General features: G+C 34.4%; 6 protein-coding genes across 14 annotated transcripts; 1 reads left to right on the top strand and 5 right to left on the bottom strand.

Moving 5' to 3' along the window:
- Positions 1-334: 334 nt before the first annotated feature.
- LOC120325963 (2-oxoadipate dehydrogenase complex component E1-like) lies at positions 335-14344 on the bottom strand. The gene is made up of 19 exons (XM_039392153.2): positions 14116-14344; positions 13580-13717; positions 12880-13001; positions 12151-12347; positions 10674-10868; positions 9854-10012; positions 8870-9014; positions 8306-8446; positions 7637-7739; positions 7099-7237; positions 6064-6300; positions 5309-5429; positions 5094-5233; positions 4528-4684; positions 3613-3735; positions 2664-2806; positions 1927-2012; positions 1246-1498; positions 335-735 (listed from the first exon to the last, which is right to left on the bottom strand). Exons 1-19 carry the CDS (start codon positions 14217-14219, stop codon positions 634-636), a joined length of 2805 nt encoding a protein of 934 aa, XP_039248087.2. The 5' UTR covers positions 14220-14344; the 3' UTR covers positions 335-633.
- On the bottom strand, positions 14285-16088 carry LOC120325965 (uncharacterized). Its single transcript, XM_039392154.2, has one exon. It carries the CDS (start codon positions 16047-16049, stop codon positions 15111-15113), a length of 939 nt encoding a protein of 312 aa, XP_039248088.2. The 5' UTR covers positions 16050-16088; the 3' UTR covers positions 14285-15110.
- Positions 16089-21623: 5535 nt separating this feature from the next.
- On the bottom strand, positions 21624-66595 carry LOC120326693 (MAP/microtubule affinity-regulating kinase 3-like). Of its 7 annotated transcripts, none has more exons than XM_039393020.2 (23): positions 66452-66595; positions 65859-66056; positions 64943-64996; positions 51466-51514; positions 50644-50709; positions 50325-50395; positions 49358-49414; positions 47163-47297; positions 43902-44003; positions 43518-43637; positions 42727-42826; positions 41618-41730; positions 39989-40163; positions 36317-36452; positions 35564-35666; positions 34526-34611; positions 33923-34027; positions 31818-32201; positions 30879-30911; positions 29611-29643; positions 28374-28506; positions 27338-27487; positions 21624-24377 (listed from the first exon to the last, which is right to left on the bottom strand). In XM_039393020.2, the coding sequence occupies exons 1-23, from the start codon at positions 66500-66502 to the stop codon at positions 24309-24311; spliced, it is 2523 nt and encodes an 840-aa protein (XP_039248954.1). In that variant the 5' UTR covers positions 66503-66595; the 3' UTR covers positions 21624-24308. The 7 variants fall into 7 exon arrangements, with proteins under 7 accessions (XP_039248954.1, XP_039248953.1, XP_039248960.1 ...); XM_039393019.2 differs by having other exon boundaries at positions 34526-34614; XM_039393026.2 differs by lacking the exon at positions 33923-34027.
- Positions 66596-71390: 4795 nt separating this feature from the next.
- Positions 71391-86394, bottom strand: LOC120326391 (dynamin-like GTPase OPA1, mitochondrial). Of its 3 annotated transcripts, none has more exons than XM_039392670.2 (26): positions 86248-86394; positions 84527-84719; positions 84104-84171; positions 83843-83896; positions 83445-83549; positions 83064-83150; positions 82333-82527; positions 81677-81751; positions 80883-80954; positions 80464-80563; positions 79656-79786; positions 79113-79258; positions 78891-79006; positions 78277-78341; positions 78124-78200; positions 77269-77361; positions 76558-76630; positions 75973-76149; positions 75210-75318; positions 74482-74615; positions 74349-74372; positions 72999-73085; positions 72614-72709; positions 72213-72348; positions 72015-72125; positions 71391-71818 (listed from the first exon to the last, which is right to left on the bottom strand). In XM_039392670.2, exons 2-26 carry the CDS (start codon positions 84672-84674, stop codon positions 71754-71756), a joined length of 2544 nt encoding a protein of 847 aa, XP_039248604.2. In that variant the 5' UTR covers positions 84675-84719; positions 86248-86394; the 3' UTR covers positions 71391-71753. The 3 variants fall into 3 exon arrangements, with proteins under 3 accessions (XP_039248604.2, XP_039248602.2, XP_039248603.2); XM_039392668.2 differs by lacking the exon at positions 86248-86394 and adding an exon at positions 85034-86240; XM_039392669.2 differs by lacking the exons at positions 74349-74372; positions 86248-86394 and adding an exon at positions 85034-86239.
- An 18332-nt stretch (positions 86395-104726) lies between these two features.
- LOC120326413 (uncharacterized) lies at positions 104727-106879 on the top strand. The gene is made up of 2 exons (XM_039392699.2): positions 104727-105965; positions 106424-106879. The coding sequence occupies exons 1-2, from the start codon at positions 105070-105072 to the stop codon at positions 106512-106514; spliced, it is 987 nt and encodes a 328-aa protein (XP_039248633.1). The 5' UTR covers positions 104727-105069; the 3' UTR covers positions 106515-106879.
- Positions 106880-107086: 207 nt separating this feature from the next.
- Positions 107087-110116, bottom strand: LOC120326414 (ubiquitin-conjugating enzyme E2-18 kDa-like). Its single transcript, XM_039392700.2, has 4 exons — positions 109958-110116; positions 109227-109319; positions 108962-109148; positions 107087-108061 (listed from the first exon to the last, which is right to left on the bottom strand). Exons 1-4 carry the CDS (start codon positions 109982-109984, stop codon positions 107907-107909), a joined length of 462 nt encoding a protein of 153 aa, XP_039248634.1. The 5' UTR covers positions 109985-110116; the 3' UTR covers positions 107087-107906.
- Between the last annotated feature and the right edge of the window lie 17124 nt (positions 110117-127240).

Below are 127240 nucleotides of genomic sequence, written 5' to 3' on the forward strand. Positions count from 1 at the left end.
TAAAATAAGGAGAATTGGTATAAAATTATGGCCCAACCCTAACCTAGGAAACATACTTCGGGAGTACCAAATTTGACTAGTTTGAATAATGAAACGAACCACATGAACTATTCTCCAATTACGCACAGGCATTAGTTATGGTGCATCGTTGTTTTAGTTACTAATATTCCTAAGTCTAGTACAAAACAGAGCAATGAGTGAAATATCATCCCAGCAAGACCACGACGTCGCAAAAGTCGACGTTCTGCAAGAATCCGTTTGGTTCAGGACAAGTATTGAACACACCGAAATCGACAACCACAAACGTGTAGGCCTTAATCTAGTCTAATTCACATAGTTTTAACAAGAAATATATTTTAAAAATACACTTGAACACCAAAGCATAGATTCTATTGCACTCCATTTACAGTAACAATGTGTATGATACAAGCACTACGGAACAAAATCAGCTGGGATTGGCACATCACGACAAAAAAGTCTAATCTAGCAAATAAACCATTTACATAACTTTGAAATATACATAGAATTAGTTGAAAAAGTTCAACAGTATAAGGTGAATGTTCAGGTAAATTTCATCGTGATTTTAAAAATTCAGTAGATTATACAAAATAAAAAAGCATTCCCTTTCCGAAGCTACTTGAATGTATCGATTAAAATTTGATCTGCCTGTTCTTTATGTACTTTTCCAACTCCCACTGCAGGTGTTGGAAGTACAGGTCGCCCTGCATACTCCAGCTGGGTAAAAAAAGAATAAAGTTAACTTAATGCTTAAAAAATAAACAAGAATTCAATTTGACGTGGAACGAAAGATAACAAACTGGTTCTTTCAAATATGAACAAACTTTAAGAGTTGCACATTTAGTTAAGCATTAGGATTACCCTGTGTGGGCTGGCAGGTTTGAATCCGGTGGGGTTAATTATGTGCGAAAGGATTGCTGGACTCCTCACCGCCCTAGGGTGGTTCACGTAACCGTCGATACGTCACCGAAGTAGCTTCTTACATAGCACTGGCTGCTTGTGCTGAGCCTTCTTCAGAGTAAAAGGCATATAAATGCGTTGTAAAAAAGTGTCAGTAACAATGAATATGCTTGTTATTGAAAATAAAAATTGCATTTTGATTTTCTACGACCTATGTATTTATTTACCTTGTAAATATAGTATTTTTGCACTTTTCTTATAGATTTAAATTCAAAACCCAGCACTACAACCTGACATAGAAAAGATATTCAGACTGTCATTACTCACCTTAATACCGAGTATATTCTCAAAACGAGCCGAAACAAAATTCCAAGCACCCATATTTCTTGGTTCCTCTTGTGCCCATTTATAAGAAATACCATCTGGCAAATTTGCAACCTGTTGCCTTATATCGTGAGCAGGGAATGGGCACAATTCTTCCACACGAATAACAGCAATAGTTGCACTCAAGCCTAATCTGTCTCTTTCTTCTACGAGTGTATAATAATGCTTGCCAGAACAAAATATCACTTTTTGAAGCCTGTAATGCAAAAGTTTAATATACAGGGTGCTCATATAGTCTTACAATTTTTATAATGCAACAGGAATTTATCAATACCATCCATGGTTAGATGACTCCAACATGTGTATTGATGAAGTGAAAAAAATAAACAGTGTTTGAAATAGAGCAAACCTGGTTAGAATATATTGAGAACTGACTTCATTGCAAAATTGTAATGGAATGTTATGTCTTGAGGAAAAATGGAAGATAGCCTTGATCTCAAAATAGAACCATTACTACTATTAGTTTCAAAAATATATTATTAAATAAGTAACGAGAAAAACTAAGATCTGTTCCACCTGCCTTCAGGATAACAGAAGTGTGATAAGATCAAATGGAATGCATTGGTTTTTGATTTGCTTTTTCCATTCTAACTAACATTTGTACATAGTAATGCATGCACTTACTTGCTTTGATCTTTTATTGAAGGATCTGGCAACACTGGTCTGAAATGAGTACCTGGTCCCATTTCTGACAGACAAGATGTTGCTGCCTGCAAAGTTTAATTATTATTATCAATAATATTCAGATTTGGTTCACTCTGGAAACAACAACAACAAACTGTTACGTCAGAATTTTAGAATACCTTGTAAACTAAAACAAAAGATATACCAGGGCTGTATTGGAACAGTTGGGGTATCCAAAAAGGATAATTTGTAGTCAATTTCATTTTGAATGTTTTATTTTTCGATTTTATGATATGTTATTGCAAATTAGCACAGTTTTTGGAAAACAGTAATATTATAGAATCTAGTATTTTATAATATAGAACAGTAATTTAATATTTCACTGAAATGTGTTGATTGGTACATCATGTGTAAATAAATTTGGAATAAGCTTGCCATCAAACCTCGGTTCACCCTTCACAGGTAAATTAATATTTCACTGAAATGTGTTGATTGGTACATCGTGTGTAAATAAATTTGGAATATGCTTGCCATCAAACCTCGATTCACCCTTCACAGGTTAAAACTGTGGTGGAGAATTACGTGCGATACGATTGCTGGACTCCTTGCTGTCGTAGGCTGATTGACACAATCAATGAAAGGTTACAGATTCCTTCACCAATATTACATCTGAAACAAATATGAAATTCTCTCCTATCCCAACTCTCTTTGGCACGACTCTCTTTGGCACGACTTACAGGTAATCTGAGGAGTGTTTTTGGTGAAGCAACAACAAGTGGTTTTCTATAATTCCTTATCATCTGTCTTCGCAATAAATGAAAATATTGAGCTGGTGTTGTGGGATTACAGAAATGAATGTTGACGTCATCTCCATCAATACCTATTAAGTAAGCATTGGACTGAATATTTAAGGATAAATAAAAATATACAAATAAATTGCATAGGTTAATAAATAAAACCCACAAGCAGCATTTAATTATTAATGCAGTAATAACAACAATAAACATACATAAATATCTGTTGGAACCACGAGAGACTAACTACTTATGTTCCTCTACGCCTTCGCGCTATTTGATCCATATGCATAATAATACAAGGATGCTGTTTAAAAAAATGTGACTATTCCATGTGATTCATGAGTCTTGCAGCACATTAACAAAATTGCATTTTTGTCTGATCAAGGTCGAAATTCTTAAGCATATTTCAACTTTGACAGTGACCTTGGTTACGGGAATTCGTTTGTGTTAGAGTGCAACAAGATTCTTGAAGCGCATACAAAAGAATGATATTTTTGCCAGACAAAACAGAAAAAAATTTGAAACTAATTAGATTTTGTTGTGTTAAAATCACGAACACAATAGAATATAATGAATTAAAAATGCAGAAACAAGGTAATAGAAATGTAAAAAAATTGCTTATGCGGTGCTGGGAGTGAGAGAAAAAAATGTCTCCCTCCACACTCAACAAATACTGCCAGTCTGTTTTTGTATTACAAGTTTCCAAATATAAACATGCCCAATACATCACGAATTTAAAATAGTTTGGTTTTCCTTATGGGACCTTTTTACACAAATTACACATTACACTAAACAGTTATAAGTTTCTTGAAATGATATCCTCTCTCAGTGAACGCATGATTATTTCAATTCTACGGAAGTAAAATGAATCAAACATTGAATGACTTACCGTCCTCTTTGCTATTTGTTCCTTGTAAAAACCTTTCAATTCTACAAGACGAATGTTCTGGACCCATCCCATCATATCCATGGGGTAATAACATAACAAGACCACTTTGTGTCAGCCATTTCGCTAGAATAATAAAAATTGTGAAGAGATGAAGATTTTAATTAATCCTCTATGGGTTGAATTTTTGGGTAGGCCTATTACATATCAACCAGATGGAAGAAACTACTATTACTGTGTCAGTTTTCCACCAATTTGGGGCGGTTATCGGGACATGACAAAATGTCCTTACCTCTTGAAACAACAAAAGAAGGAAAAACCGCCGAAAAAAACATGTGATTGAATTTTGACAATGGTACCTTATCGCAATGCAATGCATGTTTATGTCTGAATTTGTTTAACTGAATTCAAATCTGGTCCTTTGGTATTATTTCTTTATTCGTCTCGATGATTATCTTGAATTTTCTTATATTTGGCCTGACTACCGAGTTTTATATGCTTATGTCTGGCAATTGGGGATTCGGTTCTTGTGCGATACTAGTTTAATAATTTACGCTTAGCAGGAAATATTGCCATATTGTCAAAACTCTAGTCCACCAGTTCTCAACCAGTGGGCCATGGCCCACTGCTGGGCCAAAGAAACATTTACCGGTGAGTCACAAATCTTTCAAAAATGCCAGACGTATTGGTGAAATAGTTAAGTTTGATTGTATTAGAAATTAGTGATAATGCTGTTTTTTGCTACTGAATAGTATTTTTCATTTTAATTATTAAAGTGGAAATGCCTATCTTTGCAGAATTTTTCTTCTGTTCTTCCCTTGCATGAGAAAGTTTATGGCCACCGAATTTTTTGTGCAACGAAAGTAAGCCAAGATAGAAAAAAGGTTGAGAACCACCGCTCTAGTCACTATCGCTCACCTTCTCCAGAGTTCACGAATGTATCAACAATAATTTGTGCACCATTAAAAAAATCTCCAAATTGAGCTTCCCATATAACAAGTCTATTTGGGTTCTCAACACTCATTCCATACTCAAATCCAAGAACTGCTTCCTCAGATAGAAGAGAATTCACAACCTAATCAAAAAAAAATGCATAATGATTTTCCTAAGAATTATTTAGACAATCTCAAAAATAGGGTTGAGCATCTGTGTACATTTGATATGTGTTTGAATTAAAAGGACTCTACAGCAAGACCCTACACATTTTGTACTATATTTCAAGATTCAAATAAAGTACGAGCGTAATAGACAAATATGAATGCAATAATTGATTATGTTTTCATCAGCCTGCTTGTCCAATGAAATGTGGTACGAGAAAAGATATATTTCGAATTTTCTAATGAATATAAATCAAAATGAAATGTGAAAACTAGAATAGTACTAACGATAGATATATACATCAAGTATTCAATTTATTTTCAACCAATAGTTGGCATAATGCCTCGTAATTGTCAAAAGCATCATGGTACAAAATTGTCACCTACTTCAATTTGACTTGTCTGGTTTTCACTCAGATGATTGAGGGGAACATGAATTATTTCAGAATCTTGACAAACAACGACAGCATGACGATGACTGAATGTTCCTCTGCCAACATCCTGACCACAAAGTCGGATGCTGAAATCTGAAAATAGTTTTTTTTATAGTTTCTTCAATAATACAAAGCCCACCAAACCAAATTATAATAGAGAAATTTTACCTTGTTGCAACAAAGACCCAAAAGCGAGAGCTTCTGCTGTTGCCCAGTCAACAGGACTTCCAGTTTCCATTTTATTTCTGCGAACATCAGCATACATTTTCACTAATCGTGAATGCATTTCCTAACAAATAGATATGAACACGAAATATTTAGAAAAGGTATAACAATAATGAATAATGTTGAAAAAATGGTCTCGAAAAGTCGACTTGGTGCACATCGAGTAAAACGAAATGTACAGCACTAAAAAATATTACTAAAAGCAAACAAAACCCCAATAAAACTTAAAATATGTGTACAGCGGCCCTGCACAACAAGAGTATTAGCAACAAAAAAGACTGACCAGTTTTGAATTATTAATGATTCCAAGATTGGAATTACAGCCAAATTCACTTTATATTTATCAAGATTGCGAATAGTCTATTGCAGAATGGTGCAAACGTACGGAACCTATTACCGCGGCCCTTAAAAAACTTGGTATCTCATTATTTTCGAATGCTTTTCCTTATTTGTAACGACACCTTTGATGTGGTGCTACATGCATTGGAAGTACAGAAACGCTATAGATATATCACTTATTGTGTAAAAATAACAATCACTAATCAAAAATAAAAAACAAATTCAAAAACTTTCAGCTGGACTGTTAATTTCTAGATTACTCAATTTTTTTTTTTTTTAAATTCTCCACATTAGATTACATTTAAAGATACAAGATGAAACACTTAATAAATGAGAATATAGACATGAGTCAGATTTACCAGTGAGTCTGGAACTTCAACAGATTTTACTCCAATATATGCTAAGTTGTCAACTGGATATCCTGTATCCCACAAAGTATATTCCGACGATTGTGGAATTTTCATTGATGACCATTGTTCATGTAGAAAAGTACGAGGAGGAATGTATGAATCTGTGTTCTTTAAATGCTCGTTAAATTTAGATTGAAGTTCTTCGTTCCATTGACTGACTTCTTCGGAAGATATAACTTCAGATTCCTAGGTTCAATTTTAAGCATATTAAATACTTGTATCAAACAAAATGACACTAAACTCTATGGAAATGTGGAGATCATGGATGTCCAAATTGAATCGAGTAGTCATAATTAATCATATTAGATCTCTTCAATTCTTGATAATTCAGAACAGTTTCACTTAAAGCATTATTGTTTCCAATTGAAGCATCACAGTATGGCCAAAAATGACTTCTTTTCAATTATGGAAACTGTAAAAAATAGAAAAGCATAACCAATTCAGAATATATGTGATATTCCATATAATTGAAAAAATGATTTTAGAATCTATATTGAATAGCAGATTACTCTTTTTTGGCCATCCCCAAGAAAAATCCATCCTACTTATTTGAAATCTATAAAACATAAAAAAAGATTATCCTATTTTAAAATATCTAAACAAAGCATTCCACATTAATACCAGTATAATATTGGAAAATTCATAAATATAAAAATGTAACAATCAGACAACTACAGATGACACCTTAAAGAGGGGGAAAATATGATCAGGTTTCTGGAGCCAGGGTTTGGCTCGTAATCATCAAGTTGAATAATTATTTTAAACAGACCATAAAAGATAGCGTGCAGCTGTGAGTACATAAAAGTTGTTGTTGTCAAAACTTGGGTTTCCTCGTAGTTCAGAGATGGAGTCGAACCCAAAATTTCATTCAATCCGAAGTCGAGAGCCATAGTAAAAACCCTGGAGTTAATTTTTCCTGGCTCCACAGACCATATAACTATATACTACCAAAATAATATTCCTACATTTTAATAGCAATGTTACCACAAGTTTCTGAGCATAATAATCAGGTACAGAGTGCCGAGCTTCAATTTCTTGATACATGATTGGTTGAGTGAACGAAGGATCATCAATTTCATTGTGGCCCCATCGTCGAAAACAAATCAAATCCACAATGATGTCTCTGTAAAGTGATTTTGACATCATAGCAGGATAAGTATGTTTACATAAGTATGCCTAAGTGGATTTCTGTCTAGCTACGAAAAAGAAAATATTGATCAATAATATTAAAAGCTTTCCTGTTCTGTTATACCAATCTTATTCATGGCTTTCACTCAGAATAAGGCCCTATAAAAGCTGCCAAGGATATCTTATGATATGAGCGGAGCTACTATTATATAGAATGGCATTGCCTACCCAATTTATACACTCTGGATGTGGTGGGAGACATGGGATTAACTGAGGCTGCATTTCAATGCTGAAAAAATTCAGTTTTAACAGATTTTCATCATAAAACATCATAAATATGTTGGCTGTTGGGGATAATCACTCACGAGATGAGTTTAAGGTCGTTAAGACTCACTTTTTAAACTTCTTCCGATATTCCATTGCAATGTTTGCAACTTTAACGACATCTTCTGGATGATCTCCATTCACATGTATAACGGGACATCCAATTATTTTACCTGGAGGCAAATAAAACAAAAAACAGAGTCATTCAAACAAAAGATAGAATAAGAAACCCGAGAAGGGAATGATCATACGCAACTAATATTTTCTTCATGAGACAACAAGATAATGTGTCCTATTATAGATATGTGAGAGACCTTGGAATAGCATGTTCAGAATTGGTGAGATTCAAAAAGATATTTTCCCTGTGGTGTACTTCAAATAATTAAGAGTATTGTTTCAAGTGAAAAATTGAAGACAATTTGTAACAGGACCACATTTTGATGAAATTTAGAATAAATCAAACTGGATCAACATAAACCATTGTAAAAATGCTAATTGCTAAAAAATTAAAAAAATTTTATCTTACAAATTTACAATAAAATAAAGAGGCATAGCCAGAAATAATAGCTCATAATTATAATCTGAGGTAAATATGCAAGTGATTTCTGATGCAGATAATAACAAGGCAATAAAAATGTTAAAATAATAAAAAAGCAAACTTAAAAATTGCATACCAAAAACTCATCATACTATCACTAATTTAGAGTTGTCATATACAATTTTCTCTTGCGGTACATACCGATATCACTAGAATATCTTGATGATCTTCCTTGATGTGATGGAGTTGTGAAACCAATCTGATTATTAACAATGAGATGTATTGTTCCACCAACAGAGAAATGAGGAAGATTCGACATATTAAAACATTCAGCTACAACACCTGGACAGATTAGAAGTAATAAAATGAAAAGCTGGCCTGCAATATCCATTTTCATTAATCATAATAACAACATACTTTAATGAAATTTAATAAATAAATACTATAATAAATAAAGTACTACACTCTCATTAACAAATTATTCAATCATGGCGATTGCGTCCAGTCCTTTATCACATCACGCAAGGTTGCACTCGGGCTTATGTGAGCACATAGCTTATACAGGAAGCAACAGAGTGTTGAGTGTTATGGAAGAGAGTCACAGATTATGATACTTTGAGAACCATTGAGCTAACCAGTCATTCATTTCACATGCATCAATTCGATCGTGAAGGAATTAAGTCCCCATGAATCAATCTGCAGCAGCAAGGAGGAATTTGATATAAGCTCAAACATACTCGCAGTATATAATTTAATCATCATTACCCTGCCCTGCAAAAGCTGCATCACCGTGCATTAGGAAACACAATGCTTTCTTTTCATCAATAGGAAACTCATCTGTTGAATGTTTCCCTAGAGTTTGCGTTAACTGTCTTCCGCGACATTTCCCCATTGCTACAGAATTAACAGCCTTAACACAAAGAAAATTTAATTTAAATACATGACAGATGTCCTACAAATACCAATGACAGTGTCGTCTTAGTTATTTAATAAGTTTCACCCATATTTAAGATTTATTTCTTGCTAATATATAAAAAATTATTTTTGCGACACTGAGATTGCCTATGGTAGCAGGGAGTACAAGTCGGTTGAAATGTACTTCCACGATGCAGGCAATGCAGTGAATATTATACCGGTATGTTTAGTCACTCAAGTGAAGTAAGTTATTAATGCTAGATTATTCATTGTTAGCTTTCTCTATACCAGCTATGGGCAACCCACGGGCCAAATGTGGCCCGCAAAGAAAAATTGTGCAGCCCGCCGAGAAGTAGCAATTTTGAATGGTGTTAAATTAGTTTAATCTGGTATGTGCGAGTAATCGTAATCCCATTGCGTTGCAAAGCCTATACCTGAGTGCTGAGTCTAATATATTATCTATACCTATATGAAGTTACAATGCGCTAACAGCTAGCTTGTGCGAAGCGAACAACGCATCTCATAAGATCATTAGCCAAAATTTTTATGCCTGCAACTACTAGAAAGCCTATGTTAAACGTAGGTGTGGCCTGCAGTTTCACCCAGTTATTTGTATGTGGCCCTGCTGTATTAAAGGTTGCACACCCCTGGTCTATACTAAAAGTACACTTGTACAAACCATTGCAAGCATTGAGCAAACAACATACACACTTAAAGTAAATTAAAAAAAGCACCAGTACAGCACCAATTCCTGTACATCATGTATTGTAAAAATTTGCATAGTCAGAAATCAGAATACATAATCAGGCTTAATATGTTCTGTAAATAATATACCTCTAAATGTGAAGGGCAAGGCAGCATAGTAACATGGACTGTGTTATCATCATACACAAGATCAGTTGATGATGTTAAATGAGAGATAACATCTCCAGTAGAATATGACGAGGCTTCTTCAGGGAATTCAGTCAAACCTTTCATTTTACGGAATAAAACCTGCCAAATGAAGACATTGCATTATATGGCTTGTAGATCACACTATTCAAGTGGGAGGAAATCTGAAAGTCTCATTGTTATTATATTGAATGGACAGATTCTCGGCTGGTTACTTGAATATGAGTATAGCTAACCAGTAAATCATTCCAGAGGCATGAGCTTAGATGGCGAAGAAATCTGTTAAGTTATTAAGTTAACATCTTACAGACAGGAAAAGGCCAGTATTCTTGATCAAATACCTACATACAATGATTTGTATCAGAAAACCCATAGTGGTGCACAAGGGTTTTAATAAGACAACGGAGAAAGTTATAAAAATTCGCAAATTCTTAATCTAAAGTAAAACAAAGAAAGATATTCTCTTCAATCTAATCATAATATGAAGCAATATTTACAAAATTCAACCGATAAAAAGTTACAGGGGTTTAAAAATCAAAAATAATTTTTTTTTTATTTATTAGATAATGATACTCAAAACATCCTTTTCAGGTTTAGTCCTTGAAATGTGCACCTAATGTTTATCAAAATATAGTGATTTTTACATTGTGTAAGCATTATGGCCAAGCGATTTATTTAGACAAAAAAATTTAAAACCCAAGAGAAGCAAAGCGACCCAACAATTGACAGGTTTACCCACTATGTCTGTTTTTTTGTTACATACCTCTGGAGGTAAGTCTAGTTGGCCGACCAATAAGTTCAATCTTCCTCTATGAGGCATGCCTATTATAACTTGCTCTATTTCATCCTTCGCCGCAAACCTGAAAATTTCATCAGAAAAAGCTGCAGCACTCTCAGCACCTTCACCTCCATACCGTTTCACAGTTTTGAATTTGCTATTAATAAAATGATCTATACCCTGCGATAAAAACAAGCATTTTGTAAGTTTCTTCGAATCTGATGAGATATTTTTTTACTGTAATTTTTATAATAAAATTAAACCATAATGCAATCTATGTGGATAGTGTGTTTTATAATTTATTATTAATTTTGACAAAACTTAATTTCCCTAAAGAAACTAAGTTTCTGAAATGCTTTCTCTGATTTTGTTCATTATAGATTAGGTTAAGTTTAGGTTCAAAGAAAGTATTAGGAACATAAGAAAAACAGAAAAAAATGGTATATTAACCAAACTTTATTATCTAAATCACACCTAGCATAAACACACACAAAAAAAATTCAAGTGGGGCAGATAATAGAATGATAGTATCCATTTTCATACTAACAAAAAAAGTTTGAATCAAAATTCGAAATCAGCTCTTAGCTGCTAACTTTTGTTGAAAAAAATCCACTAATAATAAAATTAATTCATAAATTTTTGATTCGATATCCAATTCGAAAAAAAAAAGTATTTAGAATTGGGAACCCTAGCTTAGCTGTCAACTTTTGATGAATAAAATTCATTAATTATAAAAATATTCCATATCTTAATTTATCAGATCAATTAATATTAATTAAATCAATAATATTCCCGTCCCCTGTATAGCAAAACATGATTTATGGTATAATTATAATATGTCACAGTTTGAATAGACTAAGAGTACTGCTTCACATGTATTAACAAGAAAATTATAGATATAAGCCGCTAAGCTTGAAATGAGGAAATATTCCAGTTCATGCAAATTTCTTGATTCATTGATTGAGTGCAATTTAAAACCATTTTGAACGCAGATGTGCATTCAAAATTATCAATTTACATAAATAATATTATCAATTGTGATTTATATATTCAAATTTACAATATGAGTATGGGCAGTGGGGGCACCAGTGACCATGGATGTCCAAAACGAATTGAATATTCGAATTTTATCATATTCGATATAGTATATCTTTGAATTTAGGAATAATTTAGAACCTTGATATTGAAAAAGTATAGATTTTGTGCCAGACAAGTGATCTAAACATACCATATCTTAACCGGTAACAAATAACACAGAGAAAACAATGACCATTATATTTATGTCATTTCAGATACATAATTTTCCCCATGAACTTGCCCCAAATTCAGAATGTATTCAATATTACATATTCAAAAATATTTTCTCAGAATGTATTCGGAATAGTAAAATTCTGTTTTGGCCATCCCTCGACCACCCTAAAAAGGACATACCGAAACTACCATTCCAGAAATTTCATACAACCTGAGATTTAATCAGTAGCTCAGCAAGATTTCTTTTCTTCTTATCATCTATTTCTTCATAACGAGCTTGATTAATGCTTTGACAAATGAATTCTTTTTCATCAGAAAATTCTAGTTGAGAAGTTTCAACAGATATTGACCCACAGAAAACATGTTCCAAATGAGAAATAAGATCTGAAATACTAATTGTTGTTCCACCTAAAATAGAAAAGAAAATCTAAAAATTAGTAAATAGAGACATTGGCAGGATATTGACATATCAAACATTATATAAGACTAAAATTACATTTGAAGAAAAAGACATTACTTGTACTTGTTTCAAAAAATGTAGAAACATCCCAACAAGAATAAGCAGGCTTGTCAGGCAGGCTTTAATTATCTATTCTGGTAAATGATAACAGGAAATTACATCCACATCTGAATCAATATCTGAATACTACAACCAATACTTATAAATCTTCATCACAGTTTTCAAGTATGTAGATTCATTTTCTCATTAATGGTCTTTAAAACAGATTCTCAAAATGAAATTCAGATTCAAATTAGGGCTGGGATGCTGAAGCTAGAGCTGTAACATTTTCATGGAGCTGGTACCAGAGCCACCAGAAATTTCAGTGGCTCCAGCTTTTATTAACAATCAAATTATATTTTCACATTTGTAATTTTATACTTATTTGAATAAACTAAGTTTCAAGAGAATTAAATTGCTATTTCTTCCCAAAACACTCACCATTCAGAGTGATATTTGAATTCATATCAAGTCCATAATTTTCTGGCCTCAATTCTTCAACATCACTCTTTTGACTTGTTTTGTAAAGTGGATTAACATCTGCTTTTTTATGACCATGCACCCTGGCAGTAAACAAGTGAAAAATGAACAAGAAATTTAAAGGAATTGACTCTTATAATTAGTCAATTTACAAAAGTTTTGAGTTCAACCTCAATAGCTTATATCTGTTTTCTTGGTTGTGTTGACATGAACTGCTTTAATTAAGTCTTGCATCAATCAGTATCTACTGACATGCAATTCTACACTATAATTCTGCATAGTTTGAGCAGCTCTTGGCACTTTCATGGTCACCAGTAAATATGCTCAGAGATCAATCTCTTTTATTTTCGAGTGAGTGCGCAATTTTCCTCATAATAATGCATTGTCTATACTCTATACTATCTGTGTTGTGCAATTTATATAAACTTTGATATGTTGTTGGCATGTCAGGAAATATTCAAAAATGAACAACACTACAAATTTGACTTTTGAAAGTTTTATGCAAATGTGGGGTACTTCCAAATTACTTCCTACAGCAAGACTCACGAATCACTTGTAAATATTATCTGCTATTCATTTGTATAGCATTCATCGCTAAGTAAAAAAAACAATGATGCTGCCGGCAGTAAATTCAAAGTAAGATGATATAAAATCAGCATACCTGTATGCTTCAATTAGTCTTGCAATTCCTTGTGACTGTGCATCGTCAAACTGTTGAAGACTAAGCCCTGCAGCTTGGAAACTGTTGTTATTAGAGAAGTTGCAATAGAGAGATCGCTTCGGTGAACTTGAAATCAACCTAGAAACGAAATATTCAACATTATACTGGTATATACAACTATTTAAATTGACTAATGGCTTGCATAGTTCAAAAGTTTTTCTTTTAACTCATATTTTTACTATTTTCAGATTAAGAACACCAAGTATTTACTATTCTATGAACAGCAACTTCATGAAGAAAAGATTGCAGAATTATGGGTCAATATCAGGGTCTCGTACCTCAAGTATTTCTAGTTAGCATAGCATAACGATCTTTGAACATGTCAATCCCAACCCCCACCCCACCTGCAGACCTGATTTTTGAATGACGCAGTCAGGTGGGATTGACATATGCAAAAATTGTTTTGCTACACCAACTAGAATTACGGTACTTGAGGTACGAAACTACACTAGAGACTAGACCCCAATAGCACTCACCTAATCTTATCATATTCTGAAAAGCTATTTAAGCATTGGTTGATCTTCATGCTCTGTGAATATGTCCTCCATTTTGATGGTCCATATCGAAAGTAACGAAGCATTTTATTAATCTATTTGTTCCTAATGAAATTATTAAAAGACAAACCAGGGTCTTACTACTTACTGACTAGAAGAATACAAAGAAAATCGGAGAGTAACAGCACTGAACAGGCCAGAAAGCCAACACTTAATACTTTTTCTATTACAGTGTTTTCCCGAAATAAGATCTAGCCTGAATTTTAAAAATGATTTTAGTATAAGCCCTCCCCTCAAAATAAGACCTAGTCATTAAGGCGAATTTTTTTTTTATCAAATAGAGAGCATGTAATCTCTCCTACACGTTTTCCAGAGGTCGATAATATGGTCATTTATCAATAATCTATGATCAGCATTTATTTTTTCAAATAAAAACGTGGTATTTAAAGGTAAATGGATATAGGTTTTCATATTTTGTATATTGGAAAAATGAAAATAAAATACATCCCCCTAAAATAAGCCCTAGTGTTATTTTTCAAAAGAAAATTGAAATAAAACCCTGTCTTATTTTTGAGAAAACACAGTATGAACATTTTCAGTGCCTAGCGAATCGACCCACTGTGAGCTGAACAGGAAAGGAGAAAATTGCATTACAAAATTACCAGCATGCAACTTATTTGTCAATTTTAAATTTTTTCTCTTCAAAAATGAAGAAATGTCAATTTCAGTCTCTAGGAAAAAGTGCTCTCATAGTGAACACTGCAAAGAACTATAATACATGAAACGGAGTCAGACTGAAAACTGTCACATTCACCTTTGTTGCGAATTCAAATATGATGAAGAATATTTGTTCATACACGCCTAATATGTTGGGTGGAGCTTTTCCCAGATTTAGCTCACCAGCATTCAAGCAAGTTAACGTTGAACTGACATCTGTAAATAAGGATCATAGTATAAAATTGATAGAAATTTTTAATTTAGTCAGAAACATCAGTTGTATCGACTGAAACATCGGTTGTATTGGCTGGAACATCGGTTGTATCGGCTGAAACATCGGATGTATCGGCTAAGGGCCAAACAGCAGGGTGATCAACCCTATATGAATCAAGTCTTTGTTTGAATGACAAGGGCATGGGTTTCGCTAGAAGACCAAGTTCTCTGGCAAGTGCTACAGAAGCTTCTAGCAATTTTTGTTTCCTTCTACAAACACCAGTCCTCAGGTTGTGATGGACATTTCCACTATAGGGATCAATAAAATGATTAAGCAATATCATATTTTTATAACTAACAAACAATTTCTCATCTCGACATATTGGGCAAGGACTACCAGTTTGCATCTTATTATTATATATACAAGAATTCCTTGTTGTTTGTATTGGTCTCGATCCCTTGTGATTTCTTCTGTAATCTTCCCATACAAGTCGATCACCATATTTATCTTTAAAATCCAATGATGAAAAATATTCAGTCGGCTCAAATCCATTATCTATAACAAATTTTTTCCACAACGAATTCTGTTTTTTGAACATAGCATCGGGTGACTTTTTTCTATAATATGGACCCCACACTTTCTCATAGGCATTGGATCCCCAAACAGCACCTGTTGCAACATTACGGAATTCTGGAAATGGCTTGAGTTTTGTTATGTCAAGTTCTGAATATGCTTCTGCATTAGAATCATTTTGATTCATCCAGTCAGAATCATCCCATAAAGATTTTTTATTTTTTTGCTGGTTTGATGTTGAAGAACTGCAAAAGCGGTTCTGTTGCAATGATAGATGACTCGAAGGAAACGAAGTATCACTCAAATGTTGATGACAGGATAAATGAGTTTGTGGAGAACTTGAGCTCCTGATAGTCAAAATCTTTAGGTGAGAAGTATGCAGCACTTTTCGAAGTTGCCACACAAATGTCATTTTAAAATTATCTGAACAACTAAAATAATTACAAATTTAGTGAAATATTACCATTAAATTATTGCATACAGCGAACTGATTTATTCTTCAAGCCAGGTAATAAAAAGTTATCATGCTTTCAAATGGCTGAATGGTGGTAACTATTACTGTATTAATATATAGTATCTCACATATGGTACTCAACTACTTAATACCAACTAAATCTCTTCTCCCATGACAACTAACTAAATTTCTCTAAATTGGCCAACCCCTTCATGTTTGTTGTAAAACGTGACGAGTCTCATGTAGTTTAGTACCTAACATACTTCTAGCAATCTAGTGGGCGTAGCATGACAATTTTTTCATGTATCGAAAAATTGTTATGCTACGCCCACTAGAAGTACGTTAGGTACAAAACTACACGAGACCCAATGTGACATTGCTTTAATACACAGCAGTCAGGCAGTGTTGGGTGTCAATTCCTAAATCTGCAGTCATTCGTCATTAATCCCCAAGTTCCCATATCACAGACTTATTATCATTCAATTAGTTCTATATTCTGTCCAACTACCTAAATATTAATTAGACATCTTCAACCTGAAGTAAACCAGATATAGAATAGTCTATATACGGTTTGATGGCAATGCAACTGTTATTCTGATCGCACGAGTCTGCAAGTGTAAGTCGACTGTCTGCAACGCCGGCCCAACTGCAACCCGAAAAATTATATTCCCGGACAGTTGGTCGACTTCAAAGTGACTATCCAACCTGAAGTAAACCAGATAGACTACATATACGGTTTGATGGAAACGCAACTGTTATTCTGATCGCACAAGTCTGCAAGTGTCAGTCGACTGCCTGCAACGCCGGCCAAACCGCAAACCGGACAATTATTTTCCCGGACACTTTGGTGGACTCCCAATCACGGTTCAAACATTTTTCGATACCTCCTTCGATAACGAGAAACTTTGGCGTTTCGGTTTTTATTGCTGTCGGTGCCGGAAAACAACTACCGTGTTTTCTTGAAAATAAACAGTGTCTTATTTCAATTTTTTTCGGAAAATAACACTTGGGTTTATTGTCAGGGGATGTCTTATAATTTTATTTATCAAAAACAAAATTAGAAAGTACAGAATCAGGAGATTTCCAAATATAAAAATTATTAAAACCGATATTCATTTACTTAAATATTATATTAATCATTTAAAACGTATTGGGAAAGATTTCTTGCGATCGACCAGGTAAAAACATTTTGCGTTATTGACTAGGTCTTATTCTAAGGGAAAGGCTTATGTTGAAATCATTCTTAAAATTCAGGCTAGGTCCTATTTTCAGGGTAGGTTGAATCCTCGGGGAAACACGGTAGGAATATGGCTATTTATGTAAGCAGATACGATGCAAAACAATAATTGGACCTCTTGAAGAATGCGCACCAAGATGGCGCGCAACCTGAACTCAGGTTGTGTACCAGGTTAGTGTTCAGGTTATGCGACATCTTGGTGCACATACTTCAGGAGTACCCAATAATTATTATGGGAACACAAACTGTACACTGATGTAATTTCTCGAAAACTGGTGGGAGATTTTTACGACAATGTTGGATTCTCGAGAAAGTTTATGTATATTTTTTCGGGTTTATTCACTGAAAAAATAAAATGATTCTTACTTTGGACAACTCATACATGAAATCCTGCCTGAACCATTGAGGTATATATAAATTCAATGGCCTGTACAGGGTTATTGTCATTGAGTTATATACACCTCAATGGTTATTTCGGATCTCTTTAATTTTTACTATTCGGATAACAGACATATCTGTATATTCCGTATTTTAACTATCCGATTAACCTGGTAGTTAATAGAAACTGCTTGATTTCACGAGATTTTTGTGATGCATTGATCAAAAATCACGACGACACATTTTTATGGTAAATATATAAACGCACACTGACGAGCATACACATTACACAATGGACCTTCCCTCGACTTTTGACCCCCGAAAAATTCCTTCTTTTACTTTATCATTGCAAAATTTTTGGGGCTATTTTAGGAGTGCTTTTTCGAGTTGGCGCTTGTAAAATGGGGTATGTGTTTCAAACCATTATTATGATTCATCGCATACAGCAATCTGTTTTTTAAAAGTACCGGTAAAGAATTTAAGCCTAGTCTATCACAGCTATTTTTTCACTCACAGAGGGATTATTGAATAATCTGCTTTATATTTGAGTTTCCGAAACACAACTGAAATCTAACGAATGGAGAAACTGAAAACGCGAAATAGAGGTAATGTTTACGACCACGCTTGAAAATCTGTCTGAGTGAGAAAAGTGTCTGAGCGGATGCGGAAAGGGAGCATTGTTAAGTCACTTTTTGCATCTTGCTGATTGGCCAATGTCACGAAGTAAACAAGGAAGTCGATGCTCGGGGAAAGGTCCATTGAGATAAAAGTTTTATTCATTTTGTTTTTATCAATTATTTTATCGTAGCGTCGTTTATTCTGATTATGGAGTCAAAATAAACCGATACTATACCGTTACAAGTTTTACTGTCTTACAAGTGCGTGAAAGCACAATGCGCTAGATAGGTAATCAAAAGGTACCACTCAGCCGTGCCAAACAACAAATAAATTCCAAATGTAGGATAGGAATGAGGCCATCCACCACCTGCAAGGCCCGATGATACATAGCCTACGTGGCGTCTACCGTGCAGTATTGGCATTGTGTCCAATCCCGAACCAAAACACGCCAACATACCCGAATCCCAATGGCAAAAACAGCAATCCTCAACAACTTTTCCTGCGGCTCCCGTTAATGTTTTAAAAATTAATTATTTTCAAAGAAAATTTTTCATTGAAAACTAATCATTGACTCGAAATTAAAATGCTGAAGTCTATTAGTTAGTCGAATGGATTCCCCCGTGTTTATTTGCGTAGCGTTGACTAACCTATAAGATGCAATAGTGACGAAACAGTGAGCGTTTTCGCGGCCAATCGGACACTTTTCACTTGGAAAGATTTTCTGACATGGCTGTAATCATTGGCTTGCTTTCGTGGATTTTCAGTTTTTGTCGCATTTCCAGATCTTATGTATAAATCAAATAACTCGATGATTATTTTAATTTCTATAGCATTTTAATTTTGTTCCAGTAATCGAAAATAGTCTCGAAAAATCTGGCGATCATCTCAAGCAGCTACTGCACCTTGCATCCTCAACGATTACGACCCGCTTTGACAAACTTATTAGAAATCAAAGCCTAAATAAATAGCTGTTAAGCTAGGGTGGGCAAAATTTGAATTTTTTTTCGAATCGAATAATTTGAATACTTTTTTTTATACATAACAGGGATCCAGAACTTCGGAGGTCGATACTCCATTTGGAAATTAATAGAAACATTAAAAAAGTCGGCAATAAAGCGTTTTTGAATGGGTAATTTTATCATAATTGCTGATTGTCTTTGTCACCGCGATCGTTTTGGCGGCGATATCCTAAAGATGCTATTCTATATTTCCGCCCTTTCTCGTTTTTGGAAGAATAAGCGGTCGCCGAATATCGAAATTTCATATTTCTAGTATACCCTTGCGTTCACATCAGCGACAGCTGTTGAATACATTTAAGGACTAATTTTAGAATCAAATTAATTCTATTCTGAGTTTTATCCTCTGCCTTGGATTCGATCTTCCTTATCACCGATTGTAAATTAACCGTGCATGTTTAAAGTGAACGGTAACCGAGATGCAGATATTTATTATAATGATATTTGAGTTTCTCATGCTTTTCTATGGTGTCCGTGTTATTTTAGTATTAGATAGATAAACCTAGCAAATTTACGATTGCGTGAATCCTGCATGTTGATTTAAAATAGCGATTAAATAAATTGGCAATAAAGGCATTTCTAGGTCAAGACGCTAATTACACCTAATTCCTTCAAGTTTTAACGTTATTTTTTTCAACAAAACAACACACCGATGGTTATTATAGCTAATATACTTACTGAGTAATGCTCAATTTTCCTTACGGAATTTGCAAATTCAGCACTTCGCTGAATGATTTCGATTATGTCATACCTTGAGGCTTAATTATTACTGCCCAAATGCTTCAAAATTTAACAATTGTTATCATTTTCGATGATAATAGACGCAACAATTCGTGAACGAGTCAGTGCTTTAAAGGGAGTAGGACATGACATTTCTTATCCGGTTACAACTTAAATGAGTGTTTTCCATACAAGTAACTCATACCGGCTTTTGGAAAAACTTTTGGTCATTTTCAAATCCATGCTATTTACATAACTAGAGTGTTTTAACGACCTAAAATCGCCTTTTTCACAATTAAACGCCTAAAAGTCACTTTAACATTTAATTTTAAGCAACTTTTCGTTCGGTAATGCAAGAAATGGCTAATGACATGTCACCAAGCATGCCGAGTGTAAATCTGGGAAATTTATTTTAAATACCTGATCTGGTTTGACATTTCTAAATTTACGGAACGGTCGGTACGTTTTTTTTTTGAAAAATGATGAATTGAAAGGATACGTTAGGTGCAAAAATAAGCATATAACACCATAACGCAAAGACGACTTTTCAAATTTTTTCTGATAGCGAGCGCCGTTGGGAAATCTCGCACAATTCACGATTGAGTTGGAGACGCTCGAGTTCGGTGTCCAAGCAGAGTGGCGCAGGTCACGTGGTACCGGATATCCGAATCGTAAAATGCCATTCGAATATTTTATTATTCGAAAATTTTGCCCAGCCCTAGTTGTTACGTGTGTTGTTGTTACGATGACTTAGTATTTTAATTACGCGCTGAAGGTTTGTTGCTATTTTACCTTGCGTTGTTTGTGTGCGGCTCTTCATACCTTTGAGGTTTGAAATGCGGCTCTGGGACTAAAAAAGTTTGAGAACCACTGCTCTAAACTGTTCTGTTCCTACCTACCCCCCATCCTTCCAATAGTTTACTGCCTTGCTTTTACTTCCAACCTAACTTTATAAATCAAATACGTTCTTCCATTACATAATAATCATATTTATTTAGCGTATTGTGTGACAGCGAAGCTCATTCCAGCATTTTTCAGTGGTCAAAGATTGCTGTAGTCGCTAGAATGTTATTGCTTTTATTTATTTATAAACTTTCAGAGGGCCTGTTGGATTCATTTCTCACGCTTGCGTCAGTGTGAGGATGTCACCAAAATTCAAAATTGCACACCTATCGTCGGTTTCGCGATCTAATTTCAATTATCGAAGTTTTTCGATAATAGAGACCACTAGAACTGTAAAAGATTTGACACTACTTCGTTCTGGCTGTCGTGTCCATTTATTTGAGCTTTGCCCTCTTGTTCTTACATGAAAATTCTGGGCCAATTTATACATTCATATTAGATCGTTTACACTAGTGAAATCACTGGGATTCAAAAAATATAATATAGCACAATTGGAAGTAACGCAGATGTATCTCTCCCGACTTCATTATGTACCACTTTATGAATTTATTTTTTTTAAAACCAATGTACGTACTGATAAACGAGACTACCAGAAATGAAAACCGAGAAATACCAACCTAAAAGACCCAATCAGAACACAGACAATAACACACAGAAAGAGAGGGTCGCCTGAACCTTTCGTTTATAATAATAAGCATCTTGTAAAATTAACCAATGAAAAAGAGCAACAAATCGCAAGATGTAGATAATTAAATCATGCACAGTAGAGTAGCAAAAACAAATTATTTCAGACCAGATTTCACGAAATGTTTTTTATTCTTATGAAAGGGTCAATTATCTTGGTCTGTGGTTTCATTGGACAAGGTATAAATTTGAAGTTTTCATTTAATCAAAAAACTTTTTTGTTACAAACTTGAGCTAAATTGTGACATATTTTACAATCAATCACACCAATGACTTCAAGCATGTTGTCATTTTCAGCCATGTCTAAAATTTCACCAGTACACCTCAGTTGTGGATTGAGTAGTGAAAAACTTATTGATATGGGAACATTATTTCTATAATGTGATATCTGCAAATATTTCCCCTTACATTATTAAAAACTTTCATTATTAGCGATCAATAAAGTCACATGGAAATGGAAAAAGCAAAAAAAACACAAAACGAACTAAACGGACAAATAGAAATTGGATTATGATAACAAGAATAACAGTAAGAATAGATTACGAAGAAACACCATTGAGATGGGGTAAATAGAAATATTATTAAAAAATTAGTATTGTACAACCTGTTGATGACTTTGCCTTCACTCAATTTGTTGAGTTTTGAGAGAGTGAATGCGTAAGAGTAGTTGGGTGCATTTACCAAAATACGCACGGGAGAAAGGATCTTGATTCTATTTTTGGATTCACAAGAAAAAAGATTTTCCAACTATTTTATGAGATTCATCTCTGAAATAAAAAATTGCAAGACTACTCGATGTGAATACATACATTGTAATTACCAGTATAGATCTGCTGGTATATATTTTTAGAACAGAATTGATTAGACATCCCATATGTTTGAGTTTGTAATTTGAATTAAATTAAAAAATTCTTACACAACATAGTGGTATTTTAAACAAAGCGTACTTCCCGATTCCTTTGCGTCGCAGGAGGCTATACAGAAAATTATAATTAAACATAATAAAAAGGAAGGGAAGAATTGGCTACGGTTAATTATAAATGTTGTCATATGCCTTGATGAACATGGAAAAAGAGCACCAATTTATTCTGAAGTATTATTTACCTATCAAAGGCAAATATGGTACATTTTGCTTGACTCTACTACAATTAATTTTTAGTAATTCAAATACCAAGAAGGTTTATGATTTAAAATACCTATCAACTGCTGAAAAGGTCCTTGATTTTTAGGGGTCATTTTAGGTAACCTATTAAATAGCTTTACAAGGTTAAAAAATAAGTTTGAAATAAATAAGCTGCTGGAAAGTCAATTATTAGATCACCAAGCGCATTTAATAACTAGTCCAAGTTTATAGAGTTGAGAGTGAACAATCGGCAAGTCTGCCAGATTAGGATTGACTTGATTGAGATAACAGACTGTCCCAAACAAATTCACTCAACAAGACATTGAAATGAAGTACAAAAAATATATATAAAGTTTTAGTGTAAATTCACAATATCGCATCGTCAATGTTGTCATACATGACTATGTGCCTACGTATAGGGAAACAAAATAATTAATAATAAAGTAAGAATACGACTGGCATACACATCACCACTACTAACATCCATGGCATTGATAACTTGTAGCTATGATATGGGAGTCCAAACAACATAGTAAAATGTGCGTAAGACAGCGAAACTAACAATCGCTTCAACTTTAATTCAGCAACTGAAAAGTTGAGGCATTAAACCTTGAAATAAAACATCGATCCAGAAGTACTATAGCCTTAAGATCAGAGCTCAGTTGAAATTTTTTTTTATGACTGCTGTTTCATAAACGATTTTGGTAAAGAGTGAATGCTTGTACCATTTGGCATATATCATCCTTACATTGGTACGAAAGCATTAAGAGAAATATGGCAAGTGATTATGAAATAGAGAAGATCGAATTAGTTTGTCAAATGAGTAGTCATTCATCTTAGTCTAAAATAATTCATAATCAATTCCGAGGGTACCATGGATGCCAACAAAATTATAGTATGTGCAAAAAAAGTCCATTTAGAATAACAAATACAGCAAAAAAAAAACTGATGGAATCATTTTGGCCCAATAATTTAGACCTAGGCTGGAGTGTGGATGTTTTTGACAACTGAAAAATTTATTTCTGAAATTTGAAAATGGGCAATTTTTATCTTAATTCATGGTTTTGGTACATACAAATCAGCACATATAATATTCAGAATCGAAACAGGCCAGAAAAAAATTATAAGATAATATTCATATATTAAGATGAGTGTATTCCTACCTAGTGACCAAATGTATGAAATACAACACACAACCTAAGGTCAATTCTTTAGGCCTAGAACAATTTAAGCAGGTATAATGAGTGATAGGCATGTCGAAATACAGAAAAAAATTCGTTGAAAAGACCAGTTTTGAAACTTATTAAACGATCGCTTGTCACATCACTGTCAAAGGAGGTAGTTCACCCATATGTGCTGTTCACGTAGCACCCGTTTCTATGGTGCCGCTAGAGAGCGTAACTCTTCTTAAACAATCCTAGAGATGTGACAAGACTTTCGAATCTTGGAGCATATAGATTACATAGAAGGTGTGAGGGTTCTATTCAGGCTCTTGAAAGATTGATGCCCCCACATTTGAAAAGCTTCAGTTCTCTTTGCTAAAGCTTCAGCTCATTCGCAATTTTGGAAGCAATGTTTTTGAATGCGATGCTTGTTCCAGATATTCTCTGCAAAAAGAAAATGGAAACATTGAATTTTTTGCACAGAAAGTAGATAGAAATTATATTAAATAAAAATCGAAAAATCTTTAGGCAACCCTGAAAATGGAGTATGGTGTAATATTGTGTAAATTGCACAATAGCTAATATTGTCCCTGGTGTCATAAATTTCAATAAAAAATCGAATGCTTCATAATGCTCGCAAGAACAAATAAGGCTCAAATAAACTGAAAATTCTCTTGATTGCCTGTTCATGAAATATGAAAATTGTTTTGCAAAAGATCAACTACAATTCTAGCCTAAAACATTTTTTTTTCAGATACAGAGCGTAATGTTTTCCATAAGCGGAAAAAATTATTATGAACCCTTGTTAGTTGCAAATATGTCTAGCTTTTGCACTGCAATTCCTCTGCCAAATCTATAAATCACTACCCTATTACTATTTTTCGATTATATAATTATATATTTCTTCAATTGTATCACCAATTCTATCTATATTGGGTCACAAACTGAGAAATAAAAGTTTAACATATAAAAATATAATACTTTGACTCAAAATGTATTATAATTTGTAAAGGATATATGCTCTTCTCGCATAATTGTTCATAAATTATCTTCGGGTCTTGCCTAACTTATCATTGGAAAACAAAGATGGGAAAGGAGTCAATTTTCATCAGTGGCAAATTGCACAATAAAATTAAAAACACACAGATAATTTGTCAATATCATTTGGTAAAATGCAAATATATAACAAGTTATAATTTGCAGCATATTGATATTACTCCTTTTCTACATTAAGTACTATTAACAAGTTTCCCTGGGTGAAATCAGTGTGACTGTGTGAAGTATCAGAATAATTTGTGCAAAAAAAGGTGGCCTAAAATTTACATTGCAGTGATTCCCCACTCAAGACCTACTCAATAGCCGGCACTACAGAAGTATGTGTACCATTAGGGAGGTAACTAATTTTGTTCGACTACTTTACATCATGTTGTGCACAGAGACTGATTACTATGGGCAGGGGGTGTGGTGTATTCACTTGGCTAACACAGACAGTCTCCAAACTCGTTATAGAACTAAAATAAGGAAAATCGGAATAACTTCATGGCCTAACCTGGTATAGAGGTAAGATCGGGCTAAAAAATTCCAGCCCGACCCGACTCCGGCCCGTGGGTATTAAACCCGACCCGACCCGAGCCCGACTAATTAACTGGATTTGCAGGCCCGACCTGACCCGGGCCCGTGGGTATTAAAACCCGACCCGACTCGAGCCCGACTAATTAACTGGATTTGCAGGCCCGACCCGACCCGGGTCCGTTGGTATTAAAACCCGACCCCGACTAATTAACTGGATTTGCAGGCCCGACCCGAGCCCGACTAATTAACTGGATTTGCATGCCCGACCCGACCCCGTGGGTAATAAAACCCGACCCTAGCCCGACTAATTAACTGAATTTGCAGGCCCGACCCGAGCCCGACTAATTAACTGGATTTGCAGGCCCGACCCGACCCCGTGGGTAAGAAAAACCCGACCCGACCCTAGCCCGACTAATTAACTGAATTTGCAGGCCCGACCCGAGCCCGACTAATTAACTGGATTTGCAGGCCCGACCCGACCCCGTGGGTAAGAAAAACCCGACCCGACCCTAGCCCGACTAATTAACTGAATTTGCAGGCCCGACCCTAGCCCGACTAATTAACTGGATTTGCAGGCCCTACCCGAGCCCGACTAATTAACTGGATTTGCAGGCCCGACCCGACCCGGGCCCGTGGGTAATAAAACCCGACCCGACCCTAGCCCGACTAATTAACTGAATTTGCAGGCCCGACCCGAGCCCGACTAATTAACTGGATTTGCAGGCCCGACCCGACCCGGGCCCGTGGGTAATAAAACCCGACCCGACCCTAGCCCGACTAATTAACTGGATTTGCAGGCCCGACCCAACCCGGGCCCGTGGGTAATAAACCCGACCCTAGCCCGACTAATTAACTGAATTTGCAGGCCCGACCCGAGCCCGACTAATTAAATGGATTTGCAGGCCCGACCCGAGCCCGACTAATTAAATGGATTTGCAGGCCCGACCCGACTAACTAACTGGCTTTGCAGGCCCGAAATTTCATATTTTATTTAGGAGTTCTTCGAATTGTCATTGCAAGAGGTTAGTACAGTATAGGGGAATGCTGGGACATATTTCTTCTTTTGTGAGCTCTATAATCTGCACATTCATTTGACAATGCGGGGCTAATGGATAGAGGGTAGCTAAAGATTTTACTGGGAAAACTAAGAAATTCCCTAGCGACACACATATTATCATCAAGAGGCATTCAAAAATGTGTGTCAAATGTCCCGCTGCACTCCACTTGTGCGGCACATTAAATTAAACGAGGTATGCCGATAAAAAGCAATGAATAAGCATCATCATCCAAAGAACTACAAAACTTTAAATTTCGAAATTTAATATTTATGAAATCGGAACCACTCTGAAAAATAGTTTCTAATAAACATATATTTACTTATAAAAAATCCAGCGATATATAAGCCCGATCCGAACGTAATGATTGTCATTTCAGGCCCGACCCGAACGTAAAGATTGACAAATCAGGCCCGACCCGAACGCAATGATTGACATTTCAGGCCCGACCCGAACCTAATGATTGACAAATCAGGCCCGACCCGACCCGAACGCAATTATTGACTTTTCAGGCCCGACCCGACCCAACCCGAACGCAATGTTTGACATTTTAGGCCCGGTCCGAACGTAATGATTAACAATATAGGCCCGACCCGACCCGAACACAATGCTTGTCGGGTCGGGCTGGGGCTCCAGATCTTAGCTCTAACCTGGTACACATACTACCCAATAGCCGAGACACATCTCACTGCCAATAGTAAGATATTGGAAATTCATCCAAATCTCACTATCCATATCTAATCGCTTTATTCTCAATCAAGTTGAGACAATACCGACCTTAAATCTAACTCCATTTAATGAAAGGCGTGGCAGTTTACAGACTTCCATTTCCCACTGCACAAGATTATCAGCATGACCATCACCGTGAACACAGAAAAGTAGAAATTTCTCTCTCTGTTCATAATCACAGCTGTTATTATCAAGAACCTGAAAACACAAAATGTAGACCTATAAATATATAAATTACTACTCCTGTGAAGATAAATATATACCAAATTTACTTGAATAGTTAACTAGTTAACAGTATAACATGGTGATACTATGGGGTATATCAGTATACTATTTCGCTAATAGCGAAAATTATAGGGATAATGAAGAGTTTAGTCTTGATTTTGTACCATGAAGTTACCAGTTTATGACTCATTTTTAAATGCTTATTCCCCTAATTTTTTTATATGACGCTAATTTCGCTACGAACAAAGCACTATACAAGCAGCTACTGATATCTTACTATAGGTAAGAAGCTACTATTATTCAAAAGGACGGCAATTTCTGGTTCAGCACTGCCTACCCAATTTATTACACCCTTGATGAGATGAACGGGCGTGGGAATCGAAACCAAGATGTGTAATCAGTAATGCCACAACAGTTGAGTCTAACATTTTAACTGCAACGCAATCACAGCATTTATATACATTCAGTGTCTACGATTAAACAATCACACCCTCTGTCAACTCTGAAAAAATAACAAACTTCCACTTCAGGAGTTTAAGTAAGGAGACAAAACGTAATAAAATATGCAAAAAGCTACCATTTGTATTGAACCTAGAAGCAGTCGATTAGGCATCTGACAAACAGTGGTGGAATTCAAAATTTTAAGAATGGGCTCTCTTCCACTAACAACAGATCTAAATTCAAAAGATGAATAGATCTCTCTCCTTGAGTTGTATTAACATGATACGCTTTATATAAATCTAATACATACTCTTCCAAATGCTACATATAGTGCTAGCAATCAGCTGCTATGCACATAACCCATTTCCAGAATGAAAAACTGATAATCAAATTAACATTATGAAGAAACAAGACATACCTTTCTTATTTCCTTCATCATTTCATTGGGATCCATAGCAGATGTAGTTTTCATGGACCATGTAAATCTTAGTGATCGGGGTTTTGTTTCCTTGTCTTTATCAGTCTCCGGTATGCTAGGTCTGCCACTAGCGCTGTATAAACAGAAAAATGTAGAAAATAAATTTTAATAAACAAGTAAAATAGAAAAACATTCATGGAGATCGCTGCTGTAGCACACAGAAAACTTTCTGGTCCAACTTTATTGTGGAACTGACAAAAAAAGTCTTGATAATGATGCCAAATAATGAATAGTGACGAAATCGCAATCCAACACACACTCATTCCAATATTGGGGTATGGTTATTAGCATAGCAAAGTGTAGATATATAGTGTTGAATATAGGTTATACTTTCATATTTTAACTCTTCAGAAAGAATTCGTACTGCGCATCAGAAATTTTGCAATGTAACCAAAATGATTGTTTTCATTTAAGTGTTTCTTTAAAGATATTAGCAAAGTGAAAAAAATTTCCATGACGTGTATTGTAGATGATTTTCATAATTTGTTCTCTTTTATACTTTATGTAGGTATTGTTCTCAAAAGTTTTTTACAATAAATAAATACTCATGATTCATAGATAGGGTAATATTAAATCAACAAAGTTTTTATTTCTAGTATAGACATAGTTTGGTAATACTTTTTCTGTTAGAACAAAATACATCATAACTTTCCATGGAACGGATGGTTAAAATGAATGATGAAACATCACAGGCAACTTTCAACATACAGATATATCATGCATATGAATCATATTGAAGAAAAAACTTAATTCAATTTCAATAGACTGATGCAATACATGGAGGTATTAAATATAACAAGATTGAGAGGCTGATTATGGCATAGGTTGTAGGTTGTTTCTTCCTATTTCTGGTAGGATCAAAAACTAGAGAATCATTGAAGAAAATATTGGAATGATTCAGAGAATGGCTAAGCAGAAATGTACATTGTTTAGCTGAAATATCAAATATTTCTCATTGGACTTTTCAAATTAAATATTTTCTGATTTCAACATTACCCTTTATCTGTTTAAACTCCTGAGACCTCAGGTGGTACAAAAGTAGAAAACTCCACAATATATTACACAATTTTTTTTCTGACGCAAACAAGCAATGTGACACATTAATGAAACAACCGATGGAAAGATATGACTGGACATACAGAGACAAAAGACAATGTGTGGAAAATCAAATAAATACCCGAATGAATCCTGAAGCATCAAACTACGACGGCTGAAGCAGAGAAGTAAAACAAAAAATTGATAAGAAAAAAGCATGTCAAGCTTCAACATCATGATCACAAACCAGATTAAATCGGACATGAATGGCCGTTCCCCCGAAGACAGTATCAGGGGTACGATTGATGCAAATCAAAAAGTTATCCAAAACAATATTCTGTTCTTTGCAGAGATGTGAAAAACAAATCAAATGACCGCAATTATTCGAAATCATGAATTCTTGAATTCAGGAAAAATCCAAAAATATTTTCATCGGAAAACTTCAAATTGTCAGACAAAAATAAACATCATTCAACTAACTGCTGGAACCCTAAAAAAAGGTTTTGTGGCTGTTGCATGTTTATACATAAACTAAGCAAGAGAGAATTATATTCTGCTTTCCTAAATTTTAGTTTCTATGAATTTACTACGATTTCTGTCAACTTCTTTGATGAACAGGAACTGATTTCGAATATATTTGAAAACATTGTTTGAGAATTAAAATCGGAAAAAAATAGATTTGCTTTTGGCCATTCCAGGTTCTTAGTCATACTGTTACAATCCCTGGTTATATTGTCAATTCCCCCTATAATTTTGATTACAGATTAAAAATCATTCGTCATGCTTTCGCAAGTTAGTTTTTTATTCATGCGTTTAGCAAAAATGGTATATAGTTGTTATCCAGTTAATCGGTACTGCTGATCATGCAAAATTAGGGACACACTTTTCAGTCCCCCAAGAGAATATTTTTAAATAATTTCATATAAAACATAACATAATGCAAAGGTTCATTTCTTTATCGCTTCAAATGAAACAAGGTTGCAAGACAACAAGAAAAGGTATATATAAATCATACAACAGGTTTTTCATAGTCGTTTATGAAATTCATTGCCATGATACGATGGACAATAAATCATTTTAATAATGAATGCAAAGAAAAGTTATCTCAGGGAAATAAAACCATTTCTTTGAATATACATCTACTTATGATTTTTTTGATGTCTCGTCTCGTGGTAATTTTGTGATATAACCATAAAATTTGTAAATAAGATAACTTTTCAAGTAAATTAATCTTTGTGACACAAGCAGATGCACGTTAGCAATGAAAAGGAGAAAAAAATTGGCAAAGTTTCACAAGCACTCCATCATAGCATGTGCTTTGTACAAAGTAACAAAGGTTTATTTATTAATATGTTTGTTGCTGTCTTGAAAATATTATTAATTCTACTGGTTTCGCATTCATATACTGACCGTTCGTAGCGTCTCGACAGTCGTAACGAGCGCCTGTAACGGACATATAACAACATGTAACTTCAGATGTAAAAAATGTACATTGTTTCTTAAAATAAATTATCGACAAACACATACGATACAAAACATGCTGAAAAATTGAGAGAAAAATGCTGAGATACAGATCATAACTAGATACGTCTGAAAAACCCATTCTTTTAAGTTTTAAAAAAGATAAAATTCTTTTCGAAAACCTGTTTTTTAGAGAAATCAGATAATAAAATTTACTGTTTCCAATAGAAATTGCCATTTTGTATATTGTCAATTTTAATAATCATAAAAGTATATTTTTAGACCATTTATGAAAAAAACTATTTTTACGTGAACTTTGAAGATTAAAAATTCAAACCTTTTCATAACTGCCAAATCAATTTGAAATATTACAAATCAAAATATACTACAAAGACATCCCATCCCCAATACCAATGCATAACTTTATTAAAGGCGCGTACTCTTATCAATGCCAAAACTAAATCCAATATTATTTTATAATCTGTTTCCCAGCATTTTTAGGTAATGATCAGATTACTCTCACTCCATGTGCTCTCTGTAGGTATGCGGTGATATGAGGCAATGAAGCACAGCTAAAGCCCACTACTCGGACATTCATTTGCAAAAAGCAGTTAATATCAGCTACAGGATCAAGCTGGTCAAGCTGAATTACACATATATGTGTTCATATTCCAGATCAAATAGTATATACACCGGCTTTTTTATACTTTTGTTTTATGGCGACAAAATGCGAGATCAGTGGCTTTTATTTGTTTAAAATTCTGATTCTATTAGCGAAAAACCCTGATCAAATCATAACCTACGATACCCATCTCAAATTAGAAATTTCTTTTTTATAAGACTGATAGCGTCATAAACCAATATCATTGATAAAAAATGGTTTCCAACCTGCGGCCAAATTTGGACGTAATCTTGCTGAAGAATCCACTCCCTTCCCGTTGCAATTCAGAGTTTCTTGCACGGCCTGAACTACCAGCGCTATATCCAGAGTTTCCACCTCTTCCACTGACAACTCCAACACCAGCAGACATATTCTCGCTAATAGAGGGCGAAGATGGCGGAGGTCCGTTATAGGTGGCAGTCCTCCGTGTCCTGTCCCGAGTGCCATGGTGGTATGTGCGTCGCTCCATCGCATTTCTAGGAAAATTTGTGTTGGTGGGGGCAGGTGTTCCCGTAGATCCAATGTTGTGAGAACCAGTGCTTGTTCTACCAGAAGCAGCACTGTTACTGGTACGGTGACTAGGTGACATATTTTTGTTGTTAGGAGCAGTGCTAAAACAAAAAAAATTGTGCGTTGGTAAAACTGTGCAAAGATAGAATTGAAGAATGTGTAAATGTACATTTTATTGAATAAATAGTGTTATATATCAACCGAACAGTTTATAAATAATGATTCTCTACTTCTTATATAACTTTGCCACAGGCAGTTTCACAGGGTAATTAGTTGATAATTGGGAAGATTATTATATGTCACTACATTGCTGTGTTATCTGGAATTGAGCCTTTCATTCAGTTTATCATTAAAAATCTGTATTGGTCGTTTATATATGCATCAAAACTACAATATGGTAAAGATTAGAGTTTTACTTCCAAGCCGGATCACCTCTCCAAAACAGTGAAATAGTATTTGGTATACCCCAATGAACCGAAAAGATTCAAGGCCCTAAAAAGAAAAATAGACCCTCCATATCAGTGGATTGTACGACATAAGCTAATGTGTGAAACACACCCATAAAATCTGAATTTTAATTGCCAATCTGTGATTAGACACTCATTTATAGGCTAGATAACAGTTTCGAAACTCATGTCATCCTTAATTCATAATCCCTAAATTTTCTACAAAGTCTGTTTTGACCATTGACTATAGGTGAAGAAAAACAATATACCTGACATTCTATACAGTCAAATGCTCAACACAGATTGTGATCTATTTGCAATACGTGACACAGCCAATAACATGCAACAAGCCACATTTACCGTAATAATGGTTTTGTCAATACACATCAGATATGCTTATGAAATGAAAAGACTACCAGAAAATATACTTTTGTTTAGCCTCAATAAGGCATTACTTATCACTAGTAACCTAGGATAATTTTACAGCAAGAAGCGAAAATGTTACATATATTTTAAATTAAAGATTGCAAGGTACCGACTAGCAATGAGTGGTACAAAAATTCATATCCTAAAATATATGAAATGTCAGATTTTGATACATCCATTGTACACACAAACTAGTTTCATCATTGTCATACCTATCTAGAATTGGTCAACAAATAAAGCGCAATTTGGTTCTAATTTCGAACTCTAACCATAGTTATAGACTTAATTAATTGTTCGTCTAACTTTTGTAACTCAACCTCATTACAGTCACTAGCACACCTTGACGTGAGACACATATGCCTAACAACACAAACATGTATAGTACTTTTATTTACAGACTTTTTGCCCACTTCCAAAAATGCAATTTCAAAGAATGAGGGCTTCAACCCAAAATAACAAAAGCTGTTTTGAGCAAATGATCAAAACATTTTTTCTATTTCTCACACTCCTGTAATTTTTTTATTGAAATACTTCAATGAATTTGTAGAAACTTAGATACCAACTAGTCTAGTGGTATTCATGTCAAAATAAATCTGTGGTCTAAAATAATTTGTGTAACAAGTTGAGTAAAGGAACTGAAACCTATGGGCAGAGGGTATACTCATTTGGCTAACACAGACAGTCCCCGAACTCGTGATAGAACTAAAATAGGGAAAATTGGAATAAAATTTTGCCCTAACCCTAACCTGGTACACACTACAGGAGTACCGTCATTTGTCCATATACTTGATTGCTGCCATCTTGTTAATGAACTCAGGGAGTATAAAAACAATGCACAACAATAAAAATGCTGTCATGCATGGTATTGACACGATCAATGCAGAGTTTGACAACAACATGGATGTTAGTATGCAATGGGGTGGAACAGTTCAAGCATGACATAAACTCACTTGGGCCGAATATTACTTGTGTCCAATACATTGGTACCCTGAGCAATAGAGTGCGACTTACGTTGCCGACTCCTAGCGGACTGAGTAGACTGAGAAGCAGGGGAACTAGAGAACAAGTTGATATTGAATAAATCGATAGTCAGCGTTAGGAATGCATTTGCCATTGCACCTCTGATTACCCTGTGCTGGTTCCCAGATTTAAATCCTGTGGGGGATAATTATGTGCAAGAGGATTGCTAACTTATCGCCGACGCAGGGTGGTTCACGTAACTGCTGGTTGGTTGCGGCTTCTACCATCATCGAAAATACTCAAAGCGGCCAATTTTCCAAGTAACGTAATCTCCTCTTCACATTAACTATATGTGATTTCTTCTTTCAAACAATATACAGTTTTATATTGTATGGTTGTGCAAGTCTTGTATTATATCAAAATTCAAATGGCAGTATCTATCTACTCAAAATTACAAATGTATATCTTATTTGAAAAATTAAATTTACATCATGTGCGGGGATGCCTATCCACTCCTATTCAAAAAAACGCATACTGTGGTGTTTTTATTATAAAAAATAGCTCATTATCAACTTAGGTCTACATATTTATACCTCGAGCTTGTGGGAATAGAACCAACTCTATCTTGTCTCCTTTCTCCAGCTACGTAAGTGTTTCTTCTCATCATACTGTCTGACAGCTTCTGGAACGAAAACACGTTATGAATAATGTGAAAATCCTCAAGCATGAAAGCAAGAAATGGTAAATTTATGTAGCTACTGCAATTTAGAGATTCTGAGTTCAGTTCATCTCTGTAAGTTTAATAATAGTCATCCATCAGCAGACAGCACCTCACCAAAATTGTTAAAAACTGAGTAGTTATGGTACAACAGAAAAGTTCTTGAACTTAAAACCATAACAGTAGCTCATTTAGTTCTTTGGTAAAAGCGAAAGTGTCAATATAAGTTATAAGTTTCAAAACAAGACTTTTCAAGCAAATTATGGTAAAAGAAATTTATAAATCTTTATATGTACTACTGTAAGATATTAGTAGATGGAGTCGGACATTTATCATGGTTCATAAATATAGATATAAATTTCTGTTTAGAATATCGATGAAAATAACATCATGATTGTTACAGTGTGCTTGTTATTATTATATAAACGTAAGCCTACTAACTGTTGGACTAGCTGTCGTAAATAAACTGTTTTTTAAGCATAGTTTTTCATATAGGGTTTTAAGCATCCGACCCAGTAACCAAGTCTATTATCTGTAACTGGCCCAGTCAGAAAAGTAAACCCCCACCGCTGTTGTAGAGGAACATGTTTGAAGTGAAAATGTGAATAGCATCAGCTAAAAAGGGTATCTCCTCAGGTAACATAGGCTATTTATTCATAGGCTTTTTCAAAGTGGAAGGTGTGAAAATGCCAAACAAAAACAAAGTTGTGTAAGTATACCAATTCTTTTTTTTATAGAATTAACAGATGGTCGCTTTGTGAAGAAGCTCCACAAACACAGTCGAATATGATTAATGAGACTGGAAAAACATCATTTGTTTTCTAAACATTTATTCCCTTGGAATTTCAATTGTGTAAATGAATATAAATTAGGTTGTAGAATGATAAACACAAAACGTAAGTTCGATAAATACCTTTGCTGATTCGGGTCGCTGTGACTGTTGTGATCGTAATGGTATTTCAGCTTTGTTTGGATTGTGAGCAGTGGATGATATTTTTTCCATGGCCGATTTAGCTCTGAAAAATTGACACTTTCAAAAATATTTCAAAGCCTCTTAGCTTTTGTATAGTTCAGAATGAAGAAAGAATCTGATTTGGCAAAAGGCTACTTATATTGCAATCTTTGTACCCCAAGCAGCCTAAATTGAAATAAGATAACAAATAATAGGTGTTATTAAGCTGCAGCACCCACATACCTCGCAACGTGGGCACGATGGCTTAGCGGTTAAAGCAGGAGTGGGCAAGGTTTTAGGGCCAGGGGCCAACAATTTTGCCCACTTAGAATGGTGGGCCATGTGAGTGTGACGTAAAAAGTTACATTTTATGAACAATACTTAGTGTTACAAAAGCAAAATTGGAAAACAATAAGCCTCGTGCCAAGACTAAATTTAATCACAATCTCAACAAATTCCTGGAGCTATTTTTAACTAAAACATCAAAATTTGTTTTTAGTTTGATTGTGGCAGCATCAGGCGGGCCAGATTGAATCAACCAACCAGGCCGGATTTGGCCCAAGCAGAGTTAAAGTCTTAGACGTAATTAAACTGTGTATGCATCGCAGGTTACAATCAAGGAGAGCAAAACAAGGAGATACGAAGACAATTGAAATTGACCAACAGTCTTATCACAAAAATTCAAAAAAATTGTAGATATATCCCAAATCATACCCGCTTCTATCTTGTACTGCGGACGCAGATGTAATGCCGGATGATGATCTAGGAGAGTCGGTGTGACCATTCCTTGAAGGATGTCCATGATGATGAGATGTCGTTCGTGACACACCTTTGTTTGATGATGATTTAACTGAAACAAATTTGCAAATTAGTTACATTTCAGAACAAGAAGAGCGAATGCAATTACTAAATAGTAATGATTTGATGAAATGCTCAGTCTTTTCTTTTAAAATATCATGATAGGTTAATAAGGGATGATATTTATCTCGGGTGAAAGGAAACCTAATAAGATAGCTTAGTCAGATGAATGGACAAGTCAGTGGAGAAAACTGTATCGACCTGCGGTTACGTGAATCAGCCTACAACCTCAACTGGGTTCACATAGCAAGTTGGGCATCTTGCATTCTAAACCCAAATGCATCAGGGTCTCATAAATTGGACACGCCATGCTGACTCAAAAATAAGTTGTCTCAAAAAAACTGGTTCACTATGACATTATTTGGATCTAATATAATTTATTTATTATTATCTGCTCATTTCAATTCAATGCAATGTTAAAAAAATACCTTTCTTTTTGTTCTGATTATCAATATGAAGTCTTTCAAATTTCTGACTTATTTCTTTGACACACGGACCTTCTTCGACCACTAAAAACAATTTATCTTTCTCAGTTTCTTGACTTTCTTTAGCACGGTTAAGAAATTTATCATCTTTACTAGCTGACTTCTGAGCGGTAACTCCTCTTATTTTCGATTTTTTCTCACCAACTGGCTTATTAGCTCTTGCAGAATTTAACTTGGATGATTCTACATAACTGGTTAATGTTTTATTTTGCTGTGTACTGATCAAATGTCTTTTTTCACAACCATGAACTATTCTTCTAGGTGGATCTCCACATGCTTGTTCACAATTATGATAATCCCGCTTCTCATAATGTTTGGAAACACTAAATGGAATTGGTCTTCTTTGCCTGCCAAACTGTAATAATAACAATAGGAATAGCTTCGGTATTAAGGTGGCAGCACATCAAAGTTCTTGTACCTAATTTAATACAGGACTATATGAAAACCTTGTATCACATTTTTTAATGTTGACATCGACATCAATAAGGCCATTACCAATCTATGTGGCAAACTGATATGTCCATAGGTCCCTTTAATTAATAACTACATATATATACATCTGACGGCGCTCCAGAATTTTGTGCACCAATATGGAGGTAACTAATTTTGTTCGCCTACTTTACATAAAGTTGTGTAAAGGGACGAAAGCCACTTGACTAGCACAAACAGTCCTCAAACTCGTAATAGAACTAAAATAAGGTAAATCGGAATAAAAAGATGGTCTACTTCTAACCTGGTACACATACTACAGGACTACCCATCTGACCGAGTTTTCCTATATCTTAGTTCTCATATGTATTTTTCATTACACAATAATTAAAATTCTTGGGTTTTACAATTATTTCCTCCACTTATTTATACTCCTTTTTCGCATATTGAACTTGAGGGAAATGATTTTACAACTTATTATAAATTTAAAAATAGGATAATATTATAGTTATCAACATATAATTCTCACTAAACAAACTGGAAATTTGACACAAAACAGGCTTTTTGCTGAGTATAAATTTTTCTATTTTTTTTTTAAAATATACTGTACTTAATCTACTTAATCTATGCATGTAAGCGCAAAAAATTGACAGAAAACTAAAAAATTCAAAAAATAACTATTTTTTGCTGTTTATCCTATACTTAACTACCCTGTGAGGTCTCCTGCTCCAGTGATTTCTCGTTAAAAATGGATCAGGAGGAATCGGAGGTGAAGTTGTCCTGGGTTGAGGTTCACTACAAACTTCTCCGTCACAACTATCTACAACTTGACGCTCTCTCTTCCAGTGATATGGACTTCGTGCTCGTAAATACACTCTGTCTGATGTTCGTGATCCCCGTCGAACAAAGTTATCTGTCTTATCAATATTCTGTTATCAGATTGACTGATATGATTGAATAGTGTGACTGATAAGTTGATAACATAAATTTTGCTCACCGATATCACTGCCTGTTTGTGAACCTCGTGGACTGATAACTTCTTTAAAAAATCCTTTACTCGATATTTCCCTAAACTCTTCAAATTCTATAAAATAAGACATTCCTGATGATTTTGTTATCTGTTTGTTCGATGAAATTTTACATCACACTCACATAAAAGGTTGCGTGTCAAATAACTTCTTCTGTAAATGAGTGAAGACTATGATAATGGGTATAATATTTTGGGCATGGTGGCTTAACTATGATGACATCACAGGTTAACACCAACTCATCAGCTGCATTACTAGAATAAATTTTCAAATAAGCTGTATTGATAAGTTACAAGATACTAATCAAATTACGTAATTATTAGATAGAGATAGAAAACGAAACCTGTGTATAATCTAGTTAAAGACTCCTTTTTACCAAACTAAGTACAACTTTGCATGTGCTTGGCTACCTACCCACTGCCTATATTTAATAAAGTACTGTAGGCTATTCTATAAAATCATACTATTCTTTCAACAGAAGTTGTCTTACTGTTTCAGAATGATTTCGCTGCATCATGGTTTGAATATAAAATTACTCCAGTCAAAAATACCTGTTCGGATATGTCTAATGGAAACTTACTTTACTTCAACTATGAAGACTCAAAACAAATGGACTATTCAAATAATATATACTTCACTTTTGTTCATATTATATATAGTAAATTTTTTATTTAATGGAATATTTCACAATTCTTCGAAAACATGTTTCCTTACACAATAAAATTGGCATCAGGGAAGCAGATAAAACATGAGTCACATTTAATCCTTGATAATGTTAGATGTGATATTTTAACAAACATTTGAAATCTGATGTTAAAAAATCAAAAATGCTTCCAATTAGTATATATTTTAGACTCTATTCAAATATAATAGTAAATTATTCAATCCTACTCCCGGGTCAGGACAAATAAAAATTTGTCAATTTGCTGACTTGAAATGGCGCTCCAGAAGTATGTGTACCGATATGGAGGTACGGTAACTAATTTTGTTTGCCTACTTTACATCAAGTCTTGTAAAGGGACTGAAACCTATGGGCAGGGGGTATATTCACTTGACTAACACACAACACAGACAGTCCCCGAACTCGTAATAGAACTAAAATAGGAAAAATCGGAATAAAATTATGCCCTAGCCCTAAATTAAAAAATCAAAAATGCTTCCAATTAGTATATATTTTAGACTCTATTCAAATATAATAGTAAATTATTCAATCCTACTCCCGGGTCAGGACAAATAAAAATTTGTCAATTTGCTGACTTGAAATGGCGCTCCAGAAGTATGTGTACCGATATGGAGGTACGGTAACTAATTTTGTTTGCCTACTTTACATCAAGTCTTGTAAAGGGACTGAAACCTATGGGCAGGGGGTATATTCACTTGACTAACACACAACACAGACAGTCCCCGAACTCGTAATAGAACTAAAATAGGAAAAATCGGAATAAAATTATGCCCTAGCCCTAACCTGGTACACACACTACAGGAGTTCCCTTGAATTTAAATAAAATAATAAGATACCATTTATCCTACTGTTTAATTACTATTTTCAAGTGTAGAAACAACATAAATAATTAATGACAGTATACCTGCGCTTCCCTCTTGACTTTGTCGACGTTGCGAATGCTTAGTGTTGGCTGATACACTGCGTTGTACTTTTTTACTAACTTGTTGTCCACCGGGTTGCGAAGATGAATTGACAGGAATTTTTCCTCCTGTTAATGACAAGGCACTACCAGATCGAGAAGCTGTTCCATCTGATAACTGAGAAGTCAAAATATTGTTTTTAGTGAATTTGATTGGAAGAAATGAAACACAAAAATTTAATGCTCATTTTCAGAAAAAACCATAATACTCATATTTCGACGCTTTTTATATAAAAAAGAAATTAATTCAAAAAGACTTACTACAAGACTTATTACAACTTACAATCAAATTCAGTAATAATTTTTTTTTTCGAAGCAATTAAACGAGGATTTTATTATTTAAAATTTATTTATTAAGACAGGAGTATTTCATGACTAAATGAAAATTATACATAACGATTGAAAATCCACACATTTTGGAATGAATAAGAATTAGAATGTATCCATGTTATATTTTCTCACAAAAATAGGGATCGAAATGAGTGTTGAATTATTCACGTTATTTAAATTATTTTTTAATTATTTACCAATTATTTACAGTGATGTATGTTTATCAATGCAATTTCTGATGTTGATCAAAATTTTCACAATCCTTGTCGAAAACAATACAATTACATCTAATACAGTATATTTATTATTAAGATATCCATTTGGCTATGATAAAAGGCCTCAAAATAGACATCATGACAGCAGTTGTCATGGCTGTATCCCGTATTTCAGCAAACACACGAATCACATGACATAGGTTATTGTACCAGAGAGAGATCGATTTGGAAGTACATGCATCCATTATTTATCAACCTCTGGATAACATAGGCACATAATGTAGTGCGGAAACACACCATAACCCTTTGAAACACCGTCCATAACATACCGGTAATTCACATTTTATGTAACTCTATCAAGCGAAGTGCATGAAATTTAAACCAAGTAAATCACAAATTTGAATTTGCTCAATATCCTAATGCTTGATATAATCGCTAAAACCAAATTATTTACTTGTCCAAATACATTAGAAAAAATTTCAAATTCAGATATAGCTAAATTAATTAATGGTCAAAATGTATTTTCATCAAGGATTCAATTAAAAAATACAAGAAAATCGATATCAAAATGATACAATACGTATTTTATTTTTTACAGCTCTTACAAATTAAATAGTACTATTTTTGTTTGACTGTCCACTGCTTTTTTTTGAATATAAAAACTAATAACACTTGAAACTAAAATATCAGGATGATTAGGACGAATTTGAAGGGTATTTGAAGGTAAGTGACATTGTCAAAGCATTCGACTTTATTCAAAACAAACTTTATTCATTGAAACTTTTGAGGTTCGATTTTTTAACCTATTTTTCTTGAAGATACAAGATGCTCAAAAAACAGAAGTCATAAATTTCCTAATTATTACTACAAAAATTAAAAATTCTAAACACACAAAATTTATGTTCTCCCCAGAATATGTTTAAAATGAACTGGGTTCTTGCTTTTTGAGTGACCCCCGTATTCAATCTATACATCAGAGCGTTTTTCTGACCATATTTTCCATTATATTTGTCATGAACTGGCTTACCTCACTGGGTCGTGTGCCAAGTAATAGATATGTCCCATATGCTTCGTCGTAAGCATGACTTTGTATTGATTTTATAACTTCATCTCGTTTATATCCCATGTCTATCATTGCACCTAGGGAGAAAAAACATTAGTTTAGCTTTAGTAATATTTGGAATGTTTTTTATAATATTTATTTTCAAGCTTGGGATTTGTGAATACTTTTATCTATATCATTAGGTATTTTTTTTTTTTAAATTATCTACAATTTAGAACAATACATACGATCTGTTCAGCAGTGAATGGCAAATTGCATGGAAAAAACAGTAATCCTAATTCTCTATGTTTCAAAAAATAATTTGAGCAAAATTAAAATTACTGAATAAAATACCTTTATGACAATCAAAAAGTTGAATAAATAAGACAGAACTAATCTATTATTATACCATAATTTTATTGGTATGATATTATATTCAATTTAAAACGTAGCTTGCTTTATCACGAAAATTTTGCAGCCCAAAATATTGAACATTACATCGAATAATATTATTGAATATATTATGTGAAGGTATTCCAGTTTAAAATGAAAGCAGAAATTGCTTCCACGTTCGCATTTTATTTGCATTATATATACTGTACCTTTTAGTTAAAAAGGTGTGCTGCTGAAAACTAACTGGTCATAACTGTACCGTATGTATAAAGGATGTTAAGCATGCATCCGTATAGTAAGTAATTCACTGACATCCTCAATCTGGTGACTACATGCGATGTTTATAATGCATGTTTCATAATATCGTATGAGTCATAATATTATCATGTAGAGTAGATATAAGAAAATGATTTAAATTTAAGTCGATTTGGTATTGCATTTATATATGCTCAACAGCCACCCCATGATAGAAGGTGTTTCAATATTGATAGATACCAAAAGCATTGCAACGTCATTTTTTATAACACCTATTACCAACTGTTACATACTTCGTAAAATCGCCAATACAACGAATTTCGTTTTCGATCCCATCAGAAATATTATAAAAGCTTGACATACAAAAATAAAGACCGGAATTCGGCACAATTTAAAACTTTGTAAAAATACTTGAAAATAGAAATATTCTTCATATAAAATCTTACTTATTCTGTCTTCATCTTTTTCTGATAAATCTGGATGTATATGTGGTTTCAATGGGTCATCTTCATATCCTATATTCATCCATTTGTCTTGCATTATAGACTAAAAATAAGAAAATAATGTGAATTTTAGGACAATATCTCATAGCCCAATGTAAGCATAATCGCACTTTTGCACATTTTGTTACTGCAAGTTTTGATATGCGTTCCAAATAAAATAACAGGTAGTGAGGTAGATAAAAGATATGATGGAAACCAGCATATACCGGGAATCTCAAATGCATACTTGATGTTATGAAGGTGATTTTCAATGGTCTCTGTGAATAATGCTCTGTTCAAGCAGCCAATAATATATAGATAGTTAAATTTGGGAGGAACAGAATCTCCCCTATTCATGACACTCTGGATGAGGTGGCGGAACTGTGACGCTAACGTAAGAAGGACAGAAGCTCCTATTAATAATGACACTCTGAGTGAGGTGGCGGAACTGTGACGTTAACGTAGAAGGGACAGAAGTTACTATCATTAATAAAACTCTGGGTGAGGTCACAAAACTGTAATAAGTACAACGCTTTGCCCAATAGGCTTTGAATGAAGGCTCATATTAGAGAATTTCCAAGATTGCATTTTGGCAAAATCCCATTCAAGTATGAGTAATAGAAAAATTCTTTCGAATAAGTTCTTTTCATTCTGTTATCAAATAAGGTTATTGTTGTGACAACATTGTGGGTATTATCAGCATGATATAATAGGTTAAAATTTGCTCGAAAATAAAAAAGACAAAATATACTCACTGTGAGAGTTCCTCGTTTGAGAGGATTGAGAACAAGAAAACGTTTCAAGAGATTTTCACAGTCTGTAGACATGTAAAAGGGAATGCGATACTTTCCTCTCAAGACTCTCTCCCTCAGTTCCTACAAAATGTGAGTATGATCAGAGTACAATTTAGATGACGTCTAGATACAGGATATGATGTGCAATTCATGATGATGTGCAAGCATATGGTGAACCATGACCTCTCAACCGGTCCATGTTAGATATGGGATAGTTAGTCAGTTATTATTTTCGGACGCATTGACTTAACAATTCCAATGACCATTAAGAAATAATACAATAGATCTTCACAAAATATTTAGTGATTAAGATATAAATAAAAATAAATCACAGTAATTGCTTACTTTTAAATTTTGTCCATCGAAAGGTAAGGAACCACTCACAAGTGTATATAAAATAACACCAAGAGACCAAACGTCTACTTCTGGTCCATCATACTTTTTGCCCTGAAGAAGAAAAAAGTATAATATAATAGTGCAATGTAGTACTTTTTGTAATATGTACCTAAATAAGAATATAGGTACCAAGTATCATTTAATAAAAGACAGTCACTCATATTTGATAACAAAGCCCTAAAGTAATTTATAGAAGCTGTCCAGAAAAAAATATATTGACTGTAGTTTTTATAATGGATGCAAATTTACGAACAGCCTAATTACTACACAAAACAACATAGTGTTCCTTCTGCTCTAAACAAGACTCTTCACAAGCAGGCACTGTTAGAAGTAGTTCTATAGTTTGGATTATGGAAGTATCAGGATCTTTCCGGTTCGCAATTGCCTACCTAATTTATCGAGCCCAGAGGGAGGTCGTGGGCATGGGATCCAAAATTCTACCCTGTAATGCCATAATAGTTAAAATACCGAAAGTCAAACCACTAGTGGCTATTTCTCCCACTAAATTATATTTCATGAGTGAACACTTTGTTTTGATTATTTCAGCTAACATGATTTTTGTTGGAGATAGAGGGTCAAACTACCAGATGATGTTAATTAAAAAAAATAAAAATTACAATATACAGTAATATTCTATTATATTACAATTTCAATAAAGTCGATAAATTTGAAAATAATTTATACTTATAGCAGACATGCACCTGCTTCTGTCATGATCAAAACACTTTGGATAGGCAAAGAATAGATTTAAAAATATCAGTCAATTCATTTAATCCTACGTTACGAATCCATTTAATATTCATGATATAACTTTGCAACCTGGCAATTCTTCTATCAGTATCATTGTCAGTTAAAGTATAGAGCTATGCAAGGGATGGAACAAAGCAATCAATAAATTGATTATTTGAATAAGGGTCTGAATAATGAATAAATCTAGTATTGTAAAGCGGGGAAAACTAATAAACTGAATATTCGTATTGCATTTCACTGGATGTGAAATAAGCTTATTAAAAGTTTAAAGTATTCAGTAAAAATGCGGATGCAATGGGTACTAAGATATTGTGTATTGAACTGTAGGTCCTTTCTCCTTGTCTAATTCTACAATATTCGATGTTTGGTTAAGTTACATCTTGTTTTGTCTGAAGAAGTTAAGTCTATGATCCAACAGAAGCTCACTAATAAATAAACTAGCTATTATTCCATGGAAAGGGATTACTGACATGTTCCTAATTATAAGTATAAATAATTAAGGAAATGATAATAAAATGTTGGATGCTTATATCAGAATCATGATGAAATATCAAAAAATTTAGTAATCGAATACCTAAAAATATTTTTCAATATGAAATAATGGGTCATGCTTAATATAATGTTAATTATATTTGAACATACTGCAATCTACAAATACAGTTGTATCGGTAGTTGAATGCATCTTATTTTTAGCCATAATATGCTTTCGCGATTATTCAAATCGAAACTAAATATTCCCTAAAGCAACAACTTACTATATCCAATATAACTGAATCAAAATAACTTTCAATATTCAATTTGTTTCGAAAATTTCTGGTCTAAAAAAAGCAAATCATCATAGTCTATTCTTGCCAGTATTTTTGAGTAATTGTAAACTATAAAATTTATTAAAATGACAGTTATGATCTTAATTCATAGTGGCTTGAGGAAGGATTGCGAAATCAATATGACGATACTGTTGCCATTTGATTTATCAAAACATTTTTCGTCGTTTTATTTAATTTTTTCAAATAATTTGTAATTGAATGACATTTGATGATAAACAAATTAGTTGTATCATAATAATATTGACAACGTTAAATAATAATTTCGCGATAATATAGGTGCAATAACCAATTTGATGTCCATCAAATTAAAGTGTTTATGAAATTTCAAGTAAAAACTAATAAATAATAATTAGTTATAATAAATATAAGCTTCTTATTTATATGATTTCTTAATAATGATATAACATTAAAATTTGACCTCTAATTTAAATTCTACAGATACAGTACATACTACATAAAAGAGATAAAATAACATTCAACTCCCTTTATCTAGACTAAAAAAGATTCATAAACATTAATTACAGTATCTGAAATTTAAAAAAATCATCACAGTTAATAAAACCATTTATAATCAACAAAACAATGAAAAGCTATGATTTGGTAGTATAAATCAAATATTAGAACTGACTGTAAAATACTAAGAAGATGAACAGAGCATTTGTTATTGACTGTGCCAAACTGCCAATATACCTTTATAGACATATTAAATCATGGAAGATTATCAATATGATTGTGTTGCTGATGATAGAGTTGAGTGTTATTGGCTATTTTTGTACCGGTAATACCAGTATTTCCTGTCACACAATAGGGACAATCAGGTCAAGACAAAAAGGATGATGAAGTTCAGACACTCCCCCGGTGTACAAAAAGAAGCCTGTATAACTTATTGACGTATATTTTTACATAATAGAGAATGAATGCACTTTATTTCATAAACGAATCAATGAATTTGAGATTTGGATAATACAGTGGACAAAAAAACCCAAGGAAGGCGCATATTACCTAAATACTTGATAACTCATATATTTCAATATAGGTAGGTCTAAAAGTTTTTGGTAAATTTCAAACAAATAATGACCAAAAAAGCTTTGATTACTCAACTATTCGGATATGAAAATTACTATCATCCAAGTTTCTAAAGAAAGCCAATAGTCAACAGCATACAGAAACGCAATACTTTTTTTGTTATTTGAAACAAAACCTTAACTTAATCTAGAACTTTTAATTAAATTAAATTTCCAAACAACGAAGTAAAAATTATAAAAACAATGTCCTATCATTTTTGAGTATAACAAGTAGGGTAATGATAGCAAATCAATTATTTATTAAAGATGGAAGGATCTCTCGCTATAATTCATGAATTCCATCACTTAAATCTAATGCCACAGGAGAGCAATGCTCAAATTATTCAAATATATGGACATAGTTTTCAGTACAGTTAGGCCTTGGAGCTTGAAGCAACCAGTTTCTTAAAAAGATTTGCAGTCGAGAGTGAAGAAAATAAAGTGCTCTTCTTTACCAACCCGAAACAAGCTAGACCACAGCAAGAATCCCTGCTGTACAGTTGCTGTTACATTACAATAAATTTCACTCTTCAAGCAAATATGGCAATACAAACACATTGTTTACTTACTTGAAAAAGTTCGGGTGCAGCATAGGGAGGGCTTCCACAAAATGTATCAAGTTTCAAGCCTGGTGTGAATTCGTTACTAAATCCAAAATCGGCTATTTTAATGTTCATATCCGAATCAAGCAGAAGATTTTCAGCCTAAAATAAAATGTTTGACATTTTAAAATGAACAAAATATATTAAACGAAAAGGGTATTGTCCATATACAAATTCAAAATAGTAATTCTCCTAACAAATTTTAGTTGGCATTGTAAGTAAACTTCTGGGCTCAGAATATTCATCCCATCAGGCCTTAACTAGACCACAGTCAATAAAAGGCTATATAAACTACCTCTGTACAATTTCCACAAATTGATAAAGTTAATTAATTGCATGTATCAACTTATTAATAAATTTGAAGCGCTTCATTGTAGAGCATGATTAAAAATGAGTCATAAAGGGTAATTAATATTACTTGATGATAGAAAAACATAAAATCAAAGACTAGGCCTTGGGCAATAATTCAATGACCGGTACCACAAGTTGCATGTAAAGCTTTATGATAGATCATAATTTGACAATTTTGATCTCACGAGGTTGTCAATGTCATTGGTACTAGTTTAATTTTTAGATATTTCAGTCCAAGAAAGTTGAATAAATTTGACAATCCAACAATATGACGAATTTGGTTTACAAATTTAGGATTGGCCAAACCGAATTATTTACTAGTGTGAGTGTATTCTGATTTACTATTCACTAGCATGAGAATATGAAATTTATTTATCTATTCTATACATTTAAATTGGGTCATATTATTGATAGTCAAACTGCACTTCCATTGGTTCCAATACTTGAAAAAGTTTCAGGTTTTTAGTCATACTATGAGACTTCCAATTGTTCATGATAATTTTTCAAATGCAATAACATTCTGAATTATTGATAAAATCAAAGATATATTGAGTATGACTAATTTAGAATGGTTTCGAATTTTCTATTCATTTTGGACAATCCTGATTGCAACAATGTAAATTGTTTTTCATAAATTTATGATCAAAGAGACTAAAATAATAAGAAGCAAGTTGGGCTTAAATCTGAACACAGATTTTTTTAAATTATAAATTTTACGCTATGTTTCAAGGATCAAAATATCAACTTTATTAACCACCCCATTTGTCACAAATTTCGTCATGAGTAAAGTTTGATTTAACGCATACCAAATCTTCAAAATTACACTTATATACCATGCTTTCGAAAACAAATAACTGGCTAACTAATCCCATACCCGACCTGAACTGGTAACGGGACGAGAGGCCCCGGTTCGCCATATGATCGTGCCGTCTTATCGACTTTCCCCTCTCCCCCTGGATAAATAGGTACATAAATCCTATCCACTTTGAAATAAGTTGGAAGAAATCAATTTCTGATGATTACAATTAATCAATATTAAAAATTTGAATTTAAATTTCAATGATTATTTCTGCACTCTTATTGAACTGAAGAGCCAATCTCGATGAAAAGAGTATCAGTTCGAGTTCCCAGAAGGGCGAGAAAATCCAATAAACAGTATTATCAGAGTTGCTGCACTTCACCATTATGGAAAGGTTACACAGTTTTCTTGTGCGCTTGTGGCATTACATTGTTTAAAACATGTCAATGCATGCAGAAGAACTGAAATCCGTAGGGACATTGTTGTAGGCGTCGTTGTCTCAAGCCAAATGACATGTCACGGATCACTGTGCTTATGGATTGCGGCTTTGAGAATTTAATTGAATTGATTCAGGGATGGCCATATATAAATAATTTGCTATTCCAAACAATTTTCATATGAAATTTTTGAATAAATAATATTGAATACAATTTAAATTTGTGCAAGTTCAATTGGGAACAAGTATAATGAACGAGTTTTGAATTTGAAAAGGCAGGAAGGTTAAAATCAACAGTGAGTGTTTAATTTTCAATTTTTTTTACAGTTTTAAAAATTAAATGGATCTTTTATCACACTGTAGAATTTGAATGCTCAAAATGATAATTTGATGAATGGAACTACCCCTAAGTTTAAATAAAAAAATAAACTATTGAATGGAATTTTGAATCTATTTGACTATTCGATTCGTTTTAGACATTCCTGATTATGTTATATTGAATTATTGAGGAAAAAGGAACTCGAGCAAAGGCAAAACTAATAGCATATGAATTGTTGAAGAAAATGAACTCTTTACCTTGAGGTCACGATGTACAATGTGTTTTGAGTGTAGGTATTGCACTGAAGAAACAATCTGAAAAATATATGCATGCACAAACGTAAAAAAAAAATTGAAACGTATAAAGTATAACAATCCTTTATAACATCAGTTAAACAGTATAATGATATGTATTTAATTTAAAACCTTTATTAAAACTTCATTTACACTATTATTACTTTAGGCCTCATCACCAATTTTCCCTATCAAATTAGAAATTAAATACCAACTAAGAATACTTATTTTTATTCATCCCTCGAAGACAATCTCTTTCTAGCATTGTAACCAATACATGATACAGATACGAAGTAAGAATAAACACATAATACTTCAATATCCCAATACCCCCTGAATATAAACTATCAGCCAGTAAATATAAACTCAGTACTCAGACTATATCAAATTAGCACATATGAATCAATAGGCTACTCACTACACTAGGCATTTTAAGATTTGAATACAGCCAACCGAAGTGATAAAAGTGATTTTCGAATTTGGGTCCAATTTACAATTACAAAATAAATTTCACTGTGACATTTTTACATAAATAATTACTATCAGGTCCCTGATCATCTTTTGTGAACTATCAGGTCCCTGATCATCTTTTGTGTAAATCAGAAAGTCCAGCGATCACTCTCAACTCAAGTACAGTCATGAGTATCTTATTTTCAAGCAAGTGTTACATAGGGCAAATTCAAATATGAAGCATTCCGATATGAAAGTAAAAGATTGCTGAACTTATCTACCTAGAGTGAAGAGAACTGGTAGCTAATAGCTATTATTATAACCCATTTTTGTTTCAGTGACAATCCTAGTAATGCAGTTTAATTATGATGCTATAAATACCATTCCATAGATATTCATTCAACAGATTTAGAAGGGCAAAATTGTAAAGAAAGGAGAATAGAAGTTTTAAATGAAAGCTCAAACAGAGGAGATACTATACCTGGCGAAATTTAGCCCGGGCTTCCTTTTCTTTCATTCGACCGTGAGCAACAAGATAATCAAAAACTTCGCCTAAAAAACAAAATATATTCAGATGTTATTGATGACTCACAGCCAGATATAGAAGATTATTCTTAATGTATCTATGAGTCTATCTATTTGTATAGGTTTTTGATTAGATCTGAACTTTCTAAATACATCAACACAAAGGATTATTGTTATTTAAAAAATTAAACAGGACAATACTTTTCATCTATTTTAACACATAAAAAAGTTTTTGTAAAAATTCTAAATGTCCCAAATAAAAGTTGTATTCTCACCTCCATTAGCATATTCTATCACAAGAAGAAGTTGTTTACTGTTTTCAATAACCTCATAAAGTTTGACTGAAAAAAAAAGAAAACACATTCATGAATATCATATTTCTATGTTTTTTAATCCAGTGCGAAATTAGAAACTTGAAAAGTCTTTGGAAACAAGCGTGTTATTGTTGATGACTATTAATATCAGTGAATAGTTAAATGCAATTGTACAACGAAAAAATAATAATAATACACATTGATATAATACAGTATATAAATTATTTCTTCTGAACATGGGTATTTCCCTCAAAACTACCAGGGTTTTATTATTAGAAAAAGCCTGGGGTTTGATAACGCTAGCTGGTAAATAAATGTCATCTAGTGAAAAAAAAACGGCACTCAAGTATGTATGTGTGTGTGTACCAATATGGAGATAACTAATTTTGTTCGCCTACCTTACATCAAGTTGTGTAAAGAAACTGAAACCAATGGACGGGGGACATATTCTTATTCACTTGGCTAACAAAGGCAGTCCCCGAACTCATAATAAAAATAAAATTAGGAAGATTGGAATAAAATTATGGCCTAACCATGATAACCTGGTACACACACTATCGGAGTACCGAAAAAATAGCAATGCTACATGGTTATAAACATTGTCACATTTGTGCAATAAACAATGAATAATGGATTCTGTTTGCATATTCCAAGACTAACAAACCGAGCGTTTTGTTTACTGCTACCCTCAAACCCTATATATTAAACCATACTTAGTAAAATATCGAACATTAAAAATTCACTGTCGGTTTAGTTGTATACAATACAATATTTTTCTCTCACCTATATTAGGATGATCCAAGTGTTTCATAATTCGAACTTCTCGAAAAAGCTGTGAAAATATAATATATCATTCAGTTTATTTTTCAAATAATTGGTTCCAACCCAGATCATCAATATTTGATAAAGATAAAAAAGGTGAAACAAAAGACCATTAGCTCATCTCAGAAACAAATCAATATCATTACCTACAATGGATTTCATAATACTCTGGATTAAGACACCACCAATAGATAATATCACATGAAATAACTGCATCACTAGTTTTGTATCACACGATAATACATTGTCAGCAGCCAAATGACTCAAGTCTGGAAGGTTAAAAATTGCCCTAAAGATGCCTTTTTCAGCAATAGATAGATGATTTATTTTCTAATAATTCATTGCATACAAGTACATAACGCAGTAAATATAAACAAACAACAATAATCATGAAATATAATCAGAAGGGGGCGGGCAAGACTTCAAGGTCAACGAGGTCGACCAACCCCCTAAGGAGAGTTTCAACCACGACAGGACACTCTAGAGCAGGCATCATAATTGCAATAGGGTGAAAATAAATTTTAGCCCGGTTAGACGGCCTCAAAAAGTACTAAAAAGAGAATGAAAACTACAAAAAAAAAATATCACATGATAATACCAATCATAATTTTTTTTAACAGTAATAAAACATGCGAAAAGAAGAGAAAGAATAAGAGGGGGATAGGGCTAAAAGCTAACAAGGTGGGATTTAGTACACTAGCTAGTAGCAGATATCCTGGATCATATTACGTTTTGTTTACACGTTTTCACTCTGAACAGGGTACAATTTCCACTGTTATGAAAGGAACCAGTATTCAAGAACTGCTATCTTGCCTATGATAACAGAAAAATCATATTAATGTGAAATCTACTTTCACATCAATAGCGGTTTATTGATACAAGCGTGAGTTGAATAAAAGCAGATGTTTAAATTCTGTGAACCTAATTTATTTTGGATTTATTCTGGAAAAAAATGCCTGATTGAGATTTATTATTTCAAATTTGTTAAATAAACAGCCTGGAATTGATTAATGTTGTGGAATATGTCACAAACATCAAAATGGGCCTTCTTTGTATATAATTTTCACAACATACATCAACTAAAAATAGCCTGATATGCTCCTAATAATATCAATGAAAAAAACCTTCAGGAGACTGAAGCAAGATAGTCGGAGTAAAGTTATTATATCAGAAAGTCTTAGTGTTTTATTTGAGTCTGGGTAGTTTGCTCTCAATTGTCTATATATCTCTTAGTATTATTTAGGTATCTTAAATTTGATAACCATTCCTTCAATTATATTTTTTCTTTATGGGTGTTTTTAAAACATTGCTAATATTATTAAGTGAAGCAGTGTTACACTAAGCTTCACACCAAATAGAAGTAGAATTGGTACAAACTGAGTACCTATAAAATATCTTCTAAATCAAGTTAATTAACATGCATATCAATGACACAGTTGCAAAAATCGATAAACGAGAATCAAATGACAATAATATAAACATCTGTATTAAATATAGATGTATCCCAGTCCTATCTAAATGTCTGTTCAGTTGACCAGTTATGATTTTTTTTCTGGAATTTATTAGTGGCCAAACTTACAGTGATGGTGTGTAATCCCTGTATAAACTGACATTGAAGCTATAATTTTGTTTTTTTCCAAAAAAAGGCTGTACAATTTTAGTGTTCCCAAAGAAGCTAATGCAAGGCTGTTAGCAGGCAATGTGTAGTTCTTTTGTTTATGGTGTGAATTTATAGACTTGAAACCAGGTAAAATTTTGTTTATTAACGCTGAAAAGCCCCCATGAACTGAAGGTTGATGTCAAATTGCTTTAAGCGACATAACGTCAGCGGGAGATCACCGACCGACCGACGAATAAATAGGTAGTTCTTTTAACAATCTGTGAATTGAAACGACGTTTCTTTCTCTCTTTTGGATTCGCCGAAGCGGTAAAAACAAATAATAGGTCATTCACCATCTACTTTTGTTTCCATGTCGTCGCGATATTACCTCTACCCAACTAATCTGTCTGACCAAAACATAAAAAAGTACCATGATCAAATACGATCAGTAGAAAACAACCACTACTCGGTAAAGTTTAACCGCGGCCATACATGTTGCGCAATATATATGAAGAGAAGTAACTGTACAAACCATCGAAGCTAGTCGGATTTAATAAAGTATTAGATATAATGACAAGATCCGTAGACCAATTCATCCACTTCCGATTTAACAACGGTGATTAGGATTACGCGACGCTCGCAATTTAAATACGTGTTTTGAGACGTCAAAGATACTCAATGGTACACGACAAAGAAGTGTTGGCTATTCAATAGAAGATATGCGAATTGAGGGAAGTAAAATCTGTAGTCAATTTAATTGGCAAAAATTTTGTTGCGGAGTCAAAATCTATATCATAGATGAAGCTTTATTTACAAGCTTTTGCGTTGAATCTTGCTAATAAAATGAACAAAAAGAATGTAATAGAATTGACTTGCGGGTACACTTCCAAACTACAAATTGAATTCACTCCTAACTACAAGAGGACAATGCTTGAAAATCAGGGCAATTTTTTAATCCAATGACAATAAAATATTTCAAATAGCAATATTGCAAAGATATAACATAAAACATACGGTACTGAGAATTTCCGATACAATTTATTAAGTTTAAACACTTGATGTTGTTTTCAATCCTGCTTCTTTAAATTTGAAACGGCATAGGCTACTTAATTAATATATATTTTATGTTTATAGTGTTTACTGTTGTTAATTAAGTTGTCGGAATGGCAACGCAAAAAAAAAAGAAAAAATATATGTTTTTATGGGATAATTTTACAGCTGTATACAAAACTCGCATAATATAGCTACATCGGATCTTTGTTTTGTTTTTACACCCTAGACGAGGTGGTGAGGCTAAGTATAATGCTTCAACAAACAGGCCATCGTGGACAATACTTCACTTCTGACGAAAATGAACGAAGAACAACATAATATTGGTCGGTTATCATAAACCCATTAGACCGCGAAACAATGACTTCCCCACTCAATAGATCGCGAGAAAAAGTCGCCCCAAAATTATCATCGTTTATTAACGTAGCTGAAGGACGCGAAAGAACAGTCCAATATTATATAATATTAAACGGTTCCATTACATTTGAACCCACGACAATTGCACCTGCATACTATTGCACCTATGGCATTTTTTTTATTTTACGGATATTTGAACCCATACTAACCCTAACCCATGTTTTTTCACCCGCATATAGATTGAACCAGCGCATATACACATGGGTTCAAATGTACGTGGGTTCATATGTACGGTCACATATTAAACAATAATATCACAATTTAAATAATCCATGCTTAATAACGATTTAAGATGTTAAAAATTCAACCAGGATAACTGTCGTTTCTATATTTCTCGGGAGAAAAATAGTAACGACTCGTTGACAATGAAGTCTGCAGAAGTGCCATAATTAAAGATTACAACGACATCCGATTTGCCGATTGATAAATGAATAATAATTGGTTGTGAACAAGGTTGCGTCGTCGACGATTCGTTTCCGCAGGGTACTGCGTATCTATCGTTCATATACGAGAGTACAACATATAATAAAAAACTATTGATCAACCTTTAGATGAGATGACGACGACTACAGTTACACCCGGCTTACCGCATGGAGGCAGACTACAAAATTGGTGTGGCCCCTGAGGCTAGCGTTGATCACCGTTGCCGAATGTGAACTCCGTAAGCCATGGTAATTAATTATGGATCACGTAAAATATATTACATTATCTGTTGTGGGCGGAAGATCGATGCGCGCCAAAAATATTTTGCGACTAAATGTCCTATCGAAATTATATTCTTTCCGATCGTTAAGTCGCGCGTTATGTTATGTTCGAACTATAAAACTAAAATTTGTCAGAAAAAGACAATGCGTTCGACAAATTAGCACGAAAATAATTTTTGATGGTCACCTACAGGGAAAAAAAATAAAATCATTTTCTTTTGTTTATACACATAATTTATTCACTGAATCTACCAATCAGTAATTTAATTAATATGTCGCACAATTGATGAAAATAATAACGACTAAACTGTAATTGCGTCTGTATCGATTTGTGTGTGTATTAGGCATACGAGTTTCAATTGAATCTAAAACCGGCGATTATACAAACAGCAAAGCTATCATTAAGAGTAAATAACTGGGCGAGCATCGCAATTTGCAATATAACTCTCGGTGTATATAGTAAGTCTCTGTGGCACTCCAATGAAAAAGATATCTTTGTGTTTAACGATACCATCAGTTATATTATTCGCCACATTTTAATAACAGAAAGCCAACGATGAAAAGTGAAATAATAAATGCATTACGGTCGGAAAATTAATATAAAAAAAACAAGCAATTCACTTTAAATCACTGTAGTCGTCGCAGCAGTAGTACGAAAAATCCTTTGCTCATGACCCACATAGAGTAGACCCAATCCATGGGCGTCATTGGGGGTCGGGGCCCATAAGAACACGAAATTCATATTAACGGCGGCATATTGATATTAAACTAGAATAAAGGCAAGCGCAAAGTCCCGATCGAGCGCTGCATACATTTTCTCATGGCTAACATACTTCCGATAAGAACCACTAAATTATAAATTCAGTCAAATGGTATTTTGGCTTGCGGTACGGAAATGTTTTAGAAGTATTTCAAAACTGATCATATAAATAGTTTGGACCAACAATGGTATGCGAGCGATAAATTATTATCAATTGGTAATTGGTACTAAGCATTAGTGCACGTCAGTTATCTTTTATTGTTTACAGGAGGATGTATAGTTGCTATATGAAGGCAACGATGATAAGGATAAAGTAAACATGCACGTTGTCAAATACCGTATTTTAAAACAGGATTGTTATATGTTACAATAAGGAAATAATCAAAATAAATCTGATTTTAACTATCATTTTACTACTGTATACGAGAGGCAGCGGAACGTCCAGTATTTTTATGAGAAGATAATTTAATTTGTTGACACCACCAAGGGAAATGCTTTTAAATTGTTACATGTATTTTATTATTTTATTCAAGTATATATTGGTCCACCTCTTGCTATCTTTTTACAATGATCGGAGTCAGTCATCGATTTTAATATGGACTGCCACCAGCGGTCTTATGGTTGTAGCGGCCTAATAGCCCTATAAACTTATAAACGAGGAACGTGGTCACGATTTCATCGATATTCCAGCAATACGCAAAAGAACCAAATTTTCATATCGTATTCCAATTAGGGAATACTTGGATACACAAAACATTCATCCTTTTCTGCTGGCGCATAGGAAAAGAGAAACTACTTGAACACTGCAAGATATTCGTTATACCAATTGGCATGAGGATAGCAGGGGTATTCGTCGTGTTCAACATTCGGCTATTAAATTGGAAACAATTGAAAAATTATGCACACGGATCATAAATTTCACTACCACGTACAAGTTTACGATGCCAAATTTCAATGACTTGCCTCGGGTCAGATATAAAACTTGCCGATAGTCTATGCATGCGCCTCACTTTTAAAAATAATGATAAGTAACTAGGTGTTTCACTGTAACCAAATACTGATTAGAACTAACTTTGAATGCTTTCGCATGTGACTAGTTTTTGAACAGAAAAAGCCGTGACTTACACTAGTCAAATAAGAAATAAAAATACAACGAATGTGAAGTGACGATCCCAACTTGCAAGCTCAGCTCACAATTGACAACCCATCACGAATCACGATAAATCAAACCCGACCTATTCAAGTTCAAGATTATTTTTGACAACATATGGTTGAAAATGGAGATGAGATGTTGAGAAACAAATTTCCAAAGAGTAACCAAAAATATATAAAGAACTGAGGTTTAACATATTACACCAATTTCACAAAGTAATCGATAACGCTAGTTTGACCTTTTCAATTTCCACGCATATCGAGTTAAAAACGATTAAAAATCAAATTTAAATTCATTGTCAAGCAAGATAAAATAACTCACGAAACTATATTTAGCTTTCATTCATGTCCGATATAGTGCAAAACATGAAGTAATACATGCAAGTATAAATGTAAATAACGATAAATGTATCTTTTCAATTTGGTTCATACATTACCCAAGACTGGACAACCCTAGGCCTCTACTATCGCGGGAAGTTTGAGGCACGAAGCCAATTGAAATTACTAATAAAATATTTAAATAAGTTCTTGTGAATTTACCTCTACTCAATACTGTTTTCAGTTTTGAATACCAAAGAATTCACATAATATCAGCTTTAATTGTACACATTCATTATTTCATTCGCATGTTTCGCAGATGTAAAATATAAATAAAGCAAATGAAAGCATCATTTATCTCAAAATATACAGCTTTGGGTTTAGCCCATTGTGTGTAATCCTCAAGCGTACATTATAGATATGAGCACTAAACGGAAGTTAGGGACAATTTTAGAATTCGATGCTGTATGTCGTGAGGTGTTATTAGTTCTTAATGAAATTACACAATCAATTCCAATGCTTTTTATCACCGTATTTCTCAATATATTGATGCTTTTGCAACTCATTTGTCCAAGGCTTATGCTTGATCTATTGACTTCAAATTCTGGGCTGCTAAAGTAATGATGGTGACGACACTGTGAATAGGGAGTAGAGAGTGCCAAAAGGCAAATTTATCGATAGCAAGAAATCGATGCTCAGAAACTGATAAAAATGTGACTGGGGTGGGCTAGAGCTAGATTGAACTAGATTGGGCCACAAAAGACAAAAGGAAGTGTACATGGCCATTAGCCAGTCAGGTAAAAACAAGCGAACAACACTGAGCAGACGAGCATTACGTTTTTTTTTAATAATGAATTCTACTGCAATTATTAAACCAAGCCGTCAAGGCGCTGAAATATTTCTAAAATTAAATACTAAAACTTTTCATCTAGGTAGATATAAAACGCAAAATATGGGTAAATAACGAAATAAAATATGATATTAAGCGTTTTAGAAGGGTTATTGGTGTTTTTTGACGGTTTTTCACTGTTTTTAAGCGTTTTAGCAGGGTTAAATGGGTAAATTCAAGTCACCGCTCGCTGCCTAAGATTTCCAAATAAATCAATTTACTCGGATAATTCCCGAGAAAGACGGAAACAATTACCCTACGAAAATGAATGACGAAAAAGTTGTTGGCCACAGCAAAGCTGTGGGTTCAGACAGGAAAGTTCAAACCGATTAGAAATTAAATAAATTCGTTATTTCAAATTGTTGATTTCAAAAATAAATGAAAATAGTTTCATGCGATTTTGAGCAGTTGAAGTCTTAATTGTGTTAACTCAATTTCTGAAAACATTTCCCAGAATCAAATTTATTGAAAATGCTTTCGGATTATATTTGTTCTATCTTGAACCTTAAACAATTTGGTATATTCGATATATCATGCTCGAAAATATTATTTCATAATATATTTGTAATAGTAAATTATTCTGGGCGTGCAACAATGCTCGTAGTAATTTAGAATTTTCATCGTGCGTTTTGGTGTGCACGCTTTACGTCGGTAAAACTGAACCTAATTGGAACTTCAGAATCGTGCAGCATTTCAGTGTAATGTAGTCTAATTACATCATACGCTTTCTGAAAATAGAATATTGTGCATATTCCCAAAGTGAAAACGTCACGTGACGGGCCGATCAATCAAAAAACATTAACTGTGCCCGTACGATGATGTATTGGACGACATGAACGAATAAAATTGGAAATAATTTGATTACTAGACTAGATGGATTTAAATTTCATTTGATCATCTAAAGTCAAGAAGAATCATATATTAAATGTTTCACACCATAGAAGTTATAAGGACGCTACCGTCGAAGCAATACGCATATAACACTTTCCCTCAGTTTTAACATTTCGTACTGTTATGTTCGACCCACCGCAAATTGTGTGCCGCATGCAAACCGAAATTGATTTTATGCCTTCAAAACCAGCGTTAAACCACTCGACAATTCAAGGGGTCTATTTTGGATCCAATACGAATTAATTATCCGACGAATGACTTCCGTAGGACAAAATGTCGCTGCTAGAGACGGAAAGAAAACCAGACAAAACCGGTAACGACGGGTAACAACTGGTGAACGTGGTTTTGTAGAGAGGTTGCCAGGGGAAACTTAAAGTGATCGTGACCGTGGAAGCGTGTTAGTTGTTCAACGCTCGACGACCCATATTTCCTTTATAGATGTTTTTACGACCGGTGTGAATTTGACATATTCTGCTCCCTTTCAGCAACAACATATGTGTTTCTCATAAAACAAGGAAATTCCTAAGACCATCTGGCGAGTCTTTCTAAATTTGACTAGCATCAAGGTATAAATTACCTATACCAATGAGTCTATTACTCGATATCTTTGACAATCTAAAGAGGGATGTTGTCGGACAATAGGCATTAAATCTCACTAAATTAAGACGTGTATTGCCAATACGAGTTTTAATGTGAACAAAAATGTCCATTAATTTATAACATACTCAATATTTTATGTCAAAGACAGATCGAAGAATTGACATACCATGCTTGTTGACCAAGAATAGAGAAGACACTTGATATAGTTCACGGCGTGGTTAGAATGAAGTTATTTACAAATTCGGTCTTTATTACGGAAACGTCATCGTCAACGAAACCCGATTGGCAAACTCATACTCGTAAGTATGACGCAATGTGTTTTGCCGTAGTAAGCCCGCATTCGACGGAAACGCCATTCATTATTATATTATGAACGTAGCTCCGAGTGATAACGATTTGCCTTGGGTATATACCTTGAGAAATTATAATAACACTTTTAAATATAGATTGCAGAACAATTTGTACTTAGATTAGAATCCACTACTACAAATCAAGTGCAAATTTTTTTAAAATTTGAAGGTAAAAATTTGAATTTTCGCAAACCCATAAATAAATTAACAGTTTCCAAAGTTGTGAAGGACAATTTTAAAACATGAGGAATTCAAAGTTACATTTTTTTTTGGCGGAGAAAGGGTTAAGGTCATTTGCGGACTGGTTTTTTAATTTCTTTTGTTTATATAAAGTCTGACGAAATTGTAAACGAGGGAAATTAGAAAATATGCAAAAATGATTATTATTTCATTCACTATGGTTGCTCCCAATAATTAAAAAAAAAATACTTGTATTAGTAATTTCAGTAGAATGTTTATCAGTTGCCTATTCGTTTTTTCCATTTTTTTTTTATGCAGACCTATAACACTGAAATGAAAAGATGATATGTGTCCTGGCTTGGTGTAATTGTTTGGAATTGGAATTTATTTTGCAAAAAAAAAAAAAATACGCCTGAACTCCTTCAGATCTTATTGAATATAAGCGAGGTTGGAGACCTGTTCTCAATGAAATACTTAGATATTTATGATAAAAAATGCTCTAAATATGATGTTCAAAATTATCATTTTTTAAAAAGATTGAATTCGGAAATATATCTATTCAGGATTCATAAAAAAAATCTACATGTTGATGTTTTACAATTCACACAGTATACTGTGATTTAATATGTGAAAACAAATCGATGATCGCCAAGGAGTCCACCTATATTACAAGACCTAGGGAAACTACATACATAATTCATGAAACTGATGGCGAAAAACCCAAAGACATGGTCAAAATTCAAATCTTTCCAGGAGATTAGAAGAATGATCCTTTGCCCCTAATCTTTTAGACAAGGTTTCTTGGGTTCCAGCCAGGGATAGTCAAAACAGCATAATAAACTATTCAAGATATAGTGATAGAAATCTGAATAAATTAAATTCAATAATGTTCACGAAAACCTAAACATAAGCATTCTGTATCCTATGAAGAAGATCCTGCTTGAGAGTTATAAGAATAAAGATATGGCATTTGTAATCAGAGATGAAAAAAACAAATATTTTATTAGTTCAAACAAGCTCAAAAAAATCATGGGTATTATATTTCAAATTGGGCCATGTTTGGTTTTTTTTCAGTTAAATAAAGCCTTGAAGCCCAGAATTGAAAAATTCTAAATCAGTACTAAAATAAAGAATTCACAATTGAATGATAGTCCTGTAACTTCGAAAGCATTCGAATATTCAAATAATTTTGGGCATCGCTTTTTGCATTATTAATTAATTAATCAACTTTTGTCTGATGTACTTGAAAGCAAAATAATTTGAGATATATTTTATCATAATAATAACAAGAGTGGTTTGTTAGTTTAAAAGCTCTCAGTTTTTCTTTGAGCGTCTAGTATTTCTCTGGTCAGTAACCAATTAATCTTTATATCGAGCCGACCTTTACATATATCATGAAATCGATTATTTTAGCTCAATTTCTAAATTGAGAAGATTACCGCCAGTCCGCGCACTAAATTTTGTGGCTAATGGTGTTTGCTGGTGCTATGAGTTCAGTCATAAAATAAACATTATAGATTGAGTCATTGTACATACAATTACAATATCATGATTTGTCAAGGTAATTCTCGTCTAAAAATAAACTTAAAAAACTTCAATTTCACTTCAAAAACTATTTTCCAATGCACTATTAGCATTTGAGTTGGTCCAAAAGCCACAAAAACACAGTGTTCAACTTGTCTTATGTAAAAGAGATGCTCAACCAGTCAATATGAAGTGAATTTGCCGCTTTGAATACGGTAATTGTATTCATAAAAAAAATATAGGTCAGCTAATAATATATACATAATACATGAAAGAAGCTTGAAGCTCAAAAAATCATTGCAAATCAATACCTATAATTTATGCATTTTAAATTACAGGAAATATATTCAAAATTAAATGAAAAACAAATAACGATCATCTGCAAACAAAATTCTGCATATTATAATCTGATCAATCTGTAAGCTGTCAGGTCATTAGTATATATTCAAGATGTTGAAATTGAAACAAACAATTTCAGAATTATAGCCCTAGTATACATAGTAGGCCTATTCCGTGTTGAAGTATAAGTATTCTGTATACATTTGCTTCTGTGATCTTGAATTCTTGTGAACAAAAATGTCATATTACATGGGCAAAGCCAAAGTATGGTACCATTATGCCCTATGATGCTAAATTTAAAATTGTATGTATTGAGCAAATTATATCAATAATTACCATTTCTTGGCAACTATATGCCCAAATACAATATATTTGTTCTTACGACTATTTCAGACAGTTAAATTTTGGGATCAAATCAGAAGATAATAAATATGTGCATAAATACAGGGCGGGCCAAATGCAGTGTTACAGTTATTTATATTTGTCTGTGTTAACTGTAACCCACCCTGTGTATCTCTCCTATATTAAGTCAAGCATAAGTGATCAAAGCCTCCATTGTGATAAGTAGATATAATGAGAAATTCAGACCCAGACACTTATGTAAACATACCAAAATACATAACATAACCTAGCTTTACTTGCTGTTTTAGATATATACATTTCAGAATAGAACGATGACAAAGTAAGGATTGATATATGGCTTTTGCCTTTATATCCAAACAGTTATTCAGTAATTTGGTAACTATTGATAATAGCCATGTGCATAAAACTTGTTGTTGGGTCAAGCAGGCTTTTGATATTGAATTTATGAAATAGCTTCACTATTTTCATTCGACAATTCATTCGTCAAATCAATCGTTCCCAATTTTGTTTCACGTAGGTTTATAGTTTAATGTAAACATGTATATATTCCATATGTAATGAACTCAGGAAGCAGTAAATTCGCTATTTTAATGGCCTTAGCGCAAATTTTTCAGCTTAAGCACGAGGAGCCAAATCCTAAGAATTTCAATTGGCTTTTCTGCCTATGTAGTATATCAAGCAAATAGATTAATATTGTAATATTTTTTGGCTAATTTAACAAAACAAAAAAAATACATTCAATCTCACAATGCCATGAGCTATGCTATGAGTGTAATTATTGAAAGTGACCACTTCTAAATACTTGAATTTTGACTATGGATGGTTAGACCATCTTCATATATGCATACATTAAATCTTTATTAAAAGATCAAAGAGATAACTGAATACCACATTTGAATATTTATCTATTACAGTACTGCCATCTGTACAACAAAGGAATAAAACTAAAATTAACATAAACAATTACATCGTCCTAAAAATTGGTTTAACAAAATAACACTAGAAATAGCCAAAATGGACTTCAACTAAGTATAAAACTATGAACTTTATATCATGGATCAGCAATAATAACCAGTGAATTTAAGTCATTTACGCTGTCATTTGTGTGAATGAAATGTGCTTTGTGTACTTGATAGAACAACCAGAGTTCCCCTCACACTGACAATTAATAATTAACTAGACCAGGGGTGTGCAACCTTTTTCGCAGGCGGGCCAATTATCAATAACCGGGTAAAACCGCAGGTCGCACCTTCATTTAACACAAGCTTTCTATTAGTTGCAGGCACAGAATGGTGTCTTTTTGATATTGATCTCAGGTCATCATTAGGGGTCCTTGCAGAAATGAAGAGTTAAAACGCATAAATTTCTTTAAACTGTAATTAAAATATCATGTCACACCCAATTTAAACGAATTCAGTGGAAAGTTTGCTGCTGGATTCTTTCCCTGACAACTTTTATCCAAATTTGCCTAAATTGAAGTGCTAGCAATTCGATATGACGCCCGTTTTTAGAAAAAAGGATGTTACAAAAAAGTGCCATATTTGAAGCCACGACTTTTTCGAAATGTGGAAAGTTATCTTGGTTGAGATGTTTTCAGTAAAATCTGCCAAGATTCATTTCCAAATATTTGCTGTCAAATCTTATTCTAGGTTAGATTCAGACAAAAACAACTAATAGGCTGTAACCAAAACTCATTTAGCCTTTGTACCTTTTAATATAAATTTTTTAAACTGCTCTCCAGTCGCCTCCGCGGGCCGCACAATTTTCCCTTGTGGGCCGCATTTGGCCCGTGGGTCAACCTTTGCACACCCCTGAACTAGATATTCAGTATGATAGCCATTTAAGGCTGTAAGCATAATGCATCACTTTGGATTTATTTATTAGCCTCATACTATGATGCTTCGTTGCAAATCATAAAAAAAAACTCAGAACAGAAACACTAATTCGAATCACTATTGGCAATGTGACTGCCCTGAATAATAAGACACAATCAACATGTATTGATTGTGCAATTATAATATGCTGAATGAAAGCCCAAATGTACCGGTAATACTTCTAAATAGATAAAATATGTATCCTGTAATCCACTAATAACAGGAAGCAAAACTTGGATGGAATATCAATTAAAAGATCATGTCATGTGAAATATTTTGACTTTTTTATCTACCATATCAGCAAATCTCGGCCTATTACAATTTTATAAAATTTTATATGCCCTGAAATACAAAGTAAATCTCAACTGATGAAAACAGTCAGGTACCATCTTATTCAAGGTAATTAAAATTACAAGTAAATAAAAACCTTTTGTAAACTGCTTGGATTCAATTGTTTCTTGTCTATAATCTTGATTGCCACCTGCAAATAAAATAAATGTTAAAATTTCAATACCAAAATGAAATGGTGTTAAGTTATGTCTAAAGATAAAAACTAAATTTTATGATCAATAAAGCAATCCCCCACAATATTGCTATGAACATATGAATGATATTCAGGAAGTGTTTATTGACAACTAATGTACAGCCATAGTTCTATATGGTTTCAGACTTTTACAAGCTCTAGGCATTTCAGCGATGCATGTAGCTCTGCAGAGATGAATCTCTTTTACTTCTGCTCTTATGAAAAAAAGCTTCATATGCCAGTATTTATATCATAATATCTTTAGGGATTCGACCTATTTCGATCAGAAGTATAATGTAGCCTACATTACTACTACTCTTTCATACGAGAAGCATATGTCATAACGAGAAATTATTGAAATAAAAAGACACAAAATACAAAAAATTAAATTTGATCCAATTATAGGTAATAAAATTTGGATTGTGGTTAAAAAAAATTCAAACAGCACCAAACAAATGAGCAAGAACAAGATGTATCCAAAAGAATATTGAATCAACAATGAATCTACACAGGGGATCAGTGGACAAACAAAACAACTGAATTTCTATTGACTTTTTTATTAAACGACAATGAATAATCTATTAAGTCAGGCCAGAAAAGCTAACAATTTGGTGAATTCTTATACTTGAATTTATCAGATTTAGTCTACCACAATAGGCTATTCACTCCCTTTTTTTTTTGAAGATACTAATTAAAACATGGCTCCAAAAATGCAGCATAACTAATTCTCATTCTGAGAGAGGAATAATAAGTCATAAGATGGACAGTTGAACATTCAAAAACTTAACCACAGCTATAATGTCTATGTCCCATGACTTACTTCTCTTCCTGTTAAAACATGTCGAGCTAACTTCACTTTTGCGAAATTTCCTTTTCCTATCGTTTTTAAAACACGGTATTTTCCAATATGTGGTTGTTCATCTGGACAAGCAACACGACTGCTTTGCCGTTGAATCCCACTGCTGTGATTATGATTGTGTGTCGAATTTACACTATTTCCAGGTCCATCTCCGCCACCCTGAATATAAATCTAACGTTAAACAATGGAAAACAGGTGGATTTAAAAGATGTAGCCTATTTAAAAAAACATGAGAAAATAACCAAACAAGGTCTATGATACAAATAGCAAGTCCATGCATCCGAAAACAAATAACTGGCCAACTAATCCCATACCGACATTGACTGGTAATCGGACGAGAGGCTGTGGTTCGCCATATGATTAAGATTTGGTAAGCTTTTCCTTTTACAATACTATAATTTTGTTTAATTATGTGTTTTTGAAATGAATCTGAAATAATAACAGCCGATATTATTAAAAAACAGATATACAAAAGCAGCCAGCAAACAACAAAAGTTGCATGATGGATACAATTCTCAAACAGCAATCTATTATAAACGATAAAAATATATCACCCCTCTATCCATTCCTTCTTTAACAGTAGGCAAACCCATCCTTGCTGTCATGCCACGCAACACCAGACTTGATTTGTAAATCCAAGATTGCGATTGGAGACGAGACCCCTAACTATCACACTATAGATTGAAACATGATTATAAACAACTGTAAATTTTAAAAATAATATTGTCCATTAGGAATCAGTAATACTAATAGAATGTGACCTAATTATTGCGAAATAAGGAAGAGAAAGAGGGTTGCTGAGCAGTTATATAATCTGTTCGATCCATATTGACGTGCATGGCAATGAAACAGAAATGTAGCCAGGGATGTCCAAAACCAAATATTTGACTATTTCGAATACATTCTGAAAAATTATTTCTAAATATGGAATATCGGATGAATTCTAAATTGGGGGCAAATTCATGTGGAAAATTACATGAATCACTATATCTTCATGTTGATCACATCCAAATTGACATAATATAAAGGACATTGTTTTCTCTGCCTGTTGTTTTGTTTGTTATCAGTTGAGAAATAGTATGTTTTTATCTGCTTGTCTGACAGCTCAAAATCTCTAATTTTCAAATAAAAATATTCTAAATTGTCTCTAAATTAAAAAATTTTATAATAACATATATGTTTATCTTTGACAAGTTTTTAAGTTTTTATTAAGTTTTTATGATCAAGAGCATTTATTTAGATTTTGAGTGTTTTTTTAGAATGTAACACCTCCAATACCACATGTTTACTTTGTGTTTTCACACCTACATCTGTTGTCATATAAACCCTTCATGCTGATAAATAAATTTGGCTGGTTTACATTAGGATTTTTGTTGTGTCAGTTAATTTGGGCAATTTACTCTTTATGTCATCTATTTTTCAGATTCATATACTGTTTTATAAATATAATTCAATTCCGGTGATGGCCATAACCAAACAATGGACTATTCCAAATACATTCTTATTTTGGCTAATTTTAGTTATAAATTCCGACTGTTTTTCATAAGCTTGAGTGTCAATAAGTTGATTGACATTGTTAAGGTAAATTCCGCTATTTCCCTCGTCCTGTGTTACCATGTACACTTCGATTAATTTTTAGTTCGCTCACGAAATTGTACACTCATTCAAAATATCGCAAATGATATTATGCAATAATCATCAACCAAATATTAGAAGGAGTGAATCCACTTCCAAATTTTCACATGCAATGAAAGGAATATTAAAGCCAAAAATCAAGTTTTAGTTAGGTAGTTCTTTAGGTCGGCGCTGATTTAAATCTTTCTTGACAGATGAGATGCTTTCATTTTTGCTCATAAACTATCCCCGCGAACCCAAAATCGAACAATATTACCATATTTAACACTGTGATACAATAAAATTCGTGATAGATATCAAATAATATTTAATAAGAGTTATTTTAGACACTGTAAATTGCAAGAAATTAAAAAATTGCTCCATATGCCAGGTCATGATCGAAACAAAGGACGACTATTTAGAACAGGGGTGACGAACCTATTTGCTATCTCGGGCCATTTTGTCAGTCACCGCTAGGTAAGCGGGCTGCACAACTTTTTCGTCATATTACCGGTATGTAACAACAGAAATGAACAACAAACAAAAGTACTGGAACCCATGCATCCATCCACACATGCATCCACCACATTCAATTAACTTTCGGCTTGGTAAGATTTTTGGAATCTTTTTTCTTTACCAAGCGGTTGATATTAGGTTAGGACGAACTGACGATTTGAAAACTCTGAACTGTATACTAAGATTTTAGTCTGTCAGTCTTGACCTGTTCGGTTTTGGGTAGGTTCGGGTGGCACTCGACTCGGTTATTCGAGATCCAAATTTCCATTCGAATACAGCAGTATTTTCTTGAATTTTTCGGTCGACTACCGGGTATCACTATAAAATCAATTTTAATTGAACTAAAATAAATTGTAGTCTTCAATATTTCATCATCTCTATTTATCAATATTGTATCTATTGTATAGATAATGATGAGATGCAGTCAATCGAATCTTCACATTGCGATGCGCTGTGTGGGTTCATGTTTGAAAATTTAAATCCCATGAGAGAAATGGATATGTGCGAATGGATTACTGGACTCCAAGCTGCCACAGAATGACTCATAAAGCTGCTGGTCAATTAATGCTACATGTAATATAAATATATGTGCTATATACACGTATGTACAAACTTTCATTCACCAATGGCTTAACAGGTAAAAATACATATATACTTAAATAGTTTCTAAGAATGGATTCATGGAATCGGATTTAGCTTCAAACGCAAAGTTAATAATAATCAATTATCAAAGAAGCATATGTCAATGTGGTCAGACAACAGGCAGGTGGCCTAGTGGTTGAAACGCTAGACTCAACTATGACGACATTGCGAATAAAATCTTGAGTGCAGATCCCATGACCACCACCACACTCCGGGTGTAATATTTTGAGTAGGCAGGGCCGAATGGGAAGATTCCTGTGGCTGTTCCTACAAACTATAATATATGTAGTCTAGTAGCTCCTTCATAGCAGTGGCAAACCCTTGTTTGAAGCAAAGACGTATAAATACGAAGTATTAAAAATATCCATACAGCCATAGCCTTATATCGGGTCTAGCGTAATTTCGTACCTCAAGTACTTCTAGTGGGCATACTACAACAATTTTTGCATATGTCAATCCTAACCCCCACCTGACTGTGTCATCCCATGATTTTGTCACTAGGACGTCACTGTAATAAGGCCTTTCAAGCTATACAAACTGTCATCTAAGACGCACAGATGTCACCCGGAATCAAGCAAGCTATTTCTCTTCGCAACAATCCCGATATACAGGATATAAGAGAGGTCTCTGCCGTTGGTGAATTCATTATCGACGCAGTAGGGTGGTGTAGCCAGTCTGCGGACGATTTCATTCAAACCGCTATAAAACAAAAACCAATATTTCTAACCCGTTTATTTTTTCACCGTAGGTGCATTGGCATTTTTTCTACATGCTAAACCTCGAATTAACTTTCTAAGACCAGGGGTTAAAGCTATACAAACCACCAAAGTACGACACTCGAAGAAGTATTTGCGACCGAACGACCACGGATTTCAAGCCTTGAACATCGTTTCTGCTGCGTCAAGACTAGGGCATACACAGCCATGCGTAAAAAAATTTAGCTTCTAATTGCATTTCTGACCGTCATATATTTTAAGAACACGATAATTTCGAACAAAACTCGTCAAATTATATACAAAGCACCGCATCACAGCAATCAAACAGACAAAAACATGGTGGTCGCAAATTGGTCAACAAATACATTATCGACGTATTGGAAATGCGCACCCCCCTTTCCCCCCTCCTTTAAATTTAGAAACGTGAAAATTTAAAGTTGTTGAAAGAAACACAACTCCACCCCCTTGCCAAGTTTCATCTTTTTATCTCTCATATTTGTATAAATTTTCAAGTATTTTTAATGGGATAATGGGTAGTTGGCGACATGAATAAATGGTCCGTTTTTTTTCTTCGATCAGGTTTTCGGTCATAACTTTTTTGCTTGTGGCTGCATTTTAATGTAATTTTGCAGAGCTATGAGGGACAAGTGGACGATAAGTGTAAGAAATATCGTCGCGGTTCGGTAATTTTTTCGGCATTAATAAGTTGAATCGAATAAGTTGATGGCCGCAAATAGGTCGTGGCCGCAAGGTGGGTAAGCCACCCTAGATGCCATTTCGAGCGATCGTAGGTCAGTAGGTATACTTTGGCAAGCTCTATGATATGATTGTGAAGTCATAATGACATAATTTTTGGAGAAGTCAGATCAGCAGATGGAGATTAGGATTGACATGTGCAAAAATCGGTACCGGTACCGGTATGGTATGCTACGCTCACTAGAAGTAGCCTACATGCCCAGTGTCATTTTGATATGAAAATACAGCTGTTCAGCAATTAGTGAATTCTGGAATTGCATAGTCACAAACAAATAAAATTAAAAAAAAGTCTGTCCGCTTTGATTTTTCATGCCAAGCTAGAAAACTTATATGCTCAATAAAAAAGATTGATTTAAACAAAATTTTGATACCTTGTGACATTGCTTACAGCCAGTCAGTTACGGTACCTTAAGTCACTTTATCACAAATGATATTTCCACTACTCTAACAGAAAGTTTCTAACCTCGTCTAACTAAAAAACTCAGGTTCTTACAGGTTTAACGATATCCAAACCTTGAACTAAACGAACAAAGGCGTCAATATACGAAAGGCCGGCGAAAACTGACAAGGAACAGAACTGACCGGAAATTCTGAAAGTGCGAACAATGACGTCACTGCGCCATTACCACTGCTCTCTGCTGCAGCTAGGGATACAACTTCAAATTTCTCGATAAGCCAACAGACATTTAAAGTGTTCATATACCCATAAAAGGTCAAACCGCGGCCACACTTAATCTATTACCCCGTTTTATAATATAATGAAACAAAGTTACATAGTATATAACCAACTGGTTTCTTTCGAGGGGAGTAGCCACGTCTGGTATTTTGGCTCGACTCCTCAAACCGGCGTCGATACACAAATTTTCAATAAAAAACTAACACCCAATGTGTCGGAGTAATGATTGAGAAAGTGAGTTACGTGCTAGAATTTATTCATCTCGCAGCCGCAAATTTTGAATATTATTAGTCCCACAGGGCTCAAACTATAGCCACAGTCCTACCCCCAACCTGTAATTCCCCAAGGACGAAATAAAGATTGATAAAGATGGCGTCGGAACACAATTTTTCAATAAAAAACTTGACAATCCCAACGTGTCGGAGTGATGATTGAGAAAGTTAGTTACGTGCTAGAATTTGTTCATCTCGCAGCCGCAAATTCTGAATATTATTAGTCCCACAGGGCTCAAACTATAGCCACTGTCCTACCCCCAAACTGTAATTTCCAAAGACAAAATAAAGATTGATACAATTAGTGTGAGACAATGAGTCAAACATGCATATATTTATAAATAGTATTACAATAATACAACAGGCGAAGCAATTCATTCATCATTCTGCAGCTACCAAAATTCATTGAAAAGATTGAACCAAATGCAAAAGCAATAAATAAAATTGAAGTGTTTGGTAAATGGTTACAAACAATATATTTCACCAAATTCCAATTCATCAAACAAAATTATTTCAAATCATATTAATAAGCACAGGACACCAGCCAGTTTAGGTGACGTAGAATATTCGAATAAGATAGATATATACGCCAATTGCACAAAATTGTAAATTCATTCAAAAAGGGTGATTAGTAGAGTAACACTGAATATTCATTATTGGTTTATTATCTCTCATTTTTCAAAGCTTCAATGAATTCTTCCAATTTCTGTTGAATTTCTCGAACTTTTTCTGAACAAAAAAAGCAAAAACTTTGTAATCTATTGTCACCCATGAAGTCATTATCTCGAAAACAAAAGAAGTTATTTAAATGTAAACATGTTGAACCAAATGAGGTTCTAACCTCCAACATGTACTACAGAGAATATTTAATGAGCAGTATTTGGCTTAGTAAACTTCAGTTATTAACAAAGAAATGGCAACTTACTTAATTCCTCAGCTAGAGTTACTCTTCTTCCAGTTAATAATTCAATCTTTTTCAGTCTATTTTGACTAAAATCTTCCAGAACCTGTTTGACTTCCTTTTCAAGTCTGTGTGCTGTCAGCAAAAAAGGCAAAATTTCAATAAAAATACGATTAAAAAAATTCAGATTCTTGGTGAAAATCGCAACATTAAAAAACCAACCTTCTGTGTTCATAACTTGTTGACGAAGTGCATTACTAGTTATCGACAGCATTCTCTGGATTCTCCAGAATAAAACGACATCATAACAATCCATCTTATCATCATCTTCATGCACAATTTGGAGTTTTGAAGAATTCTTAATGAAACAGAGAAAATCATCGCTCTCATTTGCACTACACACACAGTGCACAAAAAACGTTTTGCCCCAAAGTCAAACATAGTATATTCCATAGTATCTATATAGATATCCTACATTAAAAAGGTTCATTCATGCAATATGAATACATATGTATCAATAAAACTTCATCTCAATATAGAAGTAAGACAAAATGGCAAAAAGGGGGTAACCGAAATTAAGCAATATTGACCATTACAACTGCAACAGGATATTATTAACCAACCTGATATCTGAAAAACTCTCTTTTACATTGTGAACATCTGGATAATGAATATTTTAGAAAGTTTCTTCTGTATAACTTGTCCCAAGTCTCGGTGATCTGTAGTTAAATTTCATCAAAACTCAGAGGTATAGCAAATCAGAGTAAAAAGAAAACTTAGTGGATAATATAAGAGATTATCTAATTGATAAAATGCTGGAATTCATGTTGAATAATACTAAACTATTGCAGATTCGCATATTTATGTAAAATAAAGTACAAAATATTGAAGGCAACCTATGGAACATGTTCTGAAATGTAACATACCTCAAAAAGAATTGAGATAATACATTTGATCGATAACTATACATTGGTCAAAACGATTCATCAACAGTTATATAATGCTTACCAGTTGGGAATTAACTTCTATTCCTCTTGATTCCAAATTTTTGCGAACTGTTGTAATTTCATCATTAGCAAGGTATGGCGAATGTTTCTGAAAACAATTTTGAAGTCGCATAAAACATTTTGCCAGATAATTCATTCAGAATGGTGATGGAATTGAAGTACATTTTCATTGAGCACCAACTGTACACATGGACCCTGAACCATTTTTCAAATAGTATTGAGGAAATCGCTTGTCTCCATGACCACTTGATTACAAATTTTCTGTACTCAAAAACGAAGAAAGTCTCTTACAAGGCTATTGATTTCATTTTTTAATCACATTTTCCCAAAAGGATAATGGGTGCGGTAATATATTTCATCCTAAATTTTGCTTGTTCCACCTAAATTTTGCTTCATATGACATTCACTTAAACTATATTAATATTTGGCTGAATTACAATGCAGTTATCATATTATACATTTGATATTTGTGGCTATATATTTGAGAAATGCTCTTTTGTTTATTTTAGCTGTTTTATGTTTATAAACCGATGACCACACTTGAGAAAACTTATCTTAACTGAATATGCAAGATCAGTCATGTCAAAATTGGTTGTAATCATGCAATATATTGTTAGTTTAATGGAACATGCAAACATTATCATTGAATGCATTCAAAGATGCTCAACCAGTAGATAACAAATAGATGATGCAACAATGTAACTCTATATACAATGAATGTTATCATCCCATGAAATCATGTTTATGATATGTTGTGGTTCTTAGCAGAAATAAATGTTTCACAAAAATGTTAAATTCAGAGTATTATGAATGTTCAAATATATTGACCAATTGTATTAAAAGCTTATAAAATTTGAAATAAAGTTCAGTTGTTTGTATTGAAGCTCAAAATTTCAATGTATCATTAAGTGTGATAATAAATTTTGTCACAGGAGAGAGATTCTGACAGCACTTTCTATTTTATTATGTATAAAACTATACGACTACTACTCAAAGCCTTTGCTTTAAAAATGCACGATAAAATATTGATATGAATTGCGCTATGGTTCTGACATTCTTATTTTCACATACTATTTACCCGCAATGAAAAAATATGAGGTACTTCATTCTAATTTTCTGAATATAACAAAATTATAAGAAATGGCAAGTAATCCAGTACAATAATGAAAAAAACATTTATCAGAACATAAATTCTGAAGTATCTTGTAATTTAGCATGCAATACACTGTAACTGAATACAGTCAGTCAATTTTCAATAGAGAATGAAGTATTACATATTAATAAAAATGAAACATGCTCAGTTCATTAAATTTAAAACATATTACATGATTCACACCGAATAGATACTTACAGCCAATTGAGCTATTTCCTTCGCCTGCATGAATAAAATCAAACTAATCTGGTACAAGAACTCGAAATGTGAATGAAGAAATTATTATAAGAAATTTTGAATAAGATTTCTAACTTTAATTGACCATATATACCTGTTCTCCATGAAATATTCTTTCTAATTCATTCTTAACTTCATTGCGTTGATGTTGATCCCATGTTCTATAAGACCAATGAGTCCATCTCTGCATCAAACCTGGTCCGACCATATCTTGAATCTCATCCTCAGCTAAAATATATTGCAAATCAGTTAACATCACATTTGGGGTTTTAAAAAAATCACAATTTTGTAATTTGTAACTAAATCTAAAAATGGACGCAAGGCACTTCTCAGAATCAAAATTATACAGGTGCATGTTTGAAACCTGGACCAAAAGATCATAATGACAGGTCAAAAAAGTACCTTTTTGGAAAATGTGACACCAGCTAATTTGGTTTTGCTGCGGTGATATAACACATTCAAGACGATATTCTTTGGTTATCCTACCATCTACAAGAGGCCATATTTTGGTTTTTGAAGTTGTACCTGTTTTAGTTTTGATTTTAGGTAGTGCCTATGTCCATTTTTAGGTTAGGTCGTACAGATATGATTACAAAAATGCAATTTCCTTGAAACCTTCAAATGTGACATAGGCTGACTGAACTTTATTGCAGCGAAATATTTGACATTTTTAACTGTCATCCTGATCCTATCCGCCTGGGATGTTACTCTCGACATGAATTACAAGGTTCACACAATTAGGTTTGAAATTTTCCCAAAATTCATATAAGGATAATACTAAAAGTTCAAAAATTTTAGGCATGTTTCACAATACAAACTTACTATTTTGCAGACGCATTCCCAAATTCTGTTCAATAAATCGTATAGCAGAATCCCATTGTTGACGATCTGATATTGAACGATCTTCCAACGTATTCAGCTGAATTACTTGCTATGAAATTGAAGAGACCAAACATGTTTATAAAATAAGAGGAAGGGGAAGACAATGATTAGATTGATAAAAAGCCTTAATAAAACAACTACATGTTGGTGTCATCGAAGTGATAAAGTACCGGTAATAGTCGACGACTATTTATTTCACTTGATGCATCAAATCCATCGATGTATCTGATTACCTAGTTTATAGAGCCTAGGACCTAACCATGTTATGTCGAGGTGATGCAGACCTATGAAGATTCCATTATTTCTGAAAATATTATCTTTTTGAAAGAAGTTTATCCTTACGAATCAGTGGCTATTGTACAGAGTTTTGCTCAGAGTGAAAATGAATGCAAAGTTTTTGACAACAGTAAAGTCAGAAGCAGTGATTTCTGCAAACAATATAGTTGTTTAAATTTAAAAACAAATGAGAAGTTGGTCAAAATGCAGAGCAACACAAGACAACACACAACACACACAACTGTTAAAATTAAATGAATTTGCTGTTATTCACAAAATAGGTAAAGCTCAATCAACCATGGTGTGGGAATCTATTGCTATTATTGATGACCAGATGTACATAAAGGTCTGTCTGATATTCAGCAAGGTAGTTAATTTTAATTATGCTAATACACTCTCACCACCACTTGAAAACGAAAATAAATACCAAAGTATCCATGTATCCCTCATTCCATTTATGTCTAGCAATGGCTTCATTCTTGACAGCATTTTTCAGTTCATCAAAAATATCATCATGATTTTTTTGTTGTCGTTTATCGTCTTTGGATGTAATATCTGTCTCAAGAACTTTTGAAAACTGAGCCAATAAGGCTTCTTTGGCAGTCTGAGAATTATAAACGAAAAAACATTCACAAATATATATTTTGTGATATTTGAAGGGCCATCAAGTATTAGGTTGAAAACCAATAGATTGAGCATATAACTGATAGATACACGATAGCCTATTGATTGCAGCGTTAGACTAACTATTATGGCACCACAGGAAAAAATCTTGGCTTCAAACCTCATGCCCAACACCTAACCCACAGTGTCATGTATTGGTTATGCAATGTCGAACCTGAAAGATTACGGCCCTTTCAAAATCCTTACATAACAGTGGCTGGTTGTGCAGAGAATTGTTCAGAGCAAAATGCACATAAATAAAAATGTATGTTGAAAACTAATAGTTTAAGAATATAAGGAAAAATACAACTACCAGTTCTTTAAACTCAAAATTACTTATAGTTTATACCTGGATAGATTGTTTTGGCAGTTGTTTATCAGCCCATTGTTTCAACTTGATATCGACTGTTGTGTTGAAAGTTCTGGAGACAAAGTAATAAGAATAATGAATGCAGAGTCATATGTGTTCCATACAGAGCTATGGATTGAGAGAAAATTTACAGCAGCTCAAAACTCTGAGCCAAAAATCCAATTCCCAATCGACAATAATTTGACTCAGACAATGATCTGTTCCTGACTCTGGGTTGGATGAAATTTTGACTCGGACTATAACTGCCTACCCATAGAGAACCGAATATGACCACAAAAGCTGTGGAATATGTGAGTCTTCTTTAATTGTCTGTTGAGATAAATACTCAACAGAATGCTTTTTTATTTACTGTCAGAAATTTTGAATTCGTTTAGGGTAGGATTCATATTTTACCAGGAAGAAAGGAAAGTCTATATGACGACTTAATCATATGGTGAACCACAGGCCCACAGTTTATCGTCCGCTTACCAGTCATTGCTGGTATGAGATTAGTTAATCTGGTATTTGTTTATGTATGCACTTGCACAGTTTATCACAATTATAAGTGTGAAATTCTGGCTCCAATATCAACTGAGCCAAACTCCGGCTCCACAGTAATTTGATGAACAATTCATTATAATAATCATCACTGAAATACTAAGCATAATGAATGATGAAATTTGTTAATAAACTAGAAAATCCTTTACATACCCTGCATCATTAGATTGAGCTGCAGGAAGATAAATTTGTTCTATAACATAAGTTGACACTTCATTCCAGAGTTTTCTTACCAATGTCTCTTCCCTGTTTCAATATTAGCAAGATTAAAATAAATATAATTTTGTTAATATTATATTCAACTAATTTGTAAGAATCGTATAAAGCACAGATTTCCTAAACATGATCAAGGGCTATATCAAGTCAAGTCGAGTTTTTTTCCAGCCAGTAAAACGAAAAAAAATCAGGAAAAATGATATTCACATTACTGGTGAAGGGAAGCCGCGGGGAACCAAAACTGGTTATCGAGCAGCAACACGTAAGGTTCTAAAATCAAAGATTGGGGAGGAGAGTTTCAAAATACCTGATATTAATGGTAGTTACCATATGAATTTTGCAAATTAGCCAACTAACATAGATTATTAATAGAAATTACAGTGCATTAAATGAGCCACATTGTAGAATATACATCACAGATTCGAATCCATCGCCTAACTCGAGGTATAATAAATTAAACAGGCGATGCCGAAACAAAAAGACTTCATTCTTCAAAAATAGAAGTTATATGCTTGGGCTTGTAAAAGGCCTTATTCAGAGCAAAAGGTGTGATGAGCACTGTATAAAAATAATCTCATTTATCATAATTTGATATTGAGTATAGAATTTAGATTCCTTTCAGTACATTTTTGAGACCTGAATATGAAAAGTTGCACACTCATTTATTCAAAATAATAGCTCACTCTGCCTTTATATAAGAAGATATTACCTAGTGATATTATCTAATGACCACAAATAAAACCTACATTTATAAATTCTGATATTTCTAATCTGTAACACATGATAGCTCACCATTGCTGTGCAGGAACATTGACAAGGTTGAGTATTTCATCTAAGATTTCATTTTTCGCTTTTTCAAATAATTCATTCTGAAAAGAGATTTATAAATACAGTTATACACAGTAATTCAAACCAGCACAGCCACAATTCAAAATTTCTACTTACTCTGTCAAGTTCTCGAACTCTTGGAAAATTATTCTTCCACTCTGTTTCGAGGTTGAATCTAGTTGCTATAATTAAATAAAAATGGTAAAAAACGGTTAATAATTAACTAAGTGTCAATATACAATGTTGTTTAAACCTCCTTCATAATATACAGGATTGTTTTATTGTAGCTTAAATGTCCATAAAGCAGAATGCAGTATATATGATTTATGTTCCTAACTGTTCTAACTTGGATTATTCATTTTGAATTTATTATAACAATAAGATATTCTACATAGACATACAAGGAGTATAAAATAACTGATGAGATGGTATTTCACGGTAATGGACTACTGGTCATATCAAAAACCTCAATGTCTAAAATTGAGTGCTGGCGCTGGAGCCACAGTTTGAAGGTATGGCGGATCCAGCGCTAGAACCGAGTCATTGTGATTTTGAATCAGCTTCCTAGGGGCAATGACGAACCAGTATGATTCTGGTCCTTTCAAAATTAATAGCCTTTCATATAAGCGGCTGCTTGTACAGGACTTTATTAGGAGTGAAGGGCACAGATCTGAGGATTGCATTTACCGATATCAATTCTCTCTAATATTAAAAAATAAATTATAACCAACCTTTGTAAGCATCTGCCTGTTGTTCCACAGACTCTCGAACCATTTTCCAAAAACATTGTGAAACAGCTTGACTTAAGTTAGCTGTTGTCAATTGATTCGCTTTCAACAATCCAGATCTAAACGGAAAACAGAAATGTATATATAGGATCAAATCGAACAAACCTCAGGTTATGGCAACAGATTGATTTATAATTGTAAAGAATTGAACAGCAAAATAATTACTTGAAAACTTTAGAATTGGAGAAGAAATGTTCTTCATATTCCCGGATTTCTTCAATCTTACTGTTAGCAGCTCCCTTGCCAGTCACGACAGCAAAATACCCAAGAGCTTTCATTGGGAAAAGTTTTCCATCCAAGATTTGTTGAATCTATATATACAGTAATCTAATCAAGTATAAATGTGCATTCAAACAAGACGAAGTCTAATCGTGGACTTGATCGTGCTAGAATTTTGTTCAATGGCGATATGGATATTATATGATTTATCCAACATAAAAACAAAACCGATATGCGAATTTTAAATTTATACTAATTAGACGTATACTAAAATTGTTTTGATTTTGCAAAGATAGGAATTTGTCATTATTAAATCATGTACGAAAAATTCATCGATACCCTCACCCACCCACAACCAACCTTTCACCATCATCTGCTTTGTAATTTTTGCCAACACTTCCAAGATATACATACAGTATACAAGTTGCTTATCAAGCATGCATGGTTGGAAAAATAAAGCTAATAGTATGTGCTAACTCTAAAACCCACCCTGCTTGGATTAGCAATATTTTTTTCAGCAAGGTCGACTTTTGTCAGCACAAAAATTGTTCTTTTTCCACTTGGATCCATATCACGAACCAAGTCAGTGACGATACTTCGTTCAGCGTCAACCGATCCATCTGATGAAGAAATAAAAAAATTATAGGATATGACTGAAAATACGAAAAAGGAAAAAAAGTATATTATTATGAAATAAAAAGAGACGTCCCCCATCCTCTGTTCCAACCAACAAAAAATCTCAGACTAAAAATAATAATGCGAATGGCTTCAATGTGATTGCTTGTCTCTTAATAATATGAACCACCAATAAAATATACAATGGACTTCATTTGCCCAATTTTTTTCCCATTCCCGTTTCAAACAATTTCATGCCCTTATCATCAATTATCAGTCACAATCACCTATACTCTTATCATCGAAATTTCTATGATAAAAGTTAAAATCTGTTTAGTAAAATTTTTTATTTTATTTGTTGATTTATTGATATCAGTTTTCATATTTTGTATATTTGTAAATCTCGTAATTCTCTACTTTGTAATTTTGTTTTTGAAAATGAAAATAAAAGACATTTCCAAATAAATAGGCCCTAGTGTTATTTTTCGAAAGAAAATTGAAATTTTTGACAAATTGAAAAATTTTGGGGAAACACGGTATAATAACATAACATAACACACGGTAACATAAACTATTAGTGCAGTGTTTTACAACAGTTCTATGAGTAAATATTCCATTTTTAAACAAAGGTTCAAAACGTTGCTCACAGAAACCTGTTTGAAAATATCTATTTTCTACTCACCTTGGATACATAGAATGATGGCATTTGGATTGCTCATATAATGTTTGCTCATTTTAAATATTTCATCTTTTGTGTTTGATGCCATTCCACTTGTAACAGTCTGAAATAATAGTCATTCTCTGTATCAGTAAATTATAACTCACTAAAACTCATATCAAAATAAAGGTGCTCCCGAAGTATGCGAACCAAGATGGCAGACATCGGAACGTAACATGGGTAACAGGTTGGGCAATAATTTTTTTTCAATTTTCCTTATTTTAGTCCTATTATCAGTTCGAAGACTAGCCAAGAGCCTCCCGTAGTATTTATATCTAAAATTATGGCCTGACCCTAACCTAGTACACATACTACATTCCGATGTCCGCCATCTTGGTTCGCATACTTCGGGAGCCCCAAAATAAATATAAGCTTCAACTTACGCTGATTACACCAGGCAAATCCACTAACACCATTCTCTGTAATCCTGGTCCTTTCACACTGAGTGATATTGTCTACAACAGAAGTGAAAATAAAAACATTCTTAATTCGATAATTATAATATGTTAGATCAGATAGTTATAATAGAATATTCAAAAGCGATATGACATGATAAATATTATGATGAAACTAATTCAAGTGTTGAACCCAGATTTAATACAATGAAACAAAGTTTGGGTTTAAATGCCATACCTGAGAAAATATTTTGCATTTAAAATATTACAAATGAGAATCATCTAGAACAGGGTTTCCAAAACTTTTTTGAGCTGCAAACCCCTATTCATGAATCTTAGTTTTGACAGACCCCCATCCTATGCCATATCAATTTCTGTGAGTAACTAATGAGAAAGGTTAATGTTTCATTACCACAATCAAAACATTAATGTGATGAACGGGGTTGCTTTCCCTGCACAATTTATTAATTTTTGGAGCAACTCGTAAGTCCGACTCTACCGCAAGTGTCAACCTAAATTTTTTCATTATATTGGTGACAGCTGAAAATGCTGCCTCACACATGTAGGTCGTTTCGAGAGGCAATAAAATTTTAATTGCATCTACTGACAGCAACGAATATTTGATTGAAATCAATCATTAAAGTTTGATCAGATTATTTTCATATTGTTGCGGACCCCCTGTGCAGTCATCGCGGACCCCAGATTGGGAACCCTGATCTATAAGAACCGACCCCAATAAGGCTAAAATTGTTTTATGCTTCAAAGCCCTTCAAAAACCTCACCTCATTACTAACAGTTTTTCCTTGTGAACAATTTGTCCTCATTCTCAATTCAATCTCATGTCGAAGTGCAGCTAACTTCAAAAAGAAAAATGAAATCAAACATTTTGAATATATAATCTGAATGTAGATAACCGATAAGATAGGATTTACATATTTATTCAGATGAAAGAAAAACCGATAAGACGGCTTAGTTTAATCATACGACCAACGATTATGTGAAACCACCCTACAGTGGCGAGGAGTCTAGCAATCCTCTCGCACATAATTATTGTCGCATGGGATTTGAATCCATGCAGGGTAATCAGAGGTACGGTGGCAAGCATATTCCTAACGTATAGCACAGTGTGCCACACCTTTGAGTCGATAGAATGGATCAAGTAATAGTGTTGATTTAAATAACCCGTCCTTGCAATTTGTTTACTGTCAGTGCACACTTGAGACAAAGACATAAATTTGAGTTTTGTGAGATACACACAAGACTAAATATAGCTATTTTCCTGATCATAATATGCCAGTGGTTCTATTCGTGAAAATTCCATTATTTGGAATTCACTACCGTAACCGTTTTCTTTGAGTTAATTCTCATAGGAAAACAATCATCGGAGAAGTCTATGAGATTGATATGAGTCTCGCAAACTAAAGACACTCTCAATTACCTCTGAAGGTTTTGTGAGATCAAACTCACGAGTGCTATCACGAAACTGCGCAACGTGTGTCGGACCTTCACTCAATGTTACTTTGACAGGCGATCTTGTCATCATTTCTCCCGATCCTCGAGGAAATATTCTTGCTTGCGCAATCATTTCAAGAACACTTGTTTTTCCAGCACTCTGGTCACCCACTACTACAACCTAAAAAATAAAACAAATTTTTAAAAAAAATTACCGTACTTCTTGTTGCAGGTCACAATTAAAATAGGTTGTGTAACATTAATTAATAAGTGGAGGTTTATATCAGCACTCGTCTGCTTTTTATCACCCGGCTTCCCATAATAAGATACAGAAATCTTACAACCATTTTCTGTAGATATTCCTAGATTGACTAAAGATAAGATGCTAATAATAGTAGATTAACTTATTTACTTGTTAAATTACACTGATCCAAATATAAAGCAGCAAACATTATTTCAACTTTTTTTGCGATCTGCAAAGACATTTGTAATGGGAGCCAAACTCTAGTCTAGATCAAATTCCAGAGAGTTTGAACAATTGTCTGCGGCTCCAATCGCAGAAAGCTCATGCTCAATTAAAGAAAAGACTTGTTCAAGAAATTCAATAGCAAGCTTTAATAACTTGACTATTACATACATTTACATATTTCATCGACATGGAATTTCTTGAAAAACTTCTACAAATTACCAATACAAAGACTAATAAATTGAACACACCCTCGGCAGATGATCTTGTGTATTGTAACTTGTATCATAATCAGCTAATTCATCAAGAACTTCGGAGTACATATCAATAAGTGATTTCTGTCAAAATACAAATAAAAATTAGACAAATGCTCAATGACAGTATTTTATTTTGCTTTATTACATTGAGTTTTGTTATCAATATGCCAGTATGAGTATGACTATATGTAAATTCACAAAAGCAATTGATGGAACACTATGGCAACCTCGAAATTAGATTTTACAAGGTGGTTAGTATAATGATTGACTTATAATGACAGAAGTGTAGATTGAAAAAATATCCAAGCTTAGAAGTTTGCACAACGACGAGGGTAATCATGAGTGTCACACTTCACTTTACAGTAGATATCATACCTTAACTTTCCGTCTGTAAATTTGTTTGTCATCTTTGGCCATCAATAATTTTCTGAGTTCTTTATTCTCTTTTTCCAGTTTTTCAACAAGTTTTTGATACTTCAGCTAGGAACAAATTAAGACATATTAGACAAAGCTCGTTAGAGATTATTAAAATATATAGTATACCTGGTAATTGGGAACCATACATTTTATAAATGGAAGCTAAAATTGGTGTATAAAAAGTAAAAGATATACAATTGTGAATATTATTTCATTTGTAGAATTGACAATCATGTATCTAAGCATAGCAGGATATAATTGCCAACATCAGTTACATCACAATTTGATTGTGATATAAAACATGTCATTTCAATTTTACCAGAATAAATCTATCTACCTAGTAATTTAGAATTTACCTCAGTTTCAACCAGCTCGCTTTGAAGATTCTTAACTTTCTCTTTTTCCGATGTCTAAACATATAAATGAATTCAAACACTTATCTCACACATTTCAAATATTACAATTTTACCTTTAAATTATTGGCAACTATTAGGGATAAAAGGTAACCAATAAGTATTTTTAAACAACAAGATTGAGAACCTCCAATGCAAGCCATAATGAATATAAAATATACGACCATTCTACTTGATGAAATTAAGAAATAATTAGGCTATAACCTGTTTTTGAGTTGTCATTCCTCCAGGCAGCAAATTTTTCATGGTAGCAGTTTCACTCAAACTTTTATCTAAATATGGAAATAAATAAAAGAAAAATTAGGTGGAATTTATGAACATAATCAAGATGTCATATGTTTTTGTCGTGATTACAACTGAATAATTGATGCCAACATAGAGGGTAATGGGTAATTGCACACTGAACTGCAAGTCCTTTCTCCTTGTTTACTTCCTACTTCAGATGTGTGTCAGTTGTTATAAGGATGCTTGAACAAGACAGTATTATGGGGATAGAGGCTGTGGTTCGCTAAATGAAAAAACTGTTCTAATGTTTTTCCTCTAACGGAGATAAATATGAAAATCCTACCTCCTACCAGGATAATCCCATAAAGATAAAAACAACCACCCAACTATATTATATTTTACCTGTGTCTTTTCTCTCTGGCAAATGTGCAAGTAATGTTTTATAATCTGGTAATTGAAAATTTAATCCTTCCCCATATTTTCTAGCATCCCCAATGACATGGTTCATCATATCTCGGCTGTTAGTCATAAATTCATTTAACCATTTCATCTCTGGTACATTGATCTTGTGTTCTTCTAACCAATTGCTGATGTGCTGTACAAAAAAATAGAAATCTCAAAGTAATTTAACTTAGTACAAATCTACACAACACATTTTTATATATGACATATTTATACGCTTTTCGATCTGAACAAGGCTCTACACAAAAAAGCCACCACTAGGTAAAGAGTTATTATAGTCTTGAAGAATTGGAATTTTACCAATTCAACATTGCCTACTTATTTTAATGCACCCAGGGTGAATTGGCGAGTATGGAATCTGAATCAGAGATTTCAACCTGCAATGCCATTATAAGTAAGCCCAATGCATTAACCACTGAGGCACTACTTACCTGCAAAACAACTTACATTTTTAGCTACAATAGATCCAGTGACAGCTGAGCCAACAATCCAGTATCGAAGTTTAAGTCCATGCCGTGCAACTGCAGTAATTACTTGACCCCAGAATAACCTTTTTACAACATGATTATATAATTGTTGATTATCTTTTGTGAAAGACAAGAGTACTCTGTCCTTTTTAATTACATTCGAAGAATTTCTCATCTGATGCATAAGTCTGGCAGAAGGTCCATTTCTATACATACGAACTTTTGCACAATTTTTACAAACGGTGATGTTTTTTCTGACACCATTCCCATATATTCCTTGAGTAAGATGTTTGCAGAGGCGAGGCAATGACATGATGATCAGAAAACTTCAAATTTAACTACCAAAACATCAGGTACCGTAATCCTTCACTGTTTGCAGTAGACTATATAAGTCTATATGTCAGGCAGTTAACTGAGATCTATTATCGGTACTTCATTTAGTACGGTACTGTTGTACATAATTAAGTATGAACACATGTCTGCAAACAATTGAACTACAGTGCTACAATAAGAAACATGAGTCTGCAAACCTCCCTGCTTTTTACTTGTGTGTGTGTGTGCCATGCGTGCGTGCCTTAATTCTGTAATTAGTTTTTTTTTTTACTTTTGGGTGAGCGAACACGTACTACTTCTTTTATCAATACCTTTCCATCTAAAATCTGTACGTTTCAAACCTTACTCTAGGTTTTGTTCGCTTTCCCGATTCTATAATCAGTTACTTTTACTTTTATCTATTTTTTTATCGTCTATTGCTGATTATGGAGTCGAAATAAACTTATACTTCCCTAGCAAGTAGCAACACAAGATTTTTCTAAGAAATTTTTAAATATAGTATTAGGCTACGTCTATAATCGAAGAAAAAAATCGCTTTACAATTATTATTGCATTTTTAAATGAGCTAGGTGTGCAACACAAGATTTTTTTAATAAATTTTTAAATATAGTTATACCGGTACCGGTACATCTAATATCTATAATCAAAGAAAAAATGGCTTTACAATTATTATTGCGTTTTCAAACGAGCTAGATGTGCCTGAGATGTTACAAAATATATGAACTAACTTGATCATTCACCGTTTCATTTCATTGCAAAGATTTTTGCAGTCATAGGTTATTTTGTTTTGTCCATGATTTGACAAAACTCGTTACGGTACCGTACTTGAGACAAGAACAAGAAGGAACTGCATTCCCTTACCTTACAAATGCTCGTTGATTTTGACACGTCATGGGCAATCTCACTTTATGGCATTTGATTGATAATATCTGAATTTCACTTACTACATTTTAACCAAATGTGATGTGACAACAATGTGATTTTATTGATGAAAATTCCCCAGTCTGCCAGTAAATAAATTCACTTCTAATATTTTATGGCTATAGTCGCTGTCCTACTCTTATCCGACCTTTGACCTGGTTTCGCGAATTACCCGCAGAGATATATTTTCAGTTCAGTGGAATTACCTGTATCATTTTTCAAAGACATTAGTCTTAGTCTAAAAGGCGTTAGTCTAGTAAAGATGTTAGTTAATTTTAGCCTAGTCTATTGCAGTACCGGTACCGTATTTCCAAAACTAATTTTTAATTATTGCAACTTAACTGAAGCTTATCGGAAGACATAATGACTACCGTAATTTTCGGAAATGCATCTGAAAACTGACAAATAACACGTAACACCGCTGAAACACGGCAATGCTTGCAACCACGCTTAAATATCTGTCTGAGCAACTGCAAAATTTGCAATTGTTACGTTTTTACGTGATTTTGCTGATTGAATATGTTACGGAAATAAACAAAGAAATCGATCTTCAGGGAAACATCCAGTGCAGTGGCGCAGCCAGTTCTTGGTCGAATCCCCCCTCTTGTGAAATATTGAAAAACTGGAACGGTCGCCAATAACGCGTGCGATTGCATTTTGCTAAAATCGCCAATAGTTTTCGTCGAAGTGACGTGTTATTAAGGTTGTAAACACCACTACGTTGGCGTTTATTCTCCTTAAATCACAAATTTGTGCCACGAGAACTTTGATAATTACTTTATTCTTGTACTCGCACAGAATTGTGAATCCGGTGAGAGTTATTATACATTTATCGACGGAGAGATGCTGAAGACAAATAAGGAGCGGATCCGCGACACAAATTTTTGATTGAAAAGTGTAAACAATATAATTTATGTTGTAAGAGGCCCGCTTCTAAAAACGCTTCTCTAGGCATTGCAATAGCAAAATTTCGCGTGCATACTGCTCACATTATGTTTGGTCTGCGCTGGGACGTCACTAAAATCGAAACACAGTCAGTTGTGCGCGGGATTTACCTTTTTATTTATCACTTTAAAGTTTAAATTGCTGTCGAAAATTTTTGTGTTGACATGATACAAGTTTGAAAACCTACTGTCTCCCGGGTTGTGATGATACATAAGATTAATTAATTAAGTAGCCTATATATATATATATATATATATATATATATATATATATATATATATATATATATTCAATCAATTTTTATTGTACCAGAATGAATTTTTTACTTCGTGAAATTTCATAGTAGACTTAATGATTTTTATGATGGTTTTATCTCAAAAATAATCTTGAGTGGCAGCATTGCGAGTCAGTGTTGTAGGAACATCTCAGATTTGTCGAATTTACAAAATGGCAAAATACGGGTCAAAACAAGATATAATCGGGCAGTTTATCGTACATTTTTATGTTCGCGGAATGCCGTGGTATTTTAGAGTGATGATGCTTTTATTTTGTCGACGCAACCGCAGGAATTGAAGACAATTAAATTGATAAAGCAAGACATTTTAAATATACCCGTATCGGTCATGGATTAAATTATTTTCCACAACAGAAAAATCATTATCCGTTGAAAAAGCTCTTTTAACAAGTGGCGTAATCTCGTGGCCGTTTCGCGGGGATTTCGAGGCGATGAATATGTATTTCTGATTTACTGATATACTTTTATGTATTTTTATAGTACTACGTTAAATAGTACTCTATGTGATTTTACATCAGATCTCGAGATTTTCCTAACGGCGATAACGAATTCGCAAGATCGCAAAATACGTATCAAAACTAAATCCAGTCAGGGAGTTTCTCTCATATTTTCATTTCCACAGATTGCTGTGTATTTTACAATAGTAATGTTTTTATTTTGACGTAAGAAGACGCATTTAAAATCAGTATAGGAGGACATATTAGATTCTCATAGTTGTCATGGTTCGGATATTTTACGCATAATGAAAGTGATTATACGCTGGAAAAGTCGGCTCTAAACGAGCGCCGTTTCACAAGGGAATGAGAATATCCGATTTTTAACACCCCCTTTTTGAAAATCCTGGCTGCGTGCCTAATCAAGTGTATTCCTGTTTGTTTTGTAGCGAATGTAGAATGTAACCACGGACTTTAATGTTATTTTACTATCTCTATTAATAGTATGTGAATTCAAGGTCAGTGCCTGGTATTGATTTATCGCGACAAGCCTTAGCAATATTCTTGTATCGGGCGTTCTTTGTATCCAGCAATTTGACCTGTGTTTCCGGCTTTCGTCCAGAGTGCAGATCGGGGTCACACTCTAATAACGTGTGTTCAATTCAATAACACGGGAGTGCGAACGGGCAGAAGATGTATAGTTGTAGCGATGACGAAAATAGGCAACATGCTCCCACATTATTGACTTGTCTAAATTCTGCTACTGGTAGCGAAGAAACTATCTCTTACACTAAAATAAACCGACCAGGCAACGACAATGAAAAAAAGGAAGAATCTCACAATTCCGCTTTTATTAAATTCGAGTTAAGTATACCTGAATCACCAAAAATAAAGTGTTCAAAAGCATAGAGGATAAAATTGGTAAAGATTCAATAATTGAACTGTTCAGTATAAGAAAAGAAAAAAAAGGCTAGTGGAATTGAAAAAGCAACACCTGGTCCAAAAACTTATTAAAGAAGGTATTACCTATAATTTTGATAGTGACATGAAGCTAAAATAACAGACATAGACCATTTTAGTGTGGAAGTGTGGGTATCACCAGTACCGAATAGAGTCGCTGATCACTATACTGGTATGAATTCGGAGAAATTATTTCAGTTTCCCAAGAAAAAGATTATTCTAATTCATTGACTAGAAGACGAATGTTTAAAATGAATTTGGAATATGAAATTCCTAGTATTTTAAAATTACCATACATACATCGCAGTTATATATGAGTATTCAGTGTCTGGTACAAAGACCGAAAAACACCTGAACAAGATGATGCCATAAATTTATCCAAGTGTCATAGTTTTAAACAAATTGTACACCAAGCTACAGAATACGGAAGAAAAAAACATGCAGCATTTGCAGAGATCCCAGAGCAATGCCTCACCCTGAGAAAGACTGCAAACGAAAAAGCCGGAAGTTAGATGAAAAAAAAAGTTTTGAAGACATTTTTGGCTGCTGAGAGTATGCTGGAAATACGTAATAGCACGAAAAGAAAGTACGAAACACAATATGACCATAGTTGCAGATGTACATAACGATATAGCCCAGAAAATGTATCGGAAGAAAATAGTACCATATAATATGTATCAGAATTCCTTTGTATCTATACCACCAGCACAGAAAAATAATAAGAGAGGCCACAATAGAGGGTCATACAGAAACAAACCCATCACTTGACAACAATATCTGTTGAAAACCAAATTTTATTGTTGAATAATGAAAAAACATGGAAACGAGAATATCGGTCGGAGACCGAAGACTTATCGATCGGAGGTTGGGGGATCCCCCAAAACAGCGCTCTTACTACATAGTGACACCGTGTGTCCCATCACTAATTAATCAATAACTCGCTAATTATACGACATAGTTCATCGAAAATCAATAGGCTTCTGATCCGAGCTAAGATGAATGCACGTGAATTTGGAGCAGATTCAACCTCGCTTTCGTGAGATATCGCGTGCATCTAACAGACAGACAAACAAACAGACAAATACCTATCAACATACTTACCGATCTTAAGATCGATAAGTAACAAATAGATTAATGAAAAAAGTTGAATCTGAGACTAATAAAAATCTTTACTGATTCACAAGGTAAAGAAATAAGAAATACAGTAAAAAGTAGTGTTGAAGAAGTACCCGGGGCGACCATCAGGAAATTGTACAACATTTTAGCAATCACGAAATCGAAAGTGACAAAATAATTCTATATGATATAGATACAAATCAAACCATGGTAGACAAAAGATGCAGATAAGCTCATAAAAGCTGTATACGAAAACGCCAAAAAAGCTATAGTCAAGGAAACGTACCACGTTACGATTTTTTTTCGAAAATGAGGAACAGAGACTGGCAATTAATCAGAAACTCGAAATAGCAGCTAATAATAATGGAGCTCTATACATAAATCCTACGAAAACTTTTTTAATACAATTGAAAATGCACCGCACGAACTCATGTACCAATTTGATAAAATAAATTTGAGTCAAATAGGGGGTTGGGATTAGTGGAAGAAACATGGAAATATCAACATTGCCAGTCGTAAAAGTGGAAAGCGAAAAGATAGAGAAGACCCTAATCCAATAACAGATGAAGGAAAAAGAAAAAAAAACAGAGACTATCAGTAAACTTCGCAAAGAAATGAAAGAATTTTAACTCAATAATATTAGAGAAGGCATGCTTCGTGCTAAATAAACGGAAAAGGTGGAGAAAACAAATTCCTATTTTAAAATCTTTACTCACTCTCTGAAGTGGTAGCAAACGCTTGGCTGTTTTATCAAAATGCTTTTTCTGTTGAATGCGTTTATGAGTAAGATGAGCATGAACTAGCGTCGTTGGAACCATTTTTTGTCCAAGCAAAGATTTTGCTATTGGCAAGTTTGAACCAACAGTTACGAAATAGTTGAGTCCGTTCCACACGAATAGGTCGGTCGCAACATATGGCCATGGTTGATCAGGTACAGGGTGCATTAGTTCCTTTTTCTGATAAGTTTTATGACTGTTGCAGATAGCTCATTGAGAGGTATAATTTTCAATGTCCTTGTTCATCTCTGGCCAATAGGTAATACTCCTTTCCTGGGTGACCTTTGTGAAGTTGATCTTGTTTTAACAAAGTTGGGACAATAACTTTTTTTACTTTAAAAATGATACCATAATTAGAGTGAGTTGATCTCTGAAGCCAAAATATAGTTTGAAATCTCGTGGATTGTTTTTAACATGTTCTGGCCATCCACGTTGAATAAATCTATTTAATTTCTGCATCGTTTCATCGGCAGTTGTTTGTCGATGGGAAAATAAGTATTATTTGTAAAACTTCAAATTCTTTCTCATCTTCATCAGGACTTTCTTCAAGATATGCCCATGATAGGGTCAGTCAGTAGTTTATTTTATCACATACCAAAAGTACACAATAGACAAAAATAGCTACGAAGCACATATAAAACAATACTTTCGGTGTGAAGGGAGGCGCGATAAACCAGTGAAGGTTATCGAGCAGCGTCACCCTTCACCCACATTTAAGTGACCGATATTACGGTGTCACTCTAGTTAATAAATGCCAAGGGTATCAGCCGTGTGAAGATGTTTTGGTATAGAAGCGTTTTGGTCATATCTCTGAAGTTGCATCATCATTGTTTTTCTGTAATCGACGTGTTGCTGCGAGTAGAGCTTTTTTGAAATTCGTTCCAGGTGGTTTATTATCAGTCTCGACTTTTTCCATATATATATATTCATGAAATTTTGTGCAGGCAAATACAATCGTAAGTAATTCTTTTTCAATCTGTGTATAATTTTCCTGCGATTTTATGAGGGCTATAGATGCTAATGCAATCGGCTGGCTAGTTTGCAAATATGCTGCTCCAAGGCCACTTTTAGAAGCATCACATGTCAAAATTACTGGTTGATTTAATATCGTACAATCTGAATAATCTAAATATCTTTGTGCAGCATGTCTCATAAAGGTTTAGATAAAGGTATCAATGTCCAAATATGTTACCAAGTCTATGAAACGCTGAACAGCTTCTGGAGCACGAGGTTCCGGCATGTCTATTACTGCACGAACTTTTTCAGGATGAGGTTCTAAACCATCTTTGGTGAGTAGATGACCAGCGTATGCAATTTCTGAAACTTTAAACTTCAAATTAACCTCACGAGCTCTTTGTAAAACTCCTCTCTTCGACATTTCTACCACAAATTAGTATATCATCAACAATGATATGATACTGAGGATTGGTCCATTGTATTTTGGAAACACTTCTGCGGCTGAAACAATCACAAATGACACGCATGTAAACCTGTAAGGGGGTATATGGACTATCGAATGTGGTCTGGTACGAAGAATCTTCATGCAAGAGAATCTGCCAGTAACCACTATATGCGTCTAACACTGTATTTTTTGGATCTCCGCTCTATAGGAGACCCTTATTATCAGTCGTTCTGTCTGTCTGTCTGTGTATCTGTCTATCTGTCTGTCTGTTTAGATGTAGCGTCTTAATGGCTGGACCAATCTGGATGAAATTTTTCACATGGGTTATCCTGTCACCCTAGTAATGTGCGTTTTATAGAAAGTCCAGATAAATGTTTCGTTTCCATGGTAACAACGAAAAACGCTCCGATCGTTATGAAATTTCTATTTTTTTCACAGTTTATCGCCGTTTTCTCGCCAACCAAGTCGAAAATTAAAATTCCAACAGCGCTTCCTTCCGCATGGCAAAGTACTCTTTCCAATAAGTCGTCTTTGGTCTCGATACTTCATAAACTGGAGAAGCCTTAGGGATTTCAGTGAACATAATTTCCCCATTTAGTCACAGTATATCAGTCACGTGAGTAACGGAACGCGCAGCGTTTGCAATGAACTCAACGGAACTGGTGAGCCGGTGCAGGTGTTCTTGATATACGGAATTATTATTTGCTTGAGATTTGATGTACTTCTCGCTGTTAGTGGGTGGTTCACCTAAACGCTGGCTACAGTTTCTTTACCTATTTAAGTCTATAAATTAGGATTGCTATATCCGAATCAAACTGGTAAGCAGACATCGTTGTATAAATATGATAAATAAATAATCCTATTAAACCGTTAAGTACCGGGAAAATGTTGAGTCTTGCATGTATATATGTTCCTTCAGCTTAAGTTGTAATCATAATGCCTAGGGGATTTCAGTGAACATCATTTTCTCATTCAGTCACAGTATATCAGTCAAGTGAGTATGTCAACGGAACGCGCAGCGTCCATTTCACCCTTTTTAGTGGGACTTTTGAGGCCTGTTATAGTTCTGTCCATTACTGTTATTTTAGCGTTCCGTGCTTTTATTACACGCTCCTGTCGTTTGTAACTGCTTTCCATTCTTTCAATCAAAGCTGCAACTCCTCTCGCCTCTCGCCTATTTCTTGCGAGGAAATTTTCATGAATTCACTTCCAAGCGCACAAATTAAAGAGATTTAAATCTGAACGAAGTTAGGCCGACCACTAAAGTGCTACAGAGACTAAAATGAATTGGATCCTCGCGATATACTGTATGCCGCGGGCCTGGGTGTCAGCGGAGATCCTGGACGCCTACCGGCTTGTATATATAATATTTTCTAATATTTTTGCATGTTGAATGCGTGCCGCTATTACTTCTATTGTTCTCATAGGAAAATGCCGTTGATTCATTCGGTAGTCTTGATACTGGTCGGGTGACATTCAACACAGCAACAGGTAGGCGTTTTGGTGTTCAGAACGAATAGTTTTGGAAAGCTTCATTTTGTACTAGGTTGGTAACTTTCCTAGTTTCGCATTAAATAAATCATTGATCTCACGTTTAATGTAGTCTTCAGTCATCAAGTTGAATGTATTTGTTATTGGCTTTTCCTGATTGAATCCGTGCACATCATGCACTTTGATCAGTCCAATCCTGATGCTATCTTCACAACCTATGGGAGTTTTCGCTTCTCGGTCAATGATGTGAATTATCAATTTGTACGATGAGCCATTACGAATGCAATTAACTAAAGAGTGGCCTGATGTGTCAATGTTGTTTTCACTATAATTGGCAAGTTTTGCTGGGTGTTTGGAAATGTGTTCGATTAAGTGTAAAAGCATAACATTATAACGTTCTCCTGTATCTACTTCCAAAGTCAACTCTTTCCCATGAACCAGTATTGTAGAATAAAATTCAGACACTGCTTGTGTAAAGTCTTCAATGGAGCGAAATTCATTTCATATGTTTCACAATCAGTCGTTTCGTGATTTTAAGTTCCTTGTGTTTGACATTCTTTGCCTATATCTACAGAATTTGAAGATTTGCGAAACTTCCGAAGAAATCAGTCCAGCAGTTTTGCAGGCTAACCTCGGCATACATTCTGAAAGCGGTTTATCGGTGTGCAATTTCTGCATTGGTTGTTGAACACAGGGCATGATTCTCGATTATTGGCATGCGTCCACAATTAGGTCACATTCCGAATGAAAAATGTTGCCACCGTTTTCTTTTTTGTGTTTGACGATGTGAATAACGAATTTTATCTTCTTCAGAATCATCTACAAGCAGATGTATCCGCTGGTCGAACAGCTCATTAATCTGACAAATGTTGGTAGCTTTGTCTAACGTTAGATCATCTTCGCGTAGAAGTAGTTTTTTTTTTACTTTGTCATTTCTTACACCACACAGAAGCCTATCACAAATTGATTCATCTTCATGTTACCAAATTTTCATGCTCTAGCCTTTGCTTTCAAACCAGTCAAATATGCTTGAAATGGTTCACCTGGGGTTGATTTCTTGAGTTGAATTTGTGTCGTTCAAGAGCTTTATTTGTTTTCGGTATACACATGGCTCTAAATTACTCAATGAGATACTGTGGGGCACATGTCATGAAAAGAAAAAAAGAGTTTAAATAGATAACGGATTGTTAACAAGCGATAATGAATAAACGAACACCTAGTTTCATCAGATAATTCAGAGTCTTGAAACTTTTCATGTGAAGGAGAATGATTTCGTTTCCGAGGCCTCGCTCGCGTGCCAAATAAATGGGCTCGCGTGCCAGGGGTTGCCCACCCCTGACATGATTCTTTTCCCACTTTATACAAATGTAGTACAATTATTTTCATATTAAATTTCAGTGAATTGGAAAAACTTCAGCAGAAAATGCTGCATTGTGGAAAAAGAATGGATTAAATAGAAAACATTTAACCTAAACAATTTCCATAGGAACTTCGGGGGAAAATTATGGTCGGCGAATGATGATTTGCTGAAATATTTTAAAGTCAGTATCTTGTTACTATTGTTGTTTTTCAATTTATCAGTTCAATTAATATAGGGCAGCAGTCGAAGAAATTATTATGGTAAGAACAATTATGGTAAACTTAACACATTTGATAAAAAAAAATTGTGTGGAAATTATTGTTACATTACAATAGGATGGACAGAAAGATCTCATAAAATAAATGAAGCACAAAAGTTATGAAAAAAGATGTAAAAATGTTGGCAAGAAATTCTACGTTGCCATATCGAAACAACACAATCTTGATATTAGAAATAATAAGCATATGGCAAACGGTTCATTTACTTGGAGAACTATTAAATTTCTATTTGCTCGTTTGCCAGGTCCATTATTGATTTGAAAGTATGGTGATGATTTATGAATATATATATTCTGAGAATAATTTCCTTTATATTGATTACGCTAATTGGCATTTCTATAATTCCCTGATTTCTAATCAAAGCCAGAAAAATAATATCAATGTTAGTATTAATAAATATTTTTCATGCTGAAGAAGTTTTGCAAAGTCGTGTATTTAGAAATTGGCAGTATGTTTTCGACCTTTCACTCAAGCATGATAAAATACAGAATATATACTAAGTAATAATTTCGAATATTTCCAATTACTCGGCCCTGCAGTTGAAGTATCATGCTAAACCCTAGAAACACGCCTGTCATTGCACATCTGATTATCCTGCGTAACCGTGGGTGATAATTATGTACGGAGGATTATGTGCTTCCAGCCTTCCACCATCAATCAAGTCCATGCATCTGGGACAAATAACTGACCAACTATTCCCATACCCGACAAGAATTGATAACCAAACGAGAGGCCGTGGTTGGCCATATGATTTAGCCCGTCTTATTGGCTTCCCGATCCCCCGGAATAAATGTGATGAAGCTATCCTATCCTGAAAACATTCCATTTATTTATTTAGAATAGTGCAAGAAAATGCACAAGAACATATAAAAGAAGGAAGTATTCTGGTTTTAGGTCCGAATACCGATGGAAATTCGAAACAAAATTAGTAAGTACGATCTACTAAGTCGATAAAGTGATATATAATCTAGGTCTTATATGATATCGCCACGTATACTATCGTCACGTTGATATAATTTGAATTGGACGTTCCGACGATCAATTCTGTATGAAAATGATACTTTTATTGTATGAAACGATCATAAGTTGAAATACCCCATATTTGGTTTAACTTTACTTAGTTGGAAAGCAATATACTTACAGCGACGCAGTTTCTTAAGTATATTTTATTCATACAGCTTCATACAATTATTGAATCAACTTCGGTGAGTTCGTATCGCAAATCGTATTGTAGGCAAACAGACTTCTGCAGAGTTTATTACGCTCAATGACATATCGCAACTAAATAATTTCGGTATGATGAAATAAATCGCACAATTAGGTTAATTAAATAATTTAAACAACATAAAAAGTATACGGAGAAACAGAACGTAAATATATATGGAATGAAAGGCCAGCATAACTTGTGATTATCACAGAGAGTTTCATACTCTTCGCTAGCGAAAGAAAAGTAGATAAGACGCTCAATGGATGTTTGCCTGGATTTTGACCGAGAAATTCTCCCCATGCTATAGACCTACTAAAGCACAATTTTTGATGCTCATTTTGTGGATGTTTTGAGGAGTCAGAACCTAAAAACTGGTTTACAAGTCTAAAATTGTTTCAGCCACATGGGTCTTACAGGTACTGATAGCTACTTTTATTCTAGTATATCGCAGCCTAGTCAGGGCTAATTTTCGATTATTGCAACCAAACCAAAGCTCCTAGGAAGACATAATGACAATTAAATTATTTAATTTACGAGTAATTTTTGGAAACACATCTGAAAACTGACAAATAACACGCAAAACTACGAGAACGGCCCAGTGTTCGCAACCATGCTTAAATATCTATCTAACCCAGTGGTTCTCAACCTATGAGACGCGTACCACTAGTGGTACGCGGGAGCTTTTCAAGTGGTACGCGAGCAGATTTGAATTATTGCAACAATTAACCTTTCATATGTAATTCAAGAGTCCTGCTGCACACTAACACAAATATATTTCTGTAACGTTACGTCTGACCAAAATCAGACTTCCTCAGTCAAGCAGTTTACAACAATGTTCTAAACTGCTTGTCTGAGGAAGTCTGATTTTGGAACATAATGTTACAACATAACATTACAACATAATGTTGTAAACTGCTTGTCTGAGGAAGTCTGATTTTGGTCAGACGAAACGTTACGGAAATATATTTGTGTTAGTGTGCAGCAGGACTCTTGAATTGCATATTATGGTATTTTATTCCTGCTACAGCATCCTTGCATTACATGCATACGGATCCACTAGCGCAAAGGCATAGAGAAAGGATTGGGAGTTAGTCTCGCGCAACCTCTACTGATCGTTATATTAACTTTTCAGTTGGCTAAAATCAAAGTGACTATAAACCAAGTGGAGACACCGTGTGCAAAGATGCATATCGGACGCCATTTTGGGGCTGACAAATCTCGGGAACGGCGCAGCCTCAGTCTGTTTTAGAGGGAGAGAATGAGAGTTTATTTGTTTTGTCCACCAGAAAACATATACACAAAGTCAGTCTGCTGATCAGGTTTTGTTTGGAGATTTGTGACTGTTTTATATATTATTCGGGTAAGTTTAGCATTTTTCTTTTGCTATTTGCCTAGTGGAACACTACTGGTATCGTGCGGTTTCGTGAAAGTTGCGATAGTTATCTTATTATCCCGTGTGCAACTTTGAAACCTCATATCTCACGAACCTTACATTATATTTAGACAAGTGTTATATTGTTTGAGAGACAATCTAGGAGAATAATTATGAGATGGAGATAATCTGGGCATGTTTTTGTTTGTTTTGTGTTTTACGCCACAAAGGATGTAGTGCCACAATATAAAATACACACATAGCATGTTTCTTGTGTCTTTTTCCCCCCGCCAAAAAAAAGAACCTTTCTCGGTGGTACGCGGCCATAGTAAAAAACAGTAAAGTTGTACGCGGTCAGTAAAAAGTTGACAACCACTGGTCTAACCGAATGAAGTGTCTGAGCAACTTCATAAATCACTATTGTTACGTCATGATAGGCGGCAATAAACAAGGAAATCGGGGTCGGGTAACCCAAAGTGATAGTCACTTTGAGGTCACCAGCCCATAACCAGTAAAGCGTAATTTGCTTCTTTGTCATCAACAATCAAATACATGAACAGGATATGTTTACAATCGGGATACGGCAACTTGTGCCACAAGCGCCAAGAACGGCGGCGGCGCACATCTAAAAAGTGCAATTAGAAAATAATTGGCTAATAATATAAAAACTTTCAATTAAAACTTATGTGGGGCATTTTTTCAATAAAAGTTAAACCAATGATTAGACATATTACTGGAAATGATTTATGTGTACTTTCTTCTCAAGAATCAGAATTTACATCTCATTTATTTTGGAACTGTGCTTTTACACAAAATGTGTATGATTATGTTTTTTCTGTTGTATTAAAAATAAACAATTGCAAGTGAAAAAATATTTATAAAGCATGTATTTTACTAGAATTAAATAATCAGTGTTTTTCACATTTATCACTACTGAACGTAATGCAGTCATACTTCTTCTGTGTACTGCAACATATAAAATATGGTTGGAACGTAATGCAGGTATACTGCAGTTTTACTGCAGTAAATATGTGTTACCATCTGTCCTATTTTCTCTGCTTTTCCGGTATCATGGGCCAATGAACGCAGACTTCTGCATGACGTAACAGTCAAATTAGTCAGCTGTAGGTGGATCCCCAGTGGTCGGATGAATATCAGATGTACTACTACTGCTCGCCTTTGCGTTGAGTAGCCTTTCCATAGTTTTTTTTTCAGTTATTATTAGTTCAGTTATGCTAAGGAGGTGTTGAAAAGTATAAGTAAAATATTAAACACTTGTATATCCTTACCATAAATAGCAATTTTAGTTGAGCACTAGCTCATGAGACGTTGTTAAATAGGTACGGTGCGGTAACTCCAAAGAGGGCTAGACCTAGAATAATATGTCACAAACAACGATATTTTCTGGCTTGCATGAAATGTTTATGATTAATTCAATGACTCTTCTTGACTATTCAGCAGACTTATACTACTATATAGGCCACAGCATATTTGGAAATAGAAATTAATGGCTGTTTCTGTAATGCACGGTTGTGTGAAAGAAAAGAAAATAATCAATTTTACTAATGTCGGTTGGTCTAAATCTAAATTCATAGAGTCGACAAGAACCTGGGAAGCAATGATAAGTTATGCCGGAGTGGAAAGGAAGTAGCATCGGAAACGATTGAGAGGTGAGAAATCAAGTTGTAGACAGACAGTTGATGTTTTAAAATATAGTCTATAGTCCATACTCATACTGTCATAGGGCATTTCTACAGGAGTGGTGACTCCTCTACGGCTCATGGGCCGGGGCCACGGCCCATCTAATTGGGCCACATGGGCCGTGGCCCATAGCTTGATGGGCCGCGGCCCCATCAAGAAAAATTCAATTATCTTAACAAAATTTTCAATTTTTACCAAATTGTCAATATTCGAACCAAAAAAATATACTCCTGTAGTATGTGTACCAGGTTAGGGTTAGGACAAAAAAAATTCAGATTTTTTACATTATAGTTCTATTATGAGTTCGGGGACTGTCTGTGTTAGCCAAGTGAATAGTTTCTTTACACAACTTGATGGGCCGCGGCCCATAGCCTGATGGGCCGAGGCCCAATTCGATGGGCCGTGGCCCCGGCCCATGGGCCGCAGAGCGGTCACCACTCCCACTCGGGCATTTCAGACTGTGATATATCAAAATTTAGTGTAGATATAGTCTAGTAATGGTATGCAAACACTGCTGGACTGTAGTACATGCAATGAGCATATATACGTTCATTGAGTACATCAGATAAAATGCGATATATATTCAAGGTATTAGTTAGTATTTAGTGGTATTTTTACACTCATGCTGTTCCAAATATGATTTTCTTCTTCATTTTAGGTACTGTACTACAAAAGAAAGCGGCAATATCCCACCAATCCGACCTAACGCAGGCTCTAATCCCTGCTGCTATCAGTGCTATAAAATAGATTAAACAAGAAGTCTTGAAGCGTAAAGGTATATGAGAATCATATTATTTGCAAACAGCTTAGATGGGCTATTCATATTGAAATACTTTAGCACTTTTCTGCAATTGGAACTGCCCATCAAACTCATGTTGGAGACTTCATTGGGGTTTTCAATTCATATTTTTCTCAACTATGAAGATCTTTTGAGGTTAACGAGGCATTAATAAATAAAGCTGAGGAATTTGTTTGTTCACTGTATGAAGAGGATATTAAGAATGTAAATGATACCAGGGCACGTCTATTTAACACTGGCAAACATAAGGATTATACTCTACACCCAACAATGATTCGCTGAAGAAGCATGTGGCCCTCAAATTAGTTCTTGAGTTGGCAAACTGCAAGTGTAAAAAAAATAGTCAAAATAATTTATGAAAGTTTGCCAAAATCAACTTAAATTGCACAGATTTTTGTTTTTGTATTGACTGCAAAAATCACAGTACACTTATAGAGGATAAGTCGATTTTCGAGATAGTGGATTTCGAAAACAATTAAGAAGAAAGTGAATTAGATATTGCAGTTGATTTAATAGGTATCATTTATTTTTATTTTTTTCGGACATTTGTTAGTGTCGTAGTCTTGTTTCTAGAAATAATATTTCCTTTGTTCAAATACATAACCACATAAACTAAAAAATGACTAATTGTAATATTTCTGTTCACTATGTTATGTACATATTTAATTTTCATTTAATTTTCTTGACTTTTCCGGTAAATTTCTAAGTGAGAAATAACTGCTTTATTTGTGTTTTCGTGCTCACAATGTTAATTTGTGAATTAATTGCTTAAATATAAATACGTTTGATAGCTTCTATAAAATGGATGTAGCTTTTTATGCTGTTCTTGTTGTAAACTGCTTGTGATTATTACATAAAATTTATTCGCTAATGTGAAAAGCGTTGTTGGTGTCGCTGCTTTCGAGGTCACTCGCGACTCTTGTCACACAATTAAAGTATTTTTTGCTGTTGGTTACATGTATGCCATATTTTTCGTAATCTACCTAATAAATTATGATTGACTGAGGAAGTCCGATTTTGGTCAGGCAAAACATTACAGGAATATATTTGTGTTAGTGTGCTGTAGGGCTCTCGAATTGCATAGTTCTTATGTATGTGTTGTAAACTTATAGTTATTGAATTTCCAGGAACCTCTTATATTCAATTTCGCATCAGGATTGTGGAACAAGCTGTAATGCGTTCAGTATGTTCTTTTTCACACAAAACTGAAGAATTTATTTAGTTACCAGATCTGCGCTACGAAACTCGTTTTCTGGGCGTTTTCAAGGCTTCGTTTCACTGCCCATATCCGTGGTAAGGATCTACAAGTGTTTGATAACTTACTTATACATTTTTCAACAACGTCTTAGCATTTGTTAACTAATAATAACTAAACAGGGCTATGGAAAGGCTGCCCAACTCAACGCAAGGTCGAGCAGTAATAACTAATATTCATCCGCTCGCTAACAGCTGATTCGATTCAATTGTTACGTCATGCAGAAGTCATTGTTCATTGCCGAAAATGTAGAGAATATAGGACAGATCGTAGCACATATTTCTTGTAGTAAAAGCGTCTTTTCCTTAAAACGTGCAACTTTTGGAAGTGGGAACAAGGCAATATTTGTTACTAAATTTTTTAAGGAACATTTTAAAATCATTTTCAGGTAGTTACCTGATGTGCGCTACGAAACTCACTTTCTAGGCCTTTTTCAGGGCCTCGGCTCGCGGCCTAATATAGGCACCGCACATTTATCTCTCATATTTCGCCCCTTCATATTATATGGTCTCACCACTCAAAGGTTCTGTATTTGCGCCTAAATTCTGATTTCATTGTTATGTATAAGTATATTTAATGTTGTGTTGTCTCCATTTATATATACTGTCTTGTCGTATAAACTCCGCTGTATATACAGTTTGTATACTCCACCCTTATCACTTTCACCACAGCAACCGACTCATTTCCCCACCTTGCACAACTGTCTATCTGTCTACAGTTTCCAAGAGATCCGGAACGTCCCGCAATGTGGATATCATCTATTGGCAGGACTGCTTGGTGTCAAGTCCAGAAGTCATCTCGCTTGTGTTTCACTGCTTGTGGACAGGACTTCGTTGATGGTGAGTGATAATGTGCCGTTATCAATTTCTTTAAATATTCCTAAGCTTCCTCATTTCAATGAAAAGCAGATGACAAACTACTGTTATTGGTAGACATAGGCCTACTTGCTTGTCTAATTGCAGACTTGACTTGTGCAAGGAATTAATCATCAATTGCCGTATGGTATTGTTTCTCTAGTTAGCAGGCAATCCATTAGTAAGTGTGAAAGGTTGAATACCTAAAGTTTAACGCCAGTGCAGAATGGTAATCGTACGATGTTGCAACTATGTCGAGATTAGTTAGCCAGTTATTTGTTTTCAAAAGCATGGACTTGATGGTGGGGGATGTCGTAACCGACCAGCAGTCGTGTGAACCACCCTTAGTGGGAGGAGAGCTGCAATCCTCTCGCACACAACTATCCCAGCATGAGATTGGAACCTGTGAAACTACCAGGGTGATAAGAGATGCGGTGACGAGCGTATTCCTAGATGGCGAATTCAATTGAATTCTGGTTATTTTTTGCATGACCACTGGCGTTAAACTTTAGTTATCTATTCAACTTTTACCCTTAGTAATAGATTACCTGCTAACTAGGAAAACAATACCTTATGGCAATTGATGATTAATTCCTTACACAAGTCAAATCTGCAAGTAGGCCTAGGCCTACCAATAACAGTAGTTTGTCATCTGCTTTCCATTGAAATGAGGGAGCTTATGAATATTAAAAGAAATCGATAACGGCACATTATCACTCACCATCAACAAAATGCTGACCGCAAACAGTGAAACACAAGCGAGATGACTTCTGGACTTGACACCAAGAGCCCTGCCAATAGAATAGATGTATCCACATTGCACGACGTTCCAGATCTTTTGAAAACAGGGGAATATAACTAAAGATCCATTTTGTTGTGTATACTATAAGTACAGCCAACGGAACAATACGAGATAATCATCTTCAATAGCTAAACAAAACGGAAATGTATAATCCGACTTGCAACTGACAGGAGCCAGCTGGGCGTTTTTGTTTTTTGCCGACCAGTAAGCAAAGTCACGTGACCCGTGCAAGTCCTCTATATAAGGGAGCATATTATACATATTTAATCTAATGTTTTTTGTTTCATATTTGTCAAAAGGGGTGCATGCCGCACATTTGTGTTTTAGGCCAGTACGGTCTTGTTCATGCATCCCGTTTTAAATAATAATTGTTCATTTATTTATGTATCACCATTACGAGACGAATAAACATACATACATACTCACCTGGGCACAATTAGAGCATTCGTTGGCGACATTGGTAGCAATTTGTCACACATGCAAAATGAATTAAGACGGACAGTTGGCTTTGTATGTAACGAAAAGCCTCGTCTATCATGAACTTAACACCAGTAAAATGTTTCCTAGTATACCGTAGTACCGGTAGGCCTAGTATAAATTTAAGATGTACCGGTACGTTAGTTTTGCTAATCTTTCCTAACGGTCTTTCCCATCGCTCAACCCATATAAATGAGTATTTCCCGTAGTTTAAAGCGATTTGCCGTCATACTCCTACAAGGGTGGTGACTACTCTACGGCGCATGGGCCGGGGCCACGGCCCATCTAATTGGGCCACATGGACCGTGGCCCATCAGAAAAAAATTCAATTATCTCACCAGAATTTTCAATTTTTACAAAATTGTCAATATTCGATCCAAAAAAAAAAAAAAAAATCGCGGGATGCCACCAAACCTATTTCTTACGAGAAGCCTTTACATAAAAATAAAGCAAAACACCAAGCTACAGAAAAGGATACATCTGAAGTTCGTGTACCAGGTTAGGGTTAGGACAAAATTTTGTACAGATTTTTCATATTATAGTTCTATTATGAGTTCGGGGAGTGGGTAGGATTTAAATATTTATTAGTCTTTGATATTTTAACCCTTTATACAACTTGATGGGCCGAGGCCCATTTCGATGAGGCCGAGGCGTGGCCTCGGCCCATGGGCCGTAGAGGAGTAACTACTTCCCCTCGTCATTCCCGCAATTTAGATAAATTTTCACGTACATACACCCCCAATCGTATATTTACGCTGCTTTCGCTTTCTACAACAATTTCCCCTAAGTATAATCTAAAATAAATATTTCCCGTACCTTAAAAGCATTTTCCCGTCATTCCCGCTTTTTGTGAAAAAGCGAAATTTCCGGTAGTTCCCACATTTTAGTTTTGGCAATTTCCCGTCGTTCCCGCATTTCCCGTTTCCCGCATTTTAGGGTTGCCCGTCGTTGAGCCTAAAACACAGGTGCCTAAAAACCCTTGTCCAGTTGGCGGAAAGAAATATAGATTGCCCGTTGTGCAACAGTTAATACATGTCAGCTATCTTTTCTGTCTTTGTAGTTGAGATTATTGCAACTCAAACGCATTTCATCTTGCCCGGGTTCTTACTGACTTAGCTTTTGGATTAATAAACCAAAGGTTAAAAAGAGACACTGATCTAGGGATAACTCATATATCTGTAATGCTAATGCATTTATTCCTAAATTTGAAGGAAAAATACCTATAAAAATATCAGGACATGGCTACGAAAGCGTCCAGTGATGATGGTATGGAATACAGAGAAATGATGGCAAAATTAGCGAAACGTATTGATGATGGAACTTTGGAGAAATTGAAATATCAATGCAGAGATTTAATTGGTCCTGGTCGACTTGAAAAGGTCGCGAATGCTCAAGGCTTGTTTGAAGTTCTAGAAGAGAGGGATGAACTGAGTTGCGATAACTTGGAATTTTTAAATAAAATATTGAATTACGTTGGCAGATTGGATTTGTGCAAAATTATTACATCTTATACTGACTATATAGCTGCCCTCAATGACAGTGTTACAGATCTATATCCAACTGCAGCTCCGTTTAATAGCAATGAAGGTGATACGAGTGTTCCTGAACATTCAAACACTACTTCGTCAAAAATATTCCACCCCGATGGTGAAAAAGGACCCCAAAAGACTGATATTTCTCATGGTACATACAGCGCCGTCAATGAAAGACAGAATTGTACAAGACCTTTTGATACATCTTCAAATGTTCCCCAACACCAGCAGCCCAGTTCGAATCACAATCAAATGACTGGTAATCGTAATCAGTCAAATACTCACCAAGCAGCCCTAAGGATGGGTAATCGTAATCAGTCAAACACTCACCAGACAGACCCAATGATGGATAATCGTAATCAGTCAAACACTCACCAGGCAGACCCAATGATGGGTAATCGTAGTCAGTTAAACCCAATAGGTCATGCCATTCCTCCTCAAGTGGAAACTGCTCTTGAACTGGTAATTAGTTCGATAGCTAGGGGATGGCAGAGTGCAGCCAGGCATCTCGGTGTCCCCGATGTTATCATAGATAGTGCTCAAGACAATTGGCCCAGGAATGTAAGAAATCAAATAAGAGAAGCTTTCACATATTGGGCGAGGTAAATATATATGCAGTAATGCACACAACATTAATTTTTAAATCAATAGCTCTTAGACAGCCATTAGATACATTATAATGTATACATACAAAGTGCAGGAAAATCAATGTAAAATTATTGGAGTCATAGGTAGAAGATTATACATTTTTGATAATTTTGATTTAATATCATTTGCTTTCAGAAAAAATCCTTTTTTACTTTCGATTTGAAAATTACATTTAAGACCTACCATTTTTGATATAAGTTATGCCACTGATGATGACATGCAGTTGTCCAAATTCTTGTGATGAAAGGAAACTGAAAAAGGTGCATATCCACAAACTTTTGAGTAAAAGCTACTGTGTTACTGTAATTTCTTATTCCATTATGAGGGATTTTATTTTACTACCATATATGTATTATATAACTGCCATGGAGTAATTTACACGACTGAGAATAACGACTTTTATTTTCGACAGATCTGATGACGAGGCATCTGTTGCTAAATTAATTGAGGCAATGAGACGTTCTGGAAGGAATGATATAGCAGATGACTTGCAGTATGGCTGAAATGAATTCTTCAAATTTAACTATATACACTGTTCTATGTCTATTTTTTCTGTAAATCAAAGTGCAAGCAATGAAAAAAAGCAGAATCTGGAACTGGGTTTGAGCTGGGCCCAATCGTGGCATGAGCCCACAGACTATATCCTACTAAGGTAGTAAATTGATCTCAAATACACCCATCTCATACAACTGTATCAATAATATAGACACAGGAGATTTTTTTCATTCAAAAATCTTGCATGTGTATTTGTTTAAATTTGGTTTAGTGGAGTGTGTTGTTGATTTCAGCATATTGATTGAAAGCTTTGCACTTTTTGAATTTTTTTACAATGAATTTTGATTGCGATATTATAATCCTATTTCATGATTGTCCTTGTCAACTATAGAGTTCTCTTCACAACAGCATATGATTATCTAATCAAGCCTTGCATTACATGACAAATAACGGGTCATGGAATCGAATTATCTCAATACTATCCTGTGGATTGCAGTCTCACTGCTTAATAAAATAGGCTTCTCTGCCACAATGCAAACACATGAACATGTCAACACTGCTGTCCCGTAAAAAATCTTCATATTCTCGTCTAATAAAAAGTTTATTTTAATGCTTTAGAGAGAGTATTTCATCATATTCACCCAAGCGGAATAGGAAAATATGTCTTTTTCTTGAATTATTCATAGTCACCTGACTCGCCGTAAACACAGAAAGTTTCAATGTAGGAAAGTTATATTACTACAATGAGCAAGAAAAAAAAATTACTGAAGCAAGAGAACAATCACAGAATAGGGCTAGGATCAAATCATTGTAAAATATGCATAATAAAATTGTACGATTTTGGTTTTGTATGATGTTCTTGATATTTTAAACTCCAAGATAGTGATTTTCAGGAAGTATAATGTGGTTACACAGATTGTCAATTTAATACGGTAGAACCAATCATTCGACAAAGCTGTGCTGTTCAGATCAAAATGTGTAGTAACCTAATCCATCGAGCTTAAGGGTTTTGCGGGCTCGTTCATTTATCAGAACTCAATTTGACTAAATCTTTTGCTTCAAATGATCGAGTATAAAAACAAATGAAAATTCCAAATTACCTATGCAAAGCTGAAATGTAGGATTACCCCATACATGGGTCTGATATACAAAATGGAATTGAAACGCACGACTATTACATACTAAACTTTCTTTGAGATAAAGAAACAAAAGGTAAATTTAGGTGACTTTGTGATCCTTCTAACCCTACTGGTTGGTATTTGGATAGTGATGAAAGCTCATAAGTTAAAAATAAGAGTATATCAAGCAAATGTACAAAACACATCATTAAGGACTAATTGAAATCTATTAGCCAGTCTGAACATTACTGGAATCAAAAGTGCTTAGATTTTCTTACAATATTAACATGACGGCCGCTTTTCGGCATTATTCTTTGTATGAGCTTCCGCATTTTTATTAAATTTCTTTCGATCTTTCGTGTACTCTTCAGCAAGCTCTCCTCTCAGTGGGTGCTCTGGCTCTGGGTGTTCAATCATGTGAAGCAGAGCTTGCAGAACTGAAGGAAATGCATAAGCCAATCATAAATATTCAAGGCATATAATTAAATTTCCCTATTTTGTTATTGTAATACCAAGTTATGAGTTAGACACCCAATCATAGTCTGAGAGGGACCAGAGCACTATAAGCTGTTGGAGAAAAGTTTAACACTCCTGCGTTGTTATATTACATGTGGGCCACCGTTTAGAGGAATGATTTTGTTCGACTAAATAAAGTTAGGTACGAATATTATATCAACATCATGGCTGCTACTTTTAAAATCGTTGACGCAAACGGTACTAGAGCATATTTAACTATCATTTATCAGGTGTATGAATTTTAGAGGTCAAACGAACTGTTACGAAAATTAAATTTTCTGATATTCGATGAATCCATTGAATTTTTTTTTTCTACCAACTTTATTCGATCTTTAGTCCATTGATAATATTAAATCAATTTATTTTGTAGTCATTCTTAGTTTATGAAATGTTAACAATAATATAATATTGTACACAGGAGCGTAGCCAGGTGGTCCGGCCAGAAAACATTCATTTTCCAAAATCTTGAGGGTCTATAAAAATTGCTATGTAAAGGGGGGGGGGGGGAATTTGAGTGGAAGCTTTCTGCCCAGATACAAATTCTACCACTAACCAACAATTTTATTGGCAAGTTAACAAATGTATTTAGTTTGATAAAAATATAATACAGTAATAGGTGATAGTAAATGAAACAAATTTTGAAACAACATAAATCTGCCAAATATACTGACATCTCTTTTACACAATGAATTTCTATGCAATTAGATAACATGATGAAACAATATCTGTAGCAGGAAATGCAGTTGTGAAATTCAAGCAAAATTCTGCTTGATGAATTAGCCAGAACGCCTTTGAATTTTTATGGCAATATAACAACTTACCCTGTGCAGTTTTTGTTGCTGGTTTCCAGTGTTCTGGGCTGATTATAGGAAGACATATTTGACCTTTCTCATCAACATTGGGGTGGTAGATGCTTGTTTTGAATGTTATTTTTGGTGGTTTAAATGGGTATGATGATGGAAAATTGATTTCTATCTTGAAAGCCCCTTTATTGTATGGACTTTGGTCCTAAAAATACAATTTAAAATGTTTTCAACTGTTACTTTTTAAATCTAATAAACAAGTACTGTAAAATATTAAATATACCGGCAGAAGAAGGATCCTCCAAAGTAAGGCGTTTGAATCGTCTAATTTTACTTCAAGCCTTTTGTCTTTGTCACTGTTAATATCTTGATATTCCTGAAAATCAAGATGTCAACAAGTTTTTTTATGTGCCGCACAAATTGAATAGCTGAGTAATGCTCAATTTGAATGATGAACAAAAAATACATTAACTTGTGATTAATCAAATTAGAAACTAAGAGCCTCATAGCAAAAATTATACTGATTTGATTTTTGTAACCAACTCAATTTTTCATAAAGATGAGGGCATAAATTATACACTAATATGCTGAATATGGCTTATCAATATTAAAAATACAGTACTCCTGTAGTATGTGTACCGGGTTAGGCCATAATTTTATTCTGATTTTCCTTATTTTAGTTCTATTACGAGTTCAGGGACTGTTTGTGTTAGCAAAGTGAATATACCCCCTTGCCCATAGGCTACACAACTTGATGTAAAGTACCCAAACAAAATTTGTTACCTCCATATTGGTACACATACTTCTGTAGCGCCAAAAATACAGCATACAGAAAATTATGGAACCCTGTCATCAGGAGTCGATGAAACATACTGACATGCCATAACTCTGTTACTGGCATACAACAATTAACATTGCAATGACGTTATTACAGTCATAATCCATGTAATCACATTTCCCTGCATTAATTCAGACAAAGGCTGAATAATTACACTTTTGAAATATTATACTCACTTTTGCTAATCTTTTTGATGCAGACATTTTGCTGAATGTCAGACTATAGCAATTAACTTTAATCTAGGCTATATTCCTGTATTCTAGAGTAGGAGGTATATCTAAAATAGAATTTCCATATTTATCCCGGGGAGAGTAAAGCCGATAAGACGGATTATTCATATGGCAAACCACGGTCTCTCAACCAGTTTCCAGCCCATGTTGGGTACCGGTACCGGTATGGGGGTTAGGCTGGTTAGCCAATTACGGTACCTACCAGTATCTGTTTCAGACGCATGGACTTGATGATGAAGGAAGCCTAAACCGACTAGCGGTTACCGAACCGCAGTACCGGTACGTGAACCACCCTCAAGCAAGGGATTTGTACCCACGCATGATACGGTAATCAGAGGTGCGGTGGTAAGCGTGTTCCTCCTAACGCTTAGCACCGATGCGCCACTACCCCCGAGATAAATATGTGAATCTTATCCTATACCGTACATGCAAATGTTTCACTGTCTGTACTAGGAACAAACCTCCCGAAGTGACGGAACTTCCTGTGCTGAAGCTCCATTAAACGCACTAAACCAAAGCCTGAGGTACAACCGAGCTTTTTCTTTAACCTTTCACCCCAGAAAAAATCTTCTTGTCATACCATAGTTACATCATAATGATAGTTATTCGACTGTATGTTAGTCGTTGCTACTAACTGATGCCGAAATGGATGGATGTCTTTCCACAGAGAAAGATAATGATGTTGACCATCTATAGCAGTGTTTCCCAAACTTTTTTCTGCCAGCGCCCCCTTGGACGACTTTTTAACTAGCAAGCGCCCCTCCCCCCCTCCTGACAAAAAAGTCAAACAACATTATTCTCCATTTAACATTAGTATAATGTGAAGGTTTGAGCATAGCGAAATATCTGGCTCCATTTCAGTCAAAAACAGTCTTTAGTCTTGTCTGGCATTGTCAAGGGAATCTCTCTTGATATGTAAAAGTACGGTCACTGCGCGCTCTACCAAGAATGAGCTGTCACGAGCAATAAAAAAATTTCGACCAGATCTCACACGTGAGGATATTTCAATTTGATTCTGTTGCCAAAAAATAGAACAATGAAAGACTGAACATGGGTTTGAAAGTATAAACTCAATGGTAATGGTGCATGTTCGTTCGGGTTATTTAGAAACGGAAACCAAAAATTTCATAACTATTTCCAAAAAAATCATTTAGTTTTGAACTTGAACTTCTGTTTGCCTATAATTATACAGAAGTTTTGCAAAATTTTCAACCACTCACTTAGTTTTCTGCTGGAGCGCACCTTCTGCTGCCAGGACATGGAAATGAAAGGGTTCAAACGGTGTGAATACAGAACAATACGTGGGAAGGATTGATAGAGATGACCAGCGATGGTTCCAGCATGACCACCCATACATCAAATCAGACGCTTGCTGTCCTGAGAGAAAAGTCAGCAATGACATTCAGTAGGCTCCTTAATTATCGGACTGAATTCTCTCAGGTTTTGATATGTAGGGTGTTCGAAAGACAATCCATAAACGATTGGGGAACTCAAGGCTGCAATTGCAGAAATAAAATAGAGAAATACCCAGAGAAGAGTGATTGACAATGTTGCAAAAAGTAGGTAGGGAAGATGGGGCACGTTGGGACATGGGGCACAGTGGAAAATCAGCTCTCACACTAATACTATATTCGGAATCCTGTCCGCGGTTTGATGTTTCAATCCGCCCTTCGGTGAGTTACAACGTCCCCGCAAACAGACAGCGGACGGGTAGAGCGACGCAAGCTATGAGGTGAAATTGGTTTTGGGGGGTTGAAACTAAAATTTCACCGTTCCAGTTTTTTCTTTCTTCTAACTTAGCCTTTTCAACATGACAAACCACCGTCTGATATTTTTCAGCTATAGTCCACCGTGAAATATTTATAACGTTGGCGAGTGGATGGGCCTTCCGAATTTCGCCGTGGGATGATCTGAAGATATTTGTGGATTAGAGAGAGAGAGAGAGAGAGATTTATTGCCACAAAAACAAAATCAACACTAATATAAACATACTACAATAACGAAAATATTCCACAGTAATTGATTATTGCTTTGTGCGGGTCGGTGTGCAAGACCGATTAAAGTCATCTAGTGCTATATATAAGTTCATCATAGGTGAATACAAATGAGATTAAATATAAATATATAAAAAATGAATACGAGGATAAAGGGAAACGAGTCGGCAATTTAATGGTATTATGGAAGTTACTAAGGGCAATTTAGGATTTAGAGAGGTCATGTGTTGGTTGAAGCCGGAGATGTCCAATGAAAAAATTTTCACGAAAAGCATATTTTTTGTTATTGGACACAGACCGGGATCAAAAATGAATACGGAGGATGAAAAATAATATTATCACAGATTCAGTAATAGACCGAGTGCATGATGTAAAAAAATATCATTACTTGTCGATCTTGTTTATCGATCTTTGTCTGTTTGTCTGTCTGTTAGATGCAAGCGATATCTCAAGAAAGCGGGGTTTAATCTCCACCCAATCCAATTTTGCATGTGCGTTCATCATTTCACGGACCATATGGCTATTGATTTTGGTAGAGTTATGTCGTATAATTAGGGAGCTATTAATTAATTGGTGTTTGGACACACGGTGTCACTATAGAGTCATGAATCGAAACCGCAGTTTTGATCGATAAGTCTTTGGTCTCCGACCGATACTCTCGTTTGACACCTTAATTAGTTCACGATATAAAAAGGTTATTGAATTAAAAGTGGCTACCAACATTCTTAAGTATTAATACATACTTTTGAAATAGAATAGTAGGTAATATATGATCCACAGTTAAATATGAACAATTAAATATGCAATTATTATTGCAGTTAATCACTTTTTCACAATATATAAAGGTTATTAAATTAATTAACAAATGGGCTACTATCATTTATAAGTATTTATGCATACTTGGAACTAGAATATTAATATGTGATCCACAATTAAATACGCAATAACTATGCAGTTCATCAGTAATACCACAATAACTTCCAATGACATAAAAAAGGTAATTACAGTATATTAGGCAGTACTATATGGATCAAGGGAGCAAGATTTTATACTCAATTACATGGAGAAATGAAAATAACAATGAGCCAATCATAAGATAGAAATATCAATAACAATGGGTTTTAAAGTCGAACATAGAAATCATCAAATTGATGCCAATGAAAGAAAAGAGGACAGCAATTTTATTACCTATATACATACATGAGTTGGAAAAAAGGCTATGACCCTCAGTGTGCAGTGTTTATATGAAACAGTTAAATTTATAGTAATGTAGTAATTTATATAATGCAGTTTTCAACACAGTTCTAAAGGCATATTAATTAAACTACAGATATTAGGACAAGTTAGAATATTTCAGTAGGAAATATTTTTTCAGTTTCTTACTGAAAACATGCACAGAACTTTTTTTAGTTTCAGGTGGAACATTGCCCCAGACCTGTACACCCATATACTTCAAAGATGTTTTGTCCACCTCAGTGGACACTTGTGGAGTAAAGAAAACCTTGTTTCTTTGAGACCTGGTGCAGTAATTGTGCACTTTTTTTAATGGGGTGAAATAATACCGATGCATGAACTTTGCTATTTCTGGCGTATGTATATCAGACAGCTGTAGGAATTCATACTGGTAGTAGAGCTGCAAATTAGTTACACGAACTTTCTCTGCAATTGCCATACATCGTAAATCTTTATTCTGCAAAACATGAACTGGCTGTAAGGAAGACCTTGATGCTGAGCCCCAACTTAGCAGACCATATTGCAGACGTGAGTGAAATAGACTAAAATATACTAATTTAAGTGTTTTAGATTTCAAAATATGCCTTAACCTGTAAAATATTCCAAGAGTTTGCGATAATTTCTTGGATTTTGTTTGTTCTATAATGTTGCTGCCAATGCCAACTCTAAATGTGGAAATACCATACTTTTTATCACAGAACAACATAAATTTTGTTTTTGAATAATTTAGGGATAATTTGTTCGCTTTAAGCCAATTATCGACCTTCTGGAGTTCATGATTCACCACAGTTTGGAGTTCTAAACTACAGGATGCTGATTTTAGCAGAGAAGTATCATCGGCAAATAATGTCGAATGAAAAGTAGATGCCAAAGATAGATCGTTTATGTAGCATAGAAATAACAGCGGGCCAATCGTGGAACCCTGGGGTACCCCACATTCAATAAGGCCCATTTCATAGATACAATCCCCATATTGGACATATTGTTTGCGGCCACTTAAATATGATGCAATAAGATGATATGCCTTTCCTCGAATGCCATAATGATATAACTTATCTAGTAAAATTTGGTGGTTAACAGTATCAAAAGCTTTCGCAAGATCCAAAAAGATGGCACATGTGATCTTGTTATTGGCCTTATTTTCTATTATCATTTCTTTGAGCCGTGCTATGGCTAGCTCAGTTGAATAGTTGTTTCGGAAACCAAACTGGGAAAGGCTCAAAGTTTCATGTTTATCGAAATAATATTTGAGACGATGATATAAATTTTTTTCATAAATCTTGGCAATTTGTGATAGCAGGGAGATTGGCCTATAATTATTCGGATCATGCTTAGACCCTTTCTTATGGAGCGGGATCACCTTAGCTATTTTCAGTATATCTGGATACACATGATCTGTAAAACTTTGATTAAAAAGAGAGGATAAAATTGGTGATAAAACAAGCTTGGCGATTTTGAACATTTTCACTGGTATATCATCACTACCTACAGCTTTATTACTATCTAATTTATCTATTTGTTTTTCAATTTTCAGTGGTGTGGTATCACGAAGAAAAAATGATTCACTGATGCTTGGTCCAAGAGTATGCATGTGGCTGTTCACAGCTGGACTTATTTTTGACGCAAGCATTGGACCAACTCTTAGGAAATGATGATTCAGGGCAGCACAAATGCCAGTATCATCAGAAATTTTCTTACCATCACTTATAATATAAGGTGGTAGTTTGTTAACCTTGGAATAATTACCAATTTCTTTGCGAATTTCGGTCCATGTTTTTGCAATATCTTTTTGGTGTTGAGAAAATATGTTTTTATAATATTCTTGTTCGGCTCTTGTGAGAGTCCTACATAACGCATTTCTATACTTCTTGTATTTTTTTATTTCTACTTGACATTTGCTCATGCAGCATCTATTATACATCTTATTTTTGGTTTTGATGGACTTATAAAGATCCATGGAAATCCATGGTTTAAGCTTAAACTTGCGTTTCTTCAAGTCAGTCTTATATGGAGCATGATTATCAACTACAGATTTGATCACATTAATAAGAGAATCGAATTTTTTGTTTATATCGTAGGATGTTTTATCAACATCTCTTTCTACTACAGAACTTAAATGATCAATAAAGTGTTCAGAGTTAAAATTACTAAAGTCGCGTCTCCTTATTTTAATCTGGGACCTCTGACATGCTAGATGTATATGAGCCAAAAGGGGGAAATGATCAGAAATATCATATTTAATTATACTATTATTATGGGGAACAATGGACCGGGGTTCAGTAGGACATGCCCTACATGGCACAATTCGACAGTGTTTGATACAACAAGTGCTTAGAGACTTAGAGATGCGTTATATTTTTATGTAACATTATGATATCTTTCGACTCATGGTTCAATATAAAATATATTCGAGAATCAAAAATATTTCCAGATTTAGATTCGGATTAGAAAATAATTTAATTTGTAAGCGAATTTTTTGGTGAAATATCTGAAATATTTTGGTTGAACATTGATTTTAAAAATCTTAAATCTTCAAATTTGAGGTCTCCCTGTTCTTTAGACGATTATGCTGATTGATTGCTTATTTTTAAGGGCATACTTCGTTGAATTTTTACAGAATGACCCATTGTGGCCCAGGGTCTGTCCGAATGTGCCCCACAAGTGGGGTACAGTGGGACACCTGACAAACGTTTTTCAAAGCATTTCCAGTGTAGACAAAATTGAATAATTCGCTCCATTTTCGTAAAAGTAATTGAGAAATTGATGGTTCCGTTTTTTGGGGACCACGCTGTATAATACTGTTTTCTAATATAAATCAGTTATGCTGCTTAAGTCACTGTATTCGGTGGTTTGACCTTATATAATACAAATTATAAACCGACATTAAACAATGTCAGACACAACATGATATAACAACAGGCCAGGTCTTTTCCGTTTGCCAATTTGCGTATTACATATATATGTAGACTTATTATTCGATGACCCGAAAAATGAAAATGAACCAGATAAGTCGCAACATGGAGATGGTCCTATCTGGCGTTAGTCAGTCCAATCAGAAGCCCAGCTCTCACGTGTTGCTCTTAACAAAAATGAAAATTAGGCTATAACATAGGAGGGGGGGGGGTGTACTTACAGTACCGCTTCAAAGCACCATGGAACCCGATAATAGAACAAAGCTGTTCTTTCATGCAGTACAACGAATCGTGAATTGCATGGTGAAAAAATCATATGCCGTATGCGCTAGACTAGTATTATTATGTAACAATACGGATTTGAAAAATTCATAATACGTATTCTACGTTAAGCGAGAAATTTTCAATACCGAACTCACAAGCAAACTAGTTTGAACCAAAACATAGGAGTAGGCTAAATAACATAAAATATCACGTTTCTTGTGAGTTCCCGTATTGATGTCAGCGCCCCTCAATCGCCCAGTTTCACAGCCAGCGCCCCCCAGTTGCCCGAATCGCCATCAGCGCCCCCCAAGTTATCACAAACGCCCACAAGGTGGCATTTTCGCCCACTTTGGGAACCGCTGCTCTATATTCTTTCAATCATATGTTCAAAGCTTTGGAAGAATGAATGATAATACTCAGGGTTACCATCAAATGAAATTGGATCTAGCTTGGTCAAAGTGAACCCTTGACGCACTGTTTGCATCGGTATGTTAGTCGTTGGTTTGCATTAATGCAAATAAATCATATTTGCTAGCTGCGCTGCTTGGTTGAACATTAGTAGCTGGACGGATTAAGTTGTACGAAGGATATTCATATGATGGCATCAAAGTTTGTCGTAGTAGTGTTGACATCACAGGTCTGGTGGAATGGTTCAGGTGCTCTCGTCTTCACAGACACACTAACTTGTAGATAAAAATTTATTGTGAGTGAATTTAGCTGTGACTGACTGTTGATAGCTTCTGAGCTTGTGTATATTTGCATTCCGCTAGTGCTTTGAGGAAAGCCATTTGTTTCGCAGGGGAAGCTGGAGAGCTCGAAAACATGGTTTGATGGGAATGCAAATGACGTGAGCTTGTTGCAATTGCCGGGCCCATAAACAACATTGGTTCACTCGGGCGAGTGGTAATATGGGTTGGCATGTTAGCAGTGGTTATACAGTTAGATGCAGGGTGCATCAGAACACTTTGTGATGTAACATGTATAGAATCCACAGCGTAGTCTCTAATTTGTAACACAGGTGGTGGTGAAATGCTAGTAGTTTGTGAATGACGAAAACTATGCCTTGAATTAGATGATCTGCCACTGCTAGCAGTGGCTATAACTTGAGCTTTTTTCTTGTTGCAATTCAGTTTCAACTTGACGTTGCCGAAATGCAGCTTGTTGTTACGCTTGAATTCAACCTGTTGTTGATCAAATTCCGTATGAAGTCTAGATTGAGCCAAATGTGCTTGTGCTTGCTCAACTTTTTCAGCAGCTATCATCCTGTTTGTGTAATTTCATTTGTAGATGTCATAGTCTAGTTCAATTAGTGTTGCACACGTCAATTTAGATTAAATCTAATATGAAGGTAATAAACGGTACTATCACCTAACTATGATGTGGAGTGATGCCGTGTGATTCAATGTGCGGTAACCGGAAATACCTGAAAAGCCCGATATCAAATAGTTCATCCAAGATTTGTTGCTTTAACTTTATTGCATTATCGCAGTAGTAATAAACATCGATGAAAGATAGAGAGTTTATTATTTTTGTCAAACAAAATGCAAATAAATTTTGAAATAATAAATTACACAGCATTTTTTTTTTTTGGTACAGACTGGGAGATGGCGATACGATCAAAGTCAGCCACCACCCATTCCAGCCAAATAACTATTTGGAAAAAATATAAAGTAACCGTCGACTAGTTAACTAACAAATATTTAAACGAAGTATACTCTCAATACAAATAATAATGTAAAAATAATAGGTACCAGAAAAAATAAGTGACTTGTAGAAAACTAGTTTAAAATTTGAAAGATAGTAAGCAAACAGTGGCTATGTGACAGTTACGATATATGGTGGGCAGTTACATGTTTCTATCATTATTGAATATTATACCTATATTCTAGTAATCCTTAACAAGAAAATTTGGGGGTATTTTTTTAAATTTCACGTAGGAAGCCAATCTAATAGATTCAGGAATTTGAATCCAAATTTTTGGACGAGTGAACTTGATTGATTTTTGGGAGAATTTAGTGTCAGCTCTGGCAAAATACGGTCGAAGCATGGCAGATTAGGGATGGCGAAATGCGGACGAAGCGTGTCAAATTGGGGGTGGCGAAATAGGGTCGATTCCTGTCAGGTTAGAGATGATGAAATGTGGTCGATGCGTGTCAGATTAGGGAAGGCGAAATAGGGCAGTGGGTTGACGGGTGTCATGTTAAGGATGGCGAAATGCGTGTCAGATTTGGAAACGAACATTGTCAAATTTAAGGAACTAATCTGATCAGTGTTTCACATTTTAAAATTCATTTAAAAGGTATTGTCCGATTTTACATCGTGTCTTTATTTTATGATTAATTTTAATGTTTTATATATTTTATTACATTTTTCTCATCAAGTCTTGAACATTTTTTTTATATTTTTCTGATTAATAATTTTAATACAATCTTTTAATGTTTAATATATTATTACGTTTCTCTCATCAAGTTTTGGGTACTCCTGAAGTATGCGCACCAAGATGTCGCACAACCTGAACCCTAACCTGGTACACAACCTGAGTTCAGGTTGTGCGCCAGCTTGTTGCGCATATTTCAAGAGGTCTGCATTGGCTGGCATAGCATTGTGGATCGTGCCATCATTTATGAGGTCATATGTTTTATCTCTTTCGTCATGGAAATTTCAATTTTTCCCTGGTATTATTGTCTCTACTCATTCTCCGTGTTTCGTTAATTTCCATTCTCAAAATTTCTTTCGAAGTTAATTGGTTTTATAATTTGAATATAACCTTTTGATGTAAAGATGTGTTCGATATATTATGCTATAAAATGATATTTATGATATTGGGTGAATTCCTATCTAGAGGACAGTCTTTGAATAGGAATATACGTTGTAGTATTACTCACTTTTGTATAATATTATTCATGAAAACGCGACAAACTATTTGAACTGCGTAAAAATGAAAATGCGACTTTTGTATAACACTGGCAAAGAATCTACAAAAGGCAAGGTAATTAAACATAGGGATTTTGGTATAAACAGTTCAAAAACCAACTAATAGAAGATTTCAACACAAAATGTTGGAAACCACCAAATTCATCCATTTTATCGTTTTTCAGAAAGAAAATGTCGAAGACTAGTTTGACTTTTTAGGAATCTTTTTGCATGCTTTACTTCTTGAGGAACATAATTACCATTACTTGGTACAGAATCCAACCCATGTCTTACTGGATAGCGAATGAGCAACTTATAAATTAATGTGTTACGTGTAACGCAAGTCTTGTTCTCTGTTGCAATTGAATTCCAAGGAAAGACGCATTTGCGACGAATTTTTCGTGCTGTTTGGAATAGGGTGGGTTAGACCTTGGTGCTATATATATCCACATTGTTTAATATTTAATGGTGCTTTTAACTGGCGTAGTTTCGTGCACCGTTATTTCGCGTTCAAATGCGTTTGATGAGGGATTAATTTTGAGCTAGTAATACGTTCAATATTCATATCTAATGGTTGTAATATTTGTTCTGGTGAGTATAAGATACAAAAAGCCTTTCTAGATTTTCAATTGAAATCAAATGAAATTATACTTTTAAAAACTTATAGACGAAATGTTTTGAAAACATTCTGCGCTGAGCAGGGTCTCTATAATTGTACGGACATTTAGCGAAATAAAGCCAGTGAAATACTTCCCTGAATATTCGACATTTACACTGGAGTCAAATTACTACTAATCTGCAACTGAAAATTTCCAACCTAATTGTTTTTGAACTTTACAAAACAATCTCAAACATTTGATGGTCAGAAAACGCTAATGTTTTATGTAGTAGTCAGGGAACACGCAATTTGATGGGTTAGTCTAGCAGGAATGGCGAACCTTTTTAAAGAATTGGGTCGAAAATTATTGTTGTATTGTAGAAAAGAAGACTGTGGGTCGTAGACAGGGTTGTCCAAAACGAATCAAATATTCGAATACATTTTCGGCTGATTTTCGAATAATATATAGTCTCTTTTCATCGTAAACACGGTTTTTCGTTTTTGCGGGAATCTTCAAACGATTTTACACATTCATTTCCATTACGTCAAGAAATTGAAGATTATTCAATGTCGTAATTGTTATGATACCCAATAAATTGTCGCAAGTCGGAAAACAAGTCGATTTATTAGAGGAAATAATCAATACTTTTTCCCGCTTTATGGCAAATAATTTTGATAATGATATTTGAAAGTTTCGACTTTTTACTGGGATGATTTTCTGTTGTGCAAATTATTCATATCCATGACCGATACCAGCATATAAAATTATTATGCGTTATTAATTTAGTTTTGTTTAACGTAACTTATGGTTGCGACGACAATTTGTGAGCATAAAATGTGTAGTGAACTGCCCGATATTATTCATTTTTGATTCCTATTTTCGGATTTACTGAATAATAAAAGTATTATTACTCTGAAATCTACTGGAATTTGTGGACTTAAAATGTGTGGCAAGGTGCCCGAATATAATTAATTTCTGATTCGTATTCACAAAATACTATTACTCAAAAATACACTACACGGACTTAAAATGTGTGGTAAAGTGCCCGAATATAATTAATTTTTTATTCGTATTTACAAAATAATAAAAACATTATTACTCCAAAATACAACGGCAATTTGTGGGCTTAAAATGTGTGGTAAAGCGCCTGAATATAATTAATTTTTGATTCGTATTTTCAGACTCTTGGAAAAATTGTCCCAAGTCGGAAAAATAATTTATACTTTATCCCGCTTTTTGGCAAATAATTTGAATAATGGTTGGTATTTGAAAGTATGAACTTTTTACCAGGATGATTTTGTGTTATTCTAATTTTTATCATTTGCGTTAGCTTTCATATTACTTATCAACGTTTGTAAATTTACCGTCACAATATTAAGCGAACGGTGATATTATTATCGATACCGGGATGCAGATATTTATTAAGACAATACCGTAATTAACTTTGCTATGCTTTTCTATGGTGTCTATGTTACTTTACAGATAAACCTCGCAGAGCTGCGATTGCGTCAATCCCGAATGTTGATTTAAAATAGTGACTGAATAATTCGGCAATAAAGGCATTTCTGCGTGGCCATATGACGAGATGACGTTAATAAACAGCGCTTCTTGAATAATAATTTGCATATGCGACCTAATGCTGAAAAAATTGCGCTTTTGTACTTTTGTGCCTAATAGATGGCCAGGCGCTATTTATAACTAACTCTTCCAAGTTCCGACGTTTTCTTTCAACAAACCGCGCGGTCATTATAGCTAATATCGTTACCGAGTAATTCACAATTTTATTTACGGAATTTGCGAATTCACTTTTACTTCTCTTGACAATTTTGACAATGTCACGCCCTATTTATTAGTGCAAAAATGCTCAAAATATAACGAATGTAATCATTTCCGACGATACAACAATTCGTAAACGAGACAGTGCGCGTTGTTACATCGAAATTCACGATTGATTTTACGCCATACTCCTGTTCACGATTTCTACACTCCACCCGCCATGCATGCCCGAGTGAAATGTTTACACTTTCGAAACATTATTTGGTCAAGAATGAAAGGGATCACCAAAGAATTATTTGAAAGTACATTAAAAGAACCATGTCCTGCCATTTCTTTTCTGGTCATAGCTTGTTCGTGTTATACTATGTATATATGGTTTCACGCAAAAGTTAATTCAACTTTTAATTTTCGTTAAACAAATTTATGTTTGGTTCATTCATGAAACGGCTAATCATGTGCCGCCAATCATACGGAGTTTAAAATCTGGAATATTTATTTTAAATACCTCATCTGATTTAACGTTTCTAAATTTAGGGAACGGTGTCGGTACCTCTTTGTGCAACATAGGGAATTGAAATGAACGATCAAAACGCAAAGAAAACAAATAACACCACAACGCAAAAACGATTTTTCAAATTTGTCTGTTAGCAAGCGAGCTTGTAGGGTAATTCTCGCGTAATTCACGATCGGTTCACAGACGTTCCGTGTCCAAGCGAAGCGACGCAGATCACGTGGTACCCGATATTCGAATATTAAAATGCCATTCGAATAATTCAATATTCGATTCGCTATTCGAATATTTCGCCCAGCCCTAATTATAGATAAGCGTTTTTTGAACTTCAAATGTATTCGAAACAGTGAACTATTCGGTATTGGCCACTCGGTAGGTATTTAATTGATGAGAAACCCGCTGCCGCAATTTTTCCGTGAGACTCATAATCTTTGAAGTTGAAGGACTAAGGTAATATCTTGTACTCGATTTTATGTAATTTGTGTAATACTAATTACCGAAATATGTGCCAACGCTACAGCAAATATTCCCGTGGTTTCAAAAGAGCTTTGAAACGGGATTTCACTGTATGAGAATTGCATTTTTAGATTGTCTTTCTGCCATGTTGAAGTCACTACCACTCTAATCACAACCCCCTAACGACTACGTGATTGAAGAGGCGTTAGAAACTCTTCATTTCATTTTCAGTTTTCTACGATAAAAACAGTGAATGAGGAGGCCTCTTTATTTCATTTTATTCAGTTTTCCACGATAAAAAAAATCTCAAAACTTCCCAAGACCAGACTAACATTGAAAACATATTGAACGGTATATATGTAGGGATGAATTAAATGTCCCTGAACTAAATGACCAGAGAGTTTGACAAGCCCGTGAATCGATGCTCTAAGAACGACCAGAGATCGTAGGTTTTATGGTATTTTCAAATTTGAAGTAATGGCATTGGGTACTTAAGATATGTAAATGGTGAAGGACTCAAAGTAAGGTATAAGGCATTAAAAAGTGGTATAATGGTCTAGTTGTTGTCACTAAGTAGGTTTAAAAAAATCATCATCATCAATCATTTCAAAATTGAGCAACATTAAAGTTGGCTCATGTAATATGATATGATTTTGAAAGCTTTATATTATAGAAACGAAAGCGCACTGACATGAGAGTGAGAGTATATTCCTTCAAATGGCCAGAATGAATCATGTATACAGCACCTAATGAAAGTGATGAATTGAATATTCCCGTTTTTGAAGAAATACCATTCACAAGCAACAAGAAATATATGACATTGGAAGGCATAGAGAGTGAGGGTTAAATGCTAATTGGAGTGCTTAGTATCAGCAATAGTGTCAGCATCAGCATTTCCCTGATTACAGGGAATTAATCAAAATAGAAGAAAGAACACCAATGTTAAATTATAAATTACAATAGTTTTTCATTCTGCTTTTAAGAAAATTACAAGCAGGACATTCATGAGAAAACATGCAAATGTTAGTGAACCATGCATGTTTATTCATACATGCGTGCAAGAAAGAAGTTTTAAACGGAAATAAAGGGTGACCGTACATTTGAACCCATGTACATTTGAACCCATGCGTATATCCACGGGTTCAATCTATATGCGGGTGCTAAAACCCATGGGTTAGGGTTAGTATGGGTTTAACTATCCGTGAAACAAAAAAAATTCCATAGGTGCAATAGCATACAGGTGCAATTGTCATGGGTTCAAATGTACGTGGGTTCAAATGTAATGGAACCGAAATAAAGAGATGACATTTGAGATAACATGAAGCACATAATTTGAGATGACATGATGCTATAAAGATATCGGGTATAAATGCAAAATGGGAAATCCTACATCATTTACAGTAAGGTTCAAAATGTGAACACAAAAATTGGGATATCCAACCAATAAAAAATTATTACATTATTGAGAAATTAATTTACAATATTTTATAATAATGAAAGCATATAACACCAGTATATCATATTGATTCGAAATGTTGTCACACAATTACATGTGTTTCCATGCATAGTTTGGCATATTAAAACATGAACTTAACCAAAGGACTTAGTAAATGCTAGGACATTATCTGGGGGAAGACATATTTTCACTGCAAGATTTCAAGATTACACACTGAAAACTATTGCTACAGAAAGTAATCAGGAAGTTCATTATAGAATATATATAACAGCATATGCACCCACCCACATAAATAACAAGTTTATCTTATAACAAGAACGAAACAGTATGGAGTAGTAGCAGAGAAATTGTTATTTTAGGATTGCAGACAATGCATTAGTACAAAGTGGTTATGATTCATGAATGAAAATCAGATCTTATTGATTGATTTCAAAACAAACAAGGACTAGACAAAGTATATAATATCGTGTACACAAATGCTACAGTCCCCATAAATAGTGTTTAATAATTAAAAATAATCAAAAAATACTGAAAGCAAATTAAAACATAATTCTGTATCTTGGAAAAATGTAATCTCAAACAAATACAATTTAGTGTGTTGCACGTTATTAGAAGAAAAAAATAAATATTTGGAATTTGTGTACACAAGTTGAAGTCAGTGGCATTAATTTGAACAGTAGCACAAATAGAGCTATTAGGTTATTAAACGACGCTTCCGTAGTATGTGCACTGAGATGGCGTACAACCTGATAACCCTAACCTGGTACACATACTATGTTCAGGCTGTGTGCCATCTTGGTGCACATGCTGGGATGGGATGCACACACGGGAGCACCTATTAAACATATAAAGGTATTCAATCTCGGCGATTGTGTGATCTCAGTGATTTTAGGTAGGGTTAGGAACTGAATTTTATGAGAACGTCTTCAAGACACGAAAATGGAAATCACAAAAGTAAGTGAGATTGCATACTAGTAGCAAGTCGAAATGATAAAATATTTGTGGAAGTAAAGGATCAGACCAGGAGAATGCACTCTTTCAAATGTTTGTGTAAATAAAATGATAACTATAGGGCTGACTATGTGCTATTAGGTGAAATCTATGAAAAAGTTGATCTGTCATAAAAATGTTTAGATTAGCTGGATGGATAACCTTGGATGCAACAATGGGAATACAGTTTGCATAAAAAACAGTAGCAATAAATAAACTATAAAACAAGATTAAAAATGAGAGTGATTTTTATGATTGATCCAAGTTACATTAACAAAAATAGGAAAATTATTTTAATAGAAGCAATTATGGCAAATAAACAACTCTTACTAACATATGGATTAGCAAACATACTCTAAAGTTTAATGTTTTATATGCCCTTTACAAATAACAAGTATCTAATTTCTCATTTAACATTTGCCTTATAAGCTAAAATGCTGAATAAATATTAAATATTACTAGATTAGAATGGTTCCTTTATGAAATTTGAACATAATCATATTCCACGAACTAGTGAAATACTACACGAAGCTATTGTGTTAGAAAGTATCTTCAATACATTTTTGTACCAGGGTAAAGTTAACTATGACAAAATAGGAACCTCTGTCAGCTGAACGATTATTATCACTTTTTAATGAGTTGTCCGAAGCAATGATCAGCAATGATACCAAATCTGAACTGAAACGTAAGTTTCAGCACTTCAAATCCATAAACATTCTTAAGTTTCAGAATATTTGCAGATTGAACCAATACACAGTAGAGTATGTGAGCCGGTCATCAACTTCGAAACACAGTTTTGAAGTACAGAGATAGTTTTGGAGATAAAACTATATCAATTCCTATGTCACAATTCATTTGTGGGCATGTAGTGGACCTAAGGATCGTTTTGTTATTATGTTGTTGTTCTTTGACACATATTGAAAAACTGCTTTTCTTGTTGATTACTGGACGAATTGCTTTGAAATTTTCAATGGTTTAAGATTGATTTGCCTGAAGGCTATTACTTTCATATATTTCCAATATTTCTGAGAGCTGCATGGAATTCATTTCTTTTGTGCTATGTCCTCATCAAAAATTGCCACCATGTGGCGATTCATCGTGCGCAGCGAGTCACGAGGTCAGCGAACATTGGTGCTTCTAGTGTTTAGCGAACCGTCAAAGGTAAGCTGGACTACTGCTTCGCTCAGGCTGCGTGTCCATATATTTGAGCATCGCTCTCTTGTTGAAAGTGCAAACTATAAAGTTCTTGATCCCCTTTCTGGCACAAATAGACTCACTTCAGTCATTGCAGCAATATCCCTAAAGACTAGATAACCTTAATCTTCATATCTGAAATTATATCAAAATAGTTGACAGAGTTTCAAGTAGTCATTATAGACTTAATGTCATTTACGATAAAATTTTATAATGGAATTGGAGGTTCGGGGCTTTTACTACAGTTAATTAACATGACATGTGTCTCGCTCGAATTAACGATAGGATCTACATATCTATCCCAGGAGAGAGATAATGGACCAGATGGTGGAGGAAGCTGTAACCGACCAGCGGTTATGTGAACTACCCAACTGCGACGAGGAGTCCAGTAATCCTCTCGCACATAACCATGGGGTGACGAGCGTATACCTAACGATCTCCACATTTAAACCTGCGAACCTACACAGACTGACATAGTGTAATTATTAAGAGGTGCGATGCCAAGCTTATTCCGCTTACAGGCTTAGCACGATGAGCCACACCACTGCTAATTTGAAGTTAGACAATTCAGCAATTAAATGGTTCCATTACATTTGAACCCACGTACATTTGAACCCATGGCAATTGCACCTGTATGCTATGTACGGTCACCCCAAGCTTATTCCGCTTACAGGCTTAGCATGATGAGCCACACGGCCGCCCACACCACTGCTAATTTGAAGTTAGACAATTCAGCAATTAAATATATCAAATAGTTAGAATGCATATTAACTTTTTGCTTAGGTCTGCGGAGTTCACTCAAACAGTCAAATGGCTTTAGCAGTTTCACTTTTTAGTTTATCGCTTGCTCCACACAATGCTGCAATGTTACTGGTACCGGTACCAGTCCCAAATTGACATACCGTGTTCGTGCCTACATCTTGCCACACAA

The sequence above is a fragment of the Styela clava genome, chromosome 4, assembly GCF_964204865.1.
Source record: "Styela clava chromosome 4, kaStyClav1.hap1.2, whole genome shotgun sequence".
Lineage (NCBI taxonomy): Eukaryota > Metazoa > Chordata > Ascidiacea > Stolidobranchia > Styelidae > Styela > Styela clava.

Excerpts from the sequence above, each read along its gene's own strand:
- LOC120325963 (XM_039392153.2), bottom strand. The coding sequence starts at position 14,219 with ATGCTTCGTTACTTTCGATATGGACCATCAAAATGGAGGACATATTCA. Across the intron at positions 9,015-9,853 it reads CTTGCCCTTCACATTTAGAG|GCTGTTAATTCTGTAGCAAT; the intron begins GTATATTATTTA and ends CTTTGTGTTAAG. Across the intron at positions 2,807-3,612 it reads AACAAATAGCAAAGAGGACG|GTATTGATGGAGATGACGTC; the intron begins GTAAGTCATTCA and ends CTTACTTAATAG.
- LOC120325965 (XM_039392154.2), bottom strand. The coding sequence starts at position 16,049 with ATGACATTTGTGTGGCAACTTCGAAAAGTGCTGCATACTTCTCACCTA.
- LOC120326693 (XM_039393019.2), bottom strand. The coding sequence starts at position 66,502 with ATGACAGCAAGGATGGGTTTGCCTACTGTTAAAGAAGGAATGGATAGA. Across the intron at positions 30,912-31,817 it reads ACGTCCAAATTTGGCCGCAG|GCGCTCGTTACGACTGTCGA; the intron begins GTTGGAAACCAT and ends TGTCCGTTACAG. Across the intron at positions 27,488-28,373 it reads TGATGAAGGAAATAAGAAAG|GTTCTTGATAATAACAGCTG; the intron begins GTATGTCTTGTT and ends TTGTGTTTTCAG.
- LOC120326391 (XM_039392668.2), bottom strand. The coding sequence starts at position 85,366 with ATGTCATTGCCTCGCCTCTGCAAACATCTTACTCAAGGAATATATGGG. Across the intron at positions 81,752-82,332 it reads ATCTCACAAAACCTTCAGAG|TTAGCTGCACTTCGACATGA; the intron begins GTAATTGAGAGT and ends TTCTTTTTGAAG. Across the intron at positions 75,319-75,972 it reads AGGGATACATGGATACTTTG|CAAGTAATTCAGCTGAATAC; the intron begins GTATTTATTTTC and ends TCAATTTCATAG.
- LOC120326413 (XM_039392699.2), top strand. The coding sequence starts at position 105,070 with ATGGCTACGAAAGCGTCCAGTGATGATGGTATGGAATACAGAGAAATG. Across the intron at positions 105,966-106,423 it reads GCTTTCACATATTGGGCGAG|ATCTGATGACGAGGCATCTG; the intron begins GTAAATATATAT and ends TATTTTCGACAG.
- LOC120326414 (XM_039392700.2), bottom strand. The coding sequence starts at position 109,984 with ATGTCTGCATCAAAAAGATTAGCAAAA. Across the intron at positions 109,320-109,957 it reads CATCAAAAAGATTAGCAAAA|GAATATCAAGATATTAACAG; the intron begins GTGAGTATAATA and ends CTTGATTTTCAG. Across the intron at positions 108,062-108,961 it reads AGCAACAAAAACTGCACAGG|TTCTGCAAGCTCTGCTTCAC; the intron begins GTAAGTTGTTAT and ends CATTTCCTTCAG.